Source organism: Oryx dammah, unplaced genomic scaffold (assembly GCF_014754425.2).
Source record: "Oryx dammah isolate SB20612 unplaced genomic scaffold, SCBI_Odam_1.1 HiC_scaffold_10, whole genome shotgun sequence".
Taxonomy (NCBI): Eukaryota; Metazoa; Chordata; class Mammalia; order Artiodactyla; family Bovidae; genus Oryx; species Oryx dammah.
The window spans coordinates 45355064-45484599 of record NW_024070194.1 but is presented as its reverse complement, the minus strand read 5'-3'; the positions used below and the strand labels follow the sequence as shown (position 1 = coordinate 45484599).

General features: G+C 49.3%; 2 protein-coding genes across 7 annotated transcripts; one reads left to right on the top strand and one right to left on the bottom strand.

Annotated features, from left to right (window-relative positions):
- Nucleotides 1-28920: 28920 nt before the first annotated feature.
- Nucleotides 28921-57286, top strand: DSTN (destrin, actin depolymerizing factor). Its single transcript, XM_040248007.1, has 4 exons — nt 28921-31608; nt 51371-51678; nt 54177-54253; nt 56085-57286. Exons 1-4 carry the CDS (start codon nt 31606-31608, stop codon nt 56192-56194), a joined length of 498 nt encoding a protein of 165 aa, XP_040103941.1. The 5' UTR covers nt 28921-31605; the 3' UTR covers nt 56195-57286.
- Nucleotides 57287-61149: 3863 nt separating this feature from the next.
- On the bottom strand, nt 61150-108660 carry RRBP1 (ribosome binding protein 1). Of its 6 annotated transcripts, none has more exons than XM_040248006.1 (25): nt 108341-108660; nt 86602-88116; nt 85848-86211; nt 76664-76812; nt 75525-75647; nt 74821-74973; nt 74114-74232; nt 73096-73249; nt 71556-71694; nt 69901-70070; nt 69754-69788; nt 67137-67227; nt 66695-66787; nt 66240-66332; nt 66073-66156; nt 65862-65951; nt 65305-65397; nt 64909-64980; nt 64339-64434; nt 63849-63932; nt 63272-63358; nt 62676-62759; nt 62432-62530; nt 61958-62101; nt 61150-61687 (listed from the first exon to the last, which is right to left on the bottom strand). In XM_040248006.1, exons 2-25 carry the CDS (start codon nt 88093-88095, stop codon nt 61652-61654), a joined length of 4146 nt encoding a protein of 1381 aa, XP_040103940.1. In that variant the 5' UTR covers nt 88096-88116; nt 108341-108660; the 3' UTR covers nt 61150-61651. The 6 variants fall into 6 exon arrangements, with proteins under 6 accessions (XP_040103940.1, XP_040103939.1, XP_040103937.1 ...); XM_040248005.1 differs by having other exon boundaries at nt 85848-86990; nt 87321-88116; XM_040248003.1 differs by having other exon boundaries at nt 85848-87462; nt 87493-88116.
- Nucleotides 108661-129536: the final 20876 nt, after the last annotated feature.

Below are 129536 nucleotides of genomic sequence, written 5' to 3'. Positions count from 1 at the left end.
TCCCTGGGATTCTCCAGGCAAGAACACTGGAGTGGGCTGCCATTTCCTTCTCCAATGAATGAAAGTGAAAAGTGAAAGTGAAGTCGCTCAGTCGTGTAGGACCCTTCTCGACCCCATGGACTGCAGCCTACCGGGCTCCTCCATCCATGGGATTTTCCAGGCAAGAGTACTGGAGTGGGGTGCCATTGCCTTCTCCGGTTGATTGTATATAGTATACTACAAATTAAAGTCATAGTTAACAAAGATGAAGAGAATTACACAGATCTTTGTTGGGTTTCTCGGAATTTATTTTTTCTCCAGAAAGACTAAGACATGGATTCAGTCTGGGATGAATCTATGTAAGGACCAAAATTGTGCTGGTAGTGTAGTTATTCTATTTTCTTGTGTTAAGTCATTTAAAAATAGATTTTATGATCAAATCAAGGAGAACCAACGCTTATTAATATTTTATGTAGTATGACACACATATACCATGCTGATGCCATAGCAAATTGGTTTCAGGCTTCCTAGAGAGCAAAACCAACATAGAACAAGAATTGATTTATTTAAAAAATCATTCCTTCCTTTTGACATTATGTGTCAGTCAGGTATTTCAACAAAACACACTGACCTCCCCCCAAACTAAGTAGCAGAGGAAAAGTCAATTTTTGTCCGATGCTTAGTTTGCAGGTCAGCTGCAGGGCTTTTGTGCAAGCTTCAGGTCTTCTGATCCACCAGGGCAGCTCTGCTCCCACTGAAACTGCTCTTCCTGGAACTTGCAGTGACAGAAGGATGGGAGCGAGCCCAAATACACAGACCACTCCAAGCCTTTGTTGGCTTTGTGTCCACTAACATCGTTTAGAGACACCAAAGCACAGGGGAAATTTCCTAATGGGCTAGTGGCTAAGACTCTGCACTCCCAGTGCAGGGGGCCCAGGTCTGACCCCTGGTCAGAGTGAAGGCAGAAGAAAGGGACGACAGAGGATGAGATGGTTGGATGGCATCACCAACTCGAGGGACATGAGTCTGAACAAGCTCCCGGAGTTGGTGCTGGACAGGGAAGCCTGGTGTGCTGCAGTCCATGGGGTTGCAAAGAATCAGACACGACTGAGTGGCTGAACTGAACTGAACTGAACAGGGAACTAGATGCCACGAGCCACTGTTGTAGCCACGTGTTCTGTGAAACACTCAGAAGGACAATGCATATAGTGGAGTGCAGTTTATTATTACACCGGCGGGCCCAAGGCAGAGTCTCCTCTTAGCAAGGACCCCGACCAGTTTTTGTGAAAACCTTATATACCCTACTCGCACAAACCCACCTCCCCAAATTCCCAGACAATCAAAGTTAACCCGTGATTCATCTGCCTTAAGCCTAGGTAGTTAATAGTGGACAATTATCAATAGGCCTGTGGTCATACCCCAATAAGCATAATAGAGTGTATGATTCTATTCAATTACACAGATAATTAGGGTATTCTTTTAGCGATGGTAGGGCTCTTTCTTCCGGGGGCCTGATTTTCCAGTTGGTATGTGCTTCCATAGATACTGGGCATATAGCTCAAAGTCCACAGTCTGGCCCAAGATGGAGTCCCGCTGTCAAAATAGAGCCTGTTCTGTTTCCTCCTTCACCAAAACTACGGGTTTGCATGCTGCAACTAAGACCCGGCGCAAGTCAAATAAACAAATAAAAATAAATGAAATGTTTTCCTGGTGGCTCAGTGTTAAAGAATCTGCCTGTCAAGGCAGTGGACACTGGTTTGATCCCTGGCCTGGGAAGATCCCACATGTCTCGGAGCATTCAAGCCCATGTCCCACAGCTACTGAGCCTGTGCTCTAGAGGCCGGAGGCCACAGCTACTGAGCCCACATGCTGCAACTCCTGAAGCCCACATGCCCTAGAGGCCGTGCTCTGCAACAACGAGAAGCCCTCAGAGAAGAGTAGCCCCTGCTCATCACAACTAGAGAAAGCCCTCACAGCAACAAAGACCCACCACAGCCAAAAATCAATAAATAAATGAATATTAAACAAAGCAAAGTACCCAGCCACAGTCAAGGGGCAAGGAAGAGACGTGGCCCACCCAAGGCCACTTCAAGGGTGTGGTGTGTAACTCTATCACAATGGAATGAAGCGTTGGGACCAACCACCCAGTCTGTCACCCACGGAGAGCCCTTTGGGAAAAATACAAACTTCCAGAAACATAACAACAGAAAAAATATTATTTCTGTTTAATCCAGTGGAACACTTAGAAAATATCTACTCACAAAGCATCATCTGGAAGAGTTAAATGTTGGACAAGGTCAAGTCCTTACCCTTAAGGGGCAGGAGACAAATTCCTACTTAACAAAGGAAGATACAAGGAAATCTGGGATAAGTTCAAAAACAGAGATGGTAACAAAGCACTGTGGTTGCACCAGGGCAGCAGCAGTGAGCAGTGGGTGGGCAGGTAAGCAAGTTAGAACTCCAGATGAAATAGCATAAACGAGGTGTGCACCCTGCGATCCCTGAACTTGTAGCTAAACCAGGGCAGGTGTGGCAAGAGGAGTCCCACAAAGGAAAGTTCAAAGGCTCCATGTGAGTGACCACAGAACGTGGGCATTACCTCCATTCCTTTCACCAAACCCCACCAAAAATGGCAGTAAAGGAATCTTTTGAGATTAAAATTTCACAAAAATAAGGAAGAAAAGATGACAGTGGAAAAGTTCCGTCAATAGATTTTCAGAAGGCTGACCAGGGACAGATTCCTGGAGACTGATGTAGTGCTGTGGAGAAAGCTGAAACCCAACTGTCTCGGGGGTGGGAGAAGAAAGCTGGTTTGCGCAAGAGGAGCTCAGAAAATTTTAGGAATCGTATGTAGCAGATACAGAAGAAGATGGAGGTGAAGGGTAGTGTTAGCCAGTCCAAGCTCGTACTCCTTGCCACATGACAGGTCAATAACTGGAGAGATGAGTTGTCAGGGCAAGGAACAGAGACTTTATTTGGAAAGCCATCAGACTGAGAAGATGGTGGACTTGTGTCCCAAAGAACCATCTTCTTTGAGTTAGAATTCAGACCACTTTTATACTAAGAAGGGAGGGGGAGTGGCTCATTGTTGCAGACCTCTTGGTTAGGAATCCTTTGTTCTAGCAGCTGTCCAGGTACATCTGGTCATAATGTTCCTATGAACCTTCAATAAGACAAGTGTTATTCTCTATTCTGCAACTTTTTATCTCTATACAAATGGAAAAGTGTTACCCCTTTAAAGGTCAGAGCTCTGAGAAAGGACTGTCAAGTATATTCCAGACTATAGGCAGCATGCTTTGACAGAAGGTGCAGACCCCGGAGAAGTTAGCACAGGCAACAGGGCACAATGGTTAGAGCTGGAGGAACAGACCCAACATGGAATCAGGTTTGTTCATCTCTGTCACAGTAGAGCTGAAACACAAGAGGGTTGCCTGAGAGTCTACACAGGAGCGGTTAGCATTTCAGATCTCCCACTCTATCCTGCACAGCCAGGCAACCAACAGATCTTCATCATGACAGGAGACCTGAAAGTTATTCCAGGTAAAATTGAACAAGAGATGTCTTAACTTCAAGGTGGCTGGGCATAGCCAAGGGCAGGACGGTGGCCAGACGAAGCAGCTGTGGGTGGTAGGAGCTCAGCCAGCAAACCGATCTGGCCCCAGTATGGGCACTGATAAAGGGGAATAGTCACAGAATGGGGGTCACCGTGCATCCCGGTTCACCTGAGACCATCCACGTTTACCTCCGTTATCACAGTGTGAGTATAGGTGGCTCCCTCTTTCACTCCCAAGAGTATTGCGGTTTGTCTGAGAAGGACACAGCATCTCATCCCAGCCTTGAATGCATCAGTTTCAGTTCAGCCGCTCAGTTGTGTCCAACTCTTTGCAACCCCATGGACTGAGGCATGCCAGGCTTCCCTGTCCATCACCAACTCCCGGCGCCTACTCAAACTCATGTCCATCACATCGGTGATGCCATCCAACTATCTCATCCTCTGTCATCCCCCTTCTCCTCCTGCCTTCAATCTTTCCCAGCACCAGGGTCTTTTCCAATGAGTCAGTTCTTCACATCAGGCAGCCAAGGTATTGGAGTTTCAGCTTTCAGCATCAGTCCCTCCAATGCCTAAAAACATCCAGACAAACCCCAAATAAGAAACGTTATTGATAAAAATAGATGGGAACGATATTTTTTTAATGTTAATATCATAAAAGATGAAGAGAGACATGGAAAAGTTCCAGGTTAAAGGAGACGTGACATCCAAATGCATAGTGATCCTAGACTGGATCCTGTACTGAGGAGAGAAGACGCTGTAGGATCACCTTTAGGTCTACTGGCAAAACTGGAAGATGTACAATAGATTAGAACTGAATCAATAGTGAATTTACTGAAGTTTATGACTACTCCACAGTCAAGTAAAATAATGTCTATATTCTTAAAAAATATCCTCTGAACTATTTGGGGGTAAAATGCATGATGTGTGCAACTTACCCTCAAATGATGGTTTAAAAATTACTTGTATAAATGTACACATAAATATTGACACATATAGATGGACTTGCCTGGAAGTCCAATGTCTGAGACTCAGAGCTCCCAATGCAAGGGGCCCAGGTTCCATCCCTGCTCCAGGAACTAGATCCCATATCCTGCAACTAAGAGTTCACATGCCACAACTAAAGCTCACACACACCACAGCTAGGACCCAGCACCGCCTAACTAATTAATCAAATGTATGAAAAGAGAAAGGCAGTGGGGCATAATAGTAACAACAGTAATCTGATAACTATTAGTAACAGTAGTAATAGTAACTAGTTTCTATTCTTAATAGTAACTAATACTAATAATAGTAACAATGAATCTGGATAAAAGGTATATGGGTGTTGTTTGTACTATTCTTGCAATTTTTCTTAGACAAGTTGAGATGATTTTCAAAACCGTTTGTGAAAACTGTGATCACCTTATACATGAAGCACTTTGCAATGTAGACATCTGAAAAAGATTCCTTTGCTTCACTCTATTGCTTTATTGACTATGCCAAAGCCTTTGACTGTGTGGATCACAATAAACTGTGGAAAACTCTGAAAGAGAGGGGAATACCAGACCACCTGGCCTGCCTCTTGAGAAACCTGTATGCAGATCAGGAAGCAACAGTTAGAACTGGACATGGAACAACAGACTGGTTCGAAATAGGAAAAGGAGTACGTCAAGGCTGTATATTGTCACCCTGCTTATTTAACTTCTATGCAGAGTACATCATGAGAAATGCTGGGCTGGGAGAAGCACAAGCTGGAATCAAGATTGCCGGGGAAATATCAATAACCTCAGATATGCAGATGACACCATCCTTATGGCAGAAAGTGAAGAGGAACTAAAAAGCCTCTTGATGAAGGTGAAAGAGGAGAGTGAAAAAGTTGGCTTAAAGCTCAACATTCAGAAAACGAAGATCATGGCATCTGGTCCCATCACTTCATAGGAAATAGATGGGGAAACAGTGGAAACAATGTCAGACTTTATTTTGGGGGCTCCAAAATCACTGCAGATGGTGACTGCAGCCATGAAATTTAAAAATGCTTACTCCTTGGAAGGAAAGTTATGACCAACCTAGATAGCATATTAAAAAGCAGAGACATTACTTTGCCAACAAAGGTCCATCTAGTCAAGGCTATGGTTTTTCCAGTAGTCACGTACGGATGTGAGAGTTGGACTGTGAAGAAAGCTGAGCGCCGAAGAATTGATGCTTTTGAGCTGTGGTGTTGGAGAAGACTCTTGAGAGTCCCTTGGACTGCAAGGAGATCCAACCAGTCCATTCTAAAGGGGATCAGTCCTGGGTGTTCTTTGGAAGGAATGATGCTAAAGCTGAAATTCCAGTACTTTGGCCACCTCATGCGAAGAGTTGACTCATTGGAAAAGACTGATGCTGGGAGGGATTGGGGGCAGGAGGAGAAGGGGACGACAGAGGATGAGATGGCTGGGTGGCATCACCAACTCGATGGACATGAGTCTGAGTGAACTCCGGGAGTTGGTGATGGACAGGGAGGCCTGGCGTGCTGCGATACATGGGGTCGCAAAGAGTCAGACATGACTGAGCAACTGAACTGAACTGATAGCTGTGTAGCTACGAAAAAAGCAAAGAGAGGGAGGGGGACAGAGAAGAAGTAGTTTAGTCAACTGTGCAAGAACAATAGGAGAAAATGGTCTGTAACCATAGACCAATTTCAATCATGTGAAATATGTGATGACATCAGTGAAATGTTTATAACAAACATGAACAGGAGGAGATAAAACAAAAAGCCACATGCATGGTGATTTCGGTCATATAAAAATATATATAATTAGAAATTAGTTTAATCTACCAGGCTTTATGTTCATCACATCTTTTTATTGCCATTTTAACTTTCTTCAATACATGATATTTTTTAAAAAATTTGATTAACATGTTTATCCACTGAACAAATACAAAAACTAGGCAGAGATGGTTTGTCTTTTAGTCAATTTCATACTCCATAGAGTTTTAAACCTTCCTTTTCAGTTAAGATACATTCTGAGTTTGCTCTGGGCTTTTTATAAACATAAAGAGTACGGGGGGGTTCCCTGCCATCTGTATGGCCTTGAATGATTCCGTTAACCCATTTTCTGAATTGATGGATCTGAGCTAAGGTGTCTCTATGAGCTTCCTGCTTGTTATGGGCTGACTTGTGTCCTCTAAAATTCATATGCTGAAGTCCTCACCCTCTGGTTCCTCAGAATGTGACTGTATTTTGGAAACGGGCCTTTGAAGACGTAACTCGGGGGAAATGAGGTCATGTGGGTTGGCCCTGATGAAATATGACTGGTGTCCTGATAAGAAGAGGAGATTAGGACACAAACAGGAATAGTGAAAGTGGCTCAGTCGTGGAATTCTCCAGGCCAGAATACTGGAGTGGGCAGCCATCCCCTTGATCTTCCCAAGCCAGTGACTGAACCCAGGTCTCCCACATTGCAGGCAGATTCTGTACCAGCTGAGCCACCTGGGAAGCCCAGACAGGAACAGAGAGGGAACACCTGGTGAAGAAACAAGGAGAAAAACAGCCTTGTACAAGCCAAGAGGCCTCAGAAGAAACCCCCCGACTAACACCTTGAGCTCAGACTTCTAACCTGCAGAACTGTGAGAAAATGAATTACTATTGTTGGAGCCCCAGGTCTGTGGGACTTTGTTTGGCAGCCCTGATAGTCTAAGAAGCTGCGGGAGCATTCTGATTCTATACAGTCTCCTTTGATAGTCTATCTTTTCCCAGGACATAGAGATGTATGCCACAAGAGGGCCACGCTGCCCTGAGAGTGGACACCTGCCTCCTGGCCCCGAGGGCAATTGCAGTCAGCAGTGGGTGGGGGTGGGGGGAGGCTGGGAACACAGATGCACAGCTTGAAGCCTTGCCACCAAACTGGAACAACAGGTCCTGCAAGAGAGGCTCTTACTGAGTAAAGTGGCCAACAACCCCAGAGGGAAAGGGCAAACCTCTGACTCCCAGGCCCTGCTCATTAGACTGGCCTCCCCATCAGCTGTAGAGCAAGCTCGGCTGCCATATAAGTGATGTGTCACGGTAAAAGGTGACAACGGAGGGAGAAAGACATTCAAAAGCAAGGCTTTCTCTCCAACTGCACACACACTGTGGATGGTACAGGCTTTCCAGAAAGTGAAGCCACAGGTTCTCTCACTGTCAAAGCCAGGAGGGCACTAAGCATCTACCTGCTTTCCTTTGGGTTCAGTACAGATGCTAAGTCGCTTCAGTCATGTCTGACTCTGTGTGTCCCCATAGACGGCAGCCCACCAGGCTCCCCCGTCCCTGGGACTCTTCAGGCAAGAACACTGGAGTGGGTTGCCATTTCCTTCTCCAATGCATGAAGGTGAAAAGTGAAAGTGAAGTCGCTCAGTTGTGTCGGACTCTTAGCGACCCCATGGACTGCAGCCTACCAGGCTCCTCTGTCCATGGGATTTTCCAGGCAAGAGTGCTGGAGTGGGGTGCCATTGCCTTCTCCTCAGCACAGACACCGAAGCAAATATCCAGTGTGCTGACAGATGTACTCCTTGTGAGTTTGGACTGATGGGACCGAAAAGTATGACAACTAGATTCAGTGCATGAACTTGAATGGGATTCTAGACCAGAAAAAACAGAAGCGCTACCATGAAACATTACTGTGATGCTTGATGAAATTCAAGTATGGAAAAATGGATTAGATAGTAATAGTATGTGTTAAGCTGCCTAATTTTGATAATCATTCAATGGCATATGAGAAAGGGACCTTGTTCTCAGTAAACACATGCTGGTTTAAGGAATAATTAGGCAAAATATCTAATTTACTGGCAGTGTTTCAGAAAACAAATAATATATATGTGTATATACAATACAGGAGGGCATGGCAACCCACTCCAGTATTCTTGTCTGGAGAATCCTCATGGACAGAGGAGCCTGGCCAGGTACAATCCATGGGGTCACAAAGAGTCGGACGTGACTGAGCAACTGAGCACAATATATGATACACAAATATAAATCAATTCGTAGAATAGTAAAATAAATGGAGAAAAATGTAAATAATTGGTGGATTTAGGTAAGGGGTATAGTAGGAGTACCCTGTACCATTTCTGCAACTTTTCTGTAAGTTTGAAATCATTAAAAAAAAAGAGAGAGAGAGAGAGAAAGCTGCCTTCCAAAATCCCAAACACCTCTGGGAAATGTGTGCTGAGAGTAGATGCTTCATAATGATAGCAAGAAAATACAAAAATGCTCCTTTGATTCACCAGGTGGTAGCATGGTTTGATTCACCAGGATTTCATGGTAGGAGTTTAACACACGAATGATGAAGGGGTTTTGAAATATACCTAAGCTCACCTTCCCTGAGCACCAGATGATGGGGCACAGCCATGGAATGTGGTCGAGACCTTGTCACACCTACTTATGCGTCATCACTCTGGTTATGTGTCAGAAGTGGCCGTATCCTTGACCCCAGGGATGGAGCAATGAGTCATTGTCCCAACAGGCAGCATTCTCAGGACCAAGTTTGGAGATGTCTCTTTCAGTTATAATTTCTTGTGGACTTCAGTCCAGCCATGCTGTTCATATTTCTGCTCTGTACTTCTCTTCAAGATATCATTAAATGTACCTACTGCCACATTCAAGTTGGGTCAGGGTACATCTGAACCACCCTCTTCTCTTCTAGGGATAGATTGTCCAGTGGTTTGATGTATCATCAAGCCACAGTTGGCCAAATGGAGTGCTCACTTTGCCCTAAAAGGAAGCTGTTCCAGACCCCAATTCGTACCACTTAGGAAATGGATCCCAAGGAATTAGACACAAACATCCATGAAGGCATTTCTATTAGGAATACACAGTCACAGATTTAAGCCTATATCTGGTGTATCCATTGTTTCTACAGGTCCATACTGCTTTCTTATGGATAACAAGAGGAACTGATTGAGCTATTTCATAAGAGAAGATATTTTATCTTCTAAAGTGTACCAACTTACCTTTGACCTGAAATTGGGAGGGATGCTATTTCAAGTTATATCTTTATTTATTACTCTTATAAACTTTTAATTTTTTGGCCACACACACAGCCTGAGGGACCTTTAGTCCCCTCAACCAGGAGTGGAACCCATACCCCCTCCAGTAGCCTCACAGTGTCTTAACCACTGGACCACTAGGGAAGTCCCAGCAATGTTCTTTTAAAATACGATTCATTTTTTCCATTTTTCCTATTGATGGTGGTCTCCAGGATGAATACACTTTCAATTTACATCCAATATTTTAGCCATGGGTTATACTGGAGACAAAGTGGGCTCCTTATCACTTTGAGGGCTGTTAGGCCTCCAGATTGGAAAACAGTTCCCTTAAAGAGAACTTTAACTACCTCAGAGTTTCTTTGTCCAGGTGAAATATGCTTTCATCCATCCTGCAAAAGTGTCCACAAACACTAAGAAGCATCTGAAGTTTCCCGCAGCCCCTCTGCTTGCCAGTCCTCAGTGGGGCAGGTTCCTCTCTAGGACTGAGTTCTCAAGGGGCAAGGGGGTGTCTAGAGCAGGCTTTGGATTATTTTTTAGCACAAATCATGCAATTCTGAGTTACTCACTGGATGGTCCTTTGCAGATTAGGGCCCATTATATGCTTTGGAATCCTTGGTAAGGTGGCATCTCTCCCATCATGGGTTTTATTATGAAGGTGCCTCCGGAGAGTATCCAAGCCTCAGGGATCAAAACAATTCCTTCTGCACTGTATTTCCAGCCTGGTGAGGTATGATCAAGAGTGAATTCCTTTCTTCAACCCCTCCCTGGTCCTTTTCTAGTACACTGGCTGGGATTTTGACAGAGCTGAGGAAGACGTGACCCTCTCACGGCGTGATAACTGCCTTCTTTGCAGCGTGGTCAGCTGTCTGCCTTTTACTGCATGAGTTTCGCCTCTTTGGTGTCCTGGGAGGGGCATTACGGCCACTTGTGAGGGCTTATGGGCTGCCTCTGACAGTGACAGGATTTCAGCAGTGTGATTTGTGTGTTTAGTATTTGAAGTGAGGAAGCCCCTCTCTTTCCAGATTGCCTCATGTACATATACTGCAAAGATGGAGAGTGAGGGTCTGATATACGTTTACCCACTTCCCTTCAGCAGCAGAGACAGTTCTTGTTAGAGCAATGATATCTGCCTTCTGGGCTGAGCTCCCTGGGGACAGGTTTCATCTCAACACTCCTCTCTGGGGTATTTCTGCGTACCCAGCGCATCACCTGCCTGGTCCGTGAAGCTGCTCCCATCAGTGAACACCTCCAACTCCGGCTCAGCCCAGGGTTGGTCTGTTAAGTCCGGTCTGCTAGAGGACACCAGCTCCGTGTTGTGTGGGCAGTGATGCTCTGGGGGTTGTGTGACTCCCATCGGGAGCAATGTGGCTGGATTCAGGGCTGAAGGGACCTGCCGTCTTACACTGGGATTGTCTAAAGAGAACGGCTTGGTACTTTCGGATTCTCCCGGATGTCAGCCAATAGCCCCCTTTTCATTTCAGTAAAGAAAGCACATGGTGAGGGACGTACATAGTGAGCGGCTGCCCCAGGGTAAATTTCTCAGCTTCCTGAAGTCTGTCACAAGTAGCACCTACAGCTTGAAGGCAAAGGGACCACCCTTTACCAGGATGATCTAGCTGCTTTGAGAAGTAGGTGACAGGCTGAGGGATGTTTCCCAGAACCTGAACTAATACCCGAGACTTACCCTTGTCTTTCACAGACAGAAAACCTGAAAATTTTCTTCAGATGTGGTAGTCCAAAAGCGTGGGCTGAGATTAACTTTGTTTTTATTGTTTCAAAGGCTCTCTTGTACTCTTCATCCCCAGTAAGGGGTTTAAGATTGTGTCCTCTATGTGAATGGGAAAACATTATACATTGGAAGATCGGAGTCTTGAGAATGGGCTCTTGGGTATATTCCAGGCTATAGTCAATATTCTTTTACCAAAAGTGCAGAGCCCACAAGACTAAGCCCCAACAGTAGAGAACGAAACTTAGAGCTGAAGGAATTGCTCCAATATGGAGTCAGGTCTGTTCTCTTTTACAATAGCTTTGGCCCAAATCCAGAGAACGACCGACCGCAACCATGTGACTTGTTGGTTCATCTGGATAAGGCTCTGAGTGCTGTGGGTGTTCCTGCTGCTCCACCCTCTGCTTCCTGCTCCCGGTTGATTTTGGCTGACTCCCACTGCTTCATTAATTTCAAACTTGTGTCATCTGGCTTTCCTTCTCACCCTACAGATACCATCCTTTTCTTCATCTGTCTACATCTCTTGGTTTGGATACCAATATGTTCCTTTGCATCTCTTACACCTCGGCTCAAGCATATTAACTCATGAACATGGATGTCAAGACAGGTCTTCACACCCAAGCCCCCATGGCTGAGCCGAGATACCTTCTGACTAAGGCTCCACCTCTCTCTCTGCCATCCTGGCTACCAGCAGCTCTTTGAGGGCGGAGCCAATGACATCAATACTGTTCATTCTCCAAAGACCATCACCGCCAGAGGTTTGTCCCAGAGACCCACCTTCCACGCTTCTCCAGGCTGCTCTAAACCCCAGAGGGCTGGGCCTCCAGGGTTGCATTGCCTATCTTCCATGTCCTCTGATTTCCTGTGCAGTTTGGCAAACAGGAGTCACCACCAGGAGGTCAGGGAGACTCTTTTCCTATCTCCCTCTTCTCCAACCATGACCCCCACCTGTTCCTGCCAGTTCCTGGGCCCCTCACCATGCTTGGTGGATTGATACCCTTAACACTGGCCAGAACTCTAGAAGTTGTCCCTTGATTAAATCCTCTCTAGCTAGACTGTTTGTCCCATTATTTCTTGCTAGATAGAGAAGAACCCTGATGGGGATCTCATTCATCAACTAGTAGAGCTTCTGATTCAAAGTAGGTGTCTGATAAAAACCAATTAAAGAGCAAATGAGTCTTAGATAGAAACTGGACATGAAAGATACATTTTTTTTGAATGTTGGGGGGTTCATGTTGAAAAGCTTAAAATGGGAAAGCTGAGTATTGCTGGGTATTCAACAATGAAGCACGAAGCTCTGACCAACAGCAGGACCCAAGGCCTGGCCCTTTCACCCCACATTTGCTGATGGGGCCGTTTCAGAGTCAGATTTAGTAGCAGCTCTCCCCTGTGATGGTTCTGTTCAAACTTTCATCTCAGGAAATACACAAGGACAAAACAAAAATACATTACTTGTGGAAGAAAACAGTGCACCAGTCAGCAGAATGACTGCAGTTACAAGACATAATCAAAGGAAAAATTAATTCCTTGGAAAAGAGGTTTCTATTTTAAGAGGATGAAAAAAAGAAGAGATGTCCTCAAGTGATACATAATGAAGACACTTCCCAGGCTCCTCCAAGCCTGTGGCTTTTCAGATGTAAACCTGAAACAAAACCCATCACCAAGGGTGGCATCCAGGCCACATTCCAGTTACTTATTTTGTTCTGCGGTCAGTCTCTGCTGAACATGGCAGTTTAAACTCAGCCACAGAGCTGCCGGCTGCCCTGGTCTCTAACATGCCTTGGACTGTCCTTGATGACCCTAACTTGGGTCGCAGTCCTCCCAGGGCACATTGCTTTTTTCCAGGCAACCTGAGTTTAAAGGGAACACACACATAGTGGACCTGAAGATGCCACTTTGTCAGGATTTGCCACGTGAAGTCGAGAGACCTCTAAGACCAATTCCAGGGCGCCTCAGAGCTAACAAGCCAGTGGTCCCAAGCATGCATTTGAGGCTGCCTCTTAAGAGCTAATAAGACCCAACTGTCAGATTCTCAGGAATTCGAGGAGCAGGGGGACACCTCATTAGTAGATTGAAATTAGCCAGATGGGAATGTTTACACCACAGTGCGGAACGCTATACCAAGGTCACGGGTGTAAAGCCTTGTATCAAGGTCAACTCTGGACTGAGCCCCATAGCAACTGTTGCCATGAATCCCTCCCCACCTAAATCAGTCAGCTCCCTGATTCCATCTTAGGTAAAAACACTCATCTTATTACCCACCTATAGCATCCTAACCAGTCACCTAATGGCACCCTTCCAGCAGGAATTTTGTCTTGAGGCTGTAAAAATTGGTTACCAACCCATAAAAGTCGTTGGCTCTCGCTTGAGCCAGCCCACTGTACTAACAGCGTCTCTCGCTCTAATAAACTCTATTCTGAAATACTCTGTGTCTGGAAATTCTTTTCCAACCCACTCACCGACTATGATGCACAGGAACTGACAAACACCATAAAGACACTCAGGGCACGTGCCCCTTGAAAGTCAGGTGTTCAACATTTACTCTATCACATTACCTGTGAAATAATACAGACCCAGCTCTCCAGTGGCAGAAATTCATGGGGAGAAATTTTTAATGTCCTTTCTTCTGGCTCTGCCAACTCAAAAAAGAGAATCAGTCTTTACCAAGTATGTAAAGTGGTACCCTAACTTGAAATGCTCAGTTTAAGAAACAATTAGACCAGAGTATATAGCCTGAGAAAATGGCTTGTTTTCATGTCAAGTTGGTTCAAGAAGTTTCTGAAAATTAATTTACAATAAATTGCCTTATAGAGTTAAAACAGCTTCCAAAATGTTATGGGGCCATTTAAAAAAACTGGGGGAGTCAGCCAGTAAATTAAAGTGTAGCTCTATAAAGGAAGAAAAAGATAATCTCAAAAATAATGCAGGACCAGCTGGAGGAATCAGTCTCTATTTTAGTGGAATGGTAGATAGTGATCCTTAGCTAATCTCAGGAATTTTTTTCCCCCTGAAATAATGGCTGACCATTGACTTTGTTGTTTTTGGCCAGATTTTCTACCCAAACAAGAATTTTGCAGCTGCAATGACCTAACTTGGGAAACAATTTGATAACATTTTCTAGAAAACACACAACATTTGTTTTACTCTTTCTGAAGACCAACAGAGGGACTGAGAAGATAGCATAGTATTTTGCCTTGAAACAAAGAAAAACGTTAATAAGATCAGTGGCTGGAAGAATATTTCAGTTCAAATAAAGGTCATCCGAAGCCTGTGAAACGTTGTCTTTCAAACCAGTAATGAACATGCCTCACACAACCAGCTAACATCCTGGGTCCATTGAACTGGTTATTAGGGCATAAATGGAAACCCTTATCATATGATAAATTGTAAGCTTGGTAGCTAGCTTCGACAAAAACAGCAGGAATGGTGATTAGCTAAAAAAACAGACTTATGTTTTAGAAAAACCAGGAGAAAAGTTATTGTTGTGGTTGGGGGGGGGGAAAAAAGCAGCTTGCAGTGACTCAGATTTCAGTTGGATGGTAAGAGAGTGTAAAAACACAAACTGTATCAGCTCATCTATCAGCAAAATGCCCTCCCAAAGCTGATTGAATACTCACATGCTTCATCCCTAAGCTGGAGATGATATTAGCTCCCAAAAGAGGTTGTTAGGGTTAAGTGATGTGCTTACAATTGTTGTTACTGTTTAGTGGCTAGGTCATGCCCACCTCTTTGCAACCCACATGGACTGCAGCCTCCCAGCCTTCTCTGTTCATGGCAGTCCCCAGGCAAGAATACTGGAGTAGGTTGCCATTTCCTCCTCCAGGAGATATTCCCAACCCAGGGATCAAACCTGTATCTCCTATGTTGCAGGTAGATTCTTTGCCACTGATCCACTAGGGAAGCCCTTTTGTGCTTACAATGGTAAGTTCTTAATAAGTATTAGCCATTATTGTTTGCATGTAGCCGACTTACTTTAAGCATTTGTCTTGGCTTCAGTTCAGTTCAGTTCAGTCGCTCAATTGTGTCCAACTCTGTGACCCCATGAATCGCAGCACACCAGGTCTCCCTGTCCATCACCAACTCCCGGAGTTCACTCAGATTCACGTCCATTGAGTCAGTGATGCCATCCAGCCATCTCATCCTCTGTCGTCCCCTTCTCCTCCTGCCCCCAATCCCTCCCAGCATCAGTCTTTTCCAATGAGTAAACTCTTCACATGAGGTGGCCAAAGTACTGGAGTTTCAGCTTTAGCATCATTCCTTCCAAAGAAATCCCAGGACTGACCTCCTTTAGAATGGACTGGTTGGATCTCCTTGCAGTCCAAGGGACTCTCAAGAGTCTTCTCCAACACCACAGTTCAAAAGCATCAATTCTTTGGCACTCAGCCTTCTTCACAGTCCAACTCTCACATCCATACACGACCACTGGAAAAACCATAGCCTTGACTAGACGGACCTTAGTCGGCAAAGTAATGTCTCTGCTTTTGAATATGCTATCTAGGTTGGTCATAACTTTTCTTCCAAGGAGTAAGCATCTTTTAATTTCATGGCTGCAGTCACCATCTGCAGTGATTTTGGAGCCCAGAAAAATAAAGTCTGACACTGTTTCCACTGTTTCCCCATCTTGGAGCCCCCCAAAAGCAGACCTTGAGGCAAGGATTCAAATACAAGCATCATTGGCATTCTGCGTCTGCAGGCTCCAACTGCAAATTAAAAATATTTGGGGGAAAAATTGGAAGGAATTCCCTGGTGGTCCAAGTGGTTAATATTTTGTGCTTTCACTATTGCGGGGGGCCGGCTCAATCCCTGGTTGGGGAACTAAGATCCTGCAAGCCTTGCCACATATATCATGAAAAATTATATAAATTTATATAGAAAAATTTTACATACATACGAAAAAAATTCCAGAAAGTTCCAAAGAGCAAATCTTGAATTTGTCCACGTTCAGGCAACTATTTACATAGCATTTATATTGCATTTACCACTATTTACATAGCATTCTATTAGCTATTATAAGTAATCTGGGGATAATAGAGAATGTAAGAGAGAATGTGCATAGCTTGTATGCAAATACGACACCATTTTATAAAGACTTGAGTGTTTGGGGAAGGGGGTCCTGGAACTGCCCCCACCATGTATATTGAGGGGTGACTGTAGTGTACTCGGGAGAGGGTCCTGAGGCACCAGTAGATGCTTCTGAAGAAGGGGGATAAAGAGAGAAGGCAGCAAGTTATGGGGATGTTCCCACAATGACCACGGAGGACAAATGGAGCTCAGTGTGACTGTGTGCTCCAGGAGACTGAGCAGGACCCCCAGAAAGACACCCCACCGAGGGGTGAGGGGGCTGGGTTCTTACCCACCAACTCCCTGTCTCTGGTTGAAGGCTGCTCCCGAGGGCAGCCTTCAGGTTTAGAGGAACAAGTTTAGGGACACGCGAGGCAGGGGTGGGGGGTGGGGGGTGCCTGGCAGAGCTTCTAGAATCCGCATCCTTGTTTTCTGATCATTAAATGAGCTGAAGTTCCTCTACATATTCAGTGGGTCGACCCTATAGTGATAATAATGCAACAAAACAACTGTGTTCATTCTCTGCTGGTTTTAATGGAGATTCTAAATAGGAAATAAATTATGTAACTTAAAAACATGTATAAGTTTCCATCAAGTCAATGCAGCATTGAGAATAATATGTGGAGTTTAAACTCCAACTCTGCCTTGAATCGCTTAACATTTCCTCAGTCCTTATCACCTGAAGCTAGAAAGTATGGCTAATATTTTTTCACATTGCTGGGGAATAGCTAAGTTTTCATGAAAAAGAAAAAAAAAAAAATCCCTCTTTCCCCGCAAATCACCAAGCTTTGCTGCTGCTGCTTTAACAGATGCAATAATGCTTCCCCAGTAACTGAAACCACTCAAGTTTTTAGGAAAAATAACATATTAAGTTCCCAGGACTTCCCTGGTGTTCTAGTGCTTAAGACTTTGCCTTCCAATGCAAGGGGTGAGGGTTCAGTCCCCGTTCAGGGAGTTAGGATCCCACATGCCTCGGGGGGGGCCAAAAAACCCAAAACATAAAACAGAGGTAATTTTGTAACAAATTCAATAAAGACTTTAAAAATGGTCCACATCAAAAAATCTTAAAAAAAAAAAAAAACTTTCCCATGCATCCAGGAAAAGGTTCAGATACTAGAGTGATAATTAACACTTATGAACTCCATTCCTAAACTGAGAAATTTATGTTACATAATCTGATCATTTGTGTCTTTTTCATGTGAAAAGAGGAAAGTAGCTGACATTTCCAAAATAAATAACTGCCTCAGAGAAAAAGAATGAATGATTTGGCCACATAAAATATACTCTTTTGTGCTACAAAAAAACCAAAAAACATCCAAACAAAAAACCTAACGGCAACAACCCCAAAACAATGTTTAGAGGCTAATCAAAAACAGGGGGAAAGTTTGCATAGTAGATAAATGACAAAGTATTATATAAAGATTACAAATCAATCGAAAAGGACAAATATCTAATAGAAAAGTAGACAAAGATCAAAAGCAGTTGAGAATTTTTTCTGTTACAGAGTCTGACCATTTGTGATATTTTCGAATGAAAAGGAAAATCATATATAAATGGCCTAGGTTTCTAAAGGAAATAAGTATAGAGTTTGATATGGAATGTTAAAGTATAAGGAGGAAAGTGCATGGTCAAAAATATGAAAAGATGTTCAAGCTCATTATTCATCAAATATTACAAATTGAAAATGAGAAAGTGGCATCTCCCAACAAATTGGTGAAGGTTAGAAAGATCATTGAGACCTACCTAACACTGAAGTGGGGCCAGGGACCCAGACATCCTTACACTGTTCCTAGGAATGTAACTGTTCTAGATGGCAAACTGACAACATGCTTCATATTTCTTTAGATAGCTCAGGAATTTCAACCTAGCAAGTCCTACTCACAGGAATTCAGCCTAAGGAAATAATTGGACAAATGTCTGAACATATTCTCAACAGATGCTGTGTCAGTCAGGGCTTTTCAGAGAAACAGAACTAATATTATATATATATATGTTTAGAGAGAGAGATGGATCTATTTTAAGGAACTGGCTTATGCCATTGTGAGAGCTGGAAGGCTGGCAATTCACCTAAGAGTTGAAGTGCAGTCTTGAGTTTGAAATCCATCAAGGCAGGTCAGTAGGCTGGCAATTTAGGAAGGATTGCCACCGTTACAGCCTTGAGGTGAATTCCTTCTCCAGAAACCTCAGTTTTTGATGTTATAGCCTTTAGCTGATTGGATGAGGTCCATCCAAATCAGTAATCTGCTTTACTCAGAGCCAACTGATTGCAAGTGTTAACCACATTATTTTATTATATGTTATATCTACAAAATACCTTCACATCTACACCTTCAATATACGAGTATTGAACAAGCAACTGGGCACCACAGCCGAGCCTCAGAGACACATAAAGTTAACCATCGCAGATGGTCAAGACTGACTTCACAGATTAATAGGAGTCAACAAAAGATGTTCTTAGTTCAACACCCCATTTTCCCTTCTTGTGTCTCCTCACTAAAATTTGGGTGTTGACCACATGCCCTTATTTTTTTTCTTTTTAATTTTTAATGGAGTATAGTTGACTTACAATGTTGAGTTATTAATAGTCTCAGGTATACAGTACAGCAAATCAGTTATACATGTACATTTATCTACTCTTTTTTAGGTCATTACAGATTATTGAGTAGAGTTCCCTGTGCTATACAGTAGGTCCTTATTAGTTATCTATTGTATATATAGTAGTGTGTATACGCCAATCCAATCTCTCAGTTTATCTCTTCCCCCTTACCCCCTGGTAACTGTAAGTTTGTTTTCTACATCTGCAACTCTATTTCTGCTTTGTAGATAAGTTCATTTGTACCCTTTTAATAGAGTCCACAAAAAAGTGATATCACATGATATCTGTCTTTGTCTTCACTCAGTATGATAATTTCTAGGTCCATTTGTCTCGCTGTGAATGGTGTTATTGCATTCTTTTTCATGGCTGAGTAGTATTCCACTGTCTATATGTGCCACATTTTCTTCATCCATTCCTCTGTCCATGGACATTTAGCTTGCTTCATGAACCACTCTTTCTTAGGTCCAAGATACCACATGCTTCTGGATTTCCCATTTCTTTACTCCTTCTTAGCCTCTTGAAGATATCCTCTTCAAATTCACATCTTTGAATTACTGGAGTTCTTGCATCCGGATACATGGAACAGGCACCCAACAGTAGCTTAACCAAATACAGTGGGGTGTAGAAGCAGGCAGTTTAGGGCTGGCTTGGTGGACCCCAATTCCTTCCTACTCTCATTGTGCTGACCTGGGTTTGTGGCTCTGGTGCCCATGCTCACAAGATACCTGCTGCCCTCTAGCAGTGTCTGCACCCACAGGGTCTACACCAGCAGTGTCTCCCCACCAACTCTTTGGAATCAGATTCATTTATTTATTCAACAGGTGTTCTTCACAACCTACGATGTGCCAACACTCTCCTGGCCCTGAGACGACAGAAGTGAAAAAATATATAATGATCCTCGTTCTTGGGGAGCTTATATTCAAATGAGGGAAACAGAAAGTAAAGAAGATAAACACGTGAAACCTGCCCTGTGTCAGATGGTGGTAGGTAATATGGAGAAAAATAAAACAGGGAACTGAGGCTTCTTGCTGTGCATTTTCACTTGTCACACACAGGTTTAGGGGTGGAGTGGACCCAACATTTTTGGGGGAACCTATTTAGCCATACTGGGTCTCTTTTAGCCTTGCTCAATGGCACCCCACTCAATGGCACCCCACTCCAGTACTCTTGCCTGGAAAATCCCATGGATGGAGGAGCCTGGAAGGCTGCAGTCCATGGGGTCGCTGAGGGTCTGACATGACTGACCGACTTCACTTTTCACTTTCATGCATTGGAGAAGGAAATGGCAACCCACTCCAGTGTTCTTGCCTGGAGAATCCCAGGGACGGGGGAGCCTGGTGGGCTGCCGTCTATGGGGTCGCATAGAGTCGGACACGACGGAAGTGACTTAGCAGCTAAAGCCTTCAGTACTCTCTACTCTTTTTATTTGTATATATTTTTATCTCTGAATTTATAAAAGCCCCTCAAAGTGGGTAAAACCACTCCCAGTGAATTGTTTAGAAGGTGTGTTAAGAAATGGAGATGCTCAGAGCTCAACCTCATTGTTTAAGCAGCAAGACCCATCTCCCTACAATCCTCTGAAGGTTTTTACCTTAGTCCTTTTGCCTCTCCAGAGCTCTTTCCCTTCACATGGACCTTGGACATAATTTCTTGGACGTGACTAGAGAGACTCCCAGGCAGTTAGATCAGTATTAACCACCTCTCACAGAGGTGTGCGGACATGCTTCTCGTACAGTTTCCCCCCATTTTAAAAAAGGAATATAAACGAGAATGTCAACACTTGAGAGTAGCTAACCAAAAAAATAAATAAATAAAAAAAATAAAAATAAAAAAGGAATATAAAATGTGTTTTTTCTGTAGAATTAAATAATATTAAAATGGGAAAAAACATTAAAAAGCAGAGGGGACAGGAAGGCTGGGGTATGTGTGGTAACTTCAGACAGGTAGTCAGGGAAGGCCTTTCAGAGGAGGTGACATCTTAGCTGAGAACTGAGAGAAGTGATAGGCAAGGATCGGGGTTCTCCCCTGTACTGGGGTACTCTCTAATGATAGAATATGATGCTGGTCATGGTTTTGAAAAATCATAGGAATGCAAAGCTATATCTATCGAAAGATCAGTTGTGTGTGTGTGTGTGGTTGTGTAAATGTACAAACTGGAAGATACATTCCAAACCAATGCGAGGGCTTCATCTTGGTAAGGGGCAAAAAACTGCAGGAGAGAGAAATTGAAATTTTCTGTTTTTTTTTTTTTTTTTTTTTTTAAATGAGAGAAACTACTCCAGGTAATTTGTATAATTAAATTTTTAAAAAAAATCACCTTCTAAAATGACTGGCTTAAGGCAATGGGGCAATGAGTGGGGAACATTTTCTAATACATTTTCAGAACTAAAAAAGTAAGCCTGCATTTTTAAACAATCAGGAAAAAAATGCAACAAGGTGATTTCTGACCTGTAATTATTTTTACAGTCCTTTGGCCCAGCCAGCAGATGACCCAGGGAAGCTCTTATCAGACTGCCTCCCTCCGACAACGTCTGGCTCTGTGCGGCCAGCATCACCATGGCTAGCTACGGGCACTCCTGCCACAGCCTCAAGGGTGGAAAGAGCTTCCCCCCAGCAGGTGACAACACTTATTAATATAAGATGATGGAGACGCAAAGGGAGAAAGAATGCAATGGGCTGGGCCTCCGGAAGGCAAAGTCCCAGATCTTCAGCACCCATACCCAGCCCGGGGCTCATGTGCCTGATAACCTGGTTCTCACAGTTTCCCTCCCTCTGGGAAACTGGAGATAAGCTTCCTGGACACCGGGGCAAAGGGCAGTCGGATGCAGTGTTTGGCTGCCCTCTTGCCATGGTCCAGGCTGGACAATGGCTTCCCTACCAGAGCACAGATAAAGTCACTTCATCATCTCTCTGCCCTCCGACCTCCCTTACAAACTGCTCCAGGTTCTCTGTCCTGCAGGTCCGCGTCAATCCCACCATGGTCTCCTCTTCCCAAGGAAGCCTTCGTGCTGACCTTGCAAATGGACAGAGACATCTTTTCAGATCTGTGGCCTTGTCCTGGGTCCCTGGCTCAGGACCCTCACATGCTTGACAGTCATTAGTCCATTTTCTCTGAGGCATGGAAATGTAGCCTGAGCTTTTTAATGTTTTTAATGTTCACTCTTTTTAATTTTGGCAGCACCACATGGCTTCACTTTATTTCTTCATGCTATGCTATGCTATGCTAAGTCGCTTCAGTCGTGTCCGACTCTGTGTGACCCCATAAACGGCAGTCCACCGGGCTCCCCCGTCCCTGGGATTCTCCAGGCAAGAACATAGCTCCTCCCTATTATGGATTTATGATGACTCCAGACTGTAAAGTGTGTGTGTATGTGGAAAGCCAGTCCTGAATAACACTGCTGTTTTCTTGTTTTTAGTCTCTAAATTGGGTCTGACTCTTTGTGACCCCATGGACTGCAGCCCACCAGGCTGCTCTGTCTGTGGGATTTCCCAGGCAAGTATACTGGAGTGGGTTGCCATTTTCTTCTCCGGAGATCTTCCCAACCCAGGGATCGAACCTGAGGCACCTACATGTCCTGCACTGGAGGCAGATTGTTTACCACTGAGCCACCAGAGAGCCTCCCTGAAGAACACTACTAGTAAGTAAAGCTGCTCTGTTAATAAACTTACTTTGGTCCCATAGGATAAAGCAGCTGAAAGGAAGATTTAGGCTACTTATTACCAGGTTTTGGTAAGCTGTGACATCAGCCTTTGCACTGGGTATGAATATTTGTATACTTTCTTTAGAAAATATGGAGAAGGGAATTACTACCCGCTCCAGTGTTCTTGCCTGAAGAATCCCACAGACAGAGGAGCCTGGGGGGGCTTCAGTCCACAGGATCGCACAGAGTCCAACACAACTGAGGGACTAACGCTGTAGATCAAATCAGCTGATGGAAGTTACATAATGCTGACTTTGTTTCATGAGAAATGAAAATCCTACTCAGGAGGAGTCCAACCGTTATTTATGGCTCAGACTTTCTAAGTTTTCCCTGAAACGAGTTGGTATTCTGGATTCCCAACATTCTTCCCAGAATGCTTCGGTGCTTCTACACTGAGAGATGGAGGAATTTTTACTCAGGAAGGAAAATATTTTTCTTTTTTTTCTGAGAGGAAAATATTTCCAACTGTACCCACATCAGTTTTTATGGTTGGTAAAGTATTTTCATTATATTAGTCAGAAACAGTCAGGCCTAAAGTACAAAACCAAAGGTATCTGAAATGGCTTCCTACTCAGGAAGATCTCGCAACAGCTCAGTTTCTGGACTCAGGAAAAACACATGAGGTCGTGGCTGGCCAGGAAGGCCATCTCACAAGAGGGCTGACTTTTTTTTTCTCTGAAAGCTTGGAAGTGGAGTCCCAGTTTATTTGTTGACTACACTGTTCTTGTTTCTTGTAACCATAGAGTCTGGTTTGGTTGAGTGTTTCTTCTGTCAAGGCTCCTGCCGAGCCAATATTTATCATTTTAGAAATTTCCGTTGAGTCATAAAATAAACCCAAACTCCGCTGTACCTTCTATGGGTACTTCTTTGCTAGAATTATTTAAAATAAAAAGAAAATGCTGGAATCCAACACAGCATTTACCAGACCACATACACACTTTCTTCTGCATTGAGGGTCCTTCTCTGAGACGTCAAAGCCATTTAAGGTGTGCGGCCTGCTGCCTGGACCCTTCCTGCTCACCAGTTCAGAGCCCTGGCTGGGGGGTGGGGGGGAGAGAGATTGGTGGGAGGGAAGAGGGGCAGGCTGGGGCTGGGAAACAGAGGAAGCTGAAGTTTGAAGCCAGGAAGTGACTCACTGGTTCACAGCACGAGAAATACAAATGAGCAAGTGATTCCTTCCAGCTCCAGCATGGAAAACCTTGCCAGAGGACCACCTCTCAATGACTGAGCCTGAATTTACTGACCAAAAAAATAAAAATAAACAAATGACTGTATGATGTGACATGTCAGCCTCTCACTGACATGGATGAGTACATGAACATTAATGCTATTTTCTCCCTTTGTGCCAATCAGCTCCTTCCCCTTAGGTGTGACTGCCTGAGAGAAGCCCATGAGCCTGGACAATTATAACAATTTATTGATTTTGCTGTAAAAATAGGCCCTGTGTCAAGAGCCCAAGGCCCAGAGTTTCTCAACCAAAATTCAAGGGCCTGCCTTAGTAACACTAGAACAGGATACTCTCCAAATGGCTGATACTGCACCAGATGCTCAATAAATCTTCTGTTTAGTGCAGGTATCACATTTTTGAGCTAAATAAGTTAAACTAATCAATACCTTCAGTTTGCAGGTGAGGACAAGGAGGCCCAGAGAGGGGCACTGTGCAAGGGGTTACACAGCTGGTCACAGCTGAAGCTGGTGACAATGGTATCAAACACCTCATTGAGAGACTGATGGCAGAAATACCAGTGTCTTACAGTAAAAGGCCCTCGAATTTCACATTACAACCACGGTCCCTCACTGTTTCCCATGTGGGAGCTGTCATAGAGCCTGCCACAAGCTTCTCGTTGGGCAGACCTGGGTATCTTTGGCTGAATTATCATCTGGCATCCTTCCTCCCATCCCCAAAGGAAGGGAAAACTAGAAAGCACAGCAGAGCATCCCCTCAGAGGGGGGAAAAAAGTCACATTTATATCTATCTAGGTATCTTGGTCTGTGGAATCTAACGTTTTGGTAGAAAGGCTTGGTGTTCTTTCCTTCCAAACATCAATCTCTGAGCGTCCCCTCTGGACTCGTGTTCCCTAACCTCAGTAAGAAATCATGTTGGGAACAAATGCTTTCTTCGTCTCTCTACTGATGCCTCGCTCATTAAGCTTCAGTAACATCTCCCTGCTATGATCTGCCCCATCAGTGGGAGCTTGAGAATTCCCAAGAGATCCTGGGCGGAGTTTATCTTGGCATCGATCGGTTCACACTCGTGATCTCCTTGTGGCAGGGCCCATGACTTATTCATCTTCTTGTTCCTGGTGGCAACACGGCCACAGCTGGCAAAGAGTAGGATCCCAGTTGTCAAATCTAACTGAAAAAAAATTGCAAAGTGGTGTCCTGCTGTGAATGCAATGTTTTGCCTCCAAACACAAACTTTCATTTTTTAACACCTCTTTTTCATATGAGAAATTCGGGTGGTGAAAACAGATAGGATGGTGCAAACATCCTTTCAAAAGGCCAGCCTGCTAGGACTCCTATTTGGTTGCTGTGTATTAGACTGAACCATAAGAAAGTCCTGTTTTTGTAAGTCAGAGGTAGTTGAGTGTTGCCCATTTTCTTTGTTTAGACTAACAGAAGTAAAAAGAATATAACTGCAGATACATTGCTTTTTACTTTTCACCAGACTCTTGAACGGAGAAGGCGATGGCACCCCACTCCAGTACTCTTGCCTGGAAAATCCCATGGATGGAGTAGCCTGGTAGGCTGCAGTCCATGGGGTCGAGAAGAGTCCGACACGACTGAGCGACTTCACTTTTCAGTTTCATGAACTAGGGAAGGAAATGGCAACCCACTCCAGTGTTCTTGCCTGGAGAATCCCAGGGACAGGGAGCCTGGCGGGATGCTGTCTATGTGGTCACACAGAGTCGGATACGACTGAAGTGACTTAGCAGCAGCAGCAGCAGACTCTTGAAGGGAATGTATAGGCCATGAGGGATGAAAACTCACTGGTCAGAATAATTGTGTGACATTCTACCCCATTTTCTCTAGTAGTACACTATCACCTGAAAAACACATGCCATAGGTGTTCAAATTTTATGTTATACAGCAGTATATGACTTTAAGGATTAATAGAGAAATTGATAGTGTTACCATGTGGGACTATTCTGTTCCCATGAATACACTACAATATATTTAGCGCTTTTTCTAAAATAGGCCCTTGGGGCTGCCTGGACCCGCAGAACTAGGCTACGGTAAAGGAATGCCCAGAATGCCATTTGCCTTGGTTTGTATACCTACCACCCGCTGTGGTATTTCAGTTCAGTTCAGTCGCTCAGTCGTTTCTGACTCTTTGCAACCCCATGAGTTGCAGCACACCAGGCCTCCCTGTCCATCACCAGCTCCTGGAGTTCACTCAGACTCACGTCTATCGAGTCCATGATGCCATCCAGCCATCTCATCCTCTGTCGTCCCCTTCTCCTGCCCCCAATCCCTCCCAGCATCAGAGTCTTTTCCAGTGAGTCAACTCTTCGCATGAGGTGGCCAAAGTATAGAGTTTCAGCTTTAGCATCATTCCTTCCAAAGAAATCCCAGGGCTGATCTCCTTCAGAATGGACTGGTTGGATCTCCTTGCAGCAGCAAAGGGTCCCCAGTTCTCTTGTTGGCACCACTGTGAGTGATGTCATGTGGCCTGATGATAATAAGCAGACGACTTACTCCTCTGGGCTCCTAAAGACCATCTCCTCCCCTCACCACATCGGTAGAACAGGACTAACAATTGTTTCTACCTGTGGCCATCACCACTGTCACCTCCCAATAGCCATGTTCCCTTCTTCCTCAGGAAAGGAATCCCAGTTTCTTAGCCGAGCGCATTGCTGCTGAAAGAAAAGACCACACTTCCAGACTCCCTTGTAGCCATACGACTGAGTTCTCGTTGGTGAGATAAAAGGAGAAGCCCCGCCTGGCACTTCTGGGAAGTTTCTTTAGCAGGCAGAGGTAGATGTCACATTTCTACTTCTGCCCTTAAGGAGCCTGGAGGCTGCCACTCTGTCCTAACCACAAGTCAGAAGCTGAACAGACTACTCTCCTTGGATCCGTGAGAGAGAGAACTCAGGGCAAACCGCTGCCCCTCAAAGTAGAGACAGACAGAAAACACAAGGAGCTGTGGCTTCCAGATTAGAAACTCACAAGGGGAAACCGCCGTGGGAACCAGTGCCTGGTGGGAAACTCTGAACTGTGATGGACACGTTGCTGGAGGCTCAGGGTGGACAAGTCTGACAGTGAAAAACTCCAGAGAGACTCAGTCGCAGGGGGACTCCCACAACCTCTGTTTACCTCCTGGAGCTCCACCAGATTCCCACAATAAATACCAGAGAGAAATTCCCTCCTGCTTGCAGTTGGGGATGGGGAAAGGAGCCACTCTGAAATCCTTCAGAGCAGCGGTCTCCAACCTTTTGGGCACCAGGGACCAGTTTCATGGAAGGCAATTTTTTTCCATGGACTGGGGAGATTTGAGGATGCTTCAGCACACTACATTTATCGTGCACTTTATTTCTATTATTATTACATCAGCTCCACCTCAGATCATCAGGCATTAGATTCCCCAAGGTTGGAGCAGACCCTTGCTCCAGAGCATTTTGTTCTTCTTTTTAAAAATATTTGTTTATTTGGCTGCATTGGGTCTTATTTGCAGCATGCAGCGCAGGGGCTTCTCTTGCGGCATGTGGGATTCCAATTCCCTGACCAGGGATCGAATCCAAGTCCCCTGCACTGGAAGACAGGTTTCTAACCAATGGACCACCAGGGAAGTCCCACTTTGTTCTTCTTAACAAGGCCTACCCTCAGGGTAAACTAGTTAACCAGAGCCCAACCAATCAGGATTGTACTGAAGCCTAACTCCTCTGGGTTAGGAAATACCTAACTGGACACAGTTGAGCTAGAGAACATAGCAACAAAATCCTCAAAAACAAAAAGGAAAAAGAACTAAGACTGAAAAATACAGAACAGATAATTCAAGGACAGAGGGACAACAGCAAAAGGTGGCATACAGGTAATGGGAAAACTAGGAGAAGAAAAAGAGAAAGGAATAGAAGAAAGAATAGAGACTGAGAATTTCCCCTAAGTATTTTTCACCAAACCCACAGACCCAGAAAGCTAAGAAAACACCAAGTGGGATGAATAACAACAACAACAAAAAAAGCCTACATCTAGGTCTATCATTTGCAGCTTACAGAATATCAAAGACCAAAAAAAAAAAACACTGAAAGAAGCAAGGAGGATAAATCTTGTTTATAGAGGAAGAAAGATAAGAATTACTTTTTCCACAGAACTCATTCAAGCAAGAAGAGGGTAAAGGGAAATATGTAAAAGTGTTGAGAGAAAAAAGCCCACCAACCTCAAATTCTGTACCTTGCAAAATCATCCTTCAAAAGGGAAAGAGAAGGGATTCCCTGGCAGTCCAGCGGTTAAGATTCTGCACTTTTTCACTGCTGATGGTCTGGGTTCAATCCCTGGTTAGAGAACTAAGCCTGCAAGCCATGCTGCTGCTGCTAAGTCACTTCAGTCGTGTCCGACTCTGTGTGATCCCATAGACAGCAGCCCACCAGGCTCCTCTGTCCCTGGGATTCTCCAGGCAAGAACACTGAAGTGGATTGCCATTTCCTTCTCCAATGCATGGAAGTGAAAAGTGAAAGTGAAGTCGCTCAGTTATGCCTGACTCTTCTTGACTCCATGGACTGCAGCCTACCAAGCTCCTCCATCCATGGGATTTTCCAGGCAAGAGTACTCGAGTGGGTTGCCATTGCCTTCTCCTTGCAAGCCATGAGACACAGCCAAAAAAAGAAAGAAAAAAAGTTAAGGAGAAATAGACTTTCTCAGGCTAACAGAATTTAAGAGAACCTGTTGCCAGTAGACCTGCCTTGAAAGAAATGTTACAAGAAATTCTTTAAAGAGAAGGAATAGGATAGAGGTCAGAAACACTTGGATCTATATGAAAAAAGAACATCAGAGAAGTAAGTGAAGGGAAAAATAAAAGGTTTTATTTTTCTTATTCTTAATTTGATCTAACGATTGTCTGAAATAATAGCAACAATGTATTCAATTAAACATGCTTTTGTATATATTATACGCATGCCTATCTGTGAGTATATACAGATGAGATGAATCACAGGAATAATATAAGAGGCGAAGGGCAGCAGGGTTGTTAGTGCCAGGTGCTCCCACTGTCAAGGGGTGTGGCTTTACTTGAAAGAAGACCTCACTGTGTGTCTTCTGAGGACCAGTCCCACGTGAATCACCTGGAGCATATGAGACCCCACGAACTTGCATTTTAACAATATCTTCAGGTGGTCTGGAGGCTTATCAAGATTTGAGAAGTGATGAACGGTGGTACTAAAGACGGACCCTCTTTTTTAAAATTTTAATCTTTTAACACCAAAAAATATTTTGTATTGGGGCATAGCCAATTAAGAATGTTTCAGGTAAATAGCGAAGGCACTCCACCATATGTATATGTGTATCCTTTCTCCCCCAAACCCCCCACCCATCCAGGCAGGCACATTATCACATTGAGCAGAGTTCCCTGTGCTATACAGTAGGTCTTTGCTGGTTATCCATTTTAAATATAGCCGTATGTCCATGACCGTCCCCAAATCCTTAACTATCCCTTCCCACTGGCAACCGTAAGTTCATTTTCTAAGTCTGTGAGTCTCTGTTTTGTAAGTAAGTTCATTTGTATCACTTAAGAAGGACCCACTCTTGATCCCTTGGAAAGTGGTCAGAGATCTCCAGACTCCTGGAAACATTCCAGGATAAGACTGGCAGGCCCGTGATCATGACAGAGTAAGAAGAGTTCTGGAATAAGAAGTTTAGTTGGGAAGGAAATCGGGAACTTCGCAAGATGTGGGAGACAGGACAGAAAAGGTAGGCTGAGGCTAGAGGCAGGAGGGCCGGACTGACTGCTGAGATTTCTGGAGGAAGTCATAGAAAATTTTAAGTACTAAAGAAACAGGATCAGATTATTTCTGGACCGAACTCTGGTGGCAGCGTGGAGGATAAAAGACATAAGAGAGGCCAGAGTAGACCTGACTTGTGTCCTTAAATGATTCAGCTTGGGACTAGAAAGGAAGTCTTTGAGGACTCAAAGGTGGAGGGTGACTCCAAGTCCCAGGCCAACAGGGTTCCAGACACAGGCTCCAGTTGCAGGTGGATACAGGTGGGTTCTTTCGTCTCAAAGTGCTAATACCCAACAGCCACATCAGCATCACCCAAGAATCCTTAGAAATTCCTGGGTCTCACCTGAGATATACTATCAAGAAACTCTGGGGTAGGGCACACAAATCTAATTTTAAGTTCTCTTTCACGTTGAAAACCACTGCTCTAACCTGCCAAAAATTCTGCAGTCGATGCTAAGGCTTAAAAATTGCCACTTTTAAAAACTTTTTCTTAAAAACAAAACAAACAAACAAAAAACAGAACAGTAATGAGAAATGGGTTTCTATGCCGAGTGGCCAGAATAAAAAACCACATAAAATCTAGACATTATATAGTGCCCAGGAAAAACAAAAAGCGTATTGATTATCTCGTCCAAAAGCCTAACATTGGGAGAATTAAAATAGTTCTGGTAGAGGCCTGCTGGGGCTTCTCTTGTGGCTCAATGATAAAGAATCTGCATGCCAATGCAAGACGTGGGGGAGCCTCGGGTTGGTACGACTAAGCATAGCACAGCACATAGCTTCCCTGGTGGCTTAGATGGTGAAGAATACGCCTGCAACGCAGGAGACCTGGGTTCAATCCCTGGGTCAGGAAGATCCCCTGGCGATGGCAATGGCTACCCCCCTCCAGTATTCTTGCCTGGAGAATCCCATGGACAGAAGAGGCTGTTGGGCTACAGTCCATGGGGTCGCAAACAGTCGGTGGCGACTGAGCACAAAGCACAAAGGATAGGCGTGTTATGCTCTGGGGAGCCTAAATTAAGTAAAACGTCATCATGCCGGTTGTAAATTCTCTGTTCCCTTTATCCTCCACTGCAACGCCCTCAGAATAAAACGTTGGGATTCATTCTGGCCCTCTGAAAAGTGTGTTTCTGATGCAACCGCCCATGAAACAAACGCAAGCCCAAATTAAAAACCCCCAAAGCCGGGCAGCGGGGCCGGCGCCACCCTCCCTAGGCGAGCAGGCCGTTTCCAGCCGCACCCTGAGGGCGGCAAGGCCTTCCTTCCCCGCGCTGTTCCCGAAGATAAATAAATCGCTCCTTGTTTTTTTTTTTTTCCAGACCTGAAATTAGCGGTGACTCAGAGCACTCAGGGCTGCCACAGTCGCCTTGGGAAGAAGGAAAAATGCGCAGACTTTTCCCCTCGCCCGAGGGCCTGACATGCCGAGGCTGGGCCAATCACTGGAGGTTGGCGGGAATCGCACCAAAGTAGGTAAAAAAATGTGGGATGCGCCCCCCGCGAGGCTGGCGCCGGGCTCCAGCGGGCCCTCCCTGCGGTCTCCTCTGCCGCGGGCCCCGCCCCTCTGCCTTCCTCGGCCCTCAGGCCCCGCCCCTCGGCCCTCCTCGGCAACCCCCCCCGGCCCCGCCCCTCGCCGCGGCGCACACCTGGCCAGGTGGCTACTTCCATGTAAGGACAACGGCAGCGCAGTGGGCGGGGCGCCATGTGCCCCGCCCCTCGCTCAAGCTCCGCCTCCTCGTCCGAGCTTGGGGAGGACCTCGTCCACGCCCCTAATTGATGAGGGGTATTGGGTCCAGCCCCCGTCTCCGGAAGCTGAGGAGGACCCCGCCTGCCCGGAGTCAGAGGAGGCTGGGGGATGGAAGTGGGGGAGTGGGGCGGGTCCGCGGGGGTCGGGGCGTTGCCAGGCAGTCCGGTTGCCTAGCAACGGTAGGCAGCGCGTGACGTGCGCAGCCGCGTAGGGGCCCGCGGCGCCCGCCCACCCCCGGGAGGCTCGCCCGGGCTGCGGTGAAGAGGACGCTCCGTAGACTCGGCGCCAGCCGGCTCCCTCTCCGCGCTCTACGACCGCCGCGGCGAACATGGTGAGCGGGGTTCTGGGGCGCCGCCAGGTCAGGGCGGCAGGGAAGGGAAGAAGGGACCCCGGCTTCCGCCGCCGCGACCCGCTGGGCCGCGCCCCGGGGCGACTCGCCGGCCGCCACATTTCTCGCTGTCGCCGCCGCCGCGAGGCCTCCCTCGCGGCCTCGGCAGCCCAGCCGGGGCCGATCCCCTGGCGCCCCGGCTTCGACGCCAGGGTCCGCCTTCCCTCCCTCCAGTGGGGGCCTCGTCGGCGCTGATTTGGCTGAGGCCGGGCGCGGGCGGTCAGCGACTCGGGTGGTTTCGGCCAGGTAGGTCTGTGCATCTAGGGAAAGGAATGAGGCCTTGATTGAGCCACCTGGGGCCGGGGAGGGGTGCCGCGGAATGACCACCCGCCTGACCCGGGCGATTCCGAACCTGGCCTGTGGCACTTGACTGCCTCCCCCGGCGGTTCGGTCCGCGTCTCTCCCGTCCGGCCGGGCGGTGGCCTGTCTGGCCTCCCCGTGTGGTCACAGATTTTCTTTTACCTACAGACAGGTTGGCTCTGCCAGCCCTTGGCGTACAGCGGGGTGGCCCTGACGCTGGGATGCTAATAAAAATAAATGAAAAAGCTTTGTGAAGTCTATCAAGTTATCCGAGTTGCTTAAAAGTAAACAGATGTTCCGCATATTCTAGATGTTGGACCTTTTGCTTAATGTACCTATTTTCCCCTCCAAAGTAGCATTCTAGTTTGCTGTAGAACCGTGGTATTAACTGGACAACCAAGTAGAACATTTAGTCAATTTCTTTAGTCCGCGCACACTGTTACCATTTTTGGTCAATGATTTGCAGGCGAAGGCTTACCAGACTTTGCTAGAAATATTACACTGTTATTGCATCTGTCTGCCTGAAAGCAGCTAGTACCAGTTCATCTGCATACAGATGTTTTCACTGAGTAACAGTTTGGGTTTTCTTAAGGTATTCTTTCATAGTTATGCCTACTGGCTCATTAGTGGAAGAGAAAAGATTAACCAGTAGTTTCTTGATGACAGAATACGGAGTAAGAATTTGCTGTTCGATTTTTGATTCTTCTTTGGTTTAATTCTGTGAGCTACAGAGAGGATCAGTATCTTGCAACTTTTTAACTGCTTTAAGATTATACTACTTTATATATTACTCTACATTAAGAGACTTCATCCAACGGCTTTGAGTTTTCATCAATTTAAGACCATCCACTCCAGTGAAAGTGCTTTGAATCAGATTGGAGCCTGCTTTAGGGCCTTTTGATGTGACATAACTTCATTTTCTGTTTGAAAAACGAATCAAGCCTTTTTACTTTAGTTAAATGCTTGAATTTTAAAGCTTAACTTCTATATTTCTGTACATTAAAATAAAATGAACAGTCAGTTTTATTTATGGCTCAGGAGGAGAAATAAAAATTAATCAAGATGGGTGGAGTCTGAATACATTTCAAACTTAGGAAGAATTTATGAACTACTCTTGTTTTGATGCTTTCAGTGTGAGTTCAGAATGCAGATGACCATTTCTATTTTTTTAATTGATGTGTAGTTGATCTACAATGTGTTAATTTCTGCTGCCCAGAAAAGTGCTTCAGTTGTACATATATGTGTATACACATACACACGTATACATTCTCTTTTTAAATATTCTTTTCCATTGTGGTTTGTCACAGGATATTTGAATATGATTTCTTTTGCTATACAGTAGGACCTAGTTGGTTATCCATTCTCTGTATAGTAGTTTACATCTGCTAGTCCCAAACTCCCACTCCATCCCTCCCCTCCCTCCTCCCCCTTCACAACCATGAATTGAATTTGTTCTTTGTGTCTGAGACTCTTCTGTAGATAAGTTCATTTGTGTAGATGACTACTTTTAAAGGTTACTCTTCTGTTTAGCCTTATGAGCACAAGAGCATCCTTCCTGTTAAAGAATATAGTGAAGATTGAAAAGATTGAAAGTTATTCCAGACTATAGCACTTTACCTTTGTGTTTGAAACTGTTTAGATCTGTTGATTAGATGCTTGCTTCCAAGTTTCTTGGCTTTTTTTTTTTTTTTTAAGGATTAAATATTAACTGCTGATGAGTTTGTTCTACATTAACAAAATCACTTCCTGGTACTCAGTAACTTCTAGAAGCACTTGGGAATAAAGTAACTTGAAATCAACTCCAAAAATCACCCTGGGCACTTTAAAATGAGATTTCATGTTTGCATAGTCTCACTGTACAGTGCCAAAAAAAAAAAAAAACCCACCCCATAAGCCTGCCCTTCACAGGAACCATATACACACTCCAAACAAAACTTTGGTGTGCGGGTGTACTGGGTGTGCCAGCTTCCTCATACGAAGATTATTTACCAGCCTACCATCAAATTCCTAGGGTTATCTGCGGAGTAGTTCTTCCTGTTGGGTATGGATTGACACATCACAGGAGACTGGCCTAGCTACTCCTATGATAGTGTAAATGCATTTGCAGCATAGCTGCGTGGCTCTCTAGGGAGTCAGTGTAGTCTTGCCTCTGAAACAGCAAAGGTCTGCGTGATAATCTCACCCTTCAGTCGCTCAGTTGTGTCTGACTCTTTGCGACCCCATGGACTGCATGCAGCACGCCAAGCCTCTCTGTCCATCACCACCTCCCGGAGTTTACTCAAACTCATGTCCATTGAGTCGGTGATGCCATCTGACCATCTCATCCTCTGTCGTCCCCTTCTCCTGCCATCCCCTTCTCCTGCCTTCAATCTTTCCCAGCATCAGGGTCTTTTCAAATGAGTCAGTTCTTCGCGTCAGATGGCCAAAGTATTGGAGTTTCAGCTTCAACATTAGTCCTTCCAATGAATATTCGGGACTGATTTCTTTTAGGATGGACTGATTGGATCTCCTTACAGTCCAAAGGGACTCTCTAGAGTCTTCTCCAAAACCACAGTTCAGAAGCATCAATTCTTCCTTAACCTCACCCTGATCAGAACTCAGCTCTAACAAACTGAGCTGTTGGCTCAGAATGAATTATAAGTGTATCCTGCCACCTGATGATTAGCAAAAACGTTTTTACTTACAGCCGTCCAGTAGAAAAGGCTGGTCATGTATTATTCCTATGCCTATTTAACATATTTGAAAACAGTCTGTAAAGGATTAATTGACTTGGGGCCTTTTCTGCTCTATATCTGGTTTTTAAAATAATTTAAAAATTAATTTTGAAACATTTTAAGCAGGAAGGTACACAGAATTAACAGGTTCCCTTGTACAAAAAAAGAAGATTAACTTTTTACCATATTTCAGGTTTTATGTTAAGTAAATTATGCATTTTCTTCATCCCATTTCCTTCCCTCCCTGTCTCCTTGTCAAAGAAGTAATACACTTACTGGCCAACTGAGGAGATGATTTTTGCAGGCTATTGCAATTGAGAACATTAATTAAAATGAGGAACATCTGCAAAAAGAAACCTGGGGCTGATAAACCGAGGAGTCTTGAGAAAGCCTGGGGGTGGGTCTTAATCTCAGGGTAAGCAAGGGCAGGGTCATTTTGTTACCCTGAACACAAAATGATGGGAGTGGATTTCTTAATCGTCTCTGCTTTCCAGGAGCTCAGGGCTCAGGTACAGTTCAACATAGTCACCTGCAGCTGATTCATTTGATTCTCATTGATGTTCCACACTTTGAACTGTACATGTGTGTATCTGTATTATGTTTCCTTGATGTATTTTTAGTTTTTATATAAATGTTACCATGCTTCACGCATCCTTTTGCAACTTTGAGAAAAAGAGCTTTGTGAGGTTTAGTTCTAGTTTGCATCCCATCAGCCAGTTTCTCTATTTCTTTTCATTACTTGGCATTATGTGACTTTGAAAACCAGTCCAGTAGGTGTGAAATGGGTTCTCATTATTTTAATTTGCATTTCTCTCATTAGCAGTAGTTGAGTATATTTTCATTTGTTACATGCATACATTCTCAGTGAGGCTGACATTGTTTAAATACTCCTCATGTCTTTATCTCAGCTCATTTGTGGATCCATAAAGTAAATCCAACCTTAAAAGAATATTAATGAGAGAGTGTCAGAACCAGACCTGCGTGATGAAGACTGATGTCCCTCATCTCTGGCACCTGCTTTTCTTTAAGCTCAATACTCTTAATTCTAGCCAGCTGCCCTTGTGAGGCTCTGGTAGTGGTAGAGTGATCTAGAAGAGAGTTCCATGTTTGACTGGATGTGGAGATTAACATCCTCTGCTTTATCCGTATCCTTTTCTTTCTCTTTTCCTAAGCAGTATATTTAGCCAAGATATTTGAAAAAGAAAACAAACACGGGGATAGATGGAAAATCTGTACTTTCTGCTCAATTTTGCTGTGAACCTAAAGTGTCTCTTTAAAAGTTTATTAAAAACAAGTAAAGCAAAAATAACCATTATCATTTTTCACAAATAGAACTGGTTTAAGTCAAAATGATGTTTTTAGTATATAGGAAGGCTAAACATTTGTGTTTTTGTGACAGTGTAGCTATTTTCTTTCAGTAATAATTGAGCTGAACTCAGTTTGAAATTTGAAAAAAAGTTGAAACTCTTTAAAAACTGTTGTTTTAAAATGTACATTGTTTTTATCTACAGAGTAAGGCTGTAGTCTGAATAGCCAGGTCTAGTCTCTGTTGGACTCTTTGGTATTTGCATACCTAAATAACGCTTATCATTTCAGCATCTTGAGCTTCCTGCCCACATAGCATAATATTCCTCTCCAGGTTGTCCATGAGAGACATACCCAAAGATGTGTATTATACGTCGCACTCAGAAATGTTTTAATTCGTTTTTCTTCTGTCCCTACCTCCTTGCCTCAGTGTTACAAGTGAGTTTTCACTTGGAATTGTCTTTCTAAAAGCTGTCCCCTATTCATCTTGCTTGAAATTTTACATTGGGAGAAGCATAGAAGAAGAGACGTCACATTGGTCCATCTGAGTAATGCTTTGACAAACTTGTTGCTTAATTCATCATGGACTCTTCTGTACAAGGGACCCCATAGAGTTGCATGATCCTTAACTCTTTTAAGATTGCCTTCTAGTAGCTGACATTGTAATGCTTATGTGCTCTTTACCCTATTTCATGATGTGTCTGCTGTGTTAAAATTGAAGAATCTATTTTTTGGTAGATCTTTAAAAAATTGCATTTTTACTGAAATCAGCTATCAAAATTCTTAAAATTCATATTTTAGTTTGTAGTGTGAAATAATGAGACTTTGGCTTTATTTATTTTTGACTTGACAAGGGAACATCTTACACTGTTACAACAAGGTTTAGGATGAGTGCTTGAAAGGTAGAAACTTCAGTGCATACTACAGCAGGAAACCTAATTTAAAACTAATTTATCTTTGTGTTTGTGCTTTTGGATCACGTTAAGGGAAGTCTGTTTACTCCTTTCAACATTTTTGCGTTACTTTATAGGTTGTTGCTCCTCTTTGTCTTATCACAGAAAAGAAAGATGAATTTTCTACCCATATTCCTATCTTGATCTGCTTTCAGGAGATTGCCAACTTGTAAATGTAATTAGTGTTTATTTTTAAATTGTTTCATGTAGCCCATTTTTGCTCATAGTTGTTTCTTTTTTTTTTTTTTGTAGTAATAGAGCTGAAAGTAAAGCATAGGCAAATATGAGTAAAACTTCTCTAGGTTGCTAGGGAGCAATCTTGCAAGTCAGTTGTCGAAGCTCTGAGGAATTCTCAAATCACTGTGTTGAAAATGTTTTAAGTCATCTTTAGACCAGTGTTGTTGAAAATAAAATGTGAATTACTTACGTAAATAAAATGGGAATTTAAATTTTCCAGTACCTCCATTAGAAAAATAAAAAGAAAAGATGAAATATATCTGAAATATGTCAACATTTAATCAATGTAAAAATGAGACATTTTACATTCTTTTCTCATACAAATTGTTTGAAATCCAGTATATATTTTTATACTCAACACATCTCAGTTCAGACCCTCAGTTTTCATTGGACACATTTGGTATATATTTAGATATAAACTTTACAGTTGAAAAAGTAGATTCACATACCTAAGTTGACCCAAGCATATTTAGTTTTCCAGTAATGGAATGGATAATTGATTTTAAATTTTAAGTTAAAGAAAGTAAAAGTGAAGTCACTGATTTTTGTCTGACTCTCTGCGACCCCACGGACTTTTAGCCTGCCACTCTCCTCTGTCCATGGTATTTTCCAGGCAAGAATACTGGAGTAGGTTGCCATTTCCTTCTCCAGGGATCTTCCCGACCCAGGTATCAAACCCAGGTCTCCTGCATTGCAGGCAGACTTCTTAACGTCTGAGCCACCAGGGAAGTCCCTAAGTTAATTAAAGTGAAATACGATTAGAAATCCAGTTCCTTACCACACTGGCCACGTTTAATGGACTCAATAAATCACATGTGGTTAGTGGCTACTTTGATGGACCAGCGTCAGACTTTGTGGATTGGCCTATTTAATTTGTAAGGGGAAGTTAATGTGGATACCAGCATTTTTGTTAATTCTCTGCATGTTTGCATATGACTGTGCTGAGATAGCACTGTTACTGATTGCATTGTTTTATGGGACTTGTTAAGATGTTTTGTGGAACTGGACTGTTGAGCTCCATAAGATAGGATTTGTGTATTTCAATAGCATAAAGTCTCTGCTAGTAGGCCCGCAACAGATGTTGCTGAATGAAAGTGAACAAGAGGAATTCTTCATTATGATGGGGCAGGTTCCCATAGAGATGGATTGCTTTAATTTTTATACTTGTTATTCTTCCTTACCTTTTTTAAAAAAAATACAATGGAAATTGAGTCTTAAGTACCTTCTCTTTGTATAGTGTTATAATGTAATTTGAGTCTTATAGTGAAAATCCTTTGAGATAGATAAGGCAAGTGTTGTCAGAGTGGCAGCTTTGAAATAATTCTGGTATACAGAAACCCCCTCAGCAGTGCCAGTTCCCTTCTCTTAAAAATAAAATAATGATATTTGATGCTCACTGAGGTATCCTGAACCATAGAAAGGCACTTGAAGGCTTAACAAATGAAAGAACAAGAAGTAATGCTGTCTCAGATAACTTATAAGTATTTACTGTGTGTCGGGCATTGTGTTACTGTATCTCACTCATCCTTACAGCAGCCCAGGGAAGGGGTATTGTATCATAGCTGTGAGACTACACCAGGTCTGGCTGTCTAGGTGTTTTGACTCTTGCCACTTATTAACTATATGACCTTAGACACATGACTGACTGTGCTGTGTCTCCAGTTCATCGTGGTCCCAGATGGGGATGGTAATAGTACCTGCCATCACAGCATTCTGGGTGAGGTGTGTATGTAATAAACTAAAGCATACCTGGCACATGGTTAAGTGCTGCTTATCAGCATTGGCTAAAATAGTCATATTAAACCACCTTTGATTCAAATGCACGGATAGTCTCATTTCTTTATATTCTGATTACACTAGTGCATACTTAAGTAATTGTAGATAAAATGCAAACAGTGGGTGAATGCATTAAAACATAGTCTTTTTAATTCTTTAAATTCATGTTATTTTACTTGGAATCATTATACATGATCTTTTTTTATAATCAACTTTTTTATTTGACTTTTCAGGTGACTTGGATTCTAAATATAAAAATTCTTGTCTTCCGCTCATATTTTTCCTGAAGTAATTAATGGAGATTGAAACACAGTTCTTCTTGGCCCTCAAGGTTTACAATGGAAGTGGCAGTGTTAGTTGCGCAGTCATACCCAGCTCTTAGCAACCCTGTGGACCGTAGCCCACCAGGCTCCTCTGCCTGTGGGATTCTCCAGGCAAGAATACTGGAGTGGGTTGCCATGCCCTCCTCCAGGAGATCTTCCCGACCCAGGGATTGAACCCAGGTGTCCCGCTTAGCAGGCAGACTCTACCATCTGAGCCATCAGGGAAGCCCCAAGGTTTTACAACATCAACAGTTTATTCAGTAAATACTTGAGAAATTATATGCCAAGAACTGACCTCAGCACTTAGGATACCATTCTGGGTAGAGGGGGATTATGTGTATGTGTTAGGCAGAGGACATTGACAAAAATACCAGAGTTAAGGTGGTGTGTCATTGTGGTTTTGTTTCCCTGATGTTGAACACCTGTTCATGTGCCTCTTGGCCATTTGTATGTCTTTGAAAAAAACGTGTATTCAGAGCCTCTGCCCATTTTTTAATTGAATTTTTTGTTGTTCCTGAATTGTATGAGTTCTTTACATATTTTAGATACTAACCCTTTATCAGGTACATGATTTGCAAATGTTTTCTCCGAGGAGTTCAGTTGGATGGTTTCCTTTGTTGTGCAGAAGTCTCTTCATTGATATAGTTCCACTATTTTTTGCTTTTGTTCTTGTAGTCAGATCCAAATAATCCTCACCAAGACCTTTGTCAAAGAGTTCACCATCTGTGTTTTCTTTTAGGAGAGTCACCATTTCACATCTTACATTCAAGTCTAATCTATTTGAGTCACTTTCTTTATGTTGTAAGATTCTTTTGCACATGACTGTCTACTTTTCCCAGCACCATTTGTTAAAGCACTGTCCTTTCCCACTGTACAGGTGACCCTTGAATAGCACCAGTTTGGGTCCACTTAGCCGCAGATGTTTTTCAATAGATTTGTGCTGCCGTACTACACAATGTGTGGTTGGTTGCATCCACCAATGTGAAACCACAGATTCAGAGGGCTGACTGCAAAATTATATGCTTCTTTTCAGCTGCACTGAGGGTTGGGCCCCCTAACTCCCAAGGTATTCAAGGGTCAACTGTATATTCTTGGTTCTTTTGAGGTAAGTTGACCATATATACATTAGAATATCAATTAAAAGAAAAAATGTTAAGAACAAATGTTGGTGAGGATGTGAAGAAAAGGGAACCCTTGTGCACTGTTGCTGGGAATACAAATTGGTGCTGTCATTATGGAAATCGGGCTTCCCTGGTAGCTCAGACGGTAAAGCCTCTGCCTGCCATGCGGGTTAGGTCCCTGGGTCAGGAAGATCCCCTCAAGAAGGAGATGGCAAACCATTCCAGTATTCTTGCCTGGAGAATCCCATGGACAGAGGAGCCTGGGAGGTTATAGTCCATGGGGTCCCAAAGAGCTGGACATGACTGAGTGACTTCACTTTCTTTCTTTATTTTTTTCATTATGGAAATCAATGTGGAGATTCCTCCAAAAGTTCAAAAAGAACTACCATGTGATCCACTTCTGGGTATTTATCCAAAGGAATAAAAGATGTATACAAGCCCTTGTTCATTGCAGCATTCTTTACAATAGACAAGACATAGAAGCTGCCTGTGTTCATTGATGGATGAGTGGATAAAGAAAATGTGGCATATATATGTGCACTTATAAATACATAAGTGTAATATTATTCAGCCATAAAAAAGATGTTTTACACTTGCAACAACATGGATGGAGCTTGAAGGCAATAAGCTAAGTGAAGTAAGTCAAACAGAGAAAGACAAATACCATATGATCTCAATTATATAAGGAGTCTAAAGAAAAAACCCACACTCAGATAAGAGAGCAAGCTGATGGTTGCCAGAGAGGATGGTGAGCGAAATGGGTGAAGGTGATCTAAAGACACAAACCTCCAGTGTCCCTGGGATGTCATGGACAGCTTGGCAACTGTAATTAATAATACTTACTGAATATTTGAAAGTTGCTAAAAGAATAAATCCTTAAAAGTTCTTATTACAAGAAATAAGACTGTAAGTTTATGTTGATGGAAGTTAACCAGACTTACGGTGACTGTTTCACAGTGTATACAAATACTGAATCATTACATTGTACTGTACACCTGAAATTAACAAGTTTATCAATTATAGTGCAAAAAATATCTTTCAGTTTCACCATCTTTACAAGTACTTTCAAGGGTCCTTGATGTGATACACAGTGAGTTGTCACTTATAAAATGAAGTGATGTGAAATTTTTCCTTCTTTAAAACTTTTTTTTTTGGTCAATCAGTTAGGAGGAACCTAAAAAACAAACATAAAATTTTGCAAACAGCATTCAGAGGACTGAAGTTTTGTGTCTTTAGGAAAAAGGCAAGAATAGCATGTCTCATCAGGAAAAAAACAGTCTAAGGGAGATGAACAGAAATTGCTAGTAGTGTTCTTAAAGTAAAAGTGAAGTCGCTCAGTCGTCTTTGACTCTTTGCGACCCCAGGGACTGTAGCCCGCCAGGCTCCCCCAGCCATGGGATTTTCCAGACAAGAATACTGGAGTGGGTTGCCATTTCCTTCTCCAGGAGATCTTCCCGACCCAGGGATTGAACCCGGGTCTCCCACATTGCGGGCAGACTTTTTACCATCTGAGCCACCAGGGAAAAGGAAATTTAAAAAGGAAATTCCTTTTTTTAAAGGAAATTTAAAACAAAAATTATTTATTTGGCTGCACTGGGTCCAGGTTGCGGCATGTAGGCTCTAGTTCCCTGACCGGGCACGGAACCCGGACTCCCTGCGTTGGGAGTGAAGAGTCTCAGCCTCTGGACCCCTGAAGTTCTGCTTACAAGTTTTTGCTTTTGTTTTTTCCTTCAGGAGACCCTAAAGTTTTGAGATACAGTCTTTTCATTGGTGTAAGAATTGTGCTATAAAGGATGGGGAAAAACATCTTGAAGGGCATTTCATGAAAATGGAGTAATCATTTTCCAGAACCTAATCAAGTAGATGATATTTCTTAGGTAGAATAGTTAGTTCTTCCCCTTAAGGAGTGCAGTCTGGAGAAAGTTGATCACGTCCTTGGTGATGCTGTACTAGGAATGATAATCCTCTGCGTTGGCACATGGAAGCCTTGAGTCACTCAGGTTCAGATGGTGGTTGAGGGACCAGGTGAGCCTTGACTTCCCAGAGGTGATGCCTGAGCTGAGCCCTGGGGGCTTTGCCAGAGGAGAGGAGGAAAGTGAAGCACCGCTGGTGCGTGTGATGCATCCAGGGCGTCACAGTTGTGCCCGACTGCAGTTATAGGGTAGGTGTCATGGAGAAGTGGGAAAGGAGACTGGAAAGATGCGGCCTAGAGGACTTGGTGTGGCGTGGGCTTATCCTGAAGGAAATCAGACGCTTGAAAGAGAGCAGGAAAGCCCCAGGACTGTTTGCCCGTATGCTCGCTGCTGCTTGGTGTTCCCCACTCCTGCTCACCTGTCTACATTTTGGGAGTGGGTAGGAGGGGGAATGGGGACTTTTATTTTCTCTGTCAGGTTTATTGTTACTGGGTTTTTACTGTTGTTTTTATTTAAAGTTTTCGTTAATTTTATTGATTTTATTATTGTTAGGTTTTATTTCTCTGTCCGGTTTGTTATTGTTCCTCCCCACCCTTTCTGACTCCCTGCCTACCAGGTGGGGTGAGGAACCTGTTAAACCTAGTCAGATTGTATAAGTGCAGGCAATCCGAGTAAGAGAGACTGTTTTTTAGCAACTGGGCTTTTATTATGATTAGTCTACTTTGGGTGTTGAAATAATTTTTCTGTAAGATTTGTTTTTCTTCTGGTGGGGTTATGGCTGGTGCTTCAGAGAAATTTAGGTTTTTTAAGGAAAGGTTGCCCCCCCCCCCCCCAACTAAGTAAGGTGTATCCATAAAATCATTTCTGTGCACCTTTGAACTTTACCATATAGCTGGTAGAGTTGCTGTTTGATCTCCATAGACTGTCTGAAGGACATGGTTTGTGTTTTGCTGTAAGGTGAAGAAGGACTTCTACAAGGGGTAATTGGCTATCAATTTAACGCTGTTTGGTCGCCCTGGTTTGGGGGAATGAAGCAGTGAGTTAGGGCAGGGAGTTAACTTGGAACGTTTTCTGGATCACTGATAGTTTGTGTAGTGATTGTTTAAATGACAGAATGGCCATCCCTTGGGGGTGGTATGGCCTTGGGAGACAGGCTCTCCCACATCACGGTCCTGTGGGCACCTACCTATCTTGGCTAGTGGGGCAGGAACTTAATAAGCTCCTTCTTGTGCCCTTGGTCAGGCCCCCTTGAGCAAGGCACAATATATAAAATCATCCTCAGCAGCTCTGGACAGTTTGGACTTATCAAGGGATAGAGGATGCTGTGTGTTTGCTGGTCTGATCTATACTTACTGGGCAGGGACAGACTGTAGGACAGAAACTGTTAGCTCACCCCACAGGTCCAAGTTTTCATCATTGTGAATTGTGGTTTATTGCTGTAGGTCAGGTTTGTAAGTTTTAAACTGTCTGGTTGTTTTGACTTTTTCCAAATTAACACAAAGAATACACCCCTCTCAGAGAGTCTATTATCTAAATTCCCCCCCGAGATTGCCACCTCACCTCCAGCAGTAGTTGGCTATAATTATTGAACTCCAGTTGAAATCCTGACCTTTGGAGGCATTATTTTACTGCCTAGTACAGTAACTGAGGTTCCTGATGACACGAGGCATCTATAAAGCTAAATAGTTTTTCCAAGACAGAAAATGACATAATAGGCTTTATAAATTTGTTTACCCAAAGTATACTATTTTAGTACATATTGTGTTAATTTTTGTATGTTGTTTTATATTAAGCTATTTAAAGTCCTCAGTTGAATCGGCCGTAGTTCACATGCTCAGTCACCCCGTGTGGTAGTGGCTTCTGCGTTGAACAGTGCAGATGGAGAACATTTGTGTCATCACAGAAGGTGCTGTGGCTCAGCACGGCTCTCTGGAACAGTGGACTGCAGAGTTAGAGATGCATGGTCAGGCTTCAGGGCCTGGTGGTAGAGTGACACCTACACACGGCCACCTATTTTCCTGTTTTCTGCGTGATAACTGAGCCAGAAAGACTCTTCCGTTGACCTCTTCTGTTGACCCTTGCCAGAATTCCTGGAATGTGGGGTGGTGGCAGAGTGGCATTCAGGAGGAGACCTGGGGACCTAAGTGCTTCTCAGACTTTCATTCATATTTATTTGAACACTCAGTGGCATTTTGGTAGGGAGATAGATGTACCTGTTCAGCACCCTTCTTGACCCAGAATCTGTGAGGCTTTTAAACCTTACATGTAAAAATGTCCCTGACATACTTGTCACTCTCATTTGTTATCGCAACATTATTGCTCTGAGGCACTGGTTGTAGTAGGCAGAAGCCTAAATATTTTGTAGTCAGTAATTTTCTGTTTCTCCTGGTCCTTGTGCAAGGATAGTGTAGGTAAAGGATATTCATGAAGTTATTTTAAAACTCCCCAGTTCCTTTGATTAGCATTTATGCTGGGTGTTGAGTTGGCAGGTTGAGAAAGGACGTAATTAATGCCTTTTTTTCTGCCAGGTTTTTGTAAATTTGAAATTGTATTTGTCTGCTATGCAATATCCTACTTTCAAATATTTAAATGACAGAATGGCCATCCAAACTCTCAGCTTAGAGAAATAATTTTTTAAAATACAATAATTTTCGGAGGTGAGACGGTAGCTTTCATTCCTGTTTTCTCCGGTGAGTGAGGGCTCTGTTAGGTATAGCTGACATCAAGTTTGGAGCCAGTCAGGCATCCTCCTTGCGTTTGGTGGTGTAGGCGTAGACCACTGTGATATTTTGGGGAAAGATGGGCTGCTGTGAACCATCACATTTTAGCTGGTTCAGTTGTTTACAGTAATTGAATCAGAAACTTGAGCTTCTTTCGAAGCTTACCACCCTTCCACTAGAATGGAGAGAATTGATGTTTTAAATGTGTTCACTCATCTGCAACTTTAAAATACCCAGTGTTTCACAGTCTTTATAGCTTTTCCTTCCCTCTCTGTTAGTAAAGATAACTTTTTAAAAAGAAGTGTACACTGAATGTTGAGTATAAAAGGCAGTGCCTCCATGTATTCATCTAGTCTCTGAATCAGTGTTTTACAGAAGCTCTTCTAGAGATGACTCAGGTTTGAGATCTGTTTCAGTTGGTAAAGAATCCACCTGCAATGCAGGAGACCTGGGTTCAATCCCTGGGTTGGGAAGATTTTCTGGAGGAGGGCATGGCAAGCCATTCTAATATCCTTGCCTGGAGAATCCCTATGTACAGAGGAGCTTGGCAGGCTAAGCACTCCCATGCTTCAAGAACAAGTTAAAACTGGTAGCTACATGAGATAAAATACAGTGAAGTTAATCATTTAACAGCAACTATTTTGACATCGGGGTGGAGTTCTAAGAGCAACTGCTAATTCTCCAGTGGTCCCTGATACAGAACAGAGAGAAACTCAGATCGTGGATAACATATCTTTTTAAGGTAATCACAAGGCTCTTGTAATAGCAGATCTATTTTTGCTCTCAAGATTTTCTTTCCTAACTGCAGCAGATTTTGGTCCTATTTCAGAGTATCCTTTAAAGGTCTTTATTGTTAAAACTTTGCAGTTGAATAAAAATAACTCTAGAAATAAATTTCCTTTTTTTTTTTTTTTGCCTTGCTGGACAGTATGTGGAATCTTAGTTCCCCAACCAGGGATTGAACCGGTACTTCCTGCAGTGGAAGCACGGAGTCTTAATCCCTGGACCACCAGAGAAATTAATTTAGAATCCCAACTGAGCTTGGTTTTCCTTTTAAAAAAAATAGACTTTGGATTTTTTTTGACAGCTGAGCAGTTAATAGGTTAATAATTAACATTTTAGAAAAATACTGAAAACTGATACTTATGGGAGAGGATCTTTTCTGTTAGGTAAAAACAGTAAACAAAGGATTGTGTGTATCAGGGTTACACCTGTTTTGAAGATTCCTTGTAATGTCTTTTTGTGGTAACAAATCCACGGGACTTTCTAGTTACAGAAATTCTTAATCATTATGATAGATGAGCCATATTTCAGAATAACTGGCTTCTTTACTGCTGTGTCTTCTGTTTGAAACACCATGTTGAGAAGGGACCCCTTTAGGCTTTACAAGGAGACTGTGTTCCCAACAATGCTTTAACTTTGGGCCTATTAGTTTTTGTAATGTACTCTTATCGCTACTGCTTCATTATAAAAATTAAACTTGTAGGCAGAGAAGTAAAATAGCAATGAGTGCTAAGATTTTATCATGTTTCTTGAAACTTAAAGCAACAGTGTAGCGATCTTCGCCTGGAGTTTCTTGGACATGTAAGAATCTGAGTCTGCCCCAGATACTCTGAATCAGAATCTGCACAATCTGCATTTTAACAGGATCCCCAGGATAATACTGATCTAGTGCTCGCCCCTAAATAAGTCAGCTGAGGAACTCATTTACTTTGGAGATGTTAAATGACAACGCCCGAGGTGACACAGCTCGTAGGGAAGCTTGGGTGGACCTGTTGATCTCATAATTCTGGTACTTTAACTTCAAGTTAGCTTCTTTTGGCCTCTAAAAAGTTAGTAAACTATAGTTACTTAAGGATTAGTTTTCCTTTTTTCCATCCCACCAGGCTTTACCCCAGCTTTGCAGTTGGCTCCCTGTCACCTGCTGATGGAAGGCGGAAGAAGAGCCCTGCTGGTGCCCCGAGCCCGTGGCTGGTGCAAGTGGGGGTCGCGGGCAGAGCCGGTTGGGCTGGAGGAGTGGTTCCCTTAACTTCTCAGTTGGCCCTTGCAGCTTTTGTTTTAGTTCAGCTTCATAAGAGTCATTATCAGGGGTCTAGGGACCAGTTGTTTAATCTTCCATACCAAATATATTGCAAGTATATGCTAAGTAAACCAAAGTCTAACACATTGAAGCATATTTTATTCATTACGATTGAATCTAATAAACACGTTGCCTTGTGCATTTTTTAAATTACTTTCAAGGGCAAAAGTTGGTGTTACAGCATCACAAAGAGATTGTGTATGGTGATGGCACCCCACTCCAGTACTCTTGCCTGGAAAATCTCATGGACGGAGGAGCCTGGTAGGCTGCAATCCATGGGATCACGAAGAGTCAGACATGACTGAGCGACTTCACTTTGACTTTTCACTTTCATGCATTGGAGAAGGAAATGGCAACCCACTCCAGTGTTCTTGCCTGGAGAATCCCAGGGACAGGGAAGCCTGGTGGGCTGCTGTCTGTGGGGTCACAAGAGTCGGATACGACTGAAGTGACTTAGCAGCAGCAGCAGCAGCAGCAGCAGCAATGTCAGGTTAGAGAAGATGAGTGTTTTGTGAGGTTAGTCAGCCTCCTGCTGACTGAACACTTGATCCTGACTCACTCCTTCCGACCCTCCCTTCCCAGCCAGGGTGTGGTACACAGGTGACTGTCCTCCTCTGTGTGCGCTTCCCCTTTCCCTGATGAGGTCTTCATCAGCTCTTGCCTTGCTGACAGAATCAGCCTTGCAGGTGACGGTCTTGCCACAGTTCTCTTCCTGCTTGGTTGTCTTATGCGTCATTTCATTATTTTCCAAAAGCACAACTCTGGTCACCTTTACTTTATGTTGAAAATATCCAGTGCTTCCCCCCTCCCCGCCACCCATCCCCATCTCAGTCCCCTCTTCTCGTGTTGTGCACGCTGGGGCCTGTTAGTCAGGAACTGTCTTTTCATCCTTCCAGTCCCTCAGAAAGAGTGACTCACGAAAGAGTGGAAACGCTCCGTGACTTTCCTGTGTCCCCACCCCGCCCCCAGTTTGCCTTCTGTTGGAGTTTATCAAGGAATAATGAGTGTTTTACCCCTGTCTTCGTCTAGAATCTGATTCATCTTTCATTTCAAGGGAATATAAAAGTGAACAAGACAGACTTAAGAGCGTTAAGGCACTTACCACCCCTTTGGGGAGACAGTCAAATAATCTTACAGACAAGACTTGAAACTGTAGTGTCATGGGTTAGAGACACATGGAAGTATGTGGTAGTGGTTTTAACTCAACTTGGTTTGAGAGAATTGATCTGAGGTATAAAGAGTGAATGAGGCAGAGAAGGGTAAAAAATCAACATAAAGATCCTTAACTTGCTTTACATAGATGACTGTGACGACTGGAACAATATTTCTCCTAAAGCAGTAACAGAAGGTTTAAGAAAGTAGTTTTTAGAAGTGGAAAAGTGACATTGTGCAACTTTTGAGGTAATTTTCTGGCCTTAATTTTCTGTATCTATGTGGATCAGATTAGTTAGGATTGAAGTGAGTATGGTTAGATTTGGATTAGATCAGGTGAGATTGGAGGCGGATTATGGCTTCCCAGGTGGCTCAGGCAGTACAGAATCCGCCTGTGAGGCAGGAGACCTGCGTTCGATCCCTAAATTGGGAAGATCCCCTGGAGAGGGGAATGGCTGCTTACTCCAGTATTCTTACTGGGAGAATCTCATGGACAAAAGAGCTTGGTGGGCTACAGTTCATGGGGCCACAAAGCGTGGGACACAACTGAGCAACTGACACGTTAACTTTAGTGATTGGATGTGGATTAGATTAGGTGGGATTGTGGTTCAGTTGCTCAGCCATGTCCAACTCTTACAATGAATGAATGGTTAAATGGCCCAGTTACCTTAATACTAAGTAACTGCTAGGATCTTTGTGTATTTTAACCCCTAGAATTCTTACATGCAGTTTTAAGTAACAGCTTTATTGAGATTCAGTTCATAGATCGTAAATTCACAGATTTTCAGTTTGTCTCCAGAGTTGGGCACCCATCACCACTGTCAAATTCCAGAACATTCTGTCTCTACAGAAAGAGGCTCCGTAGTCACTCTCCATTCCGTCTCCAACCGCTCATCTACTGTCCATGGATTTGCCTGTGCTGAACATTTTATGAAATAGAATTGTGAGATGTGTGGCCTCTTATATCTGGTCTTTCACTTGTTCAGTTGCTTAAGTCGTGCCTGATTATTTGCAACCCCATGGACTGCATCATGCCTGGCTTCCCTGTCCACTATCTCCTGGAATTTGCTCAAACTCATGTCTATGGAGTGATGTCATCCAACCATCTCATCCTCTGTTGCCCACTTCTCCTCCTGCCCTCAGTTTTTCCCAGCATCAGAGTCTTTTCCAGTGAGTCGACTCTTCACGTCAGGGGGCCAAAGTATTGGAGCTTTAACATCAGTCCTTCCTGTGAATATTCAGGGTTGATTTCCTTTAGGATTGATTAGTTTGATCTCCTTGGTGTCCAAGGGACTCTAAAGAGTCTTCTTCAGCACTCCAGTTCAGTCTTTCATTTAGCATAATGGTTTTCAAGGTACAGTTTGACGTGTAGCAGGTGTCAGCATCTCATTGTTATGGTGAGTGATATTCCATTGTATGGATTTGCCACGTTTTGTTTATCTGTTCACCAGCTGATAAACATTGGGTGCTTTCTACTTTTTGGCTGTTAGGAATAATGCTGCCATGAACTTTCAGGTACAGATTTTTGTATGGACATTCATTTCCTTTGTATATACAACTAAGAGTGGCATTGCTGGGTGTTAACTCCATGTTTAATGTTTTGAGGAACTGCAAGATGGTTTCCTGAAGCATCTGTGCTGTTTGACAGGTTCTTTCAGCAATGTTTAAGGGCCCTATTTTCTCAACAGCCTCACGAAGATTTGTCATTGGCATCTTTTTTGTTAACAGCCATCCTAGTGTGTGTGCAGTATTTTTTCATTATGTTTTGATATGCACTTTCCCAGTGACTAGTAATGTTGAATATATTTTCCAAGTGCTTCTTGGCCATTTTTAAATTTTCTTTAAAGAAATGTCTATTCAGATCGCTTGCCCATTTTTAAATTGGGCTGTCTTTGTTTGTTAACTGTGGTTATAAGGTTTCTTTTTATATTCTACATACAAATTTCTTATTGGATGTATCATTTGCAAATATTTTTTCCTAGTGTGCAGGTTATTTTTTCATCTCACATGCATTTTAACTTCTTAAAAAACTTGATGTTAATTTTGGGTATCATTAACAATCGGTATTGTTCAGTAGTTAAATTCCATTAAGTTTACAATTTTTGTTTTAGAAAAGCTAACATGCAAACCAAAGTAGTTAATGAAGCATAAAAAATTGTAAATAAAGTTAATGAGAATAGCACATTCCTTAAGATGAAAAGATCAAAACCTAGTTTTAGATCTTCTGTTACCAGTATCTTGTGTGACCACTTCTTCATTTGGGGATAGCAAGTATATAATATGATAAAAGGTTGTGTGTGTGTTTTTATTTTATTCTGGTCAGTATAATCCCGAATTAAGCTATCCTCTTTGTTATAGCAGTGAATATCTACTTTTAATGAAGATAAAATTGACATGTAACATGTAAGCTTAGGGTTTACAGGGTGTTGGTTTTTGATATATTTATATATTGCAATACAGTTATCACTGTTAGCTAATATTAACTATCACATAAATGTTTCTTGTGGTGTAAATAATTAAGGTCTAGTCTCCTGGCAATCTTACTTATTCTAATTTTAATTTAAAACTTGGCGATTTTTTAAGTGAAATTTTAAAGGTATGTGACTGATACATTACTGGATATTAATCATAATTTTGACATGTGAATAGAACAAAAACCTTTAAAATATTCTTATATTAGCAAAGGGTATGCTGTAGAAGTGGAGTTTTCCCAACCCAGCCACTCTGACCATCTGTTATTCATTATGAAAAGAATTTGGGAGGGGGGTGTTAACACCTGAACTGGAGAGATAACTACCCACAGTCTGGGCTCTGAGCAACCTCTGTGAGAAGAAACTAGCACCCAAGGAAGCTCTGTCTCCAGGTTCTGGGGTCAGAGGAGCCTCTGTGGCCACATCTTCCCTTACTCCCACGTAATGTGATGAACGGCTTTGTACGTGTCATCTTTTTAAAGTTTAATGACTGAGATTAGTGTTTGCAGCTGAGATTTTCTAGTCTTCCTAGTAGGTGACATGTAAGTGCACACCAGTCTATAACCAGAAGCCATAGTGGTTTTTATTTGGCATGGTAAAAGTTGTACCCCGTTATGGCATTCTTCTCTTCTCTCTCTAGGCCTCAGGAGTGCAAGTTGCCGATGAAGTATGTCGCATTTTTTATGACATGAAAGTTCGGAAGTGCTCCACGCCAGAAGAAATCAAGAAAAGAAAGAAGGCTGTCATCTTCTGTCTCAGTGCAGATAAAAAGTGCATCATCGTGGAGGAAGGCAAGGAGATCTTGGTGGGAGATGTTGGTGTCACCATAACCGATCCTTTCAAGCATTTTGTGGGGATGCTTCCTGAAAAAGATTGTCGCTATGCTCTGTATGATGCAAGCTTTGAAACAAAGGAATCCAGAAAAGAGGAGTTGATGTTTTTCCTGTGGTAAGCATTGTTAAAAATATCAAGCTTTCATAAACTCAGAGTTAATCTCTTGTTGTCAGCTTAGCTCCTCTCCAGAGTCTTCAACACGCTGTGCCCAGAGCCAGCCCTCTTCCAATTGATTTGTGCTTTTGAAGCAGGTGCGGTCGTCATCTCTGATTGGGATTTCTTCTTCGTCCACACTCTCCAGGAAGGTAGCTGCTGGCCTCTTGGGGTTGTTGACATGAGACAAAATCAGAAGTTCGGCTTTAGTTTGAGTCGCCACATTTCAGATGCCCAGCAGTCACATGTGATGACTGGCCGCCTCATTAGGCAGCACTGAGACAGAGCATTCCCGTCACTGCAGAAAGCTCTGTCAACAGTGCTGCTTTACACAGTGGAAAAGAACTGTAAAGCCATTTCCATGGCCTTTTTCCTGAAAGGCTGTTTAAATTATTCTGGTCTTTTCAAGTAAGTTCATACTTGAGATTAAGTTTGACTTGAACATCACCCTGATCCTCACTTAATCATATTACTGTACATCCCATGATATGGAATTGCCACATAGTGAGAATCTCTCTAGCTTCTAAAGGGGCAGGTGGTAAATGGTGATTTGAGAAGCAGGGGTGGGCCCTGTGGGTCCTCTTCATCCTTTGGCCTGAGCTGGGCAAGGCAAGCAGGGGTTTAGCTCTTAGCTGTGTGCCAGGGAACTGGGAGATCAGAGCATTCTGGTTTCAAGGAATGTGACTCTAGGCCACCCCTAGTCCACTGCGGCCCTTGGCTGCACCTGGGGAAACAAAGATGCCGTGGGGTTGCGGAGATGCCTTGGGGATACAGATGTGAGGTCATATTGGGCTCTTACTGTGGAGCAGGGGCCACAGACACATGCTTAAAGATAATACTGAGTCTTAAACTGAGCATGTTGAATGAAAGTGCATCTGTTAAACTTTTATTTCTGCTACATGCCAGGTGTTGTGTTAGGGCTGGGAAAGTAGCTGTGAAAAAAGCAGGGAGAGCCCTGGCCTCTCTGGAATTTACTCTGAGCCACAGATACAGCAGGTAAAAGTTTAAGCTTTTATATTGGTGAATATTTCCTTTATTTGCACTATTTTTATCCTGGTTTTTTATCCCTTTTTTTCCCCACTAAGAAAATGATACATCCTCATTAAAGAACATTTGGGAAATGAATGAAGAAGAGAAAATTCCAGTGTTAGTGCTGTTTTATTTTGCATTGTTACTTTTTAAAAAATAAAACCTTATCTTAGGAGTTTCCTGTAAAAGGCTCTTAAAAGTATTTTAAAGATCTCGTTAGAGTAAAATGAGAACAGCTAAAGCTTTTTTTGTCCCTGACCTATTTTGCATAAGAAAAGTACCCACTTAATTTTGTCACTTGTGTATCTGAGGTGCACGTTGTGGCTTTGCCACCCTCCTTGGACCCTAGAGTTGGGAGGAATGCACATCTGGTTCCCAAGAATAGACTTCGCCTGCTCTTGGCGGGCATCAGACTAGGTGAGGGCCACACAGGTCCGTGGTGTTCATGACTGTTGATGTCCTGGAAATGTGGCCACTAAATGGAGTTGTTAAGTGCTTAAAAGTGTTTTAACTACCCTCCTTTTACCCTTTGGCGTCGTGTGGTGTAGAATGAAGGCGGGCCTGAGGCTCGGCGGTGCAATGAGAAATAACGCATGTGTGGGTGTGCAGTTTGAGGACATGAGGTTTTTCTGTGCATTGTTAATATAGCTGTTGTTTTTCAGTATTGCTGCTAACAAATGTGGTAAAGTGTATGCCGTATTTTTTCAAGAGGGGGAGGCACTGAAAAGTTTGTGAATGTAACGTAATGGTAATATTAGCAAGACATCATTATCACTGAACTTCCATTAAGCTTAGAACAAGAAATCTTTGTGCTGTGTCTTGTAATGCTAGACCGCGATGGAAAACAGGTGCACATGGTCAGAGTTTGCTGCTAGAGTGGGCCTGGGTGCGAGGCTGGCCGGGAGGGCAGCGAGGGGCCTTGGGCTTCACTCACATTCTTCTCCTGAAACCAACCTGGAACAAAAATTGGGAGCGTTTCTTAATTCGGGGTGGCAGATACTTGATTCACAGGTTATTCTCTATACTTTCCTGTACTTTGAAAGTTTTTCCCACCAGAAATTATTAAAAAAACCTCTCACGAAGATGGTGGTTATTAAGCCTGAACTCAATCCTTAATTGATACAAATGATAAAAAGTTATTTTCAAGAAGACAATTGGTAATACAGTGAATTATCCAGTGTTGTTTATTTTCACCCCATTAACTGAATCTGATCATTGGTCCCTGACTTTTTTTCCTTGGTCAATGCAAGTTGCTCTATGTATGCATATCCAGCACAGTCTCAGAGGAGCGGAACTGGAAAACTGTGCACTTAGAAAAGTTCTTCCAGAAGGTTGAGGGCCCTCCCCCACCTGATGCAGATGGGTAACGCGATGTTAGCTGTGCTTTCTCTAAACTGGTTTTCTTCTTTTTGGGCCCCTCTCCTCTCCAGGGCACCAGAACTAGCTCCTCTGAAGAGTAAAATGATCTATGCGAGCTCCAAGGATGCCATCAAGAAGAAGTTCCAAGGTAAGGTCTAGCCTCCGCCAAGTGTCAGGGGTGTGGCAAGCCAAGGAGCCGGGGCTTCGTTTCAGAGTGGCGCCTCATCTCCTTGGCAAACCTCCACACAGAGCGAAGGGCACTGCTTGTTCTGAGGAAACCCGGAGGCAGAGCCAGCTCTCAGCACGTCTCTACCTCCTGCAGGTCCTTGGGCCAGGAGGCCTGTACCTGATAATGCCCTTTCAACATTGTGTGTGGGGGTGTGGCTTGTTCCGTCTGATTTGAAACTAGTTTCAGACGTTGCCAAGTTTCTCTCAGGGCAGGTGGAGACAAATTGGTTTACATCAGTCATAGTAAGTGATAAATCTGCTGTTGCCTCTGAACGTAGCCAAGTAGCAAAAAGGACGTGTTCATAAATGGGAAGAGATGCTCTTATTGCTGGCTTTTCTTTGGAATGGTATGATTTTTAGGTTATTGACTCACCTGTGTCCAAAGGAGACTGGCCAGGGCTGGCCTGTTATATGTGACTTGCCCCTGGGTCACAGGGATCCTGAGAAGATGGCCTGGACCTGCTTACTGTCTCCAACCAGGTGGAGATGCTGGTATGATGGACAGAGCATGGGGCCAGTGCCCGTAGCCCACTGAGGCCTAAGCTTGTCATCTAACTGCTGTGTGGCTCAGCCCAGACCGCATAACCTCTGTGGGCCTGGGTCCTCCCAGCTGAGAGTGGGAAGGCGCCCGCCTTCCTGCTATGACTGGCTCCAAACCGCTGGGAGAGCCAAGGTCACAAGGGCTTGGCCCAGGGTCATGTTCATTTGGTTTCACTATGACTGGTTTTATATTCTTGCAGTAGAGCAGATTTGCCTTAGCTTGTTTCACTTGGGAAAACAAAATTCTCACTTCCTTCCCTGAAACCTGGTGCCGCCTCATGGCGTCTCTGCCTGGCTCTGCACGTGCTTGTTTGGCGTGGGGTGTGTCCCAGCTCCGTGTCGCCGTCCCCCCCAGGGAGGAGCTGCTCCATGGACGCGCTCTGGTGACTTGCAAGGTGTCCCCCTCCTGCCCTTCTCCCCAGCGAAAGCATCGCTGGCTTTCTCCCGGCAGTCCCACATTGTCTCAAAGCTGCCCCACTGTGCTGAAAGCAGCTCAAGAAAGGGTCTCAAAACTACAGAAAACCAGAAAACAAGGCAGCTGTTCGGAAGTGAGCAGCTGTTTCCAGAGCCTCTGCTGTACACGGGACTCCCGGTGCTGCGCACTGTCCTCCTGAGAAGGCCATCACTAGGCCGTCTCTGAGAGAGCTGCCCGGGCGTGGGGTGTGCAGCCACCGGAGGGCTGCTGTCTGGGCAGAATGACCCCCTTTGTGCTCTTACTCCTCAATCCAGCCGACTGAATCAAAGTATCAAATTCATGTATTTCCATATGTTTCAAAAACCAAGAAAAAGGATTCCTACTCCTGCTTTTTAACTTTTTTGTTGAAAACAGCATACCTATAGAAAGCATAGGTGAAGCGTGGTTGTCTCCTGATCTGATGCCCAGCACCCCAGCCTCACTGCTGCCCCTCCCTTCTCCCTGCCCCTTGCTCCTAACAGCGTAGAGTAATTCTGGCTGGTTTTGCTATGTGAGTGGAAGCGTCTAGAATGTGCGCTACTAGGTCTGGCGCCTCTTTGTCAGCACTAGTTCGTGCGAGTCTCTCTCGCCGGTGCCCGTGCTTTCAGATGACTCGTCACCGTGTACTCGTCCACGGTTTGCTCTTCCACAGCTGTCCCACCCCTGTTTGAACCAGTCTTTTAAAACGGTTTGCTGTGTTAAAGAAATAGGTAAACTGCTGCCATAACTAAACATAATTGTTTTCTTTCCTCCCTAGGCATAAAACACGAATGTCAAGCAAATGGGCCAGAAGACCTCAATCGGGCTTGTATTGCTGAAAAGCTAGGTGGATCCCTAATTGTAGCTTTTGAAGGATGCCCTGTGTAGACCATCATCTGGTGCCACAAATCGAAAGCTTCCGTGTTTAATGTTATCCTCTTGCTATGTATAAGTAAAGCAGATAATGTTTAGGCTAGGGACTCACTGAAGGGGAGCTGTCTTGTCATTTGTGGGGATAAACTATTCTATGAACATGTGCAAATGGCCCTAAATAAATCTACACTCTAAAACTTTATTGGTGTGAAATTAACTTCTTACTGGCCAAATGCCTGTTTGGATGAGTTGGCTTGTTATAAACATTTTTGTTAAAGCTCATGATTTTTAATATTTAATAGTGCAGTTCACAAACCAGTAGAAGGCCACATGAAGAGAATTACTGCATCTTTGTTAACCTCAGCAGGTATTTACTTTTTTCTTTTTTGCTTAGAGATTAGGTCATAATCTGGTTGTAATTTTGGCCCAAATTTCTTTATTCCTTTGAGCTAAACTGAATCATGGAAAGTAGTCCTCACAACATGTAACAACACTGAAGTACTAACTTGGTGATTCTACTGGATACATGGTAGAGACCGCCTTGAAGGATGTAGGCTTCAAACCAGCGCTGACCTTGCAGAGCACTGTTGCAGCCCATAGTTGGCAGAGGAAGCTGCTCCCGAACCTGGGGCCGCTCACTCACAGGTCTGGTCAGGAGGCTGTTTTGAGAGTGGCCTCGCACCCTGGATTCAGGAGAGTGTGCACCATCTTATAACAGCAAATTGTAAAGCAGATCTGGGCTCCAGTGTAACCCACTTTGTTAATGAAAACGGTGAGAGTGATGTATTGACAGACTGCGACTCTGTACTGTCTTTAACTAATTATGTCTCCTTCAGAACTTTGTTGCTTCTGGTATAATAAAGTATGGAAGAATGTCTTTTACTCTAGGGCCCGGGAGAACTTCTTCCTCTCCTAGAGTAGCTTGCAACTGTACATGCAGTGGGGAGCAGGTATGATGGACAACACGGGAGGCCACGCTGAGCACCCCTAGAAGTGACTGTCCTTCACATCACAGGCATAACACTGAACAACCTAGAGATGCACAAACAGTGGAATTTAGAAGTAGCAGTACTGGCTTTATGTAATAAAGGAAGCATTTGTAACTTCTCTCCTGTGTAATTATTCATGCGTGACTTGGGAATAAAGGATTTTGCCTTCCACATGTGTGGTTAGGTGGGGAGGCTTGGCTATTTCAGACAATTACAGTTAAGATCACAGCTCCCTCCTCCTCTGATTGAATGAAAAGGTTGGTGTATATTTGGAAGCTGTTCTCTTATTCCAAATGTTTATCTAAATGCCAGGCTGTTATCTCTTGTTTGGGAGCCAAAAAAAGATTATGCTTTGATCAAAATACTTCTTTCCAGATTATCTAGAAAACGGTGCTGGCTACTGGTTACATACAGGCTGCTTGTCATTCTTTCATCCTGAATTTCTCTACTGCAGAGCAATGCTTTCAGTATTGACAGGCGCCAGAGAAGCAGTGCAGGCCCCAGACAGCCCTGGTGAAGAATCAGCCTTGCCGGCAGAGCCAGGAGGTTCAGGAGGAGACAGTCTTCTTGGTGGTTTCACCTTGTGACGTGTGGAGCCACTGGTATTAGCACCTGCCTCTGTGCAGGTATGTGTGTGGGGTGCTGTGGGGAAGGTTTCGCGCAGTGCCCCGGGGTGTGACATGTAAATAGCTCCCGGCACTCAGCTCCAGAAATTGGGAAATGCTAACAGTTACTTATCTTTCTGCCGGGGAGCTTCTGGATTCCTGAGGTTGGGGCCCTAGATTCTCACTCACCAACACTACAGGTAACTCTGTTGCAAAATGAGAGTCTTAGACCTCAGCTGACCCTGGTGAGGAATAAAACTGCAGGTATTCTCTGCTTCCAGCACATTTACACTTTTACAGGTGTTCACACGTTGCAGAAGAGTGGGTGGAAAGCTGACTCAGGGTTCATTGAATGACTGCTCTTCTGCCCCGAGGAAGCGGCAGCAGATAGCACCACTGACGTTTAGAGTTAACAGACATTTAGAGCTGGGCTGTGAAGTTAGTTATTCTGAGAATATTAATCTCAGAGAAAACCATGAACACAGTGCCTCGGGTGGAAAGATGGGGCTTGGTCGAGCGGGTTCCTTTCCTGGAGCCCTTCACCCCTCAGAGTACGGCTGGTCCACTTGCACACATGTGGCTTCCGCTCTCTACCAGCTCGTCCTTGGACTCAGAGCCTGAATGGGCCTGAGGACAGACATGTTGATTTGTCACGATTTGGGGTATTTTCAAAACGTGGAAGCCACCTTCAGACCAAGTTCCAGCTGGGCTGGGGCTGGAAGGGCACTATATGGTTGGGGAGGGGCATTGGAAGGGGACTTACTGAGCCAGTGCCTCAGCCAGTCCAGAGAGGTAAAGTAACTTGTCCAAGCTCACACAGCACTGGGGTCTCTCCCCCCAATCCCCCCAAGCTATTCCCATCACACCCCTGGTGAGTTATTTGTAAAATCTGGAATTCTGAGTTTGATTTTGTTCCATTTGAGGCAGGAAGGAAAACAATTCTTCTTTTGGGCTCTGAGTTCCGTTAGGCATTTGTGGAGAGTGTCTGGTGGTTTCACTGCCTGAAGGCCAGGCATCCCAGGGGTTGTGCATTTTATTGACCCCCCACGCAAGTGATCAGAGGTAATCCAAAAAACTGCAATGGGGCTTCCAGATCTAGAGGGGCTGCTAATGGGCAGTGAGACCCTGAGCTTCAGGTCAACCCTGGGAACCTCTGAACGTGGATGTTTTCAGAGCTCCCAGCTCTCCTATCACCTGGGGTCTGGGGTAGGTTGGCTGCCTCTCCATGCCCCCATCTACCCCCCCCCCCCCACCCCCACCCATCTTCCTGGGCCTGAGGGTGGACCTGGCCCCTGGACAGCAAGGTCCACAGGCTCCCCCTGCTGGCCGGGAGCTGCCCCTGCCAGGCCTCTGGCTGCTGGGCCCGTGGGCGGAGGCCCTCACCCTGCCCATCCCCAGACGTGGATGCTGGAGCCCTCCAGGCGGTCTGAGGATGGAGCCCACAGGCAGCAGCTCGGCACCCCCAGGGTCTTTTGAGCCTGCCTTCCCCAGAGGTGACCCCATTCCTTTGCCTTCAAGGCGCTTCTGCCCAGCCTAAGTTTATTCAGTCAGTCACGTCCAGCTCTTTGCAACTCCATGGGCTGCATGTAGCCTGCCAGGCTCCTCTGTCCATGGGATTCTCCAGGCAAGAATACTGGAGTGGGTTGCCATTCCCTTCTCCAGGGGATTTTCCCGATCCAGGGATTGAACCCAGGTCTCACCCATTGCAGGCAGAATCTACCATTGGAGCCACCAGGGGATCCCTGCCTAAGGATCCCCAGCTTTTCAGCTGTGTGGTTGGGGAGGGGAGCTTAGTGCAAACAGACGATGTAGGGCCTGCAGGAGGTCCTGCAGGTGACCTGTTCAGGACACAAGGCTGGCTGTTCACCAGAAAACGGCCCTGAACCACTGCCCTCGGGTGAAGGTTTGTGTGTGTGGATGAGTCGTGAGCCCTGCCCCGAGTTGGGAGCTCACAGGGGTGTGGGGTGAGGGGCTGCTGGTCACTGCTTCCACAGTCACAAGCCTCCCTTCCAGCCAAGGCAAGGCCCCAGGCCTCCAGACTCAGCAGGTATTAGAGGCGGCCAGAAGCCTGCCCTGCCTTTCACCAGGTGAGCTGCTCCTACTTCCTGGGGATTCTTTGCAGGATGGGGGAGGTGCCCCTTCCATGGGCACTTGAGATGTCACATGAGAACCTAGCCTGTGGCCTGTCAGGCATCGTCAGTAGCTTTTTCCTACTGAGGCTTCTGCCCAGAACCCATGGCCTGTGTCCCCCGGCCCTGGGCTTCCTTTCTCCACTTGAGCCGCCTGCAGGGGTCTGGAACAGGTAGGTCTCATCTCCCCTCCTGGGAAACCTCAGTGCCTCTGGTGCCCTGGCCGTCCAGACCCCTTGCCTTCATGATCCAGCTCCACGGGGCCCTCTCACCCACCCTCCTGGCCCCTCATCCCGTTTCTCTGCACCTGTCCCCTTGGCCCTGACCCCTCCTCCCTCCTGGCAAACTCGAGGTCCTGCTCTGTCTCTGGGAAACCATCCCAGAATTTCCAGCACCATGATCCCAACACAGTCACCACACGTAAGTGCCACTCAGCAGTCAGGTGGCCCACGGACCAAGTGCCCTCTGCAAGCCGGCACCTGGTTTTGGTTGTGCAGCCTGAGGTCAGCACTGCCTAGCCCCTGGCCACTACCTGGGTATGCTGCCGAAGGCAGCTAGAGGAACCTTCCCTCCCTGAGGTCTTGAGGTGCTGGTGACAACCATCCTGGAGGGCAGTCAAACCCAGCCTGGAGGTATGGGATGCTGAGGCTCTCAGGCAGGGGTGAGACCCCTACTCCCTCCCATCTGGGTGTACCTGCCATCCAGGTGCTTGTCTTCCTCCAGCCACATTCAGTCCATCAGACCCCTCTCCCAGGTTTCTGAGTCTTGAGACAGAGTTGGAAGTACCACCAGGACCCCTGGGGGCTGCTTCAGTTCACCGTTTCTGGGTTGATGTGACCACTCCCGTGACCCTGCCTCTAAATACACTTTTGGCTTAAACCCCAGGTTCCTTATGAAGCCCCCAACTCACCTCTTGACCAAAGACTCAGATCCTCGAAAACATGAGGGTCCAAGAATCATGGCAAGTTAAGCTGGCTGCCCTGTCTCCAGCCCTCCTGAGGAGTGGATGTTTGCCTAGGTCTGGCCAGGACGGAGAGTCCCTTGTTCATTCCTGGAACTTACTTCACACCACGGCCTGGGCCACCTGCAGCCCTGTTCCTCAGGGTGGGGACCAGTCCGTGCATCCATCAGGCCACCAGGTATCTCAGGCCCTGCTCCCTCACCCTGCCCAGTGGGCACTGGGGACCAGAAACCACACTCATTCTCTCCCGGAAGGAGCCCCCAAGGAAGATGGGACGAGACCGGAGTGCCGGGCGACACGCGGGTTTTAATGGCATTAACACCCAAGAGTCACGCGTCGGTTCTGGGGGCAGCATCTTCCGGGGACTGGGGCTGCTGCCTCGCTGGCTGTGACCTTCCAGTCTGCTCTGCAGCCTTAGGGACTCAGCACCAGAACCACCCGACCCCCAACCCCACGAAAGATACAATTGCACTGATTGACATACAGACCCCGGGCCTGCCTCCCAGAACAAGCCCTGGGTCTGTGGCACGGCTGATGAGGGCTTTGGCGTCTGCTGGCTGGTGGTCCAGGGCCGGGCCAGGGCGATAGTGTTTCTCGAATGTGACAAAGGTTCTTCTTGTACAAACTGGGTCTGGAAGATCTACTTCTGGTGCTAAGAAACTCTTGTCTTTATGGCTTCTCAGAGCTACCAAAGTTGGGCCCGGAAAACGCTGTCGGTTGGTTTATTTGTAAGGAATGTGTAAGGCATTTTGGTAAGTTGAACAGTAACTTCTTTTTCTGCAGGAGACTCAGACAGAAGTGCCTTCTTTTGAGCTGCCGTCCTCCTGTGGACAGAGGGTGAAGCGGAGAGGCTGGCCGGGGAGTGGGGGTGGGGCACTCACCCCCGGCTCCTAACCCACCCTAACTACGGCCTGCAGCCCAACACCAGAGTGGCCCAGGGCTGGAGAAGACACCGAGGGCTTGGCAGGGGACCAAGGGCAGCTTTCAGGAATCTCTGTTCTCACCCCTCCAGCCCGAGTCCACGTCTTCTCCTTGCTGTCCTTCCCCAGGGTCCTGGGCACCCCCACCCCCTGCCCCATGGGGTCGGCACTCACTGGTCTATCCAGCCGCTCCTGCAGCTTCTGCACCGTGTCCTTCTCTTTCGCTAGCTGCTCCTGGGTCGTCTTCAGAAGCTCCTGCAGCTTGGTGGCCGCACGTCCCAGATCACCGGTTAACTTCTTCTCTTTCTCTAGCCTCTCCTGCGGTTGGAGGGTTGAAGGGGATCAGCCCACACATGACGTGCAGCAGGACGGCCCCTCTGGCTGTGCCTGTGGGGCCAGACCAGGCCCAGGAGGACACGGTCTCCTGGCCACAATCAGGAGCGTTTCTACAGGGCTGTTCGAGGCTATAGCCCCCAGGGCCACGTGCTGGCTGCTGAACATTGGCCTTAAGTTCTACTTGATCCAGTTGTCTGTGATACTGGAGGCTCAGGAATACTCCCCCACCTCACCCACCCCTAAACTAGGGTGGACTGTGCCCAAGGGGCCTCCAGGGATGACAGGGAGCGTGAGGTGATGGCGCCCCAGTACCTTTAGCTGCGCAGCCTCCTCCACCTCCGAAGACCCAAGGGCGCTGGTGCAACGGAGCTTCTCCAACTCCGCCTGCAGCTGACTTGCCGCGAGCTGAGCCTGGGGGGTTGTGGGGGGGGCAGTGCATCAGGACCCATACAGAAGGCAAGTGACAGTCCCCCAGGTGGGTTGCAGCTGGCCCAGCCCTGCCACCCTGACCCACGAGGGCCCTGATGGACAACTATCAGCTGAGCAGCACCCTGACCTCCTCAAACTCGGCTGTGAGCTTCTGCCGCCGTGTCTGCTCATCCCCCAGCAGGGCTTGCGTCCGCTCCAGCTGCGTCTTCAGCTGCAGGCAAACACGTTTGGAATCTGGGGCAGGCGGGACCCTCTTGAGCACCCAGGGCAACCCCACCCTGCCGCGCCATGGACACACGGGGTGGCCTGGGCCCTACAGCCGGTTCGATGCTCCCCTGGGGGAGGCAGGGCCCAGCCACTGGGGAAGGGAGCTGGGTGATGGGGGAGAGATGCCGATGGGACGCGGGGTCCTCTGGTGAGACCTCAGGACAGAGAAGCCTCAGCCCCGTGTGTGCCCCGGCCCAGGAGGCCATCCCACCCTAAGGCCGCCACCACCACGGGGAGGCTGTTGATAGCTGGCTGGATCAGGGGTCTAGAGGGCGAGTGCCCCACCAGACACACCAGCCCTCGCCCTTCCTTCCACTCTGCGTCTCTTCAGAAGCGGGGTGTCTGGGCAGAGCGGGGCTGGTGATCATCAGGCGTCGGGGCTGCCGTCCCCGGCCTGCACTGGGTGGAGGAGCCCGCGCAGTATCAGTGGCCAATACCCGGCTCGCCCCCCCTAACCTCAGCGGGGTCCTGCTCTGCTCGGGGGGCCTCGGCCACATCGCCGTCCTCCACGTGGCTCTTCATCTCACTCAGCTGCTGCCTGACCTGGAACAGGGAGACTAGGTCTGTGTTGAGGCATGGCTGGACACACGCAGCTCCCCAGGAGAACTGCAGGCATTCTCGGCAGCCACCGCCCCTTGGGGGACCTGCTCTGATGAGCGTGGCCTGTGTGGACTCCCCTGCAGGTTCTTGGGGGGGCAGGAGGCCAGTACCAAGACCCTTTGCCCAAGTCAAACTGCAGCTGAGGGACCCCCAAGGGGCCCAGACTGGCCTTGTGTACATACTCCACTCACTGCAAGGCCAGTGGCATGGAGCCCAGCAACTCCAGAGGAATGTGGTACATGCAGGACTGAGGTGCACAAAGCAAGGGAGGGGACCTCCCGGCCCACACTGTGGTCCCCAGCAGCCATAGGCCCAGGGTTGAGCAAACGTGCCAGCAGCCCCTCCAGCAGCCCATCCACACCCCCTCTGACTGGGCGTGGGAACATGCATACCCAGCCCCCATAGAGCAAGCGGTCACACCATGGCCACTCACCAGGGCGAGCTCGTCACTTTGTTTCTGGGCTTCGCTTTTGGCTGCATCCAGCTGAGACTGAGATTCTAATAAGAGCTGCCTCAACTGAGAAAACGGAGCCAGGTGGTGGGAGAAAGAAGAGGACCAGTTCTTGTGAGCACCTCTCAGGGAACCCAATACATGCAAGCACCCGCCCCGGGAACCTGCAGGGGAGGGCGGGGGGAGGCAGCCTCTGGCAGCTTCTGCTCTAAGACTTGGGAAGCATGGCATTCAGGACATGGCTTCTCCCAGGCCTTCACAAGTTTACCAAGTGTCTTACAAAGCAAAGGCAGAAGTCTTAGATCACATCAGAATTGGGGTACTGAGCTTGTCCTCTCTGCTGCCTGAATGTCACGTTTCAATGCCTGCCCATGAGGATGGTGTCGCTGCACCAGGTGGAGGAATTCCCGCGCTGCCAGGCTGGCCGGCCTCACCCAGACCTGCCTGCGGGGCTGCCGGGGATGGGACTCACCCCCGCCACCTCCTGGGCGTAGCTCTGGCACTCGGCGCTGGCAGCCGCCACATGCTTCTCCAGCTCGGCCTCCAGGCGCCAGGTGTGCTCCCTCACCTGGACAGGATGTGTGTCAGAGGACACAAATGGGTGGGATGAGAAAGGGACGACCACAGGGACCAGGGCTGGCCGGCCTGGGGACAGGGGCTGAGGGAGGGCCTCTGCAGCCCGACGGTTCCAGGAGGCACCCAGGCTCCTCAGCACCTCGGGGACATGCAGGAGGCACACGCAGGCACCCCGGGACAGGATGAGCCCTCAGGCCTTGAGATTTGCTTGCAAGGTGGGTGCTGGGGACCTGCTCCAAGGCCAGGGTGGATGGGCAAGCATGGCGGGGCTACCCCGCACCCTCCCCACACAGTTCCTGAGGCCACGGCAGAAACCACGGTGCACCACGCCGGGCATGCTGCCTCCAGCCACCCCGAGGTCGCAACCACTCATTAAGGAAAAGCAGGGACATGTGGACCAGGAAAGAGAATGACCACAGGAGCCTCCGTCAGAGGACGGCGCTCTCTGCCTAGAGCCCCCACGCACCTGATCAGAACTTTCGAGTTCCCCTTTGAGCTTCTCGACAACCTCTTCGAGTTGTTTCACGGTGACCCGTGACTACAAAGCACAAGGAAGGGGCAGTCAAGCATGAGCCCTGGGGGATCTGACCGGGGACGCGTTGCCATGGCTCCTCGCAGCTGTCCTAGGATCCATCTCAGGAAGCCCATGGTGCCCCTGCCCCCCAAAGAGTGACCAGCCCCTCTTCCTGGGGGTGAGGTCTCCTGGAGACCAGGATTCAGCTGTCAAGTCTTTCTGCAAACACACTTCATGGCGTCACCAAGTGACCCAGATAACCCTGTGGGCGTCCTCCCGGCACTGATGGCATTCCTCCCTGGCAGCCTGGCTCGGGCAGGCGGACCCTGGGTGCCTCGGGCAGCGTACCTCCCGGAGCTCCTCCTCCGCGGCGCTCACCCGGGCCTTCCACACCTGTTCCTCCTCCTCCACACTCTTCTGCAGTGCCTTGAGCATGGCCTCCTGTGGGGGCAGCCGTGAGCATGGCCTGCAGACCCCACATACATCCCCCAGCTCCCTCCGCACCCCAGAGGCCACCCTGTTCAGATCCCAGCCCTGCCGGCCATGCAGCGGGGAAAGGGCGGCCCTGGAGAGGGCGCCCCTCCTCCCCCCAGGGCGCCCCTGCCCCCGGCCAGCGTGCAGAAGACAAAGCCGCTGGGACTCTCATCTCTGATGGGTCTGCAGCAGGTGGGCCTGAGCAGCCCCAGAAGAACCGGCCTCAAGGCAAGGGCTGGGCTCCTGGTGTCATAGAAGAGCCAACCACTCCCCTCCCGCCTTGGACTCGCCCCAGACCTTTGCCCTGAGCACCCCTCTTCACCATTCAGCCACAGGAACAGGGCCCAGAGCGGGGCCGTGCCCACCCAAGGTCACAGAGCCAGCAACCCGGTCGGGACCCCAAACCGCTGGGCTTCCCTGCCGGGCCTCACCGTCTCAGCCAGGATGCTGCGGTACTGGTCACACTCGGCCTGCAGGCCGCTCTGTGTCTCCTCCGCCTCCCTCAGCTTGGCGACCAAGTCCTGAGGGTGGAGGCAGAAGGGGAGGGGTAGGGGAGGCTGGTGAGCCAAAGCCTGATGACCGGCTCCAGGCACCCCCGGGGGACAGTGCAGGCTGTGAGGCTGGACGGCTGTCTGTGCTCACCAAGGGCTCCGGGCTCGCCTGCGGCTGCTTCAACAACCCCATGCTAGCATTCTCTTTGAGCTCCTGCAACCACTCAGCGTAACTCTGCGACAGAAATGTTTTGCGGTTGGATGGGATGGACCTCTCCATGGGCAGGGGGGACCCAGAGGAGGCACCCCGCCTCCTACCTGGTTGGTGGGGGTGGGGAGCCCCGGGAGCAGGGCCAGCAGGGCCTCCTTGGTCTGGGCCTCCGTCAGGCTGAGTTGCTTCTCCGACTCCTCCTGTGGGGAGTCCGGGCAGGGGTAAGGGGGGAGTGCAGTGGTTAGCCCGGGCGCTCAGGGGGACCGTTCAGATAAGATGTCAGGGCAGAAGAGCAACACAAACAAAGTCCACGCAGACAGACCAAGCCTGGCGCCCCTGTGGCCTTGGAGGGCAAGGCCCAGCTGAGAAGCAGCACAAAGGACTCACTGCTCGCCACTTCCCCGGGGGAAACAGGTGGGAGGGTGGGCAGAGGGCACACAAGAAGAGGCAGGGCTGGACCCCGGGTGGACTCCGGAGCCGCTCTGAGCCCAGGGCTGCCCTGCCCATGGCTGCAAGCTCTGCTGACCAGCTTGACCGAGGCCAGCCTGGAGCCCACACTGACCTTGGCCTGGGTCAGGGACCGCAGCTTCTCCTCGCAGCTCTTCTCGGCTGAGGCCAGAGCCTCCATGGCCTTCCAGTTCTTCTCTCGGAGGTCCTGGGAGGAGAGGGGCATGGTGAACAGCCAGGCTGGTCTCTGCAGGGCAGGCGAACCTCCTTGACCTGCCTCCAGACCCCACAGGGCATGCTGGGCAGCACTGGTGCCAGATGGCTTGGGGTGACCCAGTGCCTTTTAGGGAGACTTGTCTGCAGAGCTGGGGGTAGGGAGAGGAGGGCAGTCACTGGCTCCTCAGAGAGCTTCCTGCCACCCGGAGGCCGACTCTGGCCCAGCCAGGCCTCGGGAGGCACAGGCAGAGGCTTTGGGAGACAGCCTGGGCCAGGGATGCGGCCAAGGTCCCTGCGGACGCGCCCCGTCTACACAGCAGGTGCCCCAGCCCCATACTCACGTTGTTCTTCGCCTTCTGCTGCTCCACCGTCTCCCTGAGCTCCGTGGCCTCCTTCTCCAGGCTCCATACCTGTGACTCCAGCTCCATGAGGCTGGGGACAGATAGCAGGTCACTTTCTGGCTCTCAAGGCCTGCAGCCCCCACAGGGCCTGTCTTGGGGCCCCTCCTTGTCCCAGGCGCCCAGGGGCACACACAGGGTCTGGGACAAGGGTCAGGCCCCTCCCTCACAAGGCACAGGCTTCAGAGGAGCCTGGGCAACTACCGAGGCCCCTTCCCCAAGAGCCCAGAGGCCACCAGAGTCCCACTTGGGGACAGAGCTGCTTGGACAGGAGAGGTCAGAGCAGACGCCTGGCTAGTGCCAGTACAGGCCCTAGACCGTTGCTTTTTTTGGGGGTGCTCTTTCTTCTGCTAAGGGCTTCCCTAATAGCTGGTAAAGAATCCACCTGCAATGCAGGACACCCCAGTTCTATTCCTGGGTCGGGAAGATCCCCTGGAGAAAGGAAAGGCTACCCATCCAGTATTCTGGTCTGGAGAATTCCATGGACTGTACAGTTCAAGAGGTCGCAAAGAGTCAGACACGACTGAACGACATTCACTTCACTCCTTCTGATGCCTGGTCCCGTGCTGTCCCACAGCCTGCGGCCCTGGCCCTTCCCTAGGGCCACAGTTGCCCTTGAGAGACGCGGCTGGGCCTCCTCAGAGGACACTAGGCAGCACCGTCACCCACGGCCCATCAGGAACATTCCCACTCTTGGCGGTGCCCGGCAGGCCCTAGCTCCCTGCCGCGACCACCCTGTGTCTAAAACCTGGCTCTGCCGGGACCCAAAGGCTCCCCCTCAGTCCTGCACCCGGGCTCTGAGACGTTGGCCCAAGAAGACCCCAGACACCAGGGGAGCTGGCAGGACAGCGGCCCCACTTCCTCACGCTTCACTCCAGACTCAAGGCCACGTAGTTCTGTCTGCCCCCATCACCCAGATGGCTTGGGGTGGACGCTCTAGAACGTATCTGGCTGTCCTGAGAAAGAGGCTGCAAATGGACACTTTAACATGTCATCTTTTGAGTCTCAATTTAGAACAGTACAGGAAGCCACTAGCGCTGACCTGAAGTAGCACAACCAGGACCGCTCGGGGTCAGGAAAGAAGTCCCTCCGAAGACGCCCCCGGTGGGAACACGTGTTCTGATTTTCTCACCAGGGGCCACAGTGAACAGCTTAGGACTGCCACCCTAAGGAAGTGTGTGAAGACTCAACACCCTCGGGAGGGCTGTGTGCTGCCTGCCCTGACCCTCACCTTCATTCTAAGTACAGTTTGCACCCAGCCTTGAAGATGGCTGTTGTGGACTTCTGAGATGCTAGCTTCAGGCCACAGAACCTGACCCCACCCTCAACGCACCACTGGGACCCCTCAGAGCTTCTCCGTCAAGCCGCCGGCATTCTGCAGCAGCTGGCCCCCTGTAAATCCCTGCAAGAGCGCCCCCACGGAGGAAGACACAGCCAGTGGGTGACGAGGACACGCTGACAGTCACCCCACTTGGTGGCCACTGCCCAAGGTACATTTTAGAATGTATGGGGTTGGATCACTCACCTCCACCCCAGAATAGGATGGCCTGGCCTAGTCACAACTTCCAGATAAACAGTCTGAGAAGAAAATTTTTAAAAACCCCTCATTCTGTCAAACATCTGCAGGATGGAAAATACTAGAATCGACCCTATTTGCCACATGACCCAAGTACCTATAAATTAGCTGTGTGGTCCAAGAACCTGATCCTGAAATACAAGAACAAAATGCTAAATGAACACAACCTCTCTACCCCCACAAATGCCACGAGGAACAAAGTTGCCCTGAGCTGTCTGGAAAGCCGCACGGAGAGGGTTTGCTTCTGAATCTCCAACAAGGCATCGTGGGGCCTCCGAGAGGCTGGCTTCCTTCCCCAGCCTTCAGATCTGAAGCTGGGAATGCGGGCCATGGCCTGGAGGCACCAGGGAGGTGACCCACCAGCGGTAGCAGCCAGAACAAGGGAGCCTGGTCAGCAGACAGCCCAGGACAAGGCCGACCACCTGCACAGGGATGGACGACATCACCAGGCCCCATCCCACGTGGCTGCCCTGATAGCCCCCGGCTAGAGCCCGCAGGCACCTGTTGAGGGACACACACTCGGAGGTGACGGTCGCTCCAAGGGGTCCAGCCCCCTGGCCTGGGGCGCCTCCCCCAGGCCTCAGTAGCCTGGGGCTGGCTGCTGACATCACCCAGCACCAGCCTCCGCGTCTGGTCAGCTGGGACCCTGCACCACAGCCAGAGCTGTGCCAAGGTCTGGGCAACCTCCCAGGTTCTCCATTCGGGGTGCGTGACCCATTTTCTGTTTGAGTTATGACTTCAAGCCCCAAAATCCCTCCTCCCGTAGATATGGAGAGAAACCCCCGACCAGTCAGTCCTTCCTGTCCAGAGATGGATGGAAGGATGAACGGACAGACAGCAGGAGGCCCAGCCACTCTCCCCACGGGCTGGGTCCTGCCCTCTTTCCTGCTCCCCACAGGCACTGGAGGAGGGGTGGGGAAGACAGGGCTTCTCAAGGGTCCTCCCGGGATCCTACACCCAGGCTGGGCCCCTGCCCCCTCTTACCGGGCCTGCTGCTGGTCGGCCTCCACTCGACTGGCCTGGAACGAGAGAAGAGCCCCGGGGTTACCAGGACACACGCCTTGGACGGCAGGTCGTCGGGCGGGGGGCCCCGTGGGGTGGGTGGAGGGGCCCCAGGAGAGGGGTGCTGACCTGGGCATCCTGGGCCTGGCTGGCCTCCAACAGGGCCTCGATGGAGCGGATCCTCTCCGTGAGCTGCGAGTTCTGCGCCCGGGCCTCATCTAGCTGCCCATGGAGACCACGCAGCTCCTCACACTTGCCCCTCACCTCGGCCTCGGAGGACTGCAGCTTGCCACGCAGCTCTGCAGAAGGGGCGGCCGGTGGGTCAGGGGTGGGGGGTTGCCGGCACAGATGCTCCCAGGCTGCCCAGCACACACCCATGGGCTCGAGACACACACCGCACCCGGGGCAGCCCACCAGCTAGCTAGCTGGTGGAGAGTCACCACCAGGCTTCTGCACACCGGGGAACAACAAAGCGCCCCCACCACTTGGCAATGATGGGATTTGAATGGGTGTCTGCTGCAGAGTCTAAACCCTGCTCCTGGGAGACCGGCTCACGTTGCTGAGACAAGGGCGGGGGCTCCTAGCATGTCCTCTTGCCTTGGCGACTTCCACAACATCCCACCACGGCTCAGAATGCCGGCCACGTTCTTCTGACTCTGCACAGCCTCTGGCCCGGGGCTCACCCCACACGTATGGGGCTCTGTTGAGGGCTTCCTCCTCCTCCCCACCCCTCACTCATCTCTGAGGCCTGGGGATCCACGCCCACTGCTGGTCCAATCCCCCAGGGCACCTCTGTGGTTGCCTGGCCCAGCCCTGGTCCCCGGGCCACTGTGCCCCTCAGTCCTTTCCTGGGCCAGAGCAGGAGCATCTGGAAGGGCAAGTGGGGTCGGTCCCGCCACCCCCACCCATGCTCCCAGCCCTCATCACTCCACAGGACAGTCACCCAGGCCCGCCTGTCTGCCCCCACACTGGCCACTGATGCCATCTCCAGCCTTGAGCGCCGACCTCCTCGGTCTTTCTTGTACAGTCCAAGTTCAAGTTTGTCCCCGTTCCTCGGGGGCTCCGTGCCGGCCACTTCTGCCCTTTCCTGGCCTTTGTGAGGCAGGCCTCTTCCGGTCATCCAGACCTTTGTCCCCAAAGGTCTCCCCTGACCACTTGAAGCCACACCAGGCCCATCAAAACAGGGGGCGGCAGCCTAGAACCCTGAGCCATCCCGGCCCATAGCCTGTTTTTGTCAATAGAGCTTTCCTGGCCCACGGACAAGCCTGTCTGTCCTGAGCTGTGTGGGCACTGTGGCAGCAGAGCTGAGCAGCTGTGACAAACACCATCTGCCCTACAAAGCCGAGATCACTACTGCGTGGCCCTTCACAGACGCTGCTGGCCGCTTCTAGGACCTGCTCCAGGTCACAGCAGCCACTTGGAAGTCTGTCGAGCACAAGGCTGTGTGACCTGGTCAATGGACTGCCTGCCCTGCCTCTCCAGGGGCCCGCAGTGCCCTGGGCGTCTCACCACCTCCTGAGGGGATAGGTGCCCTGAGCACGGGTGACCATGGCCCACTTCTAGACCTGGCCCTGGGCCTTACTGAGCTGGAGGAAGGAGAAGGCCAGCAGTGGCCCTCGTGGCAGCGTCTTCCACCCGAGCCCACCTCCCACATCCAGCCCCCACGGCCAGTCCTCCAGACCCCAGGCCTGACCGCAAGCACCCCCGTGCATCCCCCAACAGGTGCAGGAGTCCAGGGTCCCGGGTGCTCTTGCCCCGCGGGGCCGGGCCCTCAGTGCCCTCACCAGCCATCTGCTGCTGTTGCTCCCGGGCCTTCTCGGCATCTGCCCGGAGGCTGGCATGGCTGCTCTGCGCGCGGCACAGCTCCCGGCTGACCTCGTCCAGGCGCTTCTGCAGGGCCTCCTCGCTCTCCTTGTGAGATGCCTGGGGACCAGCCGAAGGAAGGGGGCCGTGAGGGTGTGGGCGGGAGGCTGGGCTCTCTCGGCTCTGCCGTCCAGAGCTCTTCACTCCCTGCCGCCCCGCACTGACGAAGCAGAAAAGCTGCCTGGATATCCGGGTCAGTTCACCCCCTAGACAAGGCCAGGGGGCCATCCTGAGCCCTGAAGAGTGGGCGCACAGGGAAGACGCTGCAGGTGAGACCAACAGTAGCCCCATTTTCACCTGAGTGGGACCTGGGCATGGTCACAACTGCTGAGCATTTCTGGGCAAGGCGCTGTTGAGGCGCCCGTGTGTCAGCGTGGTGAGTCCCGGCCACGCCAAGACACAGGTACCACCATCACACCCACGTTACAGGTGGAAAAACCGGGGCCTCAGGGTCAACACTGTGGGGACTGTGTGTGACCGAGGATGGCAAGACTGAGCGGGAGGAGATGCGCAGCGCCTGGGGCTTCCTGACGAGAGTGACGACCATTTGGTACGGGAGTGGTGCCTCCAGTCCCGGAAACAGGAGCACGCGCACCAGGCCCTCCCCAGAGGTCCTAGTCCCATCTCCCTGCTCAGGCCAGACCCACTTTGCATCAAACTATCCGCCTCGATTCCACCCAAACAATCCCCCTGTTTATCTGTGCCTGTCCTGGGTCCCCTGCGCACACAGCAGTCTCAAAAGACTTCTAGTCCTTTCCGTGACACAGTGCAACGTGCTGCAGCTGAGCTTCAGTGACTGAGCAGAAACAGGAGCCAAGCCGTGTGGGTCTCCTGGGTTCACGTGTTTTCCCGAGAAGTCACACACACAGCGGGTGACAACTGCCCTGAGACAGGCCGGCTCGGGGGTATGGGGCTCGTTCGGCCGACGGGGAGCTGCCCGGTGCCCTGTGGGGGTTCCTCCCTTCGGGGCATGGGTGTCCCCCTGGGTAACTATGAGCTCCCAGGCCACACTCAGGGCTGAGGAGGAAGAAGCCCCACCAGGTGCTGAAGCCAGAGGCTGTGTGGGGACCTGTGATGACACAGGGTGGGTGATGCCTGGGGGCTCGTGTCCTGGCTCCGAGTGAACTGAGGGGCCTTGCTTAACTCTGTGCCTCCCACTCCCTTCTGGAGAAATGGCACATAATACCAGTATCTACCCGATGGGGTTACAAGGGAAATTAGCTGAGAATTAACGCTGGTGCGTGTTTAGAACAAATGCCAAGCACACAGATGGCGCCCATTTGATGCTGACCAGGCATCACCAGTAACAAGACCAAGGCTGAAGGTTCCAGTCCCAGCCCTGCCTGGGTCTCCTGCGGCCACAGTCACAGCTGAGGACAGATGACCCCGGGTGGCTGGACGGGCCAGGCGGCGAGGCTTGGCGGGCGGGGTGCACGGGCATGAGGGGGCTGCCGGCCTCACCTGCAACTGCAGGGCCTGTTTCTCCACAGCGGCCGCCTTCGCTTCCAGGGCCTTGCGCTGCTGCTCCTCCTGCCGCGCGGCCTCCGACTTCTCCACCAGCTCCTTGCTGACCTTGCCCAGCTCCTGCCGGAGCTTGGCCAGCTCTGCATTCTGCCTGCAAGACAGTCACCAGACCCCGGAATGACGGACAGGAGAGGGCTGGGTCGGCTCCCGTGTACCCTGAGAGCTGCCTGGGGTGATGGGGACAGGCAGCCCTGAGCCCGTCCTCCGGGGCCCCGGCTCTTTCTTAAGTCGTTGCCTGAGTCTTGGACCCTACCCTGCTGAAGCTCCTCTGTATCATTAGCCACGTGGGGTGAGATGTGTTTTGTTGAAAATGGTATTTCACAAGCAGGGTGGGTGGCTCAGTGAGAGCAAAGAGCAACACGGGCCTGAAAGCAGCCCACAGAGCCAACAGCAGCAATTGATTCCTCATGGCTGATCTGGGCCCAGACAAGCCCTGGGAGACAGGGGAATGGGCCTCTCCACCCCGAGGGCAGGGCCACTGGCGGGCTCGAGTCCACACACAGGACTCACCAGCCAGCGGGACCACGACCAGGCTGGGAGGCCACATAAAGTGGGAGGCTATGCCATTTTACAGAAGAGACCCCCTCAGTGCTGCACAGAAGCTGGGTCTCGGGACCAGGCAGGCAGTCCAGGGGGGCAGGAGAGCTGAGGGGGCAGGTCCAGGCCCACCTTTTCCAGTGCGAGGAGGTTGTCAGCCTGCCACCTCCTTCCGGGGCACAAGAGACAGTTCCTCATGGCAGGACTGACTGTCCAGCCAAGCGACAGTACCAGACCAGATGAAGTGGACAGACAAAACTGTCCCCCAACCCTGGGAGGCAAGAAACCTGACCAAGACCAGCTCTGCTCTGCTTCCCCGGGGGGCACAGACATGGCCCCCAGCCCCTGGGGCTGGGGTGGGAGGCTGGCTGGTGGGCCCTGGGAGCCAAGTGCAGCTTGGGGCGCACGCAGGGCTTACTTGCTCTCCACCTGGCTCGTGGCCTGGTTCAAGGCGTCCCTCAGGATGGAGTTCTCCTGCTGCAAGCGGGCCAGCTGTGCACTGGGGCCGTTCTCCAGCTGCTCCTGCAGCGTCCGGATCTAAAAGGGCATCCGAGGGGCATCAGAACCTCGCGAGGACAGCCACTTCGGGAGCAAGGTCGGCAAGCTCCCAGCTCACAGACAAAAGCCCTAAGCAGAGCGCTCAGCCCAAAGCCCAGGTGTGCTGGTTCACTCGGCTGCTGACCAAGGTCCTGAGACATAGCACAGAGCCCACAGCCACCCCAAGGACGCCTGTTTCCTGCTCTCTGACCCCCTTGGCACAGCCCCTGCCACCCCGGGGGTGTAGAGGAGAGACAGCAAGGCTCCAAGTCCTCAGGCCAGAGCTGGCCAGGCCTTCCACTGGGACCGTGCAGATTTCATGCCCCTTGTTTTGCTGGGTCCTCCCAATCTCGTAGGGAGAAGGCAGAGCTAGCAGGACTCCAGGGTCATGGAGAGGCTGCAAACTTGACCGACAGGCCCCTAGAATAAGGGATGGTCATGTCCCAGCGTGACCACTTGGGACTGGAGTATTTTCTGAAAGTGCTCTTCTGAAGTGCACATCTCACCAGCCAGACAGAACAGGCCCTCGCCCCGCCCCCACCCCGCAACAAACCGGGCCGGGAGGACCTGCCCCGTGACTGTGCCCACCTTGCCCTGCAGCTGCTGCACCTCCTTCACGTGCTCCCGGTAGCTGGCCTGCATGCGCGCCTGCACGGCCGTGATCTCCTGCTCCCGGGCTACCAGCTGCTTCTTCACTTTGGCCTCCCCGGCGGCTGCCTTGGCCTTTTCCGCTGCCAGCTCCTGGAGAAAGCAGAGGGCAGGGAGGTAGGAGTACATCAGGTGAAACCAAGGCCAGCACCACCCAGAGCATTTGATAAGCCCCCCACTCCAGCTGTCTGTCTGTCCGTCCCCCACCAAACACACCACCCCCCCTGGCTTGGAGCCAAGGCCCTAACTCAGGACACAGAAACTGACTCCTCGTGAATGAAAGGATCCAGGGCTCAGGGCCAGGGGTGTCCTGAGGCCCCGGCCACCTCCCTGCACCTGCTGCCCCGCAGAGAGGCCGGGCACAGAGAAGAGGCGACAGGCACACACACTTTGTTGGGAAAGCACGGCTTTCTCAAGACAAGGGATGTCGCTAGCCCCTCAGGGACCTGGGCTTCCTCCCGAGGAGAGACGAGGGCAAAAAAACCCCAGATGAGCTGTGACAGGAGCGGCCATGTGCCAACTGCCCCTGATCAAGACCACCCCCCCAATGTCAGGGTGGCCCGGACCCCCAAGACTGGAGCTCATGGGCACAGCCCAGGCTCCTGGAGTCCTGGGTCTTCACTGGCCCCAGACCCCAGCCCCACCTTGTTGAGCTCCCGCAGCTTGCTCTTGGCGACGGCCGCGTCCTCCTGCTCCGTGGCCAGCAGCTTCTCCTTCTCTTCCAGCTGGCGTTTCAGAATCACCACAGGGTCGCCCTTCTGAGTGGCCTGGAGAGGCCCACAGAGCCACATTTAACAGGAGGTGAGCAGACACAGGATTTGAGCCCCAGTCCAGCCCTCAAACCCTGATCCACGAGCAAAGCCCTGGCTGGATGGTGCGGGAGTGGTTCCTTGCTGACTGCACACACACATGTGGAGGGGAGGCCCCACCTTAGCTGCCCGGCCCGTCAGGCCTCGGGCCCGCGGGTGCAGGAGCTGCTTGAAACCAAAGCTCTGGACCCCGGGGGCAGTTGTGGGGAGCATGGTGTTTCCCAGGTTGATGGTGGTCAGGGCCTCTCCTTGGCCTGCTGGGGGCCATTGGCCATCGTTCCCGGCTCAGTGCTCAGCCCTGAGCAGCTGTGTGGGGCCAGCTGAAGTGTGGAGGCTGGGCTGGGGGTGGGGGAGGGTGTATTCTGGGTGTACTGGCCTGAGGCCAGGCCTCTCTTGTGGAGGGGTGTGGTCAGCATGACCTCCAGCCACTCAAGCCCAGGAGACGGACAGAAGCTCACTAAGCAAAGAGCTCCTGAGACCCCAGGGCCCATCCCCCCTCAGCAGGGGCCAGGGCTGAAAGAACCCAGTGGCCTTGGGACAGGGGCCACCAGGCTGGCTCTCAGGACACTCCCCAGACATCTCTCACCTCTGAGGCACCACAAAATCCTCTAGCAAAATTACCTATGATGCAGGCTCTGTGTAAGGAACAAATGTGCCCCACAGCACTTCCTGCACCAGAGGGGGGAAATCCAGAGAGGCAAGCCCCTTCCCTCCTGCCCCAAGCCCTGGCCACAAACCAGCGGGCCAGCTCCTGCGCCCACCTTGATGCCCCTCATATAGTGGCGGCCGGGCTGACTCACCCAGCCATCCCAGGAAGGGGTGGCGAGGAGGCAGGTAGAGGGGTTTCAAGGACCTTCTGCGCAGCTGGGCAAGCCCCAGGGAGGCCGGGGCCCTGGGACCAGGTGGGGTGTGGGGGTGGCCCCTGGCCAGCTACCCACAGCCGCAGTGGCACCAAACGTGGCGGGGGGGCCCACCTTGTGCCACGTGTCCTGCATGATGCCCGTCTTGTCGGCCAGGATCTCCATGAGCCGCTGGGCCTCTCCCTCACTGAGCACCATGCTTCCAACAGCGGAGACCAGCGTCTTGTAGGGCAGGTGTAGAGTGCCATTGGCATCTGGGGGCCCTGTGCATGAAGGGGAGGGTGGGTGTCACACACGGGCACAACAGCCAAGCCCAGCATACCACGGAGCGGGAGCCAGTTGGGATCCTGCCTAGACAGTGCGGAGATGGTCCCAAGTAGAGAAACGTTGACTGTCCCTGGGCTGGAGGAGACAACCCCCGACCTTTTCATCATCAGGAGCAGACGTGGCAAGGTACACTCTCCCCAGCCAACAGCCCGGTCCAGCTCTGGCTCACACCACCCAGAGAGGCTCACGGCCCTGCCAAGACCCAGCCCTGTGGCTCTCGGGTCCAGACTGACCAGCGAGCCTATCAGCCTGATGGCTGCAGCCCCACATTGAGGAGGGGGAGGCCACCTCCCACGTGTCCTGGTCCAGACCCTTTATTTGCAGCTCTCCCCGGATGCAGAGTAAGGCAGGTTCCATGAGGGATGGCTGGGCCAGCCTCATCCAGGCCTGGCCACCTGCTGGGCCAGGAGCACCTGACCTGCTAGAGGACACAGCGCCAGGTGCCAACAGCCAGCTGTCACCCCTGCATACCCCCCACATCCCCACAAGAGCTCCGCTCTCTCACAGGCCCTCATGCAGCCCCAAAGGCAAGACGCAGTGAACAGGGACACCCGTTCTCATGCCGCGGCTCCAACCTGCCCTCAGCGGAAAACAGGGCCCCAAACGAGCCAAAACAAAGCAGAGCGGCTGCCCACAGCAGCACCTGCCGCCAAGCCCACCTCGCCAAGGATGAGCGAGGGGGAGGTTTCCATGGCAACACGAAATTCTCTGCCTGTCACAATATTTTCATCACACGTGAAAACACTTGGCAGGATGCCCTTGTAAAGGGGACGAGGGAGTGGGGGTGTGTGGTTGCTACAAGCATCTTCACTCAGAACTCCTCGACCCGCAAAGCTCGGGAATGAAAGATAACCAGGCTAACGTTCAGGCCTAGAGCTCAAGGTGTCATGAAAACTGGGGGTGGGGGTGGGGGGTGGGGCGGGGTAGCACCCTTCAGTCTTCACAGTAGTCACTGAAATATGTATATTAAATAATTTTAATGGAGAACTTCTGCACCCAAGGGGCTTCCGTTGCGGCTCAGCTGGTAAAGAATCTGCCTGCAATGTGGAGACCTGGGTTTGATCCCTGGGTTGGGAAGATCTCCTGGAGAAGGGAAAGGCTACCCACCCCAGTATTCTGCCTGGAGAATCCCATGAACAGTATAGTAGTCCATGGGGTAGCAAAGAGTCGGGCACGACTGAGCACCTTTCACTCACTCACTCTGCACCCAAGAGACAGCTCAAGGACAGCTAAGCCCAGAGAGAAGGAACCAGTCGGACGAAGACCCCACAGTCAGCGCCTTGGTCTCTGGGCTTCCTCTCATCCGGTCAGCTGGAAGCCCGATGTCCCTGCCTGGGTTCTCCAGAAGAGGGCGCCCGGTGGGTCAGACCTGCCAGAAAGGCCTGGCTGAGGCCAGCCACTCAGACCTCCTTCCTGCTCTCTGGACTCAGAGAGGCAGGCCTGCCCCCGCGCTGCCCCCACGCAGCCACCAGCCTCGTGGGCACCTGCCAGGGGGCTGGTGGTGGGAACAGGAGTGGTTCCTGGAGGGGCATACACCAGATTCTGAAACCTGGTATGAAAAGAATGTCAAGGATCTGCAATAACTTTTCATACTGATTGCAAGCTGATGTGATACAGCATTTGGGGTAAACTAGGTTACATGAAATACATCATTAAAGCAAATTCCACTTGTCTTTCGTTCACCTTTCTTAATGTGGCTCACAGTGTATTTCTACCGGACAGACTAGCTACTCTGTTTCAGCCCTGGGGACCCCAAGCACTGCTTGCCCCAGAGTGCCTGTCCTCCCAGGCCTGGGAGTGGTCTGGGGAAGGGGACTCAGCAGCTGGACGATGCAGCTATGTGTCCATAACGAACACCCTGCCTTCACAGTGTCACCCCAGGGATCTCACACGTGCGTCTCTTCTGGAGGGCCTACTGCACAGATCATTCCTCAGAGTATACTGGGAGAGTGTCATCCTAATACATGTCTATTAAAACCGTCTCACATAATTACACTAAATTGTATTAGACTTCTTAATCAAAGTAATATAAAACTTGTAAAGCTATGCAGTAGTGAAGTTTACTTCCTCTTGCCCACCCCAACAGAAAATTTCACAGCCTTCTCCACCACCATATAAATACTTCAAAATTATCTTCAGAGACGTCATGTTATATTTCTCCATTAAGGTTAAGGACGGTACCATCTTTAGTCTCCCCAAATCAGGGGAAGTAAAACTGAAAGAAAAGAACCGAGAAGCAGGAACCTGAGCCCCACATGAGTGGCATTTATTTCTGGGTGTCAAGGTCTTCTGGCCAAACCCCCAGCCCTAAGCTCAAGCCCACAGGGGCCGGGGACCAGGTATGGGGGGCAGGCGGTGCGCGGCACGCTGACCCACTCATGGGACTAACATTCCTCCAGCAAACACTCCAAGGCTAGAAAGAATCCTTGGGGCTGGGAAATCTTAAGGCCCTGAGATAAATCTCTCGAAGACTCAACATCTGTTCTGTGAAGCCACGGGCCTCACCAAGACCACGTGGCCGTGAACTCCCTGAAGACAGGAGCAGCCAAGGCTTTGCGCACGACGGTACGTCTGAAATTCCAGGTGTGGACAGGCTGGGAGGCCTAGGGGAGGGAGCCGGTGGCAGGAGGGCACGGTGGCCAGGCAGGGCCAGTGTCTCATGGCGTCAGCTCAGGGCTGAGCCTGTCCACGGGCTGGTTTCAGTCTGCAGGCCTGCAGGCAGTGGGCACCCTGTCAGAACAAGGACCCTGGAGCCCTGGGCTTGAATTGTGGCTCAAATTCATGCCAGCTGGGCATCCTAGGGCAAGCAGCTTCACCTCCCTGTGCCGATTTCCTCATCCATGAGGCAGGGTGACAATCACTCCTCCCTTACACATGACAGGTTAAATGGCAATGCGCTGGGCACAGGGCAAGCACCGCAGGGTCCATGAGCAGGGCCAGGCACACCCCAGACCTGGCCCCTACCTGAGCAGACAGTACCCCAGCCAGGAACTTATTGGAAGGGGTCCCCTTCCTCTGTCCCCCCACGATCGCCACAGACAAATCATGGCAAGCCAGCGCCAGGCACCTTCCCGGGAACAGAGCCCCATGGCCTGTGCCCCTTTAGCCCCTGCCTTGCACACAAGGTCAGAGGGGCAGCAAGTTTAGAAAAGCTAGGAAGCTGTGTCTCCTCGGGCCCTCAGCCCCGAAGCACACACTGTTCGGATAACATGCGCAAGCCTCAAATTCCAGAACTGCACTCCCGTCTGTGACCACGCTTGGAGGCTTAATCACCCAACATCACACCAGTCCTGCAAAGAGGGCACAGGAGTTTCCCTCTCAGGGTCCCTTGGGGAGAAGCCCGTGAATGGTCTCAGCCAGTGGGCGCTTGGCGGGCTCCCCGTGCTGCTTCAGTCCCTGGAAGCTCTGCCCTGCTCGTGCCCGGCTCAGCCCATGACAGGGTGACGTTGGAGCTGCTCCAGGAACCATGCTCGCAACAGACAGCTGGGATCCAGCTGGGATCGTCGCCAAGCCCCAGGATGGGCAACAGGAGGTTCCAGCTCCATGCCGGCCGCTGCTGCAGTTCCCTAAGCCCTGCCTAGGGGGTCTCCCGACCGCAAGTATGCACCAACTATGTACCCTGCAGTCTGCAAAATGCAGGTGAGAGGGACTCCCAGGCAGGAGAAGGAAGGAGACCCCAGACACGGAATCAACAGAGCCCCAAGGACCCCCAGGGAGCGGCCATGGCAGCAACACTGGGAGGGCTTTTATCGCAGGAGATGCTCGTGCCAAATGCTCTGGGCAGAGAGCAGCGAGGGCTGGGCCTCCAGGAAAGGAGGGAGCAGCAAAGACAGGCACCAAAGCTGGCAGAGCAGAGGCAGGCAGGGCTACAGTGGGTCCCAGGCGTCACAAGCCCTGGGGGTCCGGGTGTCACCTCATGGGCAAGGGAGCACCACTTGCGAGGGAGCCGGGTCTGCACCTGAGGCCGCCGGGGGACCAGGCCGGTCAGGGGCGAATCCAGGCCAGGGGCTGAGCGTGCTTAGGGAACTGGGTGGCAACAGACACCCCATGTCAACCCTGGGGCTTGGAGGGCGGGACACAGGGTGCAGTCTCGGGGCGGGGGGACATCCAGACCAGCCCCCAATGCCTCTGCACAGCTGTCACCCCAACTGTGTGGTGGGGGGCCGCACATGGTCCCCTGGACAGGGCAGAGTCCAGCCTCGGGAAGCCCTCCAGGACATCCCCAGTCACCTGAGCCATACGCAGGCCACAGGCCCAGGACCCCGGGAAGGGCCCCCTGCCCTCCCGGAAGCCAGCACTTCTCGAGCAATCGTCAGACTCAGAGACAAGACAAGCTCCTGACTCTCGCTGACCCCAAGGGCAGAGGGCGGCTCCCAAATCAGAGTGGCCAGCAGGCTACCCGTCTCCAGAAACAGGAACCTGAGCCAGCACCACCACGGCCCCCACCCCTCAGGAGCACGGACAGTGGCCGTGAAGGATTCTCCTGAGCCTTCGGGAAAGGGGTCCCCCCAAGGCCCTCGATGGAAGAGCCCCCAGATGTGGCAGAGGCGCAGCTGTGGCTCCGGCTGGGTTGCAACTACGGCAGTGGAGGGCCCCGGGCAGCACACAGATGGTCCACCGCAAGCCCGTCTCAGGCCGGAGCCCAGCACCGCCCGGGCCATCTGCCCCTCGACAGGGTAAGGGCCCTGCACGGTGGTGCGCTGGCCCCGGGCAACTGGCATCTTGAGGGCACTGGAGCAAAGCACAAGCAATGTCGAGAGCAATCCTACCGGGGCCTCTGAGTCAGGCCTTCTCATCTGGTTAGAGACAAAAGTCATCTGTTGACAGACAGGGAGCTTGTCCATATAATGATGCATCATGGAATTTTTTTTTAATTCTACAAATTGAATGACTTTATTTTTCTCTTTACATACTTTTGCTCCCCCCACACCAATTTTAATAAAATCCATTTTAGATCTGAAAAAGAAAAAAGAACATATCACAGTATTTCTTAAAGAAATACAACCCTGGAGGACCTGTGGGCGAGATCCTTCCTCGGGCCTGAGACAGCCATGAGGTCTGACCTACAGCCGGCAGAAAGGACGGGGGGCGACAGCCTTGGGCCCCTGTCCCGGCAGTGATGGGAGACCCGGTGCTGCCACGTGTGAGAGGGCTGACCAGGAGTGACCGGGAAGTTCTGGAAGAATGTCTTCCAGCAGCTTCTCTAGCCACGACAGTGCTGCACTGACTCGAGACTCGCTTCCCCGGGGGATGTTTCGTTCTTTTGAAAAAGAAGAAAAGGAAAAGCTGGGTTTGAAGAACTTACACAGAAAGTGAATTAAATAAAGGCTCATGAGCCGGTAGTTTTCTTCAGAGCTTCCAACCCTGAGAAACTGAGTTTAGTTTGAAAGAGAGGATCAAGCATGGTCTCACCAGCACCCCTGTCTCCTGGGGAGAGGGACAGGCACAGATGGAGACCCAGGCCTAGGGTGCCCCACCCCTCACCCCTTCTGGGAAATCTCAAAACAGAGCTGAACTCTAGTTCCTGCTGTCAGAGAACAGGCAGAGATACAAGCCCACCTTAGAGAACACTGGGGGATAAATGCATAGAAGGACCCCGGGGTGCAATTCCCGTCCAGTCATACAGCCTGAGACGGGGCCCTGCAGACTACACACAGCTGGAGTGATGTTCTCCTGGCCACTCTGGGTCACAGAACACGGCTCCACCCGGAGTGATGTTCTCCTGGCCACTCTGGGTCACAGAACACGGCTCCACCCCTGTGTTTCCCGGGGTCTGGCAGTGGCAGGAGGCCTTCCACAACACAGAGTTGATGGCCCCAGGATGCAGAAACCTCCTTTCTCTCTCATCCGACCTCAGTGCCCACCATCAGCTGGGTGCCCAGGGGCAGGGACACACTGAGAAGGACACACTGCTTCCTTCCTCACCCTGGGCCCCCAAAGAAGCAGGAGGCCCTCTCACTGCTCAGAGGCCACTCAGGGTCCTGAGGTCAGGGCTGGGCTGCCTCCTGACACCCAAAGGGGTGCAAGCTCCACTGTGTTCCAATGAGGGCCTGTTTCCTCATCTCACAGACAAATGTGGAGTTTTTCTCTCCCACTAACAAGAATACATGTTATAGAAAAACTAGAAAGTGCAGAAGGGTGAAGGGAAGAAAATAAAAGTCACCCACAGACCTCCCCCCAAAGACGGCCTTTCTCCCACGTAGACCTGTGCACATCTGACTCAGCCGTCGTGGGGCCTAAGGGTACCTCCACCTCCCGGAGGCTGGCGGGGCCCAGCTGGGATGGTCTCTGGCCCAAGGTTTAGGCCCAAGTCTGCAGGATGGATGGCATTTTGCATAAAGCCAGGGCACCAAGTCTAAGAGGAGGGCCACCCAGTCGCCTTCCTGCCCCCGTCCCCGCCTCAGTGACACCCACAAACCAAAGCCCCTGGCAGCATTAAGGACTCAGGCCCAACTCGGAAGGTGCCTCCTGTCCAGCCCAAGCCCACATGTCCGGTTCAGGGGGCCTGGCCTGCGCCACGTTCACATGGACGCGAGTCCAGGAGCTGGAGAGACAGCCCTGTCAAGAGGGCCTCAAATCACCCCCACGGCCACACACTTCCTGGGCAAGAAGCTGCTTTCCTGACCAACGCAGACGCTGGCTGCGGTGACTCTCAAGACAGCAAACCAGGGGGGGCCTGGACCGTGTCGCCAACGCTTGGGAGCTTCAATTCCAGAAATTTCTACTTCGCAAGGATTCCATGAATTTCCTCTTCTCCAGACACTGGGAAGAGAACCCAACCTTCTGTTTCATAACCAAGTGTTTTCCCCTCGTCCACACCTGGGTTCCTAATGGCCTCCAACGTCAGCGCCATCTCCACACAGCCACGTGAGATGCTCACGAGGGCTCATCACCGAGGGGACCGTCTGCCACGCCAGGCCTTTGGTGGGCAAGGTGGACGGGGCTGTCTCCCTGAGTTAAAAACGCACCTGCCTTCTGACGAAGCAGCGACACATCCAGGACCTGACGCTAGGGAGACCCTCACCTGGTAGGACACGGACGTCACTGCAGCAGTTAATTTTAGCAGCAACAGAAGGGCCCACTGCTTCAGAGCATTTAAATACATTACCTTACGCTCAGGCCACGGACAACAACGCAGTCTACTCAGGACCAGCCTGCTTCCTGACCTGCTGGCCTCGGGCCAGCACCCTACTGTCATTCTAACAGTTTGGGAAAGTGTTCACATATCAGACAGAACTGGCCTTCCAACAGTCACTTAAAAATCTATTTAGTATTCTTACTTATTTTTCCCTCAAGAGGTGACTTTCAAACCCATTGAAATTTTGGCAGGAAGAATAATAAACTACTAAGTTAACCAGGGAGTGATAATCATTCTATCATGTATAATCTTTCTTGTCCTGAACCGCAGTATTTTTTTCCTGTTCAAATTTCCTCTTATCCTACACCTCAGGTGAGCGGCTTTGTGGGTTCACACAGGTCAGAAGTTAGGTCTTCCTCCCAACAATGCTTTTTGTTACCTGCCAATTTAGCCTTCCTTTCTAATGTGAAGTTTCTGTTTCATACCTTATTTCAAATGTCCAAGGCCTTACAGGGTCATGACGATCCCAGGAAGCTCTGATGCGGGAGAAGCCAGAGAACAGACTGGCTCTCACCTACATCCCTGTCGTCTGCCTCCAGGGCCCTTGGCCCTGGGTCAGGTAGGTAGAGCATTGCCTTGAAGACAGGGAGGTGTGCTCCCTCCACCTGTGGGGCCGGGGCCAAGGTTCAGTGTCTGGGTTTTCAAAGGCCTGAGAGGTTGTCGTGACCTGTGGGGCAAACGTAGGCTGGTCCCTGAACCTCACACAGAGCACAGTGTGGTCTGAGAGAATGTCCTCCCAGCAGAAAAGCGGGTACAGCTTCAGAAAAAGACAAGAGAAGGGAGCCAGCTACAAACACAGGGCCTGTCTACTTGGCAGAGGCCCCAATATTTCAGGCCCCTAAGATGCCTCACCAAGACAAATGCAATTAATCTTCTGAGTAGGCTAATGGCTAATCTAAGAAAGAAAGAAATCTAGCAAGAGAAAAAGAGAGAAAGGGACGGAGGGAGCAAGGAAACACTGAACTACTCTATCAAGTGAGGAGTGGACATGAAACAGGAACTCACAGGTCAAGTTTCTACAGTGATCTGCTCTGAAAAGATAATAGGAAATCCATGTTCTATGCATTATCTAACAACATGTGTATCTGATACATAATATCTATTTTAATGTTGTATAATGCTTCCTTCCACAACTGGGGTGGGAAGTAGCAAAGAGGGAAACCTGGGAGGCAGGGGGTGTGGACACCACTGCTTCTTAGGAGTAGCATCCTGCTGTTATTCACTCAATAAACATCCAGAAAAGAACAAAGCTATGCTAAAGCACCGCGGGAGGCAAGAATGCAGAACAGGTTGACAGAACCCGGCCAGACGGCCAGACGTTCAAGAGAGACTGCAAGACACAGAACCATTCTCGACTGTGTGTTGGAGGGAATCGTCACCTCTTCTGAACTCACACCTTTCCCCACTGGACTTCCTCTTGTTGACTCAGCCTCAGTCTCACAACTTGCTCTGGGGCAACAGGACCCTGGTTTGAGAAGTGCCCTTTTTACAGCTCCGCCACAACCATGAGAAGGTCCTCTGCCCTCGAGAGTCACCGATGCCTTGGCCTGGGCCCCAGAATGAACACGTGGAAGTTGACCCAACAGTCAACCTCTGGCAGGAGTCAAACTAGTTAGAGGTAACACAGACCAGTCAACCTCCACCCAAATCAACAGAAACATGAGCAAGTTCTTGAATGACTGATGCTGCAGGACCCTCAGTTCTGGGATGTTTGTTATGCAGCCTTGTTGTGGCAATAGCTGACTGATACAGATGGCTTCCCCAAAGGGAATCTACAAGCCACTTAGAGACAGCTCGTCTCTCCACATTCATAAAGAAACCAAAGCTACTTACCAGACTCGTTCTTCTTCTTTGACCCAGACTTCTTCTTTGCAGGAGCCTCTTGCTTTGGTGCCTCCTGGCTCTGGACCATGTCTGCATTTTTGCCCTGGGTAGGAGCTGACTCTGCCTTTTTACCCTGATTGGCAGATGCATCCACCTTCTTGCCCTGGTTGGGGGAACCTTCCGACTTTTTGCCTTGGTTTGAGGTTCCCTCTGCCTTTTTCCCTTGATTGGGGGTCCCATCTGCTTTTTTCCCCTGGTTCGCAACACCCTCCATCTTTGTGCCCTGATTAGCAACTGAATCTGCCTTTTTGCCTTGATTCTGGCCTGCCTCTGCTTTTCTGCCCTGGTTCTGGGCCCCCTCTGCCTTCTTGCCCTGGTTCTGGGGGCCCTCTGCCTTCTTGCCCTGAGTGGGGGTCCCTTCTGCCTTCCTGCCCTGGTTCTGGGCCCCCTCTGCCTTCTTGCCCTGATTGGGGGTCCCGTCTGCTTTTTTACTCTGGTTTTGAACTACTTCTACCATTTTGCCCTGGTCCAGGGTACTCTGTTCTTTTCTGCCCTGATTCTGGTTCCCCTCTGCCTTTTTCCCCTGATTCTGGTTCCCCTCTGCCTTTTTGCCCTGGTTCTGGGCCCCCTCTGCTTTTTTGCCTTGGTTCTGGGCCCCCTCTGCCTTTTTGCTCTGGTTCTGGGCCCCCTCTGGTTTCTTCCCTTGGTTCTGGGCCCCCTCTGCCTTCTTGCCCTGGTTGGGGGTTCCCTCTGATTTTTTTCCCTGGTTCTGGGCCCCCTCTGCCTTCTTGCCCTGGTTTTGGGCCCCCTCTGCCTTCTTGCCCTGGTTCTGGGCCCCCTCTCCCTTCTTGCCCTGGTTCTGGGCCCCCTCTCCCTTCTTGCCTTGGTTCTGGGCTCCCTCTACCTTCTTGCCCTGGTTCTGAGCCCCCTCTACCTTCTTGCCCTGGTTCTGGGCTCCCTCTGCCTTCTTGCTCTGGTTTTGGGCTCCCTCTGCCTTCTTGCCCTGGTTGGGGGTTCCTTCTGCCTTCTTGCCTTGGTTCTGGGCCCCCTCTGATTTCTTGCCTTGGTTCTGGGCCCCTTCTGCCTTCTTGCCCTGATTCTGGGCCCCCTCTGCCTTCTTGCCCTGATTCTGGGCCCCCTCTGCCTTCTTGCCTTGGTTCTGAGCCCCCTCTGCCTTCTTGCCTTGGTTCTGGGCCCCCTCTGCCTTCTTGCCTTGGTTCTGGGCCCCCTCTATCTTCTTGCCCTGGTTGGGGGTCCCCTCTGATTTCTTGCCTTGGTTCTGGGCCCCCTCTGCCTTCTTGCCCTGGTTCTGGGCCCCCTCTGATTTCTTGCCCTGGTTCTGGGCCCCCTCTGCCTTCTTGCCCTGGTTCTGGGCCCCCTCTGCCTTCTTGCCCTGGTTCTGGGCGCCCTCTGCTTTCTTGCCTTGGTTCTGGGCGCCCTCTGCTTTCTTGCCTTGGTTCTGGGCGCCCTCTGCTTTCTTGCCTTGGTTCTGGGCCCCCTCTGCCTTCTTGCCTTGGTTCTGGGCCCCCTCTGCCTTCTTGCCTTGGTTCTGGGCCCCCTCTGCCTTCTTGCCTTGGTTCTGGGCCCCCTCTGCCTTCTTGCCTTGGTTCTGGGCCCCCTCTGCCTTCTTGCCCTGGTTCTGGGCCCCCTCTGCCTTCTTGCCCTGTGTAGAGCTAGTGGCAGGGGCACTGCCTTTGGCGCCCACTGGGGACACCACCACCATAGGCACCTCCTTGGGAGCAGCTTCCAAGATGGCAGCCTTTGAGGCAAGAACCTGGATGGAGTTCACTACAGAGCTGACTGCTGGTTCCACCTTTGCCACTCTTTTCTCCTTCTTCTTTTTGTCCTTTGGGGAAGAAGCCAGCTTCTCTTGGGGCATGGCTGGTACTGTGGCTACAGGGGCAGTGGCCACAGGGGACTGGACTGGGGTTGGAGCCACCGCCACTGCCGGTGCCCACACTGGGTCCTTGGGGAGGATGGTCACGCCAGGGGTGGGCTCGTGGTCAGGTATCTTCCCGTTGGGCTTCTCCTCCTTTTTCTTGGTCTTTCCTTTCTTCTCCACTGTCTTCTCCTTCTTCTTCTTCTCCACTTTCTGGTGGTTGGTCTTCGCCATCTCCTTGCGCTGGTTGGCCAGAGCTTCTTCATATGACGTCTCCTTCATGGAGAAGGTTGACACCAGGAAGATGCCGATGGCAGAAACAACCATGAATCCACCAAAGACCACAACCCCCAAGGTCTGAGTGTCGTAAATATCCATCCTGGCTGGTTTTCCTTTCACCTGCCAAATACATACACGGCAATTACTTTCTGTAGAAACTGAGGCATTTGACAGTCACCGTCCCCACTCGCAACACCTAACATATGGTTCCACTAATCCTTCAGACTGATAAAATCAAAGAAGAAACAAACCAGGCAATCTCTGCTGTCACCTGCTCTCCCTGCCCCTCAGAAATGAGCGACTCTTACACAGCTGGGACACACGAAGCCACAGAGATGTGGCAGCAGGCAGCTCCATGGCCGGGGCATGTGGCGCCCATGCAACTCAGAAGCTGTGACCCCAGGTCAAGACGCTCCCCACCACAGGGTCAAAGATGCACATGAACACAGGCACAGGCCAGTGTTAGATGACTGGAAGTGGCAAGGATGGGGTCAAAGTGCCAACCACATCAGGAGCAGGAGCCACCCGGTCACAGGGGATGACTGTAGAAATGGGAGCACTAGGCTGATGTATCTTTTGCTTTCTCATATCAGGACAGATTCCGCCCCCCACCCCCCGGCCCCAACTCAAGTTGGCTGATATTAAGAATACCATGTGATTCAAATCAAACACAGCTGCTGGCTCTCGCTCACAGTGTCCGGGCCAGTGGGTCTCATGAGCGCTCTTTCTCTGCTGCCCCCTCTTTCCCAGGGCTGATAAACACAAGTACCCACCTAGGGGCAGAGATGAGAACCTACGCATTACAATCCCAAAGGTGATCAACATGTGGTGAGGAAAAATGGAGCCTGTGAATCTGCACATTAGGAAACAGGAAGTATCACTTCTAGGAGCTGACCAAGTAAGGCCTCAGGTCTGGATTCCACATCCAGAGGCTGCAATGAGGGAGGGGGACAGCGCCACCAGGCCCACTCCTCACCCTGGGGAGAGGACCCTTTGTCTGATGACACACTCCCAACCATGAGGATGAACCCCCGTTCTCGCTGGCCGGGGACCGAAGTCCACAGGGTTGGAGGTGGCCAGGTCCGCACCCAACAGCTGTCAGCAGGGCTACACTTGACTTCAGTGAGGAACTCCAAGGGGTCCATTTCTTGGATACACTCAACGTTTACCAACTAATTTTGCTGCTGCTATCACAGTTCCAGTCCCCTGACCTGGGGAGTGACAGACAGAGCCCAGCTCCCCCAAGAGGACCAGCAGTGCAGTAGCTGTGGGAACGCGTGTGTGAGAGGCTGCGGGAGGGCATGGGGAAAGGAGGAGAGCTAAGTGGTCCCCCAAATCTCTGGAGCTGGAATAGGCCAGGCCCAGGCTTCTCAGTGGCTTAAAACTTGAGATTTCTCTTCCTGCGTGAGTAGGGGCTTCTAAACAGCCATGGAATCCAAATTTTGACATTAGGGGGTTTGAGAGGAGGGACTGAGCTCAGCATCCTATTCTAAGGAAAATCACTCTGATCATAGGAAAAATGTCTTTGCTGTCTTTCTACGAAACCCCTGCAGGAGGAGGGCGGACTATGCCCTGCTCTCCAGGGCAGCACCTTCCTCAGGGGCAGCTGGACACTTACTTCTCCCAGATTGTTGCCAGGGGCTGCAGCTCTGGGTCAAACTCCACATCTTGGTCCGCAAGCCCGAGGGGGCTCATGGAGCCTCCAGGTCTTGGGGCAGCGAGTTCTGACCTCTTGCCGTGGGTGCCACACACACAGAAGTCAGGAGCCTTCAGGACCACACTCACAGTTGAGTGCAAAAAGCCTGGAGGGAGGGGTCCAGGAGGCGGGAGGCGGGGGACAAGAAGCTGGAAGGTTCCACCATCCCCTTCTAATCCCTGCTGCTCGGTGGGCATCCACAACTGAAATGCTGGGTCCTCAGAAGGACCCCTCAGAACACTGTCAACACAGACACGTTTCAGGTACGAGGCAATAGCATAATCATGACATCCATCCTATTCAGGTGACAAAATCCTCCGACCTACTCTGCAGCACAGGAAACTCTACTCAATATCCAGGAAAAGAACCTGAGAAAGAGTAGATACAAAAACCCTCTGCAATGCCCTTCTCCAGAGGCAGCACCTGGCCAGGGGCCCGGGTCACCCAGCTGCAGGTCTGCAAGCCCTGGGTCCCCAACGTGCCCTGGAGGGCAGGTCCCATGGAGGCCCTGGGCCCCCAGCCCCCAGAACAGGCATTGCCCTGCCCCATCTCAGCTCCTCCCCCACACCCCCAACTTCATCCCCTTTCTAGCACCATGGATTCTGCAGCCGAGTGGTTTGGGCAGAAAAGCCATGGATAGAAAGCTGGCTTTGGCTCTCAAGTTAGGCAAACACAGGATACAAGTCGGGGGGGCAGAGTGGAGAGAAGCCAGCTGCGAGAGCGTTTCCCTCTGCACGGGCAGACGGACATCTGAGGCCATCACTTCCTAAGCCTCCAAATACGCTCAAGGTCAGTCTTCAAGGTTAGCCTGCCAGGTGCTCCACACACAGTCAAAGGCCTGGCAGAAACCTCCCACAAGGTTTTCCATAAGACTGTGCTGTGTGCCATTGCATCCTGAGTGGGCTGACCACAGAGAATCTGTGCTGTGGATCCCAGAAACTTCTACGAAATGTACACGTTTATTTACAACAGCGGATCTGCTTAGAGTGTGAAGCAGAAGGCCAGCCAGCACAGGGAGCAGACGGCTGGCCCGAGGCTCAGGAACCACTCCCAGGCTCTGTGGCTGAAACTCTAGGCCCACCTTGGAGGTGCTGAGGGCATGGCTTTCTTCTGCTCCTGGGAGTAAGGACTGGGGAACAGAGGTTGTGTGGACACCCCAAGCATGGACTACTGTTGCTGAGTCACTCGGTCTGACCAAGCTAGTGCAGTTTGGCGAGGTCAGTCCGATCTGGCAACAGGGATTTGGGTTGGTTTTGCAAAAGGACTCTCAACAGCACTCCTTGGGCTGGGTCGTGTCAACACCCAGCTGTGCCGTTGGAGGCCTTGTGAGGGCACTCTGAGAAACGACAGCAGGGGGTGGGGAGGGGGTGTCAAAGAGACCCAGCCCCATTTCCTGGGTGTAAGGTGACTTACCAGGAAGGCACAAAACCAAAACAGAATGACAACAGAATAAGGACGTTAGCAGATAATGACTGCATCATCAAGTATTTCAAATATACAGAAGATTAAGAAAAACATTCTGAACAGCCGTTTATCCACCACCCAGGTTTAGCAAATCAAAAAGTCTCCCCCATTTACTTTAGATAAACATTCAGTGTCTCATCTTTCCTTCCACAGAGGACCAACACCCAGTGTGCCCCCATGCTCAGCCATGGGTGTCCACCAGACAAGCCCAGGACCACCCTGGCAAGGGCTGCATGGGACCAGCCCTGCGAGTGTCACTGGGCAATGTTTTATTCTCCAGAACACACCACTGGCCCAGGGTGGGCACTGTGCCACCAGATGCTGCCAACTGCTCCCTGGGGCAGCACGAGGCCCCATCCTCTACTCACCCTCTAGACATGTCCCCACCAGATGCCAGTGATGCTTGGCCTCCCACAGAGATGAGCACTTCACGCTTCTCCTATGATGTAGCCTGCTCACATGCTTGGCCTGTCTTCTGAAGGGTTGCCTTTTTCTTTATTTACAGTTGTCCTTTACATAGCTTGGATACGAACCATTTGTTGTTTTCAATGTATCCAAGTCTGTGGAGCTGACTCCTTGGGAAACACCCTGATGCTAGGAAAGACTGAGGGCAAGAAGAGACGGCGGTGACAGAGGATGAGATGGTTGGATGGCATAACTGACTCAACGGACATGAGTTTGAGCAAACTCCAAGAGATGGTGAAGGACAGGGAAGCCTGGTATGCTGCAGTCCATGGGGTTGTGCCAAGAGTTGAACACAACTTAGCAACTGAATAACAAGTCTCTGGTTTCATTTTCAACCATCTTGTTTTTACAGTGTTTTCTTATATCACAGCTATTGCCCCAGAGTCTGGGACTGCCCAGGTGGCACTAGTGGTAAAGAACCCACCTGCCAGTGCAGGAGATGTAAGAGACTCAGGTTCGACTCCTGGGTCGGGAAGATCCCCTGGAGGAGGGCATGGCAACCCACTCTAGTATTCTTGCCTCGAGAATCCCATGGACAGGGGAGCCTGGTGGGCTACAGTCCATGGGGTCATAAAGAGTCGTACACGACTGAAGCAACTTAGCACACAAGCCACAGAGTCAATCTGTTTCCTTTTTCTTTTAAGGAAAAGACTTTTGCTCTCCTTTCAATCTAAATAATCACTCAGTCGTGTAAAGAGGCAACGCAGTCCTAGGGGTCAAAACTTAAAAGGCACAAAATGGCTGATATAGAGTGAAAACCTCCCTATACCCCTGCCTTAGCCACCCAGGTCCCAGCCACTGGGAGAGAAGTCCTTTACTGTTTATTTTCTTCCACACACTTCAAAAAGCTTTTCGTAGTTCGGTTTAATCACCTGGGATTTACTCTGGCATATGACAGGAAACAATGTCAGCTTCTCTCCCGGCTTAAATTACCTGGCACCCCTTCTGAACTGGTCCACCCTCCTCCCTTCTCCTCCCTGCACAGTTGCCTCTGCGCCACCAGGTTTGATGGACTTACACTCTGTCCCACCTGCATATTTATCTGTGCCCAGCATCAATACCATATTTTGGCCCACGCATCCCCTCCAAATCCCAATTCCATTGGGATTTTTGAAGCAGACTAAATTTACAGATGAAGGTGGGGACAGCTGACTGTACACCATGGGAACTGTCACTGATCAGTGTGTAGTTGTGTAGCACTCCATTTATTTAAATGTCCTTTTATATTATACTTGCAAAGAGCTTTAATGATCTCTATAGAAAGTCTTACACGTCTTTTTGTTGTTGTTAAGGTTATTGCTATTTTTAGGTGTACAAGAAAAAGATACCTTTTTCTATTTCTAGCTACTGGCATCCAGCAAAGTTATTCATATTTACACGTGTGTTGTTTACCCAGATAATTACGCTAAACTTTCCTCAAATACAGGAGTTTGTGGATTCTCTTCAAGAAAAAAAAAAAATCACCTATGAAAAAAGCCAGCTGTTTCTTGCTTCCTAAGCCGTATCATCGCATCTCTTTTTCTCATGTCCCTGAGCCGGGCAAGAACTCTGACAGGCTTGCTGGTCTTGTCGCTGAGTCTCCATTTCTGATGTGTCACTATTAGATGCTGTGTTGGTAGAAAACTTTTTATGAGTATCAGGTTAAGCTGTCTTATATTCCTAGTTACCTTTCCTTTTTAATAACTGGGCATTAAGTTTGAGCAAGTGCTTTTTCTTTATCAGTTGACATTTTTTCTAGTCTGAAATGGGTTGAACTAAAATAACAAACATTCTAGTGTTAACTCACAGATGGTTCTGAGTGTGTAGACACTTCTTGATGGTGGGTCTTTTCCTTCTTAATCTCTCACTAGATTTGGTCTGTTGACATTTTTCTGGGGGATTCGGGGCTGTGAGCTCTCATGTGAGGGGAGGCAGGATCATCCTCACACTGTGCTTCCACAGTCTTGGCAGCAAGGTCGCCTCAGTCTCATAAGCTAAGGATCACCCTTTTCCCTCTGTTCTTTGCAGATTCAGAAGAAATGGCCTGTAAAACCATCAGAGTCTGGTTTTTCGCGATCTGTTCCTGGAGGGGAGGAGTGGGTATAGAGCTGCTTTTTTTAAAAAGTTGAAATATAGGTGCTGTATAAGATTATATAAGTTACAGATTACAACATAGTGATTCACAATTTTTAAAGGTTTTTTAAGTATAAAACTGCTCCGTCCATAGTTATTATAAAATATTGGTTATGCTCCCCATGTTGTACAATATACTCTTAGGGCTTGTTTTATTTCATTTTATTTTTGTAGTTAAGGCAATGGCACCCCACTCCAGTACTCTTGCCCGGAAAATCCCATGGATGGAGGAGCCTGGAAGGCTGCAGTCCATGGGGTCGCTGAGGGTCGGACACGACTGAGCGACTTCACTTTCACTTTTCACTTTCATGCACTGGAGAAGGAAATGGCAACCCACTCCAGTGTTCTTGCCTGGAGAATCTCAGGGACGGGGGAGCCTGGTGGGCTGCTGTCTATGGGGTCGCACAGAGTTGGACAGGACTGAAGTGACTTAGCAGCAGCAGCTACACCTCTTAATCCCTTTCCCCTGTCCAGCCCCTCCCCCTTCCCATCCCCCACTGGTAAACACTAATTTATTTCCTATTATCTGTGAATCTGCTTCTTTTTTGTTATATTCACTAGTTTGTTGTATTTTTTAGATTCCACATGTAAGTGATATCGTGCAGTATTTTTCTTTTTCTGTCTGACTTATCTCACTTCACAGGGTACCCTCTAGGTCCACCCATGTTGTCGCAAATGGCAAAATTTCATTCTTTTTTTAATGGCTAAGAAGTATTCTATTAGTATTTCACTACATACATATTATATATGCATCTGATGTCTTCTTTATCCATTCATCTGTCTGTGGGCATTCATGTTGTTTCCACGTCTTGACTATTGTAATTAGTGTTGCTATGAATACTGGGGTGCATGTATCTTTTTGAACTAGTGCTTTTGTTTTCCTTCTGATACATACCCAGGAGCAGAACTTCTGGGTCATATGGTTGTTCTATTTTTAGTTTTTTGAGGAACCTCCATACTGTTCTTTTCCACAGTGGCTGTACCAATTGACATTACTACCAACTGTGTATGAAGGTTCCCTTTGGTAGAGAGCTGACTTTAACTGCTAGTTCAATTTCAATGATGATTCCAGGACCCATTTATGGGTTTATGATTCAATCTACATAATTAATTTTCATCACTCCTTCTTCTAACTTTCATTGGTTCATTCCGTTCTTTCTAACTGCTTGACATGAACATAAAGTGCCTACTATTTTATCTTCTATTATAAAGTGATCCTCAGGCCTTTTCTTTTCTTTTTTCTTGTAGCAAATATTTAAGGTAATAAGTTTTCCTGTAAAGTACTACTGTAGCTTCATCCTCCAAGCTACAATGCACTATTTTCATCAGTGCTCAGTTTGAAGTATCTTCCAGTTCCCAAAAGACCTCTGACTCACAAAGTGGCAGTTAACTTAACATTCCTAACATTCTTAACATTCCTAACATGTGAGGGCTTTGAATTACCATCAACAATCCTAATTCAACTGCACTGTCCATCAGAGGACCCATTCTGTGTGATACAGGTCGAAGCTTTTACACTTGTAACCATGATCCAGGAAGATAACTTGATCCAGGACACATACATGCACCCTCTTATATGCACAGTATGTATGAAAGTGAAAGTGAACTCGCTCAGTTGTGTCCTACTCTTTGCAACCCCAAGGACTGTAGCCTGCTAGATTCCTCTGTCCATGGGGTTCTCCAGGCAAGAATACTGGAGTGCATTGCCATTTCCTTCTCCAACAGTATGTATATGAACATGTAAATAATAAGACTTTCATGAAACAGTAACTCAGTATTAGCACGTGTCCTGCACTGGTATCTCCTAAGCCATCAACATTTTTTTGAAGTTTTTCACAACAAATTAAATTGACTTTGAGGGCCACGGCGTGCTGGGCCTGCAGTCTGACAAAGCACTGGCTTGGATTATGATGTTGGAGTGTTTTGCTAGATTGTGGTCAGCTTTTACAAACATGTACTATGGGAGAGATTGCAGGCAGAAGGAGAAGAAGGTGGCAGAGTATGAGATGGCTGGATGGCATCACCGATTCAATGGATGTGAACTTGGGCAAACTCCAGGAGATGGTGAGGGGCAGGGAGGTCTGGCGTGCTGCAGTCCATGGGGTTGCAAAGAGTCGGACACGACTGAGAGCGACTAAACAACCACAATGTACCCTGTGGACTGAAGACTGCATGTTCCGGTGTATAACCTTCTGCAGAACCCCATTCATTTTCTGTCTATTTAACCTAACAGCTATTGAGAGCTTTAAGAATCTCCCTCTATGAGCATGGATTTGTCAGTTTCTCCTGGGAATCTGTCAATCTGTGCTTTATCGAGAGGGCATCCTATTAGAACATAAAATCAGAACTGCGACATCTTCCTGATAAAGTGCCTACTATTTTATCTTCTATTATAAAGTGATCCTCTTTATCCCTAATGATTTTTTTTCACTTCATTGTCTGATTATTTTAAAAGTTACATCAATTTCTGGGGGGGTTAATATTGGCCCAGAATCATTTTCTGTTCTTCACTTGCAACCTTTCTGGGGTCATGTTTTAAGTGGAACTCTTAAAAATAGCATATAGATGGATTTTCTTTTAAAACTAGCATGGCGATTTGTCTTTGTAACTGGTGGGTCCAGTTCATCAACATCTACTGTGATTCCCTATGTATTTGGACTCATTTACACCACATCTTTTTATTCTTGTTTACAGTACTTTTTCTTTGCTTATTCCTCATTTTCTTATTTTATTTTGCATTCCACTAGACATCTTGTCCTCTGCGTTTGAAAGTTACACTTTTCTGTTTTTGTGTGTGTCTATGTGTAAGTGCTCTTTTAAAAAACTGTGATAAATTTAAAAAAAATTGTGATTAAAATGCCTTTTCCTGTTACATTCTCTTAACACACACACCTGACAGCAGACAGTTCCCAACAAAGGAAGAGCCACAGAAGCCTTGGGTCTGGGGCCTCCATGAAGGGGGGTTCCTTTCCCTCGCACCTGCTTCTCCCTCACACACACCTGGACCACCTGCAGGTACTCTGCAGTTCCAGACACTCATGCTTATATTTCCCAAATGGTCCCCCATCTGTCTGCCAGTCACTGCTTCCTGCGTTGCAGGCCTCCTGCATCTCTGAGTCTCCCCAAAGCACATCCTTGATCACCTGTTTCAGCAAGAATCTCCTCTTAGCAACATTCTCAGTCCCTGCAGCCCTGAAAGGATTTCTTTTCTTCACTGTCATTCAGCATGAATGGTTAGCTGAGTACAAAATTCTATGCTGAGAGCTACTTACTCTCACCGCTTTGAAGATACTGTTTTATTTCTCTGGCTTTTATTTTTTTTGATGGGGAGAGGGGCGGGAGTGCTTAGTACTAAAAGGCATGTTGTCAATTTATCATTTATAAGACCTTTAAAAAAAAGATCTCATTACTTTTAAGATCCATCTTTTGGGTTCTGAGGATTCAACAAAACCTTTAGGTGAGCAGTTATTTTCACCGTCTAATCCAGGCTCCCCGTGCCTTCTCGCGTGTTTCATGCGTTCTGGGAAGCAATGCTCCTGGCTTCTCTGCAGTAACTCCTAACCGCACCTCAACCTCTGCCACCGCTCAGCAGAGATCCTCAGACCTGTGCTCCACTTCACCGACTGTCTCTTCAGCTGAATCTAACCAGCTCTGTAATCAATCAGTCCTTTGAGGTGCTTTTTCTTTTTTTTCCAAGTTTGCCTTGTTTTTTCCCTGGTGCTATTTTTCCCCCATTATTGGTTTTCAGTACTTTTATACCTCTTAATAGTGACTCTGGGGGTATTTTATCAGTGGCAATCCTGTCTGGTCTGAATTTCAGGCTTGTCTCCAAAGAGCTATTTTATCTTTGCTTCAACAAGGCCTTAGGAGAAAGCAACAGTGAGGACAAATTTTTAGAGGCAGTATCATCTCTGGTCAAACATTCCCAGCCTCTCCGGCCTCAGGACAAATAGTCTTATCATCTCCACGCCCCCCACCCCTCAACTAGCAGCCCTTTTAGCGCAGGTTTTACACGGGAATATGGAGGGGGATTCCATTCCCTCCACACAGCTCCCACCTGGACATAAAAGCCAAAGACCCAAGACCCAGGCTCTGGATGGTCACACCCACTCCACAGGGCCAGCCTGCATCTGTGTGCCCGCCACTTCCCCCTCCCCGGGGGCTTATGGCCTCTGGCAATCTCTTTTACTACCCTGCAAGCCCAGCTATATTTTTTAGAGAATGCTTATTTGGGCTTCCCTCGTGGCTCAGCTGGTAAAGAATCTGTCTGCAAAGTGGGAGACCTGGGTTCCATCCCTGGGTTGGGAAGATCCCCTGGAGAAGGGAAAAGCTACCCACTCCAGTATTCCAGTCTAGAGAACTCCATGGACTGCACAGTCCATGGGGTCGAGAGGAGTCGGACACAGCTGAGCGACTTTCACTTTTGGAGAAGGAAATGGCAACCCACTCCAGTACTCCTGCTGGGAAAACTCCATGGACGGAGGAGCCTGGTAGGCTACAGTCAATAGGATCGCAAAGAGTCATGCATGCCTAAGCAACTTCACTTCCCTTATTAACCTCATCTAACATGAAATCTTCAGATCACCTCATCTTAAATTTTAAGGGTAACCTCTAATTCTATTTTTTTTAAACCAGAAAAACTAAGAGAAAAATCGGTAACTGAAAGATATATTCAGAAATAATATATTTCATGTTCTAAGAGGATGGAAATAACTGACTTCCTATTTTCAAGAAACAATGCTATTCATTTTAAAGAAAGCTAAAACACCAAAAATAGAAATGTACTCTATTCCAAGCCTTGGCTTATTCATTGGCCATTTCAGATTCAATTTCTTTGCCTAAGGAAAAAGAAATAAATACATAAACCACTAACATGTTTTTGTGTTTCTCCAAAATAACAGTCTTTGGAAAAGTTAGGTACATAAATAGATCTAAATCTTCTTGCCTCATCAGTGAAGATCATACCCCACAAGGTAGGAATCAGGAACCCCGACTCTCCAAGACACACATGGCCATTCAGACATGCAGAGTTCTTCCTGCAGCGGACACGGGGCTCCCAGGGAGTGGGATCAATGCTTTCCCACTGCGTTCAGTCTAACCCCAGCACAACCATGCTCCTGAGCATCTCTGAATGCAGGTTCTGTTAGGGGAAGCACACTGACTGAAGCCGCCCACCCTGGCCAGGCCCTTCAGTAACCATTTGCATGAGTTGTTTTATGACAGGAGATCCTGGTAAGGAATATGGAACTAATAAGCCACTACCATCCAAAAGAGTTCGGGAAAGGTCAAAAGGAGACACTGCGTGTCCATCCACTTCCCAGAATCCCTCTCGCTAGCATCCATCTTGGCTGAGCAATGCAAGTGCCACCAGGGTAACCTGGTGGGTTACAATGATCTGAATTACAATGACTGGCCAAAGACCACCCGGAAACTAATCCCATCACCATAAAACCCAAGACTGCAAGCCATGTGGCAGAGCTGTTCTCCTGGGTTCCCTTACCCTACTGCTCTCCACCCGGGTGCCCTTTCCCAGTAAAATCTCTTGCTTTGTCAGCATGTGTCTCCTTGGACAATTCTTTTCTGAGTGTCAGACAAGAGCCGGCTCTTGGGGCCCTGAAGGGGGGCCTCCCCCTTCCTACAACAGTTCCGCTAAACATCGGTCAGGTGGGAACCACTGATACCACATCGCAAAAGCACAGGTACCGTGGTGGAGGAAGAAAACGCATGCCATGCAGTCTTACTGGGGAAAGGTATTTTTCTTGGTTTTTCCATTTTTATACTATTGCAAACATTGCCTCTCTTAAGTTTCATTCTCTGCTGCTGGTGACACCGACAAGTAATTGATCTTTGTTCGGTGATTCTTGCCCACCCCTCCACCCCGGGCAACCTTGCCTGTTTCTACTAACAGTGTAGATTAAAACATTTTTTCTACACATGTAAGCATATTGCCTGTAGATCCTGTTCCTTTCTTTCCCATCGTTCTATCTTCAGCTTCACTTTTCTTGAGTGTTGGCCCAGGGCAGGACCGCCAACACCGTGCACGAGAGGAGTGTCAGCAAGCACCCCATTCGTTCTCATCTCAAAGTGAAATACCTGAGTGTCTTGCTATTTAGTATGGTGCTCAGTATAGAGCTCCTGAAGGCACCCCTTTCATCAGGTTCTTGGTTGTCTTCTTAGCTCAGTGTTGTTAAATTACATTTTCCTAGAAATTGACTTATGTTGCTAAAAGTTGCAAAACCGTTGCCACGTTGGGGTGAAAACAGATGTCTTGTATGTAAGGTGTGGTACAGCCTCCTCCCCCGGATCCTCCAGGTTCTAATAAACACTTGGGACACTGGTAGACTCTTACTGGGCACAAGCTGTTCATGAAAACCACTCATCTTTTCAATGTCACCACTTCTGTACTGAAGTCCCATTTGACACTCAATATTATTTTCCCTTTCCATGACCAATTTTGCTTGATACGTGTCACCATGACTTATCTTTTTTAAAAATGAAGCTCTGGCTTTGTTGAACTCCTCTGCAAGCTTCTCCCACATTTAAAGCGAGGGGCTTCCTTTCTGCTGGAACAGCATTTGCTTGTGGGCAGAAATGCCAGGGACAGCAGCGGAGCCTCGTAGGCTACAGTCCTGGGGGTTGCAAGAGTCAGACAAGACTTAGCAACTAAAACACCACCACTGGTAAAATCTGACCCTTCCACGAGCCTTTTGCAAAGGCTCATATTTAATGAAGAACTCTGCAGCCAAGGACTGCCACCTCTAGGACAGGGCGAGGGTGGCAGGAGAAGTGGTAACTCAGCCTCACCTGGTTCCTTTCTACAGTCAGCCACTGTGGACTACAGTCCAGGCTCTACAACGCTGGCGGGGGTACAACAGAGGATCAGCGCTAGGGGGAGAAGTCCGCACTGTCAGTCATCAAAGTCAGGGGCAAGACTACACTTTATAATGTAATTTATTATATATCGTAACAGAAGCCCCACGTCGGAAACTACCTGAGTGCCCCTCCAGAGCGACACGTGGAGAACACACAACACAGGGATAACCCACCACAGCCCCAGAGCACGGACAGACCTCACGTTCACATGCAATGTCAAGTGGAGACCCAAAGAGCAACACGCGTGTGAGTCCACTCCCCCCGAGTTCACCTGGGGGCGGAGGGACCCGCAAGCTAAAGGTCAGGAGGGTAGTGACCCTCCAGGAGGGGCAACAGCTGAGGGGCACCAGATGAACTGCTGGGGGATCACATTTCTTGGTCTGCTGGTTAAACAGGGTGCTACCCCCATGGACCTTGACTAAGCTGTAGACACAATGGTACATTTTGCGATATTTGTGTTTTACTTTAGTAAGGACTTTCTGGTGGCTCAGACGGTAAAGCGTCTGCCTACAATGCTGGAGACCCAGGTTCAATCCCTGGGTCGGGAAGATCTCCTGGAGAAGGAAATGGCAACCCACTCCAGTATTCTTGCCTGGAAAATCCCATGGACGGAGGAATCTGGTAGGCTACAGTCCACGGGGTTGCAAAGAATCGGGCACGACTGAGCGACTTCACTTTAGTAAAGAGTTAATGCATATAAATATACGTATGCCAACTTGGTAGGAAAGTAAGTCCAGGTGACTCTGGAAGGAGCATCTCTGATGCCTGGCGGGTCTGTACAGGCTCAGCCACTCCTATACCACTCAGGTTGCTCACATGCTCTGACCACATGGCTCCCATGAGAGGGGAAGCGGAGACCAAGGTCCTGCGGGCGGGCACTTCCTACCTTAACTCCCCACAGCCCACACTGTCCCTGGTGGCTTCTGACACCAGGCTGTTCAGAGCAAGGCTTGGGGCTTCCAACCTAAGAGGGAAGAAGTGGCTGGGCCTGGCCATGGCTACTGCCGCCCTGTCCACGCCCGACATGTTGCTGAGACTGCCGGTTCGGTGTTGGTCACCCAGTCACTCTCCTGTACTGACTCCCTCTCCCGATCACTGTGGTTACTACAAAATTCCCCACAGGATTATCTTTCTTTCTTATGACTACAACTGGTCTAGAATTCCCAGGAAATGAAAACATACTCAACAGCAACAAAGTTACCTTTAATTCCTATGCAGGGTGAGTCTTAATTAAAAAGGAAATCGGTTTTGCTACAGTTGAATTGAACCTTTTAACCACTGAATGAAAAGTGTCAGGAAAAGGTACCACCTGGGCTGAGGGCCAGAACCTGATCTCTCTTGTGAAATGAGTGGGCTAGTTCCTCCCATCAGAAGGGGTTAAAGTCTAGGATCAACTGTTTCTCTGCCTAAAAGCAAAGGCAGGAAGAGTTGAGGGCTGTTGACTCAGCCTGGAAGGGGCTACGACCAGCCAGACCCCCTGTTCAAGCACCCCCCTCTCAGCTCCCATGCCCCTGCCTTGAGGACGTACAGTCGGGAAGGCAGGAGGTTAGCCTCATCAAGCCCTCTTGCTCTTCGGCCCCACAGAGTCTGGCTAAAAGGAGCGGGGATGGAATGCCAGTTACCTTCCTGCCACTAAGGAACACTCTTGCTCACAAAGCACAAAATCACCTCTTTTCAGAGGCAGCACATTGTTCAAACCAAAGAGAGTGTTTGGCTCCTGGTAAGGGCGCGTCACCGATATGCTCAGCTGCCCCAGGAGCCAGTCTAACTCCTCAGCTTGGCCGGGAGGTACGGATGCTCATGGCAAATTCTCCTCCCAGAACGGGCCGGTCCAGCGAGGCCCCGTGTGGGTTACAGACAACAGAGAACAGGTGGCATTGAGGCTAGTCTAATGGCCTGCGGGTGAGGGTGCTGGGGGGAGAGCAGATGCCCGAGCCCACTGCCGAGGGTCACTCCAGAGCCCTGGGCTCTGCTGACCAGAGGACGGCCCACGTGCGGCAGCGTGGCCACGAGGAACTATCAGCTCCCGGCAGGAGCCAGGCTGGAGGGAACCCCACTGTCACTTGGCTTTAGAATTTTATTTTTCGTGTTTATATTTGACACTCGAGGAATCCAGGCTACTTGAGACGGAATCATAATACACTCACAGAACTCGCGCACTAGAAAATCACCTCTCCATTAGCCCGGCAGGACAGGCATCTACTGTGCGCTGCTGTTCTAGGCGCCAGGGCTGCCTGGGGAAACCGAGCAGACACGTCCCTGCACTGGGAGAGCTTATGCTCCGGGGACAGAAGTGACAAAGTCAGTCACACACGCAACACATCGGGTGGTGACTGTGCAGAGAAGGGGGACGGCTCATGGGGCTGTCACTGCACAGACATGAGGACAGCAGGTGGAGTGGCCACGTGGCTGTTTGGGAACCAGTTCCCCTGGGAGAACCACGGCGCATGCAAAGGCCCGGCGGCCAGAGCACGCCCAGGAAATAAGAGGGCAGTGGTGTGACCGGAGCGGAGCAGAGGGTGGGGCCAGCAGTGAAGCAGAGGGAAGGCGGGGCCTTGGAGGGTCTTAATGCAGGGTGGCACGACCTGCCCTGGGAACGGACCAGAAGGCGAGGGTGAGGACAGAGCAGGAAGACCACCCAGAGCCAGTGAAATACACCAGGGGATGAGGGTTCACGCCCAGCCAGTCTGGGGGGACGCGGTGAGTGGACGGAGCTGGTAGGTTTGCCAGCATGAAGGATACACATATGAGAAAGCAAGGAGTGAAGGATAAACCAAGATGTGTGGCCTGGAAGATGGAGCCACCTGGCCTAGTTTCATTTTACATGAGGAAACTGAAGCCCCGGGAAGGCAAAGTCATGTCCAAGGTCATACCACTTACTCTGGGGATTAGAACCCTTCCCTCGCCGCCCTAAGCTGCAGCTTGGGGGAGACCCTGGTGGACTACTCAGGTCACAGGCAGATGAGTAGCTCTCAGAGGTGGGGGCAGACAGTGCCCCAGGGACCCAAGCAAGGTATAGTGAGGGGTGGGGGCTGGGAAGAGAGCACAGGCCCTGCTCAGGGAGGCGACTGCAGTCCACGGCTGCCACCAAGAAACAGATCCAGTGGGCCCAGAAATCCCCACTGTCCCCAAGAAAGCTTCAAAATCTAGATTTTTAACAACAGCTTCTCCAATTTTAAAAGGTGGCTCAGTGGTTTAGCAACATGGGGCTGGACAAACCTCATGCACTGGCCAAGTGCCCTCCATGCAGGTGTGGCCCCAGCCAGGAACCAGTCTCAAGTCAGCCCCAAACACACCTGGTTCACTCACACCTCAGCCAGGGTCAGGGCACAACATTAAAGCCCTGAGTCTAAGATGGTCTTTTATTCCAACTTTGAGGCCAGCAGGTGATGTTCACGATCACAATAGCTAGCTGATCACTTCCAGCATGGCCTCTCCGACCAGCACGACGGCAGCTGCCAGTCACTCTGGGATCTATCTCTGTTAACTGGGTTGGTGCTGCTCTACATGCCGTACTGACATGAGGCCACTCACTCAGAAAAATTCTCTCCAAATTCTAACCAATGATCCTTTCGAAGTTATATGGAATATAACAAAGTGCTGGCAATAGCCAGGGCACACCTGATGCCAGCCAAGCAGGCAAACACCAGGACACTGGACCAGGCAGGGTTTGGAGACCGGCTGCTAGTGCAGCCTTGCTAAAATAATCCAACGTAGAAACTGCAAAACCTTCTTTATAAAATTACAGTTGCTCTGAGTTGCTGAGTGGGTGGGAGAGACACATCACCCATGGCACTTAAAGGAAACAGGCCAAAAAAAAAAAAAAAAAAAGAAGCAGGCCATATGTGCCTGGCCTTTGGCCATGGGAGTCGGCCTGCCAGTCTCAGGAAACTCACCTGAACTTTTGAGCCTAAGGAAACAGCCTCCAAGAAGTCCCCAGGTTAATTTTTGGTAATGTCAAATGGCACTGAACTCTTGCCCAGGTTCTCTGACTTAGAATGAAATATTTACTTTCCCATATGCTTTCTGCCCAATATCTATTTTCCATGTCTGTTACACTGGGCCATTTTGATGGTGCTGCTTTTAGGCAGGAATCTCTCCAGAGCAGGACCCTGCTTCCTGCTTCTTGCCCTGAACATGCAATTTGTAAGGTGCACCCAAGTCAGTCCAAAAGTACTTTCTAAGGTGACATGTCAGTAGATGGACATGCATGAACTGCCATTAGTCAACTGTTCCTGACCTACAGAATGGGCACTTTACAGGGTTCAACGCAACACTGTCTCTAAATGATCAGGAAAAACAGAGGCATCAATGTTCAGGGGGGAGAAGGCATTGGCAACCCACTCCAGTACTCTTGTCTGGAAAATCCCATGGATGGAGGAGCCTGGTAGGCTGCAGTCCATGGTGTCTCGAAGAGTCAGACACAACTGAGCGACTTCACTTTAATTTTTCACTTTCATGCATTGGAGAAGGAAATGGCAACCCACTCCAGTATTCTTGCCTGGAGAATCCCAAAGACAGAGGAGCCTGGTGGGCTGCCGTCTATGGGGTCGCACAGAGTCGGACACGATTAACGTGACTTAGCAGCAGCAGCAATGTTCAGGGAACACCAGCCACCTTCAGACCAGTGCTGTTCAGGACTCCCTGTGGCAGGGGAACGGATTGAAATCTGCGCTGACCACGTGGCACTGGGCACTGAAATGTGGCTTTGTGACTAATAAATGAACTCCCATTTTATTAAAGTTTAAATACTTTTGTGTGGCTACCCTACTGGACAGTTCTAGACAGGAGCTTTTGCAGACATGCGTGAGATTCACTCGTCTGCAGTGTACGAAGGCCCGGCACACAGGAGATGGTGAAGAAAGATGTGAGATGAAAGCATGGTCTTCACACTCACTGCCATGCTTCACACTGACTCCCCACCTTCCTTCCACTGAAACTCTTCATTTCCAGATCGAGGTGCTCCCTTGGAGTGTGGAATTACAAGGCCTGTTGGTGAACATTCAGAAGGCTGTGCCCATATCACCCAGCAGCTGGGCAGCAGGAGCTAGCCTAATGACTGCCTGACCTGCTGGGCCTCCACATTCTCACCCACTGGATGGACACCAGAGATGGAGATCAAAGTTGTGAATCCATTTCTAAACAGTAAACCTTAAAAATCAAGTTGGGCTGAGCTTCAGTTGTCCAGTGAGACAGCTGGAAAAAATGTACCAGATTGCTGGTCTGCCTCATTTCATCCACATTTATTCTGTTATGTTCAAAGTGTTAGTTGCTCAGTTGTGTCCTACTCTTTGTGACCCCATGGACCGTATAGACCAGCAGGCTCCTCTGTCCATGGGATTTTCCAGGCAAGAATACTGGACTGGGGTGCTGTGTCCTCCCAGCTACTAAATAAACCAGTATTCCAATCATCAAATTGTTTGCATTCAACCACTTACATGGAATTTGGTGCTGTATCATCACTATAGCCTATTGACCTAGGGCCCCCTTTAGCAAAGAGCATAATTGCTCAAATGTGACTCAGTGATTCAGGATTTATTTAAAACTCTCCCATCACCAAAAAATATTCATGCACCAAGATACCAATCTAATCCCTTACTCTCTGTAGAGATGTTCAAAGGCACACTCCTAACTCTGAAAGGAAAGAGTTCTGTTACAGCACGGTACCTCCAGCTCTGCACACAGGACACAGTTTCTAGTCCCAGAAACACCTTTCTCATCCCCCTCTCTGGTCCTCCCCACAACCCAATCTCAACTGGCCCAGAAACCCTGCATGGCTCCACCATCTGCCTCCAGCTTTCCTCCTTCACTTAAATAGAGAGGGATGTGGCATGTTTAGGACCTCAGAACTGGAAGCTTCTTCCTGGAAGGAACACGAACTGGCTGTCTGTGGCGGGGCTGACCTCTGGAGAGTTCACAAAGGAGTGGAGTCACCAGGACTTCCTGGTGTCGGGTTAAATGGAAGTCAGGACGACTCAGCACAGAGGACAGCATCAGGGGACGCAAGGTGCTCCCCAGCCACGTAGGTCGTGAGTAAAAGCACACAGCTGCCCTTCTGGAAAGGCTGGACCAAAGACCTGAGTCTCTGGCGACATTCAACAGTCAAAAAGCTCTGATAAGCTCTCTGGCTGTCCCCAACTCCAGAAAATGCCCAGACAGTTTCAGCACACCAGGCAAAACCTGGGAGGTTCCCAAGAGCCTGCAAAGTTTCATTTCCTTAGTGCTTCCTAGGCTGATGACCTCCGACCTCCAGGAGTTATTGCTAAACTGCCTTCGTTTGCACAAGGTCCCCGTATGTCGCAGCACCTACCAGGAGCCTGTCTGACCCCATTGTGAGTGGGTGGTTCTATCTCCAGGCCACAGATAAGGAAATCCGAGTTCAGAAAGGTTGAGAACCCTGAGCAGAGGGTCTGTGGCGTGGCACGGGGTGGGACCCAGATTCTGGGACGTGGCAAGGCTGCGCCTGCAGCGGGCTGGTTGGAGGCAAACTCAGACCCCACCTCCCTCCTGGCCTCTGAACACTCTAGAAACTCATGCAACAGTAACCTCTCACACCTGTGGCCCACTCCCACGCGTGCTGGGTCTCCACGGCTTCTCTCTTCAGCAGCCCCTCTTTCCAACGTGGACCCGCACCCCGGAGTTTAAACAGCCTGGCCGACTCTCCACAATGCGGGCTTGCGGAAGCCAACCCCTTGACCATGACACCACCCAAGCTACCGATTTTTATCTGCCATCGGGGGAGGGCTCCCCGAGGCTTCCCAGATGCTGCACTGAAAAGCGCGGACCGCAGCCCGCCCTCCCCAGCCCAGAGCGAGGCTGGGTGCCCCGGGCAGGAGCCAGACCGGGTGCCAGCGCCGGGCGGCCGCGCCAGGGATGCCGCTTCCTCTGGGCCTGGCACTGCCGGCCCATTCATCGTCCCCGGCCGGGCACCCTCGCGCCGGGTCCGCGCGGCCAGCCGGGAAAACGGCGCTCCTCGGCCCTGCCGCCAGGGGGAGCAGGGAGTCGCCTGCCACCCCTCCGGGAAGTTGCCACCGCGGCCCGCCGGGCGTCTGGCCCTGGACGGTCCAGGTCCCCGCACAGCGGGCCACCCCCACCTCCGCGGCCCCGCGCCCGCCCCGCCCCGTCGGCGCCGATCGGCCCCGAGCCGGGGCCGCAGCCCGAAGTGGGCGCGCTCAGCCCCGGCCCCCATTCAATCCCGCCCCCTCTCCCCGCCGGCCTCCGCCGCCTTCCGCCCCCCCCCCCACCCCCAGCCCGGACTCCAGCCCGGCAACGTCATCGGGCCGCTTCCCGAAGCTTAACCCCTTCCTCTGCCAGCTGCGCGCCGCCCCGCCCCGCCGCCAACTTTCTTCGCCCAACTTCGGAGCTCGCGGGCCGGCCCGACGGCCAGGCAGAGACGAAGGGAAGGAGGGAGCGGCGGCCACGTCGCGCCGCGGGGCCGCGGCCGGTCCAGCCGACGGCGAGGACGTGGGGTTCACACCGCCGGCGCGCTCGGCCGACGCCCCCCCGCATGGGGTTCGGGCCCGGCACACGCCACCCCCCACCCCGGGGCCCACCGGGACCCCCCCTCGCCCAGGTCCGCGACCGCGGCGACGGCGGGCGGCACCGCCGCCGGGGGAGGGGCCGCCAAGGAGACGTGTCACTCCCGGCGCGGCCCGGCCCGGCCCGGCCCCGGCGCCCCGACGGCCCAGCCCGCGCGCCGCCGCCGCTGCTGCAGGGCCCGGCCAAGTTTCTTACCTGCAGCCGGAGACGCGGGAGGGAGATCGAGAGGGCAGGAGCCGCCGCCGCCGCCGCGGAAGCGGGAGAGAGAGGAGCCGGCCAAGCCTCTGGCGAGAAGCCGCCCCCTAAGTAGCTGCGGGCGCCTCGATCCCGACGCTGCCCGCCCCGTCCGCCGTCCGCTCCGGCCGCTCGCTGGCTGCGTGCGCGCGTGTGGAGTCGTGGCACTTTCTGCCTCGGAGCTGGCGAACGGCCCCCTCCGCAGGGATCGCCGCCTCCTGCCTTCCCCACCCGGGCCAGCCATTCATCGAGCCGCCTTTCCCCATTGGCTCGCACCCCGCCACTCCGTCGGCTGCTGGCCAGTCAGAGCGCCGGCGGCCGAGCCGCGGCGGCGCCCATTGGGCTAGGAGGCGGGCCTCCGCCTCGGCCAATGGGAGAGGGGAGGAGCTGCGGGGAGCCGCGGGGGCAGGGGCGGGGCCGGGGTAGGGGGCGGGGCGGGGGCGGGGCCGCGTGGTGCGGCGCTCGGCCTTGCGCGGGGCCGGGGCGGGGCGGGGCCGGGACGCTCGGCCACGCGCAAGGGAAGGGGCCCCGGCCGGCCCCGCCCACCCCGGGCGCTGGCTCCGCGCGCGAGCGCCGACCCGGGCTAGGCTCTGGGCCGGCGGAGCCGTGGAGGTTCGAATCCAGGCGGCGCTCTGGCCGCGCCCCTGGCCCGCTCCGGGCTGATGTGGCGGTGGGTGTCACCCTGAGCAGATGGTTGCGCAACACGGGAACCGTAGGGAGAAATGCTTCGTCTAAAAACCAGCTAACTTACCCCCGCAGCAGCGCCCCCTCCGGGCGCTGGATGAGAGGACAAGTCCTGCCGGCGGTCAGTCCCGAGAGGGCTCGTCCCTGTGTTCATTGCAATTGGCCCCAGAAAGAATTTTCTCGAGTAAATGGAGGATCGAGGGCGGAAAGTCCAGACGACGCGCAGAGAAATGGAGGCAGGGCCTCACTTGCACCCATTTTCAGAGTGGTTACATCGAGGCACAGTCCAGACCTCAGCTGGCAGCAAGGCCGCAATTGCAGTTCTCTTTATGACTGCAAGGAGATCCAACCAGTTCATCCTAAAGGAAAGCAGTCCTGAATATTCATTGGAAGGACTGATACTGAAGCTGAAACTCCAGTCCTTGGCCATCTGATGTGAAGAACTGACTCATTAGAAAAGACCCTGATGCTGGGAAAGATTGAAGGCAGGAGGAGAAGGGCACGACAGATGAGATTGGTTGGATGGCATCACCGACTCGATGGACATGAGTTTGAGCAAACTCCGGGAGTTGGTGCTGGACAGGGAAGCCTGGCGTGCTGCAGTCCGTGGGGTCGCAAAGTCGGACACAACTGAGCGACTGAACTGAACTTATGGCGTTTACGCCGCGCTGTGGGGAGGAGAGAGGTCTGAGCCAAATAAACTCGCCCACTTCCCAGAAAACTGAGCAAACCGGCTTCCTTTTGGGACTTCCTCCCTGACCCCCAGCCCAGCCCCACCCCCACCCCACTCCCAGCCCCATATAAGCCAAAACTCTCTCTTCATACCAAATTAATCTTTCAATTAAGATAATTTTAGGCCTGGTGTTTAACCATGATATCAGTGCCGCTTAAAAGCTAACTCTTTAAACTTGAGCCAAAGACAATTTCTTTGAAATTAAGGTTTCTGAGAGGCCAAGGGGTCTGCTGCAGGCTGTTCTGCCCCACACCGCTTCCCCTGCCTTCCCCACCCCCGGGTACTCTTCACAATATCTGTTTCTTGGACAATTTCACATACTCCCTCCCCCTTTGTCACTGGTACTGTACCCGTTGTTAGAAAGATGTGCAAAGATAAGCCATCAGAGAATAAAGAGGGATTGGGTTGAAGTTAAACCGTTCATTCCTATTTTTAATCTCAGCAGTTCCCTAGCATATTAATGATTAATCAAGGGGAATTAACCTGGATTAGGTTTGGACAGTCAGTCTTTTTTCCAGTGGTGAACTCTGCTCCACATAAAAGTCAAAAAATCCGGTTTCCTGCTGTTGTATGTTACCAGCTAGTTCTAGTTGACCATGGGTAAACCAGTTAAGCTCTCTGAACATGGGTGTATCTTCTAAGACAATCACTATCCCCTCTGGGTTTTGGAGGTTCATTCTTCCATTCTTCTGTTCATTCATTCATTCATTGGTGTTTGTTGAGTGCCTGGAATTCATTACCAGGCTGGCAAACAGCCAGGAGTGATACACAGACCCAGTAAAGACGCCATTACCCTGGGAAGACTTGCTGTGGGCAGAGATCTCCTTCTTAAAGACTCATTCATACTGTTTAGATTTTCCCAGAAGCAGATCCTGACTGGGAGGGTTTGGAGGCAAGGGACTCACCTGGGAGATGATCCCAGGAAACACTAGTAGGGAGAGCAGGATGGGAAGGGCTGATGAAGAGTGCAGTGTCAAGAAAGTGACCTCTGCAGGCAAGCAGGGCTCAGCTGGGCACAGGGGTACCATGTGGAACTCACCCAGGGGTATCCCACCTACAGGGTGGGACTCCCACCAGTCCTTGTGGGTGGAGGGCTTCTTCTGGAGGGACTTTAACTCACCCAGAGTTAAAGCCAGAGACAGCCTTTCAGCAGAGAGAAGCAGCTGTTTGCAGCAAGAAGCCCTTGGCAGAGTCTGAGTGCCTGGGGCATCTGGGGTCCAGACGAGCATCTTCTACTAGCTGTGACCCCAAGTCTGACACAGCGCCTGTACAGAGGGGGGGCTCCGTAAGTGCCTGTTCCATAAATGTCGTTAAATGAACCACAGGGTTACAAAGTCCTTGCGAGTGAAGGGTATTTACAAATAAAGGGGCTTTCTGTCTGCTCCCTCCTGTGATTGACGTCTGGTTTGGCCCCAGTGCAACATATGGTTCAGCATGGACGAATGGCCCGGCCTTTGCCTTCTCTTTTCTTCGCTCCCGCCCCTTGTCCAACCTCCATAAGGAGGTCACCCCCAACCCCCAATGCACCCCTCGTCCAGCCTGACCTTCCCTCACGGCCACTGCTGTGCCCATGGACCTAGCCTCAGCCTGGGCCCTCCTCCTCAGTACATCTCAGCCCAGTGCTCGCCCCAGGCATGTCTGTGGAAAAACAGGAACTGAGCCAGGACTTGACGGACGGGGTGCTTGTGAGGGAGCCAGGGAATTCCCCAGGCTCAGAACCTCTGGCCCTGCAGCAAACCCAGAACTATCAAGTCGTTTCAATTGCACAGCACAGCCTCTGGGGTCTGTCTGCTCAGGGCGAGCACCGGGCCAGAGCTCAGGAATCAGGTCCCTGCCACCCCCTAGGATGACAGTCCAGTGAGGGGCTGTCACATGCAAGCAAATCAGAGAGATGTCAAGGTGCACTCAGACAGAGGAGAGCAGAGGGTGACAGCGGTAGCTTGAAAGAGAACGGAAAGCCAGCCTGACCAGAAAGTGGGAAAACAGGACAGAGGCCTGTGATCTAGCCTGGCACAGGTCACAGTGCACGAGGGGTCCCGTGAGCTGTGGTGTTTTGCCAAAGCCTGGAGGGTGGAGAGGGTCAAGAGAGATGCGTCTCAAAAGGGAGCATCACAGGCCCAAGGGACCCGTTTAGATGTGATTCAAACATGCCGCACTTTGGTGATAGTGACAGTTATGCCATCAAATTATGAGCTCCTGAAGAGGGTGAATTTGGTTTGTAAGCAAATTATTCTGCCATCAGCCTAACTCTAGGGGGAAAAAAGATGCCCTTTTGGATCTTAGTTGTATATTAAAAACAAACATTCTTATTAGGAAAAACTAAACATACAAGAATAATAACCTTGTACAGCCCATTAACTCACCACAGGGCTTTGCTTTCTAACTTGCAAGGAATTATTTTTTTAAGAGTAGGCAGAAAGAGAAGAAGATACCTTACAGTGTAAAAAAAGGTTTTTACTTTATCAACAACTATAAAAGGGTGATAAATGACAAACAGAAGGAAAATGTCATGTAAAAAAAAAAATGTGGCAGAGCACAGTCTCTAAGGGCATTCGGGCTTCAGGAGTTGCCATTTCTGGGCTCTGGAATACAGGCTCAATAGCTGTGGCACGCGAGCTTTGTTGCTCTGCAGCACGTGGGATCTTTCTAGACCAGGGATGGAACCCTTACCGCCTGCATTGGCAGGCAGATTGTTAGCTAATGGACCACCAGGGAAGTCCCCCGGTTCCTTATTAGAGCTCACACGTCTATGGGTCAGCTGAGGCTTGGCTGATCTTGGCTGGTTCCTGTGTAGGGTGGGCTGGGGGGAGCAGTACACCTCTTGTCTGGGTTTGATTGGAGCATCTCAGATGCTGCTTCACTTGGCTCACTCCTTTTGGGGGATATCAGAGGCTAGAGAGGGGGTTCACTTCTCATGGTGATGCTGAGAAAGAGAAAAAGAAAATAAGCAGGAGTACACAAGGTCCCTGGAAGGCTTAGAGCTGTTTTGTTTTCTACCTCATTCTGTTGGTCAAAGCATCTCACGTGGACAAACCCAGGTTCAAGGGAGGAATAAACACGAGCAAGGTGAAGAAAAGGTGCCACTGGTGCAACCTAACACTGAGACCAAGAAACATGAGGAAAAGGTGAATCAGGAGAGGGAGGGGTTGCAGAAGAGGGAGTTTTAGAAAGTGAAGAATGGTTAATGCAGCCTGGAGATTCAGCAAGATGAAGACTGAAGTGTGTATCAAACATGGCAACTCAGGAATCATGAGGGACCTTCACAAAAGAGCTTTAGAGGAAGGGGCAGGTGAAAAGGTGGCCGCCAAACTGTGGGGGCTGAGAAACAAAACAGGGGATGAAACATGATCCATTCATCCAACAGATGAATTCAACGCGGTACCTATTACATGTCAGTCCTGTTCTAGGTGCTGGGGAGACAGCCTTGAATACAGCAAAGGGTTCTTTTCATGGAGTCCACATTCTAGTAGGAAAAGAAAAAGACAACTGATAAACAAGCAAGGTGAACCAAGATGGTGCCAAGGGCTGCAAGGAAGGAGAGGGGGCTCATGTAGTAGAGGGGTGGGCCTTTGGGGGTGGGGGTTCCAAGGATGCAAGAGGCTGGTCAAAGAAAATGCTTCTGGGGAGGTGATGGTTGAGTTGAGAAGAAGCTGATCTTATGTAAAGAAGGAAGAATAAGTGAAAAAAGCCAGTTTTGTACCCTGAAACAGGAGCTTGGCAGCTGTTTCAGGGGACAAAAAGAAGGCTGTGTGGGGACTTCCCTGGTGGTCCAGTGGCTGAGATTCTGTGCTCCCAATACAGGGGGCCTGGGTTCAGTCACTGGTCAGGGAACTAGATCCCACATGCTACAACTAAGACCCAGTGCAGCCAGATAAATACATACATACATATATTTAAGGCTGTGTGACTGAAGCTCAAGGAGGAAGGGAAAGGAAGGCAAAGGCCAGGAGGCAGAAAGGTGCTAGATAGGATAAGGGGCCTCAGGATCCATCCAGCCAGGGGGAGTGGGAACCTGGAGCAGAAGAGTAAGGTCATCTGATCTGCATTTTGAAAGGGACTTTCCTTGCAGTCCTGGAGGTTAAGACTGCACTCCCAATGCAGGGGTGCTGGTTCCATCCCTGGTTGGGGAGCTAGGGTCCCACATGCCTCTTGACCAAAAGCCAAAAGATAAAACAGAAGCAGCAACACCATAACAAGTTCAATCAAGACTTTTTTAAAGGTCCACATTAAAAAAAAAAAAAAAAAACACTTAAAAAAAAAGATCTCCTTTAGCCGTGGAGGGCAGAATCGTTAGGATGTGTGATAGAGGATTCAAAGACCAGTTTGAAGGCTTTTGTAAGATTCCAGGCAAGATACAGTTGATGTGCTGGTAAATATTTAACAGTTGGCAATGGGAGGTAGGGGGTAGGGGAGCATTCCTAATTTGTAGCGTTTGGCAGTTTCTGGGGTGTGAATACTCCCATCAGATAATCTCATAAATCATCTTAAAGGCAGATATAATAGTAAAATGCAGTCAGATAATTAGGATATGATGAGGATGAGTATCTATTACTTTTTAAAATATAATTTATGCCATTGTAAGTTTATATGATAAAAATGTTTAATAATGACTGTATTTAATGAACTGCTTTAAAAATTCCTGAAAATGCAACAATCAACTCTGAGGCAGCTGACTCCTTCACACCACTGAATATAACAGTAACCTGGGGACTTCCCTGGAGATCCAGTGGTTAAGCCTTCACCTGCCAATGCAGGGGGTGCTGGTTTGATCCCTGGTAGTTAAGGCAGAAGGCAATGGCACCCCACTCCAGTGCTCTTGCCTGGAAAATCCCATGGATGGAGGAGCCTGGTAGGCTGCAGTCCATGGGGTCGCTAAGAGTCGGACACGACTGAGCGAATTCACTTTCGCTTTTCACATTCACGCATTGGAGAAGGAAATGGCAACCCATTCCAGTGTTTTTGCCTAGAGAATCCCAGGAATGGGGGAGCCCGGTGGGCTGCCATCTGCCATCTATGGGGTCGCACAGAGTCGGACACTACTGAAGCGACTTAGCAGCAGCAGCAGGGGAGTTAAGATTCCCATATGCCTCCTGTGCCCCCCCACAAAAGAAACATAACAGAAACAACAGAGCAAAATTGTAACAAATTCATAAAGACTTGAAAAATGGTCCACATCAAAAAAAAAAAAAATCTGAAAAAGAAAAGAGTCACCTGGACTGGAATGGAGGGGGTGTGTGTGTGTGTGTGTGTAAGACAGACTCAACAAGATTTGAAAATGTCAGAAAACGAAATATGGCACGTGCTTATAGTGACATTTCAACACACGTCTCACACCCTCTCTGAACAGTGGACTTGTTGGAGGCAATAGCTTGTTCTGATGGATCCTTGTGTGCCCTGAACCCCTAACCCAATGCCTTGATTCTAGTTTAAAAAAAAAAAAAAAAAAAACCTTAGGTTGGCTCTCCTCTAAAGAAGACCTTAAGAAGAAAATGTGAGTGAAAGCATTTTATGTGGAAGGTGATCCCAGGAATCACTAGGAAGGGTGTGGAGAAGTGAGCTGGTGGAGGAAGACAGCCAGTAAACAGTGTGTCACCAGCAAGTTTCCACCATGGGCAGCTGAAGCTTAATCTTGCTGAAGAGCCCTGGGAGACAGGGAGCTTTATGCCTCAGAGGTACCCAATCTGAGAACTGAGGAAGCCAGAATACTTATTCACCAGCTCCCCCGTCACTGGTTAAAGACTGCTCCTGGTGTTTCCAGCCCATGCCTCTAGAGAAAAGCCTGAGAGAGGTTGCTGGCTCTGCACTCAGAGGCTGTGAATATGCAAAGGAGTGGCAGAGGAGAGGTGAACAGCATACCAACTGAGTTGATCCAAAACTGATAAATGTTTCTTGAATAAACAAATGAATGAATGAATGTAGGGCCCTATGAGCTCCTTTAAACAGGAATTTAGGGTTTAAAGGTTTTGAAACAGTAACACTCCACAGTCAGCACATTTATCTTATAGTTTTGCAAAATCTAGAGCAGGGGACCTACAACATCCCAGACGATTTAAATTCTGCAGCAGCATTACTCAAAATCAGAATAATGTTGTTATACACTTACAAAAAAACCTCAATAGATAGATTATGTGTGCATACTCAGTCGCTTCAGTCATGTCTGACTCTTTGGACCCTATGAATTATAGCCCGCCAGTCTCCTCTATCCGTGGGGTTCTCCAGGCAAGAATACAAGAGTGGGTTGTCATTTCTTCCTCCAGGGGATCTTTCTGACCCAGGAATCAAATCTGCATCTCTTACATCTCCTGCATTGCTCGCGGACTACTGAGCCCCCACTGAGCCCCCAGGGAAGCCCATAGATAAATTATAGTAACTGGCAAAAGAAAAAAGAAAACTTACGCAAAGAAAATAGAGGGCAAGAGAGATCCCAAATTACTAATTTTTATGCTGGCTAGTGGTAGTAAAAGATAACTTGAGTCAAAAATGTTTGGTTTTTTGTGTGGCTGATGTTGGAAGTGAGCTTAGAGATAGAAGCTTTTGTGAAAATGAGGACTGTCCCGATGCTGGCTGAATCCCCAAAGAAAATATGGAGGGGAAATAGATGGATGATGTTTTCCTATTTCCAAAGTGCTTTGCAAGCAATCTTTACTAGAACCATGAGAAAGAAGCGTTACTATTACTACCTGCTTACAGTAAGGCAGCTGGTGTTCAGAGACGTGTTAAGTAGCTCACTCAAGACATTACACTTATAAATGACAAAGTTATTGCTGTGGAAAAGCCAGGGGGATAATGAGCAGGTATAACAGACCCTACAGGAATTAATGAACCCTTCCTCCTGTCAACTATTCATCTGGGATTCCATGCATTCCCTGTTAAGCTTGCTCCTCAGGTAACAGCAAGTATTTTGTGAACTGCAGACACTGCTCTATCGAGCTGCTCAGGTCCATTGTCCTAGGAATCCGGGAATCACACCCCTCCATCTCAAGTGGGATGCACCAATCATAAGCAATACCTCGTGGCTCTGAGGTCACCTGGCTTGGCTAGATGCCTCACACTGGGCATGAAGATTCACAGTCTGAGGCCCATCAAGTTGAAAGGCTCTCCCTGAGCAGAAAGCCTCCTTAACTAGCCTAGCTCATTAGACACCTTGACTCTTTTCTTCTAAGATTACCAGCGACGAAGACCTCAGGATGTCAGAACTTTGTCCCCGCTACCTGATTTTGTTGCTTTGATAAACATTTATGGAGGCCTGCTGCACACTAGAGTCTATGCTCAGGGCTGAGAACTCAATGGAGAACAAGAAAAGCAGGATCCTATGCTCAGTGAGCTTGTGGTAGGCGTGGGGCAGGCAATCAATAATTCATTAGACTAACGTCCAGCTTGAGGTAGATGCTCCAAAGTAAATAGCATGAAGTGTGTACAGAGCCATGAAAGGCCCAACTGTGTTCTCTCTCTTTCCAATCCATCCCCTCACTTTGAGCAAATGCAACCCTCCAAAACCACTGTCTCCATCTCACACCTGCTTCACCTTTGGGAGACTCAGATGGTTCCCATGATGTCAGGTCTTCCTTTCTCTGCCTAACTGCTGTGGATTCCCCATAGCCCAGTGCCCCAGACATTCAGCAGGCCCTGCCCCTCGCCACCTGTGCCCACGCCGTGCTTCTGCAGTCTCACAGCCTCCCCTCCTGCCCCCTTTCAAAGGCTGTCTTTGCTGCTTCATTCTGGAGCCATCACTGCATTCTCCAGACCCTGCTTCTTGGTGGGAGCAGAGCTGGATCAACTCTGGTTTCTCTCTTCCTTTGAACAGCTCATAGCACTAGTTCCTCACCAAACTTCTGAATACATTTTCCCCCCTCACTGGCCCTCTGAAGAGGCTGCCCCAACACAACTGAGCACTAGTTTGCTGGGAGATTCTGTGTACAGGAATCTTTACTGTTAGTAACTTATAAAAGGCCCAAGCCATGTATTGGTCCTGCTGAATCCACTGTGATTTCTGGTTCTGCCAAGGATCTGCTTTTCACTTTGGGAAGTCCTTTCTCGTGTCTGTCTTAAATCCCTTCTACTTCCCTGTGTACTTTTGTCTAAAGTCTTATTTCTCTTGGCTTTAGGGCACAGCTAAAGCATGCCCACACGACTCCGGTGTCTGTTCAGTGTTCATGGAGTGCATATTGGTTGATTAGTGACTTCCTGGCACTTAGTAATCATTATTCCATCCCCTCCTCTGGGTTCTCTTCTCCAGGCCTAAAAACTGCCCCTCCTTAAGACTTTTTTCCCCTGTGTCTTTTCCTGAATCTCTTAATCATCACGTGGCTCTTCTTGAACTCTGTTAATCAGCTTCTTCTCCTTTTTTAATCATTAGTGAGAGTTTTGAAGAACATCTTTAAACCAGAAGGAAAAAGAAAAGAAAATCCAGAAAGGGCCTACAAGGGTGACTGGGCTCAGCTCTCTGCCTCTGGCCTGGCAGGCCCTTCCACCAGCTAATAGATCAAGCAGACTGTCTCAGATCAGCCCAAGCATCCAGTCTCCGATCTGAATGTGAGCAGCAGACAAATTAGATCTGCGGGGATGAGAACAGAGCCTGTGGCCCCATTGACACTCTTCTTTAGACTGCTGCTGGCCACTGCGGGCAGAAAAATTCAGTCCTCAGCAGAATTTCATTAGCCAGTTTAATTTAGGCAACTTTTATTCCTTCTTCCATTGTAAGTTCACAGACTCTTACAAGAGTTCTGGGTGCCACCTGTGGTATGTGTGTGTCTGTGTGTATGCCTGAGTGTGAGAGAGAGAAAAAGAGAAGGAGATGAACTCAGAGTAATTCACACTAAAGTATTACTGACTTACCATGCAATGCCCCTAAAGGCAGAGGAAAGTGAAGGCAGGCAGTGAGAATGGGGCACCAGCCTCAAACCCATCTGCATCAGGAAGGCATTCAAGTTTATATTAAAGATCCATGTGATTTTTGCTTTCTTCTTCTCCACAACATATACACAAAGGCAGATTTTCTAAACAAAAATATCATTTCATTGAATGCTTAAAAAAATCACCTGAAGAGACTTCTGTAAGTGGTCCAATGGTAAAGAACCTGCCTGCCAATGCAGAGAACACCAGTTCGATCTCAGATCTGGGAAGATGCCACATGCCATGGGACAAATGAGCCCACGTGCCCTCACTACAGGAACCTGGGCACCCTGGAACCTGTGCTCCACGACAAAAGAAGCCACTGCAGTGAGAAGCCCACACACCTCAACTAGAGAGTAGCCCTTGCTCTCCACAACTACAAGAAGCCCATGCACAGCAATGAAGACCCAGTGCAGCCAAAAATTAAATTAATTAATTAATCAAAAGTAAAGCTAGGCACTTAGGAATGGAAACTTCTATTAAAAAAAAAAAAAATCACCTGAATACACAACCCTCGCCATGTGACATTGTCCACTTTTTCCCTTCTATACTACTTTCTTTTATTTTTAAAATTTTATTTATGTTATTTATTTTGGGCAGTGCTGGGCCTTCACTGCAGTGCACTGGCTTCTCATTGCAGTGGCTTCTCCTGTTGCAGGGCCCAGGCTCTAGGGCACTCGGGCTTCAGTAGTTATGACGCATGGGCTTAGTTACTCCATGGCATGTGGGGGATCTTCCTGGATCAGGGATCGAACCCATGACCCCTGCATTGGCAGGCAGATTTTTTACCACTGAGCCACCAGGGAAGCCCCCTTCTATACTATTTTCTATTAATGAATACACATAGTTTGTTTCAATACATATTAAATATTTAACATTATAATATACATTTCATCTATATATAAATAAAATAAAGTTTTACATCATTTACTGCTATGTAAAAAGATCCTGGCAATTTACACAGTGGTGTCAGGTCCAGGCAGGGGAGATGGCTCACCTGGCCTCAGGTGTGAGCCTTCCAGGAACTGTGCACATTTTAGAAGAGGAAGGAAGAGAGGGCAGAGGACTTTCTGGAAATGCACTGGGTGGGCACTTGCTCAAGGCCATCAGGCCACTGCAGTGGGCAGCCTCTGGTGTGGACAATGCCCGGCGCTGGCCAGCCTGTGAGCTCTGTGGGTCCACTGCGTTTTTTCCTCTAATGACCCACCTACAAACCTAGATTCATCTTTCTTGCAGAGATGCCTCACTCTCTAGCAGAAAGCAAAATCCACCAATTCCTAAAGAAGTGTTTTCTTGCAGACACGAAAGTTAATGAGCTCCATCTTTGGCCTGGGTTAGAAAATTTCACCATGGCCTTGGCAAGGCTCGCGCCAACACCAAGTCGTGAAAGAAAGCCCACGTTGAGAGCCGGGAGGAACAAAGGTAAGGCTGGCTGGCCTGGTTTCCTTGCTCACAGTCAGGAAAGAAAAAAGAGAGAGGAACAAAGCACCTGGCTACAGAGGTGCCTCCCCAAGCTGTTCTGGAACCATCCGTCTCTGCAGGCAGCACAATGCCCTCCTTATTCCCCGGTCATCACCACAGCTGACGTGGAGCCTCCAGCAAATGTTCAGACCTGCAGCCGCCAGCACGTCTCAGGCAGATTCCTTCAGCCACTGGGGTGGTTCCCACTCTCAGCAGAGGAGGAAAAAGCCATGTTTGCCTCACAGTCTTTGGTTTTCGGAAAACAGCTGGCAGACTGACTGAATAAACACGACATGTCGCCTAGTTATCAATAAGTATTTGTTCATTCTCAGTATGTGGTTTTTGAGCACCACCTATGCTCCAGAGGCTGGAGACATAGCTGTGAACAGAACAGACACAGACCCTCCGTGAAAGGAAGTTTGGGATGGCAGGGGTGACCATCGGCATTAAACAATCAAAATAATTTCAGGTACTAATAAATAGCACAAGACAGTGAGACAGAAAATGAGAGTGTGTGGGGGGAGCTTGTCTTAGGATTCTCAGTGGAAGCTTCCAGTGACACTGTCACTAAAATCAGAATTACCTGAAGGAGCAGCTAAGGGAAGATGTGGGCACACCAGTTTTCCAGGCAGAGGTTGTGCAAAGGCCCTGAGGCAGCAACATGTTTGACAACTTCAGGGAACTGAGTGAGAGCTGATGAGGGAATGGTGGTGATGAGCACCAGGCAGAGACCAGGTTTATTAGAGGAATCATCACGTCTAACATTGTAGAGTGTGTTACAGTTTGCAGAGGGCTTTAAACATATACTATCTCCTTTCAGTCATTTTCCTTATTAATATTCCTTACCAAACACATGAAGAAACTGACGCTGAGGCGGTAACTTCCTCAAGGTCACTAACTAGGAAGTGTGGAACAGAATTCTGACCAAGGACTCTGTTTGCACAACTCCAGAGGGCGTTATCCACACAGCTGGGGGAGCTGTCTGTATCATTGCTTGGAGCTTGTGTAGTGCACGGCTTGTGCCACTGTGCATTGTGACCCTGTGTCAGCTCAGGTCTATTTTCTCCAAATTTCTATTCTTTTTTTTCTGTGTTGATGCTATTGAAAATACAAAGAATAAAAAATATTATTTTAGCTGTTGATGAGCATAGGATGTAGTTGAAGAGAAAGAACATAAAAAAAAGGTAGTGGGTAATACACAGTATTTGTTCCAGCAAAGACATTATGAGTGATTTGGTAGGAGCTGTGAGGTTTGTACCTGGTTTGAAGATTTCGATTGGTGGACATATAGGCAAAAAAAAAAAAAAAAAAATCATACAACTTCACCACAGGAACACGCAATGAAATCTTGGTCTGTTGTAGACCATCACAAGAGCTTGTCTCCAGCAGCTGCCAATTTTTTTAAATGAACATTTATTATTCTATCAAGTGAAAAATGAACCATATAGACAAAATTTTGGCAAACCTAAGAAGAGGAAAAAAATCATCTATAATCTCATTCATGAAACAACTACTTTTCACATTTTAGTATAGTTCCTTCTGGTTTTTTTTTTGCCCAGGGAAGTAATTTGTGTGTGTGTATTTATGTATTTATACATATATAGAGAGAATACCTATATAAGAATGTGTGTATGTGTGTGTGTGTGTGTGTGTGATATGGGCTTCCTGGTGCATCAGATGGTAAAAAATCCACCTGCAATGCAGGAGACCTGAGTTCAATTGCTGGGTTAGGAAGATCCCCTGGAGGAGAGCATGGCAACTCACTGCGATATTCTTACCTGGAGAATCCCGGGGACAGAGGAGCCCGGCAGGTCACCGTCCATGGGATTGCAAAGAGTGGGACACGACTGAGTGACTAAGCACATTAAATGTAATATGTGTTGTATATACACACACTACAAGTACAAATACACACACAGTCTCAGCTTTATTGATGTATAATTTATGTGCTTTAAAATTCACATATTTTAAGTGTACAGGTTGGTAAGTTTTGACTTGTCAGGTGTGTGCCTGAGTAACCACTGCTGTGCTCAAGATTGGAGTGCTTTCTTTTCCCCCAAAGGTCCCTTTACCCTTGAGCCCATTCTCCCCCGGGGCTCCCTCCCTCCTTCGGGTAATCACTGACTCGCATCTCTAGCCGGGAACTAGCTCGGCCTGTTCCAGAACTCCACATAAGTGCAGTCAAGTGTGTGCTTTTCCGCCTCTGGCTTCTGTCACTCAGGGTGCTCTTGAGGATTATCATGTTAGCATGTATGCACCAGCAGTTTATTCCTTTGTATTGCTGGTTAACATTCCGTTTAAAGAATACACAAGAATTTGTTTATTCATTCACCTGTTAATGGACATGTGGGTTGTTTCTGGTTTCTGGTCTGGAGATATTTTGAATCTAGCAGCTATGAGCTTCTTGTGCGTCTCTTTGTGATGCTTTCCTTTCTCTTGGGGAGATACCTGGGAGTGGACCCATAGGGTAGGTCTATATGTATCACTTTGTGGAAAACTACCCAACAATTTTCCAACTGGTGCAGCATCTACAATGGATGGAATCTAAGCGCTCCACATCCTCACCAGCACTTAGTATGGCTGCTTTTTGATTTTAGCTCTTTCTTGGAGTGTGTGGTGATGCCGGTTTAGTCGCTAAGTCGTGTCCAACTCTTGCAACCCCATGGACTGTAGCCTGCCAGGCTCCTCTGTCCGTGGAATTCTCCAGTCAAGAATACTGGAGTGGGTTGCCATTTCCTTCTCTAGGGGATCTTCCCGACCCAGGGATCGAACCCAGGTCTCCTGCATTGCAGATGGATTCTTTACTGACTAAGCTACAAGGGAAGCCCCCTTGGAATGTGTGGTAGTTTTAATTTGCATTTCCCTGATCACTAATGATGTCGAGCGTTATTTCACAGGCATGTGTTTTCATAGTTGTAATTCTCTGTGTTCGCTGCTTTTAAAATTTATGCTTAATATTACCATTCTTTTCTGCTACCTTATAGTGTTCATGATCACTGTATTAATGGCTTCTAATATTTCAACAAGGGAATTCTATACAACTGATTTAAACATTCCTCTCTTAGACATTTATGGGCTTTCCTAATAGCTCAGTTGGTAAAGAATCTGCCTGCAATGCCGGAGACCCCAGTTCAGTTCCTGGGTGGGGAAGATCCGCTGGAGAAGGGATAGGCTAACCCACTCCAGTATTCTTGGGCTTCCTTTGTGGCTCAGCTGGTAAAGAATCCATCTGCAATGCGGGAGACCTGGGTTTGATCCCTGGGTTGGGAAGATCCCCTGGAGAAGGAAAAGGTTGCCCACTCCAGTATTCTGGCCTGGAGAATTCCATGGACTATACAGTCCATGGGGTCACAAAGAGTAGGGCACGACTGAGAAACTCACTTTCTATTAGACATTTATAGGACTTCCAGCTCCCCATATTTCTGAATAGCACTGAAATTAATGTATGAGTACATAGATTTCCCCCATATTATAGATTATTTATTTTATATTAATAGCAAAATAAAATGACCAGGTCCAAGGCATTTTTGTGGCTTTGGGAGCATAAAATATGAACAGAACATCAAGACTAATGTCTTCAAAGGCACAAGCTAAGCCCCCTTCCCATCTCAGCTCTGGGCTGGGGTCTCACAAGGGGGCCCCTTTCATGAATGCAATCCTTCTATAGAAAGGCAGAGCTGATGGCAGCTTTGTAGGCAATTTAAAAAAAAATTTTTATTGGAGGATAATTGCTTTACAATACTGTGCTGGTTTCTGCCATACATCAACATGAATCAGCCACAGGTATACACATGTCCCCTCCCTCTTGAACCTCCCTCCCGTCTCCCACCCCATCCCAGCCTTCTAGGGTGTCACAGAGCACTGGATTAAGTTCCCTGTGTCACACAGCAAATTCCCACCAGCTACAGAGAACAGTGTGAAGATTCCTTTAAAAACTAGGAATAGAAATACCATATGACCCAACAGTCTCACTACTGGGCATATACCCTGAGAAAGCCATAATTGAAAGAGACATGTGTATCCCAATGCTCATTACAGCACTTTTTACAATAGCTAGGATATGGGAGGAACCTAGACATCCATCGACAGATGAATGCATACTGAATTTATGGTACATATATACAATGGAATATTACTCAGCTATAGAAAAAGAATGTGAGTCAGTCCAATGAGGTAGATGAACCTAGAGCCTATTATCAGAAAGAGAAAGTCAATTACGTTTTGAGTCCTGGGTGATGCTGAGAAGGTACAGACTCATTGACCTCACGTGGCAGTACAATGGGCTTCATTCTCCCTCCAGCCACAAGGAAATGTGAGACAAGAAGAACTCTGGGTGCCTCATTTCCTAAGAACCACCTGTGCAGTTGCCCGGCCAAATGGCCATTGGAATCCTCAGTGGCAGTTCTAAAATTTCCATACATGAAGCATTCGACTGAGCGGGTGAGAACTTGTCTTGAAGGATATTTTGATGCCAGGCACAGTGTTTTCATTCAAGCTACATGTTCGTTTGGGGGACCCTGGGAGGACTGGTAACGATGTGGAGGGGTGAGAGGAAGGAACTGAGGGGACCACAGCCCCCTGCAAAAACAGCCGGTTGATCCTGCCTCAGTATAGGCATGAGGTGGGCACCCGGGAAAGCATATTCATCCCATCGGGTCAGCAGAGACTCTTATCAGCTCCCCTCCAAGCTTCCGAAAGCTGTCCAAACCTAACAAGAGCCATATTTTATATGGTTCCAGGTCCCCCTCCAAATTCTTCTTTCAGGAAGAATTGTCCAGGAAGGTGAAAAGCAGGAGGAAATTTACACAGCAACTGAGTCCCCTGCGGGTACCACATTCAGGCCTCCTGGGCGGAAAAAAAGGCCTCGGGCCAGGTTGCCGAGTCCCCTTGTCCCCACTGGCCTCCCCCGGAGAGTCTCAGCTGAGCTCCTGCGCTTCCTCGGGGCACCCTCATGACGTCCCAAAGGGCCACCAGCAGACCACCTGCCTCTGCCCTGAGACCCGACACCTGCCAGCAATTCCCAAAAACTCCTGGTGCTACTCAGCCAGTTTGTCTTTCCTCCTCTAAATGTGACCTTATCAAGGACAAAAACCATTTCTTGTTCATGATGTCCTAGTCTGGGTTCCCCTCAAGCAGACCCTGAAATAAGAATTCAAGGGCAAGTCATTTATTTAGGGGGCTGGTCCTGATGGGGGAGGGTGGAAGTGAGCCAGGAGAGGGAGCAAAAAGACAAGGGTGTATAGTCAAAACGGTTCCCTGTAGGCTGCAGGCACCAGGGGCTTCGTCCTGGGGGACCTGTGGGGAATGGTACACAGCAGTCCTCCAAATGACCACACCTAAGCAGAAGGGTACCAACCACCAACAGTCATTGGTTGAGAATGTCCCCTGGGAGACTTTAATCCCTGGCCTTGCAGCTGCACTGCCTGCAGGCAGGGTGGGCTCCAGCAGCTGGAGAAAGCCACCCATCAAAGAGACACAGGTGCTAGCAGCTGGAGGTCAGGCTCCCTCAGGCACTGAAGGGGTAGAATCAGGAGGCCACGTGGTGCTTTGTCTCCCTAGTACAGCTCAGCACCAGTGAGGAACAGGGGCAGGGTGGCTGAGTCCAGAGGTCTGAAAGCTACGTGTGCTGTGCTGTGCTTAGTCTCTCCGTCATGTCCAACTCTTTATGACCCCCTGGACTGTAGCCCACCAGGCTCCTCTGTCCATGGAATTCTCCAGGCCAGAACACTGGAGTGGCTAGCCGTTCCCTTCTCCAGGGGATCTTCCCAACACAGGGATGGAACCCAGGTCTCCTATATTACAGGCAGATTTTTTACCATCTGAGCCACCGCAGAAGCCCAGGAATCCCATGAACACTGGTTAGCCGTTCCTTTCTCCAGGCAATCTTCCCAACCCAGGAATCGAACCGGGGTCTCCTGCATTGCAGGCGGATTCTTTACCAGCCGAGCCACCAGGCAAGCCCGTCAAAGCTATAGCTCCTGTCCATTCTCCTGGAGCCCCTCAGTATGGCCAGCAGCCAGCAGCACTATTTTAGGACCAGACCCTGGAGATCAGTAGTACCCTTTACATTTTTGAGCAATTGATTCTCAAAGTGTAGTTCCTGGACCACCAGCAACACCCAGGAACTTGTTAAAAATGCAGGTTCTTCGGCCCTACCCCAACCCTGCTGCATCAGGATCCTCAGGGATGGGGCCCAGGAATCTGTATTTAACAAGCCCTCCACCAGGGCTTCCCTGGCGGCTCAGAGGTTAAAGCATCTGCCTGCAATGCGGGAGACTCAGGTTTGATCCCTGGGTCGGGAAGATCTGCTGCAGAAGGAAATGGCAACCCACTCCAGTATTCTTGCCTGGAGAATCCCATGGAGAGAGAAGCCTAGTAGGCTACAGTCCACTGGGTCGCAAAGAGTTGGACACGACTGACCGACTTCACTTTCACTTTCCAGCTGATTTGACTCCACTCCCCGCCCCCCAGTTTGAAATCCACTATTTGAGACTCTAACATCCAGGACAGTCTCTAAGGCAAGGCCATTTGCCCTTTGGTTAGACTGTTCCCCATTCCCAGCCTCTAGCAGCAGAGGCAGAAGGAGATGGAACCACTAGAAAACTTGGAGACTTCGGCCCCTTTTTTGTGTGTTTTCCTTTTCTCTTTGGGCTTATCAGACAGAAGTTTTACCTGATTACCAGTGACCTCGAAAGGAAAGCGGTGAAGGTTTATGTACTATGGAAGTTAAAGGTCTGTGCTGGATTTGACGAGGGACAGAGAGGGTGGGGGATGCCTCTGCTCCTGTTTGTTTTCCTGAGCTAATATTTAAATTCCTCGGCTTGTCCTCTGAACACACCAGGTGGGCAGTAGGGGAAAGAAACCAGGAGATGGCTCTGTATATTTAAATCAATCAGACAGGACATGAAAAGGGAATAGGTAAAGGTGGGAGGTACCCCCTGCAGTCAGTTTATGTGGGAAATTTTATGTATAAAGGACGAACGGTCTAACCGTGTTGGGAAATTGGTCTAACTGTGTTGATCCTGGCCCGGAGAACACCTGGTATCCGAGGATTTAAAGCTGCTCCTAGGCTTGCTGGGCAGACACCTCACTGCTTCTCAGCAGAGCTGGGGCAGGCCAGCACCCAGATGAGGTTCAGTTCTAGATGGGGTTGGGGGGAATCCTCTGATACAAGTGGGGACAGCAGGTTGGGTGGAGGCTGCCCCAGGGTGTGACATCACAATGTAGTCCATTCAGGGTCTGGGGGTTGACTTGCCCCTGGGTTTGGGTATAAGCTGACCCTCCCCAGGGCTGGCCCACACTTACAGGCCAGGCAACCCAGATACGCTGATCTTCAGCGCCAAGTTTCAGGCACCCTTGGTGAGTACCGGGCAGGCAGGGTGGGCCAAGCACTGGGGGGTGGGGGGTGGTCTCAAGGGTCATGACAGCATCATCCAGCCTGGGGACCCTTCCTGGGAAGCTGCTTGCCCAACCCCTCACCCCCTTTCTAGCCTCTGCCTGAGGGGTTACCAGCTGCAAGAAGTGATATTCTAATCACCTCCAGGCCACTCTGCCACCTGCCCCAGCTCCCTGGGCAAAGGCCAGCAATGTATTGATAGACACCAGGGGCAGGGAGGCAGGCTGTCAGATGGCAGGTCCACCACAGCACCCCCTGACCTCCCGGTCCTGGTGAACGGAGGTCATAGGCCATCTTCAGTCGAGGACACACCTCATGGGTGCTGAGCAGATGGAGCCTTGGGTGTGCACCGGATGCCAAAACCACCGCCCCTCCAGAAACATGCACCAAGGCCCGCCCTCTCTGAACACTCTGTGTCTCTGATTTTTTTTAATTAATTAATTTATTTATTATTCTTGGCTGCACTGGCTCTTCCTTGCTGCTCAAGGACTTTTCTGTAGTTGAGGAGAGCTGTGATGCACAGGCTTCTCACTGGGGTGGCTTCTCTTGTTCTCTTGTTTCGGAGTGTGGGCTCTAGACACAGGCTTAGTAGTTGCGGTGCACAGGCTCAGTGGCCCCATGGCACGTGGATTCCTCCCAGACCAGGGATGGATCCCGGGCCCGCTGCATTGGCAGGTGGATTCTTAACCACTGGACCACCAGGGAAGCCCTCTGCAGGCTTTAAATCCAACTCGCCACAGCCCTCAGTGTGTCATGTCTCCTCCTCCCCTTCCAGGACAATGAGGGAGATGTGAGCCGGTGGTGGGAAGAGGGTGGATGGCTCAGCACACCAGGAGAGCAGGCAAATCAGAGGAAGGTGATGGGGACCGGAGCCACCTCTCCAAGAGGACCCTGGCTCTTCTAGCTGGGCCAGCAGCCAAGAGCCGGACTCCATGCAGGGACGCCAGGGCGCAGGGCCAGCCCTACTGTGCCACCCCTCACGCTTTTGCTCTGCCCGCTCATCCATCAGTTTCAGGTATCCAGACGGCCACTCGCCTTCTGTGATGGGCGCCCACGGGCCTGTTGTTTTGGGGCCCGTGGTTTTCAGTGGCTTCTGGCTTTACCCGAGTGCATCAGGCAGTAAGCAAGGAGGGTTCATGGAGAGACCTTTGACCCTGAGGCTTTGCCATCCAGCCTTCCTCTTCCTGGGATGGCTGACCCAGATCTTGATGTTGACGTCTCACACTTGGGTCCCAGGTGTCAGTTGTCAACAAGTCTGCTGAGAACGCTATCTCCACCTGAGGCCCACCGAACGGGAAATATAGTCTAGGGGCCAGAGGGCCCCAGGGGCCACCTGTATCCCCACCTCCCACCTCCCCCGCACCAGCCCCCAGTTGGAGAGGAAGGCGGGAACACATATGAGGCACCCATTGTGTATCAGACCTGCCGCCCCATGTCCTTGCATTAAATCCTGCCAACAGGAAGGTAAAGCTTATAGACACAGAAACCAGGAACTATGTTTTAAGAGGGGTTTTAACCTAGAATATATATATACTCCATGTACAGGCAAGCTGTCCAGCATGAGAGAGCTCTGAAAATAGAATGAGCTGCTTTGCGAGGCAGCCATTCGAAGCGTCTAAACGAGCTGGGTGCCTTCCGCCAGCAGGGCTGGGGTGGGATCCTTGTGATCAATCGGGAGCTGGGCCAAAAAGATCTTGAAAGGCCGATCTGTATCTTGGATGCAGGATCTGGGTCTCAGCACCTGGCTAACTTTCCATGTTTCAGTCCAACTGGGTCAGGTCTCCCAGGGCAGCTGCAAACATGGTTAGTGGGGAGAGCTTGAAGGAACCTCAGGGATCAGATCTGCTGGGCCTCAGGTAGGAAACCGGGGCCCCAGGCTGGTTAAGGGGAGAGGCCGCAGCCAGTCTGCAGAATGAGTATTTGTTGAATGAATGAAGAAGTGACGGCGCCAGGTTGGAACCAGCCTGCACATGAATCGAACATCCCTCAGC

What these genes read in the sequence shown, in the direction of transcription:
- RRBP1 (XM_040248000.1), bottom strand. Translation starts at nt 88,095, where the DNA reads ATGGATATTTACGACACTCAGACCTTGGGGGTTGTGGTCTTTGGTGGA. An exon ending in GCCGACCAGCAGCAGGCCCG is followed by an intron (nt 67,228 to 69,753) that starts GTAAGAGGGGGC and finishes ATCTGTCCCCAG; the next exon opens with CCTCATGGAGCTGGAGTCAC. An exon ending in AGGAGCGGCTGGATAGACCA is followed by an intron (nt 61,688 to 61,957) that starts GTGAGTGCCGAC and finishes CTCTGTCCACAG; the next exon opens with GAGGACGGCAGCTCAAAAGA.
- DSTN (XM_040248007.1), top strand. An exon ending in GAGTTGATGTTTTTCCTGTG is followed by an intron (nt 51,679 to 54,176) that starts GTAAGCATTGTT and finishes TCTCCTCTCCAG; the next exon opens with GGCACCAGAACTAGCTCCTC. An exon ending in CATCAAGAAGAAGTTCCAAG is followed by an intron (nt 54,254 to 56,084) that starts GTAAGGTCTAGC and finishes TTTCCTCCCTAG; the next exon opens with GCATAAAACACGAATGTCAA.